This window comes from Phoenix dactylifera, chromosome 6 (assembly GCF_009389715.1).
Source record: "Phoenix dactylifera cultivar Barhee BC4 chromosome 6, palm_55x_up_171113_PBpolish2nd_filt_p, whole genome shotgun sequence".
NCBI lineage: Eukaryota > Viridiplantae > Streptophyta > Magnoliopsida > Arecales > Arecaceae > Phoenix > Phoenix dactylifera.
The window spans coordinates 3,588,117-3,701,394 of record NC_052397.1 but is presented as its reverse complement, the minus strand read 5'-3'; the positions used below and the strand labels follow the sequence as shown (position 1 = coordinate 3,701,394).

Genomic DNA, 113,278 nt, shown 5'->3' with positions numbered 1-113,278 from the left:
CTCTACGTCATCTCCTTTTTCTCGACACTGTTGGTTATACTCACGCAAGAGCTATGTGAGCAGCTGTTGTACCAAAAAAAAAGAGTGAGGCATATTTGTAGGGAATTCATCTGCAGGTTGGTTTCTCCAAGTGTCGTAGAACTACATCTTGTGTTATAATTATTACCATGTAAATATTTTCTGTATCATAAAATCATGCCATATAACTAACTAATTTGCCAGGGCAAATATGCACTCTTGAATTTGAATACCGGCAATAAGACCGAAGGTAAGGAATATTTGTAGGGAATTCGTCTACAGGTCGGCTTCCCAAGTGTTCTCTAATTACAGCAGTGATATAATCATTAGATGTACATATTTTATAATAAAATTATGCCACTTAAAAAGAAATCTTATTCACAAAAAGAAAAAAAAAACATAATTGCTGGAGGTATCTGATCCAAGTGCATTATGCTAACATTCAAAGGTCCAGCAATCAGCTTTCATTTAATTTTAAGCCTCACGCTACCTGTTTCTATTATTTTCAACTGCGAAGGGAACAAGACTTTTGCAGGGTTCTACTATTCTGTCAAGAAAAAGATTTATTTCCCCCTAAAACGTTCACCAATTTCCATACATGCAAATGAGGAAGATTTCTGGGTTGTCATTTTTAGCGAAGCTTTTAGGCGCTCCCCAGTTTGGCCTGATGTTAGAAAGGAGATTTGTCTGCTTACATAAGCATGAGAAAACAGGGGTGAGCGGACCAGAAATCTAGAAAAAAAGAAGGGCAAGCAGCTGAAATCACAAAAATAAATAACAAAAATTGCGAGCCAACATACTCGACTCACCCAAATGATGCAATTGTTTGGGCCAATATCCTCAATCTACACGTGATGCATGGTTAAAAAGATGTTGATGCATATTGGCAAAATGGCATTCTTTGAATATCCTCTTTCCAATTACAACATCGCATATTCTAAATCCATAATACGCTAGCGATTGCAGTTTGGGGGCACTCAAACCCCAAGAACCAGAAAGCTTTGAAAAATTTCCACTAACATCGTTCTGAACACCATGCTGACAGAGGCATGTTATTCAATAAAGCAGCTTGGAGAAAATTGTATTTAAAGAACACCAGTGAAGAAATATATACATGGAAGTTGTATCTCATCTGTCCAAATTTTGTGGCTAAACATTGTTCTCCCTCTTTGTAAATGACCCGTGAAGCCTCAGAAACAATGAATTGCTGACAACAAAGATGGAGCTCAAGGCCATCAAGCCTCCTGTGGAACAACTGTCAAGTGTCATTATTGTTCACAACCCCTGTATCTATTCTTTGTAATCAGTTCATACAAACTGCAGGAGATGATCCAAAAAAGGTGTTAACTGGCTCGTGCAAGATACACCACACCAACCCAATGCCATACCAGTATGGTATGGGAGTTCAGTACAACCTTATATGAAGGTGTACAAATGATGAAATGACTCCAACAACATACCATGTGTTAGTGTAAAAGCAAACTGTACCGTGCCCATCCATACTGGTAAGGTATCGGTCAATGATCTAACGCCCAAACTTAAAATGGCTCATCCCTTATTTAATAACTTATTTGATGCAAACTATTTTAATAAGGGGCCCTGTGTACTTGCCTGAAAGTGATGGAGTCATGGCAAAATCAAATTGTGGAAGCAATACACCTGCCGCAATAGGGATGGCAACTATGTTATATGCTATAGCCCATGCTAAATTCTGGTGGACCTTTGCCATTGTTGCTTGAGCAAGGGATAGAGCATCTACCATCTGTACATGAAGACAGTTTGGTATTGAATTAAGAACAGTATAATAGAGCGGAGTTATTTTTTCCAACAAGGAATTGCATGATAAAGAGGAAATGATATTTGCATAAATTAAATATGCATATACTTTTACATTTATGTTAGTATATTTTTATAAAAATGCTTAGTAGAAGATTTAGAATGCAAAAGAAAATAGAAGTACTATTTCTTACATAAGTAGGTTTTTACTTGTATCCAGACAAGAGGAAAAGAAGATGAAATTGAGAGGAGATTTCAATTATCTCACTAATCACTAACTAAAATAGGAATATCACTCTTCATCAATGCCATTAGCTTATGCAACAAAGGAACAGATGATACCTATTCAAACCAGATATTATCCAAGATAGAACACAAACATATGGAATCAAATCGAGAAAGAAGATGACTAAGCATCCAAACCTCACGTAGTAAAAATAGGAACCACAACACTAGCAGATGAGATACATCATCAATCCTTCAACTAAAGTAGCACCTACAATTGTTTCTTCTTAAGATATATGGCAGGCATCTGTTGTGGCTGTTGCAGGAAGGCAAGACGGGGGAAAAAAAAAACTCTTTTCTTTTCCTTTCTTTGGGTGCAGGGAGGCAGGGGTGATGGTGGGATGACTGATTTATGACACAGGAATTTGGTTTGGTTGCTACAGAGATGTTTGGAAGACTGTGCATAAAATGATAATTTGGTCTTCCTGTAACAACAACATAATTGGTTGTCAAGTCACAAAACTTAGAAATAATAGCAGATACAACACCTGTCCAAGCCTGTTGCCCAAAAGAATCACAGATGCAGCATCAGATGCAGCGTTCTCTTTTGCTTCAATTTGTAAAGCAACTCCCACATCAGCGAGTGCCAAGGATGGTGCATCATTTATCCCATCGCCAACCTTAAATACAAAAGGAGAATATGATTTAGCTATTTTTGATTGTGCTAATATTGCATTCTATATAAAATCATTTAGAAATGCATTAGATGGGCTGTATTTATGCCTCATTAATGATATGATTAAAGCTATCTCAAACTTAAATGCTGTTCACCATAGCAACACGATGACCCTCAGTTTGCAAACTTGATATGATGCTTGATTTCTTCTTTGGAGTTAAGGATGCCTTTATATTTTGATGTCCAATTCCAACCATCTTGCCGACACTTGCCACTGCCTCTTCCCTGTCACCTGATAAAAGGACTGTCTTGATTCCCTTTTCCTGCAGCCTTTCAATCCAAAGGAATAGGCATAAGCATTAGATCTGACATTTCTAAGCAGAAAATTATGCATCTTGCCTAGATTTTGAAGCCAACGATCTTGTAAAACTCCCAAATTTATCAAGAATCAGGAAAATTAAGTGACTGCTGACCCAGCAAAAAATTACTAAACTGAAAGAGCAAGGATAACAAAAATCCAGCATGGTTGAAAAAGCTGAACATTGATAACAATTCACGATCAAACATCAATTGATATATGACTATGTGGGTTGATTATTTAGAAGATATACCTATCCACTGTAGATTTTGCATCATGACGCAGAATATCAGATATTGCTATAGCACCTATTATGCCTTCTCCTTCACGCCCAACAAAAACGATTGAGGTTGAGTGGTTTGATGATGTCACTGGAGATGACAGGCATGCTATCCGATTTTCTAGATCCATCAATTCAGAGTGTGATGCTTTATTTTGAAAACGCTCATGGACCCAATTCATTGTACCAACAGCAACCAAACAACCATCAATTTCTGCTAAGGTACCAAAACCAGGCTCTGTCAACTGTCCTTTTGTGCTAGGGAGTTCCAAATTTAATAACTCTGCTTTGGTTATGATAGCCTTTGCAATTGGATGTGATGTTGTTTTTTCCACTGCAGCAGCTAGACGGAGGATTTCAGATTCTTTATAAGCCAAAGAAGCAACAGCCATAACAACAGGTTTTCCTTCTGTAAGGGTTCCTGTCTGAAAGTCAAAACAAACAAGTTGCGAAAGGAGAGAAATACAAAGTAATATTGGAGCAAAACTTGCAATTCTTTGACAATATATCTTTTCTAGTGAAATATAGAAGTGAAAAAAAAAAAATAGTGGAGTACTTTGTCTAATGCAACGACATCTATCCCAGCCAGACGCTCCAATACATCACCTCCTCTTATAAGAAGTCCTTGTTTAGCCCCTAGTCATGAGTTGATGCAACAAAAGTAAGCTTCAAGGCATAGTCTCATGAAGACATCAAATCATATCTAGCACACTGGGAATTGGCCATAAGAAATGATACATCAAATATAATACTTATGAACTCAGTTGATGTTGGGGGGGGGGGGGGGGGGGGGGGGGGGATCCATTAATTGACTAACAAACTTAACAGTCTATGCAGCGTCACCTAAACCAATTTTATATGCTAGAGAATGATGAGGAATTGATATCTCAAAAACCGATAACAACATATTTGAATTAAATGAGTCCACCATCTTTGGTAGGGTGAAAAACAGGTTCTTACAATTGGCAGAAAAATTCTTGCATATGTGAACCAAACAGATTAGACACAGTACCTAGAGAGGTGCCTACTAAGATAGCTGTGGGAGTAGCTAGACCCAGCGCACAAGGGCAGGAAACAACCTGAAAAAGTGATAGCGATTAATAGAGCAAATGCTAAGAAACAAAAAGGTGATGAACATGCATGTAAGTTTGCTTGTATATTATATGAAAGTGCAGAATCATTTGAAAAGAATATTGAAGTAAAAGAATACATAATTTATCAGAACAATTTGGATCAAGTACATTGGGCTCAAGTGTGAGTTTAACAAGTAGAAACACCTTATCAAATGATATAGACATAATTTTTATAACTAATGAACAATTTGCACTCCTATCAAATGTAATGTTAGCAGCTCAACATGACCAGGAAATTTTTGTCATCTAAAATAGTTTATTGTCAAACTTACTAGTACATCCGTGGAAAGTTTCAAGCTTAAAAGCAGTGAATTCCCATGAGGACCTGCTATGTCATTAAGCAAGACTTCCGGAAAGATGTGTGACCCAATATAATACCTGTACAAGTGTGTAGGAAACAGAAAACAGTAGTTTAGAACAATATGCAACTATTACTCTCACCAAATGCAGAACCACTAAAAGATGAAAGAGTTTTTTCTCCCTTGATCCAAACTGAAGTAAAATTGTTCACTACCTGCTTAAAAAGACGATCTACTTTCATGCTAAGCAGGCTAGAAATTCATGTCATAAATATAACCAAATAAATAAGCCTAACAAATAATGTGTACAGGATCTTCAATTTAACGCTATTATATTAAGGGATGGGCTACAAGTATATTCCACATATACCAAAATTACATAAATATGCGTTGTACTATGAATTATTTTATATGTGCACATGCGCATACATATACATATACATACATACATATATATATACATATACATACATACATATATATATACATATACATACATACATACATACATATATATATATATATACATACATACATACATACATATATATATATATATATATATATATATATATATATATATATATATATATATGCCTCCATGCGAGAGACTTAACCATCGATTGTTTGCATCGAGTTTGCACCATGCAGATAGCAATATTGATGAACATAATTGAGTAGAATTCTCTTATTGTCAAATATGCACATTCATAATTGTGTAGTATGTTCAACTTCGTTCAAATGCAAGAACAACTATAAATGATGCAATAAGTATAGAACTGCATCTGGAGTTGCGAAAATTATTATCAGACTAGTGCTCAGACACTTAAAAAATAATCTGTACAATAAATTATGCCCGAAAGCTTCTACACCTACCAAATTGCTAATTGAAAACATACAAAAGGCATGAAAAGTTTCTTGTAAGATTTTATAGGTTAAAAATTGTCTGGAAAGCAAAACACACCAGAAAGCAAATGTTGCAGTTGACAGTGTCATCACACTGTACACAAAAGGCCCAGCAATTGAATCTGCAAGCCTCTGGATAGGTGCTTCTTGAGCTTGTGCATCTTCAACCTGGGAAAAGGCAACACAACCAGTTCCTTTTATATATCAAAAAGGAATCCATTAATGTTCTAGGAAAAGAATTATATACCAACCATTTGAATTATTTTTGAAATTGTTGACATAGCACCAGTTGTCGTAGCTTCAATCCTTAGAGGGCCATCCTGGAAAACAGAACATTTGGAACAATTTTAGATGCATGAATTCTAAAATCAATCTAGCCAGGCAGTCATGGCAGACCAAAAAAATGAAGCAGGTCACAGTGGACCTACTACATTTTCAAATAAATTTCTAATGCACATCATGATTAATTAAGAAATTAAGATCAACCATTTGTTTCCTAGTTATGTAAGTGACAAGAGTAAATTGAATAATTTACTTAAACCATCAATCAGGTTTTCAAAGAAGGAAAATTACAGTATTAGATATTGAAATGTTTAGATGTGGCGACAAGGAGGGAGTGTCTTGCTTGTTAAAGGCCAAGACCACTACTAGCGTTTTATGTCCTTTAATTTCTAACCTAACTACCAAGGCACCAACTCCAACTACCTAGGATCAAACCTTAAATCCTTTTCTGCCATTCATTTCTAATGAACACTAATCATTAACATTTAATCAGGCCTGTATTATTCTTTCTGCAAGATGTACATCCATGTAATTTTATATAGTTCCCCCATGACCTTCCTAGCCTTGATTGCATCCCTCTTCTTATTTGTACCTCTATTTTTCAGTGTACACGATCAAATTATCTGTATGTAGTCTAAATCTATATCGTCTGTAGCTCCAACTCTTCAGCTTCCTTTAAATCCTTTTGCAACCTTATCCTCAACACACAGTTATCTCAGCGCCCTTTTCCCACCAGACAGAGAGAGAGAGAGAGAGAGTAAATCCTTATGTCTCCTTAGTCACGACAAGCTCAACCTTCTTAAATATTTTTAGGGAGTCAATTTTTCAAGTGGCACAATTGTCATATACAATATTCAATGAGATATTGTTGTGCCATGGAGGGCCTAAAATGGTGAACAAGAAATAGCTGTTTAAAGGAATTGTGCTGAAATCTCTAACTAATCTTGGTAAGAATAATCTTATTCCTTATATATCTGCAAAATATATGCTTGTAAGTAGTAATGGTATCTCAAAGTGTTCCTAGAACTGGCAATCATGTCATTTGAATGATAAAGTTTGATATTAAAATGGAATCCAAATATTTTATTGTATTATTTTATTTTGTGAGAGAATAGAACTGCAAGTTTGCTGCCATATCATTATACACTTCATAGTTAATCCATACAATAACTCCCAGATGGCAGTGCACCATGTTAAGAATGAGCATACCCAGTTTACTGTTCCTGCAGAAACATGCAGACCTCTTTCCTTGAAAACAGGAAGAGATTCCCCTGTGAGCATTGATTCATCAACAACACTTCTCCCTCCAAGAACCTTTCCCTGCATGGCAAACAATCCAGATGGTCACAATACCCATTTTTGTCATTAACATAATACAACTAAATTGATCGGTTACAGCAAATTGACTGGCATCTAAATGAGACCAGAGAGGTTTCCATAAAATCTGGATTGCCAAGGGCATCTGTTATTTATGTACTTGTTCTACTCATTCTAGGAGATGAGACCACAAAAATTAAAGTTTTAAATAGATATATTAGACAAAGGGCTTGGAAATATTTTTGAAGGATCCATTTCCTTGGACTATTGACAACTAGCAACACTTTCACTGTTTCACACAGTATATTGCACTTGGTTTGCAAATGGAAGTCTTAAGTACAGCAAACTCCAGTAAGCATTTTATAGCAGGATGTTAGTATCATCTTTCTCTGCTGCAGAACATGAAACTCCTGCCATTAGTCATTCTTCTAAGAATAAATAAGTAAAACCTTCCAATTATTGAACAACCTAGAAACAGAACAAGTACCGCATGATTGCATGACATATCACATCATCAATTCTGCAAATGTTCAACAATATACCATATGGTAACAACAGACATGCCCATACTTTAGTTATGATGATACTATACCAAAAGGCATATAAAGTGGCGGCAACAATCATGACAAAATTCAAGAGGAGAGGGTGAATGTGAAAGTAATATAATCTGTGACAATGGTGAGACAATAAGCAAAAGAAGATGCAAAAAGGCAGAAGTTGAGGAATGAAAATTTATCAGAAACAAAATAATGCGGCAAAAGTGAATTCATATATGATATACCATATGCGCCAAAAACATGGAGAAGTTAAATGCTTTAGCAACATACATCCACTGGAATAGTTTCCCCAGGCAAAACCAATATTGAATCTCCAACACGAACATCATCAACAGGGACTTCAATGCTTATTGCATCTGTACTTAATGCATTATCTGATGAAGGATCCTCTTCGGAGGATGTAATTACTAGTCGTGATTGAGAGGATACCAATGACTGCAGGAAAAAGCATTATATTAGAGGAAGTCACAAGTAAGTGTGTTCAGATATTGTTGAACTATTATTACCATTACTGCTTATAGCTTGCACTTACAAAATTTTGAAACAGATTTTGATGTTGGAAATTCAGATATTGCATCAGTACTTAAAATGCTAGCAGATAAAATATCATCATTGGAAGATGTAATTACAAATTGTGACTGAGAGGATACCGGTGACTCCAAGGAAATGCATTAATAGGAAGTTTTGCAAGTGTCACTATTTAGATAACACTGAACCATCATTACCAAAATTACTATTAGTCTGCATATAAAAGAAAAGAGGCTTTTTGGAAATTAAAGTTAGATGTTGAATTTGATGAGCTGATTCAGAAAGATTTTTTTTCTTTATCCTTTCCCCATGGACATAACTATAAATCTTTGTCCCAATTATATGATCGGCTTGTGAGTTCTTGTTCATCAATCCTTACAATTAATGAAACTTTAGTTATGAACTTTTGGCTGCAGGAAATTTAATGATGACTTTCACATCTCCAGGCTCTATATTTTTAATTGAATGCTTATACTGTCTCTCAGGTTTCATTCATCAGCATTATTTATATTTAAGTTTTTTATAGTCCTTTAACAGAAGATGATGATGATAGGTGCAACTGGTGTGACAGGATACGTGTTAACTGACTTTCACTTATTCTCAAATTACACAATGATCCCAAGTAAACTTAAAAGGGTATCAGATCCAGCCATGTGGTAAACGACGGAATAAATATATTATGAAACAAATTGCTCAAAGGAATATATTATGAAACACAAAACTTACTAAAAGGTCATTCATATCACTAGATGCCTTGAGTCTAGCTCGTTCTTCAAGAGAACGTCCCAGAAGTACAAAACCAAGAAGCATGATCTGCATGCTACAAAACAACTTCCTTGGATGAGACAATATCTTTGAGAAAAAAAAGAAGCAAGCTTCTGCTTTTGTAAGAAATAAGTCTGAACTATAAAATTTATTATCCATACATAAGAATTGTCTGTAATTGATATAAAAATGAAATATACGAAAGCAGTGAAATGCTGAACCCAATCCCACAAAATAAATCACAGCCAACATCCCATGGAGCAACAGTTATATTGTGATCACCACAGACCCTTGGTTACCATATAAATAATAGTATATGGGATCATGCCTCTTTTCAGTTAAAAAATCATGGACATCTTATCACTTGTATCATCTCAATGACAGTCAGTCCAATCCAGCTTTCAATATTTTCACTCTATAATCAGTTTATTCATATGCAGAAAAACCTTAAACAAGAATCGTATCTTTCAACAGTTTATATTATCCACCATTCGTCATATATAGACACTATTGGAGTCAAAATATTGCATTGCTCTAGTCACTTTCCACTTTCTTGTGTGGGTGCAAACTTAAGTGCATCCTCATGCTATCTGGTGCCAAGGTTACGATCTAGTTTAGGTAATATCAGTAGGAAGCAAGAAACATCAAAAATTGGAAAGGAAGCATCATGACCAGATCCTACACGATAGCACGCCTACCTTTAAATGATACACTGGATTTGTTGCCTTTTCCTTCATATAAGCACATAGCTCACTTAACCATTAAATTTTTTGATTTCTCATTCAGCATCAGTCTGATAGGTCCCTCACTTCCCTGTCTACCATCAGTGGGTAGCATGTGGATTTCAATTTTCAATTTTCACAGTACCATCAGCACAGGCAGGAGAAGGGGAAGTGATGCTATGGGACAGATGTGCACATTAAGGGTATTGTTTTGGATGTCTTTAAGTACATGTAATGAGTGTAATTGTCCCACTAAAGGACTACATATTTTTTCTCCACAAAAAAATCCCTTTAAACATAATCAGATAAACCTCAAGAATGGAACTTCCGATGCAGTTAATCTGCACCAGATCATTCATATGAAAGTTAAACCCATTATCAGATAATGGTTATAATAAATCAAAATAAAACAACTCACCGGTTCATCAAAAAAGGAAGCTTCCCATTCAAGTCCAGGATTCAATAGCGACACCTGCATAAGTAAAAATATAGAGGAACCAGTAGATTGAGCATGCTTAAAAATGGAGAAAGGGGGTTTTACTAATAAGAAAACACCCATCCTGCAACAAACTCGTAAAATCAACTCAGCTATGAAAAGTGCACTTACTGCACTAAGAAGGAAAGCAGCAATAGAGCCAAATCCCACAAGAGAATTCATATTTGGCGACCCCTTTGCAAATGCTCTAAGACCATCGAAAAGTAAATCTGCATAGTGAATTTGAAATGTCTTAGACAATCAACAAAGTTAGATTTTCTAACTTATTTTCATTTGTACTTTCTTTCAGTATATTTTATACCATGGTTCCAAATCCCTGTGGGACATCTCATAGGATGCTGGGACGAGGTACTATCTCACATTCGAGACAGGACCATCCCTCCATCATCCTATTATCTCGAGCGGTGCATCCTAAGACATCCCCTTTTCTATGTGTTGGGACAGGGTGGGGCTGCCGAAGCTTAGCGTTCCACAGAAAAATTGGGACGGCCCTGTCCTATGAGATCTAAAACCTTGTTTTTCATTATATAATTATTTTATTTGTTTATGATAGGAAAGAAGAATTTTTATAACAATTTTAAAGTAGATTTATATAACCATGTTTACATATTCACATTGAGTCATATAATTTTTGTATGGTCTATAGTTTACATGGAGACCATGTATTTTATATGATAACTATTTTGCTTCTACTGAGAATGACCACATTTAATTTATTGTATTATATTGATTTGTGAACTATTATTAATGGTTGACCTCTCTTGTATGTTATTTTTGTGAGGGTCACCATTCAGGACACATTTTAAAAGTCTTTTTTGCAGACTTGATAAGAAGTTACAAATATTCTGATAAATCTCTTTGTGCAGAATATTTTGAATATGCAGGGTCATTCTACCAATTGATCTCTTTGCAAAGAAAGCGTAAAAGTATCAATTATTAGTGAGCTTTCACTTTCTGTCTTCATAAGGATATATATTTCTTTTCGAAACAAAAATATATGATTGTCTTGATGTCTTAAGATACCAGCAGATCTGTTTGGAGTTTTTGAGAGAATTTAAACCCATATACGAGAAATGTTGGCTGAGCAAACTTTTCCTACCTACACCTTTTGGGATGGAACTTGAGGATGACTGGTGATTCTTTTTAGATCACCTAGTCCCTAATTTTATTTTCAGATTAGAATCATTTTCCCATTTTATGCCTTCCACCTATTATTTTAGAAGTGGAAATCAAATTCTAAAATTATTCATTTTTTTTTAATTATTAGTAAGATTTGAACCTCAGTTCATAGTATAAATATTCAAGTCTTAACTTCCTATACTAAGGTAATGATTTTATTAACTTTATATTCAAAAATTATTTATATTTTAGTTTATACAATATGATGATTAAGTCCTGATTTACGACTGATCATCACAATTATGAAAAAAAGTCTAAAAAGACAATTATGTTATTGAGAAAAGATCATGCAGGTCATAGCAACTTGATTGTATCATTCTGAATATCTTCATGTCTTATTATCTTGAACTAGGAAGAGAACATGCATAATTCAATGTAATGTCATCATGAATACGCACATTTATGATTATAAGAAAATTATTTATTTATAAGTGCATAAGCTAGTCATTGTTGAATGCTTCGATTTCGTAATTTTCTAAGTATCAAACTGTTATTTATTATTACGATAAAGATATCTATTATGATCATATATCATGTTGTATACCAAGTCAGTATTACTAAGTTATTAACTTAGAATCTTGCAAGATGACAAGATTAATATTTGGATTTGTAAACAAGCCAAATATAAAAAAGTAGGGAGTAAAGTCCATTAAATGATCACCCAACCTTACTGAATGTAGATTCCATAACAATGGTCCAAAGAGTAACAACAAGTTGTTTTATGGGTGATTGAAGCAGCACTGAGTGATTTGGAGTGTATTACTCCTTAGTCCTGCTTTGATAAAAAGTGTTCTATAGATGCAATAGTAAGAGGAAGGACAGTGATCCTGAATGAGTTCATAGCCAAATTAAGCAGGGTATTCATCTGTTGCATAACAACCTTGAAAACTTGCCTATATGAGAATGGTTGCAGAGCCGCAACCTATGAGAATGGCCTGTCTCTAAAGTACTCATGAATCCAAGATCCTAGTGCAAGACTATAGCGTGCTAACCTGAATGAACCCAACGAATTCTACATTATGGGTAAATCATTTGAAATGCATATCAAAGAGCCTGTTTCAAGACTATATATTCACTACAAACTTAGCATATGAAGCATGACATCACTTAGTAAAGGTTCAAACTTGCACGTACCTTTATCCATTGCATGGCATTCATAGCCCATATGCATTGTTTAAGTATTTACATAATTGTGAAAATTTTAAATCAAGTGCAGGATTGTTGGAATTTTATAATTCATGATTTTTATTTTAGTAACTCAAAATTTGAAGTTATTGAGTACTTGGCTTGAAAGAAACAATGGAATTTTTAGAGGAAATAAGAATATGCTGTGCTTGTGAGCATCAAGGTTGGTAGCTGGTCTCGAGTTGGCCTTTAGTTCTCGAGGAGGAACGAGATGTTGAAGGCCTTGAGAACCTACCAAAGAGCTTTAAATCACTTGACCACCATTCTCTCTCTGCCCCCATTTCCTATCCCCTAGCTCTCTTGATGTTTGTTTCTTCCTGCTTGTATTTTGTATTCTATTTCCTTTTTTCTTTCTCTTTTCCCAATTACAGGGTGTATGTCTCGTTTTTCATTAGTTTAATGAAATTTGATGGGGGATCATATTTCTTAAAAAGTTATTTATATTTTTTTAACTTTTTCTGGGGATGTCTCAATGAGACATCTCTATGTCAATGGTGGCTATTCACAGGGCAATCCTAAGAGATGTCCCGGATCTTCTAAAGGCTACTCTTTATGACAATGCCTGTCCTCCCACTAAAGAGATGCTTTAAGCATGTCATGTCTCTTGGAAGCTTATAAATAGAGATCCATAAGGTAGCATCAGCATAAATCTGTTTGAAAAGATACTAGGAGATGTGAGAAATCCCTATTATGTACATCCCCCATTTTAATAATTCTATTTTATCCTATTCCCTTTGCATTTGGACCTAGACTAGTTTAGACTCCCCCTTGAATTGCTTTAACTCTTATTAGCGTGCACTTTAAGACAATCATGAAGTGACTTGATGTATCTTGGAACTAGAACAGGGTGAAATCTACTCCAAAGAAAGAGCTTACCATGACATGCATTGAACAAGCTTTACGTTTCTAAGTTATTATTATTTACACTTTCTTATTTCAGCATATTCAAACTATTTAATTAGTTTATTTATGTGACAATAAACAAAAACTTTTCCAATATTTTGTTATCACCCAACTCCCACAACAACTTATGAAAAGAGGCCAAGCCCATTTTAAATGGGTCACAATTATGGTATGTTGTACCAGCATAAATCGGGCGGTATGGAGTGTACCGTACCGTACTGATTCGGTACCGGTACTCGGTATGAGTGGCGTACCGACACTCGGTACACGAAAAAACTCCGTACCGTACCATACTGACATTGTGCTAATGTGGCACTGGTACGGAGTTCGGTACCGAGATGGCGAACCTTGGTTTCCATCATAATTTTCTATTTTGCCTGACAAATCTACCTAGGTGATCATGGTAACTTCTGTTCAAGCATCTACATAACCACCCACACAACAACCTACCATTGTTCTCACCTAGCTTCCAGAAGGACTGAAGATCAAGCGCATTTTCTGAACATGCCTTAACTGCAACCCTCACTTTATGCTCTTACAACTGGCACTTTGCTTACAAAGTTATCACTTTTTAGTATTCTACATACTTATCCACGTACTTGTAATGTTGCGGAAATATTTTGCAGCCATTGCAATCAGTCTGTCTTCTATTCTAACTATATGGCACATAAGTTCATTTATTTTAATAAACAGGATTCAAGAAGGTTACTTTAGTGATGGTGCATTAAGTAGTCAACGTATCAGCATTAAGAACTATCATACAGAGAATATAGAACATAGGGGAGAAAAATTTGCAGCTGGCCACACAGGTATAAATCAGGGTCTGACTCAGGATATTGTCCGGGATTAAACTAAGGTTAATTAAGGAATTGATTATCAGCTATAGTTTTTTTAATGCAACTAGCTACAGAAATTTAATACAGTAGCCCAAGTTTACAAATGAAATGATACAGCAAGCTGAAACTTCCAATTTGTCTATTAAGTAGCCTGTATGCCATCAATCTAGATTCAATATATGGCAAGATAATATGGATTAGTGAGAAAAATACATCAGCCTTCCTCCGAAAAATTTCAATCCTGTGGAAGTTAGATGTTGCTTATAAAGCTTATCACACAGTCTACCTCATTTTATATTAATACCCGGAAGCAGGGAACACTGTCACAGCATAAAAATTTTGATATAGCATTACCTGGGAATCCATAAATGGACTCCTCTCATTGAATGAAACTGTTCCCCTAATATCATCTCTCTCTAAACATTTTTCACAGTGAGAGGACATAAGAAGGGTACAAAGACCAAAAAGCATATACCATTATCAATCTCTAATATAATTACATGGGTAAAATCTTAATAAAAAATACATCATACAATTAAAATTATTAATTTTGTCCTTGAAAATTCATGATTTTTGATTTCTAACCATATATCATAGATGAACAATGATACCGATTTTCATTTTGAAAGACCCTTCATTAATTTCCATTAGAGAGCATTTGAATGCACCGACAGCTCTCTCTCTCTCTCTCTCTCTCTCTCTCTCTCTCTCTCTCTCTCTATATATATATATATATATATATATATATATATATATATATATATATATATGCACGTGTGTGTGTGTAATATATATAATGTTCTCTAATAAAATTATAAAAATGGCTAAAATTACCTCTACCAGGTCCCAGCAAAGAGACCACGGCGGTACCACATTTGACATATGAATTGTGAAGTATCTCCCACAAGGACCCTGCATCAGCCAACAATAAAATAAAGAAAGAATTATTTATCAAGATTTATTAATCCAGAGCCTATTCAATCAAATTTTTTTCAAAGATGGACTATAAACAATAGATCAAACATTTCTGATCCCTATTTGATTAAATTCTCCATAAATTGTATAAGGAGTAATTTTTAATTGCTGACAAACATCAAGATTCCATATCTTGCGATAAAGGCAAGGAAATCTTACCATGAGCGACATGAATTCCGAGAGAATGCAAGATATGAGAGGCGTGGGATCCACAGCAAAGAGCCACCAGCGTCCAGGCAAAGGCGACGCGATTGCGGCTCCTCACAAGCAACTCCTCCTTCCTCTCCGCCATCTCCCTCCACTTCCTTACGTTCTCCCCCACCCCCAGCCCCGACCTCCGCATTTTCGCCGGGAACCCGCACTCCGTCAGCCGCCCGGCGAGCTCCTCCGCGACCCGGCCGGCATCCACGTCCTCCAATCCACCTGGTCCGAGGCGGACCGCCGCGGTTTCCGTCAGCATGTTAACCACCGCCGACTCGACCCGTTCGTCGGCGGAGAGGATCGACCGGACCCTGGCGGCGCAGGCGCCGCACATCATCCCGCCGACATCGAGGAGCACCGACGAGCTCTTCGCCGCCTCCTGCTGGGGCTCCCCCGCCGGAACGCCGATATCGATGGCGTTCGCGCGGATAAGGCGCAGGGATTCGGGCCTGGAGAAACGGTGGAGGCGGCGGAGGGGCGGCAGGTGAAGAAAGGGGACGGGGTTTCGAAGGGCTCTGGCGGAACCGAGGTGGATCTTGGGGTCAGCATTAGGGTTAGGGTTTAGGGAGAGGGCGACTCGAAGGAGAGCGGTCGCCATGCTTCTGTGAGAGAGAGAGAGAGAGATAGAGAGAGCGCCTCCTCCTTTCTTGGCCTCAGGCCTTCCGTGGTGGGATCTAAAAGATGGAGGTAGCGAGAAGTAACGCCAGGAAATGAAACCCATTTTTAAGACCATCCAACCAGGCATGGGATTTTTTGAGTGACGCGTAGAGATGGGCACTGGGCCGGGCCGCCCACGGCCCGGCACGGCACGGCACGAAGCGGGCCGTGCCTGGCACGGCCTCTTTGAGAGGGCCGTGCTGGGCTAGAGGGTCCTGGCCAGCGGGCCGTGCCTGGCACGGCCCGCTTCGGGCCTGGGCCGGCACGGCTCGGTCTAGGCCCGCGGGCCGTGGCTAGAGGGTCCTGGCCAGCGGGCCGTGCCTGGCACGGCCCGCTTCGGGCCTGGGCCGGCACGGCTCGGTCTAGGCCCGCGGGCCAAGCACGGCACGGCCCGCGGGCCAGCACGGCACGGCCCATAAGGGCCTGGGCCGGGCTGGCACGCGGGCCTGGCACGGTCCGGGCCTGGGCCCGGCTCGGCCCGATAAAAATTAATGCTTCATAAATTTTTTTAATAAATTAATAAATATTGAACACTAAAAATTTATGATTTATGAATATAAAGCCACCTTAATGGTGGGGGGTTTGGCATAGACCCCTACCAGTTTATTAATTTAAATCAAAATGGTACATGAAGGGAGGTTTGGACCTTGGTCTGACCTCTAGAATACAATAAGAAACTAAGAAAGGGCCGAGGTTTGGACCTTGGTCTGACCTCCAGAATACAATAAAAATGTACAATTATAAAAAATTAAGAAATCTTACTAATCATCAGTGATTCAGTGAATCAGTATTCACTCTTCAGTCTTCAGTCTTCAGTCTTCAGTAGTGTTTGTATCATCATCATCAGAGGATGTTGTATTATGTCCACCTTTATTTTGAAGTCTTGCCTCAGCATCCAGCCAATCCTTGAAGCAGAGAAGCATCTCCACCGTTTCGCCCGTCATCCTACTTCTCTTTTCGTCAAGAACACGCCGACCTGCACTAAAAGCGGATTCCGATGCTACCGTGGACATCGGCACAGCTAAAATATCGCGTGCAATTGCAGACATAACAGGATATTGATTTCTAACATTCTTCCACCAAGATAATACATCTAGATTCTCTATTTGATTTTCATCATATGCAGAATGAAGATCATTTCGTAAATAAAATTCTAGTTCACTACTTAAAGATGAAGAAGATGAAGAGGAACTTGAAGCATGTGTGTGTCTTCTCTGTGCAATGAATGAAAAAATAGATGACGAACGAGAACTACTAGAAGGAGAAATAGAGGTTTGCATTTGTGTTTTAGATCCACGAATTTTTTCATCATATATAGCATAAATATCATAAAGAAGTTTTTTTACCTCATCTTTAGCAGATTCAGCATCTTGATTCATATTTTCAGAGTATGCATCAAGTAAAATTAGCACGCCATTTAATTTAACTCTAGGATCAAATACAGCAGCTAAGTTATGCATAGGACATATCCTGTCCCAATACTCATTCTATTTAGATTCCATTAGGTCAATAATAGGCATTAAAACATCATCATATCTATGTTCTGCAAATTTTTGACTAATTATATATGCTTGTTGTAAAAATGAACATGAAGTAGGGTAATAAATACCAGAAAGAACATTGGTAGCATTATAAAAACTAAGCAAAAAATCTTCCAAAATTTTTCCTTTATTCCAATCAGTTTCAGTCAATGTAAATCCTAATCCACGATCTTTAATATATGCACTTAATAAATTTTTATATGGGTATGCATCATGTATCATGCTATATGTGGAGTTCCAACGAGTAATTACATCAAGTTTAAATTTTTTAAAACGTTTACCATGATTTATGCATAATTCCTTAAATTCTTGAAGTCTTGATCTAGAAGCATGAATAAAAGAAACTGCATTTCTAATTTTTGAAATCACATCTTGAATCATGCCCATGCCAGCTTGAACAGAAAGATTTAAGATATGACATGCACATCTAATATGCAGTAAATTTCCATCTAATATGGGATGCAATGAGTCTTTTAATAATACAACAGCAGAATTATTATTAGATGCATTATCAAAAGTAATAGACATAATTTTATCATTAATATTATATGAACATGCAGTTTGATAAATTATATTTAAAATTTGTTGCCCAGAATGTGGAAAATCAAAAGCACGAAAAGCAAGAATACGTTTATTTAATTGCCAATCATTATCAATATAATGAGCAGTAATGGCAATAAAACAATTACTACCTACAGATGCTGACCAAATATCAGAAGTTAATGAAATTTTTACATTTAAAGTAGAAAGTGTTTCAATTAAATTTTGTTTCATTGCTAAAAAATTGGTCATAGCTACTCTTCTAAATGTACGCCTACTAGTTCTTTTGTAAGCAGGTTGTAGGTTTAATTGAACATATTCTTCAAAATTAAAAGATTCACATAAACTAAAAGATAATTCATCCTTAACTATCCATTTTACAAGTGCTTTTCTTTGATTTTCATGATTATATGCAAAATTACCTACAAGTAATCCCCCTTGTATATTAAGGGTACTTTGAGTTTGAGCATGAGAATCATGCATCCTATGACTCTCTTGATGTCTTTTTAAATGCCCTGTTCCCCCACTACTACTACAACTATAAAGTTTGGCACATTTTTTACATTTAGCTTTCCAGACTCCCTCAACCATAACTCTATCAAATTCATTCCATATAGTACTAGTCCTCTTACGAGAAGAGGTTTGACCTTCACTCGGTTCACCAGTTCTAGAGGAACTAGGAACAGGGGGTTGGGGATTAGTTTCTTCTCCCTCAGAAACAGGAATGCCAAACTGACTTTCCTCAAAAGATGACATATCTATGATTAATTCAAAAAATAAAAACTAACCGCAAGGAGGAATTGAGTAGAGGGTCGGAGGGCAGAGGCAGAGCCGAGATTCCGAGCTTCCTCTTGTGCTCTCAACAGAAGCGACCTTCTCTTCTCAACAGGAACCTCCTCTTGTGTAGCACTTGAATAAACTAAAAATTAAATTGCTAGAAGAGCACTTTAGAAGAGAGAAATAATAGCAGTAGAGAAGGAGAGAATGAGAGGTTTGGTGTGGTGAGAATGAGGGAGGAATGGGCTATTTATAGAAGCTCAAAAAAAAAATTTTCCCAAAATACCCCTCAATTCAGCCGTTATTGGACTGTTGGGAGGGGTAAAAGGGTCATTTTCACGAAAATAGCCGTTGGAAACGGCTATTTTCCTCCCGTCTGGAGCCGTTACGGGCCGTGCCAGGCACGGCCCGTTTGGAGACGTTGCGGGCCGTGCCTGGCACGGCCCGTTTGCGCCCGGCACGGCCCGTGGCGTGCCGTGCCCGGCCCGGCCCGTGGCGTGCCGTGCCCGGCCCGACCCACCAATAGAGGGGCCTGGGGCCGGGCCGGGCTGGCCTTCCGTGCTGGACGGGCCGTGCCAGGCACGGCCCGTTTAGTTTTTGGGCCCGAGGGCCTGGGCCGGGCCGGCCCGGCACGGCCCGTTGCCCACCTCTAGTGACGCGTGGGAAAGTAACTAGTTTCGTGCGATTCTGGGTTTATTTTTGGGGACGACGATCGTTGGACCTCGACCACATTTTCCTCGAGCCGTATTGTCTGAAAACTAATAGCCGAAGTTTTGTGACCGCTGATTTGGGGACCCCTCATGATTTATCGTCATATCATATTATTATGGGGGCGGTGACGGAAGCATAGTTTTACCACAGGTGACGGGACACAGCGGGTTGGTTGGATCTATGGCCAACTGGCAAGAAGAGTCCACGCACGTGATCGGTACGACTCAAACTTTTGTGAGGGGAGAAGACGATGGAGAATGGATCAGGTACAGCGATTTTTCTCACGTCTGAAAATAAAATATTATTTTATCTGCAACGTGACAGTCCATGAGATAGAGGTTAAAACGCACGAGTTTATGATGGGCATAATTTTTAATCAAGCTAATAAACCCATAACTTTTTTCTATTAGTTTAACTTTAACCCCTCTCTGGGTCCAAAGATCCTGTGCCTCGTTGCCAAGATCTAGCACTTTGTTAAAAAAAAAAGCACATGTTTATACTGATTGGATGATCTCGTATGTGGTCGATCACACAAAGAGCTTTATAGATCGGAAAAAAAAAAAAAAAAGTTACTTAGGACGTTTTAAAATTTACTATTTTTTAACTTTTTTTATATATTCATATTAAAATTATATGAGTCATTCACTGCAGCAAAGAAAACACAACTCGGGGATGTAGATTATTTTTTGTTCAATTCTTTGATGGTTGAGAACACAACTCCCAGGCAAAGCCCTTCTCCTAGCATTATCCTCTCTCTCTCTCTCTCTCTAAAATCTTCCCACCAAAATCTCCAGTGGACCCACCATGTCTCCTTCTCCTCCCTTCTACATTTCAATTGCCTTCTCACTCTAAGTCTATAGCCGTTGTACCTCTGCATCCTATACCTAGAGAACACAGTTTTCAAACTTGAGAAAATTTTCGATGACAATTGAATTTCAGCTTTGATCAGATGTTGAATTTAAGCTTACAAAAGAAATGTAATTTCGATCAAGCCTAACTCAACTCAGCTGTTTGTAAGTAGACATGCTAAAACACTCACTTGTTCCGGTGGTTTCTAGTTTGCATGTACCCATTGAAGTCTGTTTTTCTTACATTGGACATCATTGCATGGAAATTGGTGATTTAGTGACTACAGTATTTCTGTAAAATTTTAGATTTGTCCGCTTCCATTTTCATAGCCTTCAGCAGTTGAGCTGTTTCACTGCTCTTTCACTAACCTTGTACTTGGATGCTTACCTGAACATATTCCGTGGGATTATTCAGCCTCTCGGGGGAACATTGGATCTCTCTTAGTTCTGAATGCCTTGGGCTTCTTATATTTTCTGACCATTTTGCCTTGTTTGGAAGCTATATTATGATGTCATAAGTGACAGTTTGCTGTGTTACCATCTATTTTGTTCTGACACAACAATGCGGATGACAATCTTCTGGTGCACATAGACTACTTCCAGATTTTTCCAAGTACTTTCCTCAATTTAATCCTTGAACTGCTCTTCCAAAATCTTTCTTCTGTCCCATCTCATCCTTAATACCCTTTCGGTCTTTCTATGCACTTCCTGTCGTCTGCACCGTGAATTTGCCCTTCATCAAATGCCATGGATCTCATTTCTTGCTCACTTTTCCTGCAATTGTACTCTATTTTTCTGCAAAACTATAGAATCCTTAGGTTAAGCATATTTTTGCTAGCTTCCGACGCTATCCTGAGGACCTTGCAAGATCTGATGTTGCTCTCTTGACTAGGATGGTTATACTCTTCATGATCCACCAAAATAACAAATCAGTAGTTGGAATCATTGTTTTATCCTTCCGAGCACTCTTTTTTCTTTTATCCTTTTTGAATCTAACCATAGTGTACCTAACACATTGAGCATAGTTCCAGCCAGTGATTCTGTCCAATATCTTGAAGGAAAGGTAGAAGAAAATTGGCAAATACACTTGTATTTATGTTTGTATATCATGCTCCTAGCATGAGTCTTGTAGTTGTCCAGAGTGATCGAGCCAGTTTTATTCCACTAAAATACCCAACGATCATGTCCCTTGAACACTAATGCCATTTGGGGTCAGTCGAGATTCCCTTCCGTGTCCCAAAGCTTCCAGGATTAAAGACTTTCAAGGAAGGAGCGGGTTCTCCAGGGCTTGAGCGCAACGGTCGGGAAATGACCCATTTATAAGATCCAGATATTTGAACGCGGAAGTCCAACGGTCGACGCATGTTTCGGAGCCTCCGACTCCTGACCGCCCCGTCCTTCCCGCCATCTCTTCTCCTCCGGACGAACTGCCACTCCCTCCCCTTCAACGACTTTTTAAACTCCTGTTCCTCGGTTTCCGCCCTGCAATGCCTCCACGCCCGCATCCTAACCCAAGGCCTCTCTCACCACCTCGCCTTGGCCACCAAGCTCATTTCCATTGCGTCCGCTCTCTCCCCGACCATAGACTATGCCCGCAAGATATTCGACACTGCGCCTCACCGAGACTCCTTCATGTGGAACACCCTCCTCCGCGGCTACGCCGACTCGGGCCCCTGCGAAGAGGTTCCTGTCCTTTACAAGCAGATGCATCGAATGGGACTCTCTCCAGACCATTTCACTTTCCCTTTTGTTGTCCGCTCGTGTGCGGTCATTTCTGCTCTTCGGGAAGGAAAGGAGGTCCATTGCAACGCGATCAAAACTGGGTTTGACTCGAATGCATTTCTACAGAGTGCATTAGTCACTATGTACTCACAGAACGGTGAGATTTCTGATTCGGAGTTGGTTTTCAGTGAGATGACTTCTAGGAACATAGTCTCTTGGACTGCAATGATCGCAGGGTATGCCCAAAATTGCCTTCTTGGGAAGGCAGTGCGTGTTTTTCAGCGGATGCTTGCTTCTGGGACGCAGCCTAATGATGTCACTCTTGCCAGCGTCCTCCCTGCCTTGAAAGGGTTGGAATGTTTGCATTCAGGGGAATCGATTCATGGGTACATGATTAAACGCGGTTTGGATTCCCATGTTTCATTGATGAATGCTCTAATCGCAATGTATGGGAAGTGTGGGAGCATAAAAGTGGCAAGATTTCTGTTCAACAGAATGCCGGTCCGGAGTTTAGTCTCATGGAACACCATGATTGCAGCTTATGAGCAAAGTGGTGATGGAATGCAGGCAGTCAAACTCTTCCGTGGAATGCTGACAGAGAAGGCGACATTCAACAGTGTAACATTGGTTAGTGTTATATCAGCTTGTTCTAGTTTGGGAGCTCTCGAAACTGGGGAGTGGGTACATAAGCTCGCAAAAAGCAGAGGACTAGAAAGTGATGTGATAGTTGGCAATGCATTATCGAACATGTATGCAAAGTGCGGGAATGTAGATTCTGCTAGAGAAATCTTTGAAAAGCTGCCATGGAGGGGTGTGGTCTCTTGGAGTGCCATGATCGGGGCTTGTGCAGCTCATGGGCATGCAGAGATGGCGCTCGAGCTTTTCTCCAAGATGCAAGCCGAAGGCGTGAGACCAAACGCTTTCACATTCACTTCGGTTCTTGCGGCTTGCAGCCACTCAGGTCTTGTAGATGAAGGGATGGAGCATTTTGAAAGCATGGAGAAGGACTATGCAATTAAACCTACAGTCGAGCATTGTGCATGTATGGTGGATCTCCTGGGTCGCGCTGGTAGATTGGTTGATGCATATGAGTTTATAAAAAGAATGCCTGTGGAACCCGATGCGAGTGTGTGGGGAGCTCTGCTTGGTGCTTGCAGGATTCATGGGAACCTTGAGTTGGCAGAGTTTGTGGCAGAGGATCTTTTCCGGTTGGGCTCTCATAATGCGACATTCTATGTGCTCATGTCAAACATGTATGCAGAAGCTGGTAGGTGGGAAGATGCAGCGAGGTTGAGGAACATGATGAGGGAGCTGGAGTTGAAGAAGATTCCTGGATGCAGTTTGGTGAATACAGACAAGAGATCCCATAACGTACCTTTCATGATGGACAAGCTTGCATGTTCCATTTGATTTTCTATTTTATTTGGATACAACATCTGTGAATAAACGAGTATGAAAGTATCAGGTGAAATCGTGAAAGGATGATGGGAGTCCTCGTGACTGGAGGAGCTCATGACCCCTTCAATCTTCAAAACTCTCTGGATACTTCAGGTATTCTAAGAAGCTCAGGATTGGATGATCGACTTTGTCATTCCTCAGTCCTCATGACCCAGCAGCATCAAGCGTGGCAGGTTGAAGGTAGATGTGAGGGTCATGAAACTTGAGGGAAGTTTTCGTCCAGGTATTGTCCAGTGGATATATGTGGCCGGTTTGGTTTCTTTTTGAACAACAGGCCAAAGAACAATATTTACTATAAATAGACTTTGCAGGAGAGCCAAACAACCTGCTATTCTGCTAAACAAACCAGTTTGTGTTTCTGATGATACTGAATTACTGATGGACTTACATAACAAAAATTTTGCATGCAAGCAAATGCTCAGGTTTAAGATACTAATTCTGAATGGCACAGGCCCAACCAACTCAAACACTCACATACATGACAAGACAGGAAGCCAAGGAATTGAGCCAGATATAATGGTGGGAAAGCAATGGGCCCACCCAAGATAGCAGACTTCATATATTTTTGTGAGATGCCTATCACATAAGTACTAAATTCTAATATAACTCCTTACGGAGACATACTAGATGAACAAGGTCATCTTTGACTAAAGAATATTCTGCAATTTAACAGATGCTCCATATATCTGTAAGAACAGATTAAGTTTATAATTCTCAGCCTTCGACCTTCCCTGCTGTATCTGTCATGCTGTCGCACAGCTTCTTATCTTTTGCCATTGCCACCACATGCACCTGGTTAGCATCACAGCATCGCATGGACCGCACAAATTGACAAAATGTTAAACTCTATAATTCAGGAGAAAATCAATGATAATGAGATGTTTTTTTACTTATAACCAATAAGTTGCACACAATTTTGGACTTGGTGTGGATGAAGTTACAACTCATTTTGGAGTATTTTCTGCCACACCCTATCAGTTTCGTTAATAGACCATAGGGTATGGGATGATGTGTCAATAGAACTGTTATGGAAACTGACTTTTTCTATGCAACAACATGGGAGCAGTCAGCGTTTGGGGAAGAGGACTTAGTCTTGAAAGACATCAAATATTTCTTCTCCGCTAATAAATGAGGAATCGCTGTATCAACCATCTGCAAAGTTCTGCAATATCAGACAGTATGAACCAGAATATGAGGAGCAAATCATATATGTGGATATTATGATGGCATACCTGGAATCCTGTGCGGTCATATAGTTTCTGAGCTGCAGTGTTATCCTGATGCACATGCACGAATGTCTCATCAGCGCCTGCCACATGATAACCAGCTTAGCAAGATCTGAGTACAATAATTTGTAAAAAGCAGCTTTCATGCATCATCGCAGGATAGACAGATCTCCTTACGTTACCAGCGGAAGCATAAACACCTCAAGAAAGGAACAAGAAAGTTCATAATTTTACCATATAATTTGGCTGCTTCAAAAGCTAATAACAGCATGTTGCTTGCAATCCCTTGACGGCGAGCATATTTTGCAACGCATAAGTTTGCCACATAACCATATTTCGGTTGATCTGCTTGGTAGATGCTGGAAAAAGCAGATGGCTTTGTGCATTCCTATTAAAAATTTAACTCAAACAAAGTTTTATGAGAAATATAACGAATTCTGTGGAAGAGATAAGCATGAGATTTTATACCCCAGGAAATGTTTCTCCACATAAAAGATGTCTTATGTTTAAATCCAGAGTCCCGACTATGCTGCTCAATACAGTACGCTTACCATTTCTTTCATCATTCTTTACCTGATAGTTTTGAAACAGGATGGGGTAAGTTAAATGAAGGAAATGAAATCAAAACATTATGGAAGTTTTAGAGTTCCTTTTTTTTTTCTTTTTTTTTTTTTGTGGTGGGGGGGTGGGGGGGAAGATGAAATGGAACCTAGGGCATGTAATACCACACTGATGCATGAAGGTACAAGGAACCTTAGGTTCTGACACGTTAAAGATCAAAAGAAGTTAAAGATATAGTTACAAATATCTAAAAACATATCTCAATTTTGGACAAAAGAAGTAATACTTTTCTGCTATTGCATGTTGCATGGCAAATCAGTAGGGCTACATGCATAAGGAGTAACCTAAGTTTTTTAATTAGATCTTTAAGGGAATCCTACAGAAGAAATATCCAAATTTCAAATTTTCTGGATCTTCTTTTAGCTATCCTGATTTTGAGATTGACTGAACTACCAATGAAGGAAAACAGAAGAGAAAGTTAAAGCTATGAATAACAACAAGACTAGAGTATATAACATTTTAAAGTGTCTTTCAATTTTTGATGATTAAGATAATAAAGAAGAAGTTATAAGTAAAAACCCACCAAGATACTGAGGCATTGCACTAAGGGGCCAGAGAGTTGCACAATTTAGAAAAAGAAGCAACCAATGCATAAAATCTTACATGTCACTTCATATGGAGGGATATCCCTTACACTATCCTCAAGGTTCCTAGTATCTTTAGGAATTAGGTCCAGACGCGTAAATGTAACACCCAGCCCAGCTAATATGGAACTGGGCCTAATCCACTTGATCGACTCAGATATAAGAGTTAGAGTAGGAAATTGGAAAAAAAAAAAAGAATTGCCAACTTGGAGCAGGAGATAGAAAAAAAAGGATACAACCCTGTTCGACTTGAAGTAGGAGACGGACTCCTCCATTCCGATTTTCTACGAGAGCTAAGAAACTTAGTCTCCAACGACTATTTAAAGACCCTCACACCCCTTTTCGCCTCACCACCGACAAGCTTTGTCGATCGCCACCACTAAACCACCGCTAATTCTTTTTTCCTCTTGGCATCCAACATCCTTGACTCACAATGCTCACCAAAAATTTCAGTTGAACGCTCGCCAAAATCTTAGGTGAGCAATTGTCTCGACAAGAAGGTCTTGGGCAGATTTATTTAATGCCCCAAGTTCATAGATCGAGGAGAGGATCGATGTACCTAGTGTTCGAATCTGTCACTGGTAGAGGTAAGAATCCATCAACACAATCTACATGATTATGAAAGTTTTGTATATAAAATATATCTACATAATTGTGGATATTTTATACATATTGCTATGTATATTATGTGTTGATGTGATGTTGCATGGATTTTGATGTTACTTAGTCTAGCTCTATATGAAACTTATTAATTGGTGATTGATTATAGAAATCATGTAGACTATAAATAAATAAAAACTTTGATATAATTATAAAATGGGGTATGGGCGGCACCAGATTGGTTGGCCACGCAAGAAACATGGCGTATATGCTGGGTCAGTCTTGGGCTGGGGTGCAGTATTATGTTTGGCCTACCACAGGCTGGAGTATGGATGTAACTAGTCCAATGCCAGAAAATCAATTCCAAATAATGAACTGCAGTTTAATCATAGTTGTGACATAATCAAATTGAACTTTACATAATTGTAAGAGTGGAAAAAAGGGGGAGCAGTTGGATTAGCCGGCCATGTGTGAAACATGGTGTGTCAACCGTGGGCTAAGTTGTGATATTGCGATTGCCGACCATAGGCAGAAGCATGGTATGTGATTGGCCTATCATGGGCTAGAGCATGGCTGGGATTAGTCCGACGTCAGAATCAAATCAAAATGATAAATTGTGTTTAACTATAAGTAAATTGAATTTTTCATAACTATGCAATAGGGAACAAGAGGAGCAATTGGACTACCCGACACGTGTGAAATGTGGTGTTTGTGATATCAGTTGCGGCTGAGATGCAATGTTGTGGTTACCAGCCACGAGCAGAAATGTTGTGTTTTAGTCTGCCATGGGCTAGAGTGTGGGCGGGACTAGTCTAGCGCTGGAATAATAATATTGTCAAGATCTGAACTGTGTTAATCGGTCAATGATAAATAACCTCACTGACTTACTGTTGAATAAAATTGATGATTTGGGTAATATATTATGTGTTTATACAGTACTATGGTGATATATGGCATCTATTTCGAGATTTCCATCCATGATGATATATATATATATATGATTGTGTTGCTATATGATCAAAACTTGATGGGTATGCTGGCATGGCTTATATGGGTGTTTATAAATATATACACTAGATCTGTTGAGCAATATTCAATTATGAGATTGTTGATGTACAAATCTTGTTATTTTTCTATCAACTTTATATTTGCTAATAGATGCTCTTCATATTCATGTTGGTGTGCGTGCGTGTAGAATGCATGGCTTCGGATGGGTTGGGCACGGAGTTCGAGCATCAGAGTTATGAGTTAGTTATTTTTACCGATGAATATTTGAAATCTTGTAATTGAACAAGTTAATTTTTTTGGTCACAATGGATTTATTTAGTTGAATTATTCAGCTATTTACTGTTGATTTAAATTTCTGAAATTCTTGGAGATTGTTCATCTTAGGCCTTGCATGATCTCTAAGGTATCGCTCTAGAATTCATATGGTCGTGTTATGTGGTCGACTTAGGTGACAGGTTCGGAGCGTGATAGTAAATGCTTACATGGAAGAGTAAAAAGAGTCTTCTTTGCCTTGAAAAACAAGTAGCATTCATATTATGACTCAAAACGCAGTTGACTAAATAGTAACGGAAAAAGGGAACTCATAACATTCATTTCTTCATAAGACCCCATATACAAGAGCACCTAAAACTTTCCAGAACTAAATAACTTTAAGACTTCTCCAACCTATCCTATAACTAATATAGGATTCTTAAACAATAATCCTTCTATAACCATAAAAATTAATTCCACAATTATAAAAAGATGCATAAATTAATAAGTCTCCTAACTTATAATCTCTAGAATCATATTAAGACCTTTGAATAACTCATGATTAACCAAGGAATATTACTTTGAATAGCATTCCCTCTCTTGAATAATTCCTCTCAGAAAAAGAAGAAAAAGAGAAGCAATCCTCTCCTGAATAGAAATTGAATCTCAAAATTAGAGGTAAAATGAAAATGAAATATTTAAAGTACCATTAGACTCCTGATATGATTCAAAATAGAAAACAACCAAAAGAGCATTTTTCTCACATCATCAACTTCTTATGCAGGACTCGCCTTGAGTAGAAGGTCTTTCTGAATCTTCCTTCATAATATGATAATAAATCCCATCATTGGATGTCTTCAACTTTTGACAACTGTGAGTTCAAATACATGAAAGAGACAATAAACTTTACCCCTAGGAAATGGTGCTATGTATCAATAGATGGCCTTTGCAATTCTATATGCGTCCCTCACAGACTGACACTCTTTAGTGCCTTTGGACATCCTGAAGAACCTCATCATCCACATTAACTTCTTTACAAAAAAAAAAAAAACATATGATGAATCAATTCTGGTGTATCTCTATGTTTACCAATGCTCTTTAAACTTAGGTTCCCAACTTCCCATTCTCCTTGTGCACATGATAGTTTTCATCACATAGTTCATTTTCTTCCATACTTCACATGTTTTCACATTATGACAATTCAACTCTTGTTTTTACTCAATCCCTTCATCACAACATATTCTTATAGTGTTCTTGTGACTGCATCATACAAGTCAACCTATTTTCTGTTGTTGATCTCTACCAAATGCATGGAAGAAACACAAAATATTTTTGGAGTTTAATTTTCTTCCTCACAACATCCCAATATCCAGTGCATCAAAATGGCCTTCTGGTCTAAAGTGCAATAGTCCACATGTTTGAATTGCTGCCATTTGAAAACTCTCAATCGTACCATTAGTATTGTCCTGAAAGAACATGTTTTATTTCATAAGCACAAACTTGTAGATGCTAACTCTGTAAGAAATAAAACACCCATACATGATGGAAATAATCACATTATTTTCTTAAGCAACCTCAAGCGAGTGTCTTAGTTTGCAACTTCAACTTCCCGATCATCTTTTAAGCTATGAAATCCATATGAATTCCATTATCAATACTTGAGCAATATACCTTTTCCTCACATCTAATACAACCATAGAAGGTATTGGACTTTTGAACATGTAAAGATTGAACCATTGGCTTCAGCAAGATTCTTCCCTTCCAGATCTTCATTTGATTATTCAAGTTAACCAGCCATGTGCACAATCTGCAATATTTTATGCAACTAGCCAAAAGATTATGATCACATTACCCATCTGTCACCTATCATGGAAGTTCTTGCAGCTTAACAAGCTCATGCTACACCGGATCTAGGCAATGATACCAAAACATATAGAACAACTTTATTCATGAAGCTCTAGTATTAAAGGAAGAAGTGCAATGGACAAAGATCTTCCGATTTTTGTAGGGTTTGATAGGAAGTTTGAAATATTTAGTTTCTGGAATCTAAACTTCATCTGAATTTTGCATTAAAAAGACAAGAAAGTTGTGTGATAAACAAACAACACAAAGTGCTGGGGGTAAAATCCAGTTTCTAATAAGGCACCGAAAGGGATTCTTTTAGACCATGTATTTTAAATTTCATACAAACTAATAAAGCAGATCCGTGGATTAATTTTGATACTAATTGAAGATAATAAAAGATTGGGAAAGCAACAATTACTTAAAATAACAGATCAGGATGGTAAATATGCATCATCAGGCCACCAAATTAATTAGGAATTATACATCTTTGGTCAAGAGTCATGTATTTAATGGATGGATTTACAACATTGCAAAAAAGAAGCTAGTTCTGTCTTCTTGCATCGAATATGAATTATCTACAATATCTGTGATTTTAACAGGTTACATGGGTTTCATTACACAAGCTTATGAGCCAAACAGCAAGGAACAAAAACAAAAAAAAAGCAGCTGCTGCATCGCATCCTTAACACTGGACAGCAACAGAAACAATAAGAATCATAAAGCACATGCCTATTATTTAAGCCATACCGCAACAATGCAGATGCACTTCTCAGCATGCTGCCTACTGCATCGCCTCTTTATTGCATTGAACTCCTGTATCAGATTGAAAACCAAAAGTGAAGTTGCAGAACAATAAAACCTGAGTAATAATGTGACGAAGATGATATAAAAGATAATACAAACTCATCTAGGCAAAGTGCAAGCATCAGGGCCTTAGAAGCATCGAAAAAAGCTAGCCTACCTTAGTACTGGTGCATATGAACTGATGATTGTGTCATAAAAAGATGGAAAAAAGGATTGACACTTCCAATACATCTTGATAAGTTATGCACTGCTTGCATGATGGACCAAAACTAAGTCCAGGTTACACTTGATAATGTCAAGGTCCAGCTGAACTTTGAGAGCATACCATCAATGATATATCATGATTAACTGGGTGTGCTTGCTATTATCATTGGTATGAGAAAAGTTCTTTTTTCTCTTATTTGTTTTGCTAAGAGCTCAATATGTAACAAGGTCTTCAATAGCAGTCACAAGGTCTTCAGAGAGGGTTCGACCTGTTAAAGAAAATAGAAAGCACTTTCTCCACGTTGGATGAGTAAACACCTTGAAGAGACAATCTGGGATATGCTGAAAAAGAATTGGAATAAAACATAAATATCGCAAAGGCAGCTTAGAGGCATAATAGACCACTCTTCCGTCAAAAAACAAAAGGCATAATAGACGAGGCTTCCATTTTCTTGCTTTGATTGCCTAATATTTTTGAGTATTTCTGTGCCAAAAGATTGCTATATTTGTACACAGCTTTATTTCAGACTTTTGGTACACAGACAATTTATGACAATTGAATGTAATTCCAGAATATTTTTTATTGCAAGCAAATGAATTTACTAGGCCAGTTGACACTGAAACATCTAGTCTGTCTATTGAAACCCTTCGCTTTTGTATATCTGCCTTGCCCCCCTTAATTTTTTCTTATTTAACTGTTTTTTTTCTATTGTTTTTTCCCCTTCTCTCAGAATGAAGGTAAGGCGGTTCCAAACCAAGGTAACATAAAACTCAAGCATTCTAAATCTGCAAGGAAGAGAAATTAATGCATGATGACTGGTTGAATTGATAAATAAAAATCATTCGAACAAACCAAGATACATCTCATACCTGCTCAGCATATTTCCTCTTGAAATTTTCAAGATAGCTGCAATAAGATATAAATTTCAAAATTACTAACAGCATTTTCTACATTTTACATTGTTTAAGCAAAAAATACAACTAAAAAAGAAAAGGGCAAAAGGATCAAGATTGGATATTAATCTTGTTGCAGAGACTCACCGGACATCTGATTGGTTCTCCCAATGACTTTCTGCCCTCAACCATGCTGCAGTCTATCATGAATCACAACAGCACAAAGTGGAAAGACATCAAGAAACCCACACGAGTTCCCTCAACTCAAAATCTTGGAAAATTTCAAATATTAAACAAGGTTCAGAGGACAACATAGCAGTCCATACAAACACGTGTGCAAGCTTACCCAGTATTCTTCATCAAGAAGAGCCTCTCGAGCAACAAAACGCCCAAAAACCCTTTTATGCCTACAATTGCATTCCTTATCCGTGGGCTGCAACCGATCAAAACGAAGATCGGACGTTCGACTACAATCAGGTTCCTCATCCGACGCCTGCAACTTGTTAAAACGGAGGTTGGATGGACCCGATGACATCTGAAGATGAGGAATTCTTGGCACCATATTTGATGGGCTAGCAGAGATATCAAGCTGAGTACCTCTAATGGTCAAATGAAGACCACCAGAATCATCTTCTTTCTTCTCATCATCGTAAGACTTCATTGGCCCATCCTTCCTATAAATTTTCAATTAAATTGAAAAGAGAAACAAAACCATCCATAAAAAGTTTTCAAAATTCGAAAGACAACTATGATTAAATGATACTGATCCAAATCTGGACATCTAAGCTTCGGCTAAGTTCTATGCACTTCACCAATTCAAAAGACCAAAAGATAACTCTTTCTGTGGAAATGTATTCTCGAAGAATAAATAACCAAAATCTAAGCATCAAATTTGTTCTTTCCCTTTGCTTTCACGATAGGAAACACAAGAATGACAAAAACATAGAAAGAAGTATCAAGAGACTACAAATTAGAAAGAATGACTACTTCTTCCTTAATTTTATAGCTTTAATCGAGAAAACATCCACAAAGCCAAAAAAAAAAAAAATCTTTGCAAGATGAGCGACTCACATCACCGTACAGGAAAATCTTTTCAGGGATCGGCGGCGATTTCCGACTCGGATGACGGGGATTCGTCGCAGACCAGACGGAGGAGCTGCGACGATCGCCATCGGTTCGCACGGAGAAAAGATGGAACCCTAACCCCCCGTTCTGGCGTCCCAAACGGGGAGAGAGAGAGATTGGGGATTTTGGTGGGCTGCAAGTCTGCGTTGGTTCGATTCCGTCAACGAAGATGGACTTTCCATTTCAGATATGTCGTGGATAAAGAATTTATTGCTGTCTAATATACAAACAGACGGCACGGTCGTGGTTTTTATAACTATGGTGGTATACCAAATTGACTATATTTTTTTTATCTCGTCTTACTGCATGTTTTTACCATCAACAGAAATATTTGATTGGTTTTTTCTGATAGATCTCGACGCAGAGTGCTAAAATATTTATGTTCCACAAATATGCTATTTAAATGATGCCTAGTTGCTTATTTATCTCTTAAAAATAAAAATTATATGCATAATATAGATCAAAATAGTAAAATATTTTAAACTTTCAAAAATTATAAAACCTTTGATGTATAGATTTACCTAACTTTAGCTTAGCTTTTAACATCAAACTTTAGTTCAGATGGTACCATACCTTGCTAGTTAGGTAAGATGTCAATGGTGGTCGAAGTTACCCCCCAAGGAGTTTAGAGTAATATAAGAATAAGGTGGTATTAGCTTTTAAGTTTTGTTAAATTATTTATATTTATATTAAAAAAAATTATGGAGTGAAGCTACTTGACTAGTTCAAATTTTCAATACTAATACAAATAGAGTGTCGTTTTTAAGGCCCTAATGTGGTTCTTGCTATCACCAAAAAAGAAAAATGTAGATTCAAAGTTCGCAAGAATCTCATAATTGATTTGCATACAGAGTGCTACTTCATCTTTCCTCATTTTTTTTAATAAATGCCCATGTGTAACTGCTAATTCAGAAGGCAAACCTGAATTTCCCTCTCCGCACTTGTTTTAATAGGTCATTTTATATGGCCTTGAAATAGTAATATATAAGATATGATATCCAATTACATGGCCCTTCAAAAGATGACATTAGTTTAAAAAGAAAAAAAAATCAATTGATCTAGGTTTAGATTGAGGGTGGGCGAGCGGGGGGTGGCAAAGAATTATGTCAAAACAGTCAACCGGAAAATTGAAGAGATCTACATACTAACCTTCCTTTCCTAATGAAACTAATCCCCATTACATGTTGATTGACAAACAAGACAATCTAAAAACTAATTATGGTTATAGATTGTTTAAATTCTCTTTCACAGTTTGGTTGCTGTGCAAGCAGGAGCAGGATATCAAATTACAATAAATGTTTGACATATAAATTAGAGAATTGGATGAAAACTTTCATCAAGCAGCTTCCATCGAAATAGTCCCCATTAATAAGGTATATATACCTTATTAACCGAAATACTTTATTAATTCTAACTAATATTTATCCAGCTAAAAAGGAACATAACTAAGTCACTTCGTTCAAGCATTCTCCAAAGCTGTCTCCAAATATTCAAGTTCTTCTCAAAAGGAGTAAGAACGAGCTTCTCATTCTCCTCCAATCTGAAATAATGAGCTTATTCTGAAACAGATGCATATTAAACGTAGTTTAGCTAACAAAAAGCATATTACCAAGATGCATAAGATTAACAAAAAAAAACAAGATTGGACAAAGTTTAAAACAATATAATTCAAAGCTTAATCAGACAAGATTATAGATAATAGATAAACACTTAAATTTATAAGATTACGTAGAAGTACATTATAAGATTCAGGATTTAAATGGAAAATCTACAACTTGATAGCATATTCTCATAAGGACATTGATCAATTAGTTCATCACATGTTCATCCTTCTGCTCCATCCGTCGAGAAGGAGTGATCGTGCGTGCTGTAAAGACCCACCGTGTCAATTGGTGGCTTGAGATGTGGTGCGGCCTGAGGCATGCTCATGCATGAGCCTCAGCTGATCTTCTTCCTTTGGATTGATTTTGTTTGATAATTTGTTGAGAGAGAAATCAACATGTACAACAACGTATACATACACTCTTTCATAAAAGAGGGATTGTCAAGGTATTGAAAGAAAGAAGAGGTCCATCGCGTCAAAATACCAACGGTAGTATTCTCTCGTAACAATTTGTGCTTTCAGCCTCTCATTCCTAGTTTTTGTGGTTTTCCTTATAATCCTACAACATCTTAATGAAGTGAGAGTTTTTCTCCAAAACTAACTTCTCATTGTTCTGATATTGTCTAAATCAAAAATAATAACAGAAACCGTTGATAGCGACAATTTTTTAATTTTAAAATTCTAGTCATCGTAGAAGTCGTTGCGTTAGATGCAGAAATAGAAACTGTCTCGAGATACGATACTCGAGAATCTATGCTTGTGCAGCTTGCAGAGGATTATGTTCTCTCCTTTAACTCTACCTCTATCTAAACACGGCACTAAATCCTTTTGTTCTCTCTCTCTTCCCTTATGCTCCCATGGGAAGGTGGGCAATGCTGGAAGCTACCTGGCTCTCCTACCTGGACTCGGAGTGCTGTTTCATGATAACAGCTCTTCTCCTACTACTAGTAGGAGTAGGATTGCCACCGCCACCACCCAACCAATAGTTGCCTCTCTCCTCGCCACCTTCTATTATAGTAGTTCTCTCTCTCTCTCTCTCTCGCTCGCTCTCGCTCTCGCTCTCATCACATCATCACCGAGTTCTCTTGATCGCTCCAATGGAAAGGCCCTTTCCACCTTTGTCACCATCAATCTCCCCAGTCCCGGAACAAGAGCCGCCTCCGACCACCACACCATACTCCACCGACTTCATGTTCTACTTCCTGGTCATCTACTTCATGGTTTCCTTAACGTTCCTCCTCGGCAAATTCATCTGCAATCAGTTGTTCCCCTGCTCACAGCAGGTCCACGATCCTGATCGCACGCCAGTCATCATCTATATAGATGACTCTTCTTCTTCTTCTTCTTCGTCGTCGTCGTCCCCCGATACGCCTTCTGAGTTAGGTCGGTGCCCGATATGCTTGGAGGAGCTGGGAAAAGGAGAAGGGGCGTGTGTACTGCCACGATGTAGGCATGTCTACCACCAGGCATGCATCGATCAATGGCTCATAAAGGGTTCAGATATCTGCCCTCTTTGTCGAGAACGCGTGATACATGCTGAGATGGACATGGAAGTCGAGGATCAATCACAGTAGCAGCAGCAGCAGTGACATGCACAGATCTCTCCATGCTTTCCATTCTATTGAGGTGCTCTTTGAATAGTTGCTGCTCCTGCTGCTTCCTGCTTCTTTGTGGTTGTCTGGCTGCAACTCTGCTAAGTCTGGTGCTGTGGGCTGGCTTTCTTCAAGAATGGCGCTAGGGCTTAGTTTGGTGTCATTGCTTGTGTTTTTGTTTTTGGACAAATTTGTGAAAGATTATAAAGAGATTGATGTTGAAGATAGCATTTGCACAAAACCTACCCTATAACTTGCTCTTTTCTTTTTCACTCTTTTCAAAAGCATTAAATTTGAAAAAAACAAAGCTTGGTTATACATGTTCAATCCCCCAATCCGGTTTATTTTTCTTTCTAAGTTTTTTGAAAACAAAAACAGAAAACAGGAGCAATACCAAACAGGCCCTAAAACCCTAAAAGATATTCCTTTTTTACTTTTTGACGATCCTCTTGTTCCTCTTATTGAAATATGACATGGCCTATAGATCTCATGATCAAAAGTTGAGCATAAGTTTTGATGTCCATTAGCCATAGCTCTTGCTTCTGTTTCAGGAAGGCTTACACTTTACCATCAAATTGCCATTGCAATATCTTTGCATCCAATGTTCTGAAAAAACACCTGTGCTTTAGAAGATTAAAACTCATAAATTTATTGAACTCTGAATAAAGATTCAACTTATCATACAACAGAGATGAAACTTTGCATAGTAGGAAATAGAGCATTTTGGCATATATATTGCAAGTAACAGTATACAATGACAAGTTTCTAAACAAAAGAACTGTTACATAAACCATCTTCGCGCATTACATTTCCAAATGAAAGGGCATCCAAAAAGAATCCACGCATTACATAAACCATCTTCCTTACATAATAGAACTGTCGTTTAGCAGTTAATACATAGGCATAAAAAAAAATGATGAAATGGAGGATCTTTTTAAACTGCAAAACATATATAAATCTTCAAGAGTAATCAATCTTGAGAGGCAGACTGAAAGATAAAGAATGCTGTCAGAACACCCACTAATGCTGTAACAACCAATGCTAATGTTGGTATTGGCGCGGTGAATCCAAAATTCTGCAAAACAACTAAGTTATTAGCAATTTGAAGTGAGGTTAGTAATGCAAACAAGAAATATAATTCTCAAAAGAATTGCTAGAATGCTGAATGTATCCAATCACATGAACAAGCAGGCTATATACATGACCAACTGGTGCTCAGACTGGTAACCATATCTTAATGAAACAAAGACCAGTCATTACTTGAGCAAAAACATGGCAAAGAAGAGTTGGCAATGCCAAAAACATGGAGTGAGACTATTCTGACAACAGATATGGTGCAAGAAAAAATAATCAAGAAATCTAAAATCTGGCAAAGTTGGAAGGAAAATCATGCTATATGCATAAAGATTGTGAACAATAGAATTTCAGGTGATGAACAGTAAGATACAATGAGATGGATGTGAACTGGAACTTCTCCTAGTGGTCACATCTCTCAGTTTAGCAACCAGGTGCTCTAGGTTGGGGTCTTGGATGGTGCATCCCCAAGTATTTAAACCTAGGTAATTAAAATGCAGGTGGATCGCCCGCTCTTCTTTCAAAAAAAGAAGGGATAAAATGAGATGAATTGCTGAAGAAATGACTAACAAAATTCATATTTCAGAGCAATCTTTAATAGAATATAGGATTGGCATATCCATAAGGGGTAATGAACTATCATTGAGATATCATATGCTTTTTATTAGGATCAAGTCCTTTAGCTAACCCTTGCTTCTTTTCCTACCACTTCATTCTTTGCCTCCTTCTGGCCTCACAAAAAGAAACCCGATGTGGCTTTATGCATGACAAGAAGATACAGAGAAGTGAAAAATCAGGGATCTCAAAATCATTTCTTTTCTGTTCCTTTTTTTCTTCTTTTTATTTTTGCTATCAACTTCAACTATTCAAGAAGGCATACTCGAGTACCATGAAATGGTAACTGGTGTGCAGTAAGGAATGTTGGTGTATTGAAGATCTGTAACAAGAGAGTTTTAATGGCACACAGGAAAATAAGTTGCAGGATGCAGTTAACTCTATTATAGGGATCAGAATAGAGCCCTTATCTTTTTAAAACATTTTGGAGAAAATTCTTCTTAATCTATAGTAGGTCAAATGGTGTATCTTGTTGGCAGGTGATGCATCTTTATATGATAAGAATATGAATGAACAGTATGTTTGAATATGGAGGAATTTTGGAGGATAAGAGTAGATACAGGGCAGTTTATGTGAAACAAAATAGTAGGAACGGATATGAAAATGAGGTCTTGTTCAAATTTGACGCTAGGAGATACCCAGGTAACAATCATGCAATATCATCTAGGGAGATTTGTCCTGTTGTATATAAAAAGAATTAACATATCAAGATGTCAGATAAGAACATAGTCTTACTTTGAAGAATTAAACATAGCTGGAGAACCAAGGTGTGTAATATACACACTTTTAAATAATTAAAGCATTTGCATGCTTCTGCATTACCATATGCTTCATAATTTCAGTTGACATCCATCATATTTGTAGTCTTTAATAGAAACCATACCTCTAGAAGTCCTTTCCCTGTCGCTATTTCAACAGTTATTGCCGTTGCAAACCCAACCATTGCAAGGCGACCCAGCCATACATCCAATCCATTGTTCTGCTTTGTACCCTGCTCGCACCTTATGGAAACTGACATTGCTTGACATACATTTTTCCTTCTCCTAGATGTAATCCAAAAAACTGAAACCATGTGCCTTCATTAAAATCAAAGAATTTGGCTTAATTCTTAAATGCTGTTATGTAACAGCAACAAGAAATATAATGCCTATTTCTTGTTAAAATTATTAGGCAATATATTGAAGCCAGGCCTACATATCGAGCATCTTACATGCATAAGATCATGAAAAATAAAAAGATTAAAACTGTACATTTCTAAAGAAAGGTATCAAATGATATTTTACAGGGCAATAATAGATAGCTAATTAAAGATAAATCATTCCTCTAACTAAAGATTTCTGGAATGTAATAGCGATCATGGTCCCCTTCTAAAGCAGTAGATATAAAGTTTGCAAACTATCTCATAACTTTCTGCTCTTCTAGGCTCAGGTGATATGGCAACAAGGAACATGAAGCAATAAGTGTCTACGAGAACAAAGAGAACAAAGCAATTCCAATGCTAGGTTGAGTTGCTTGGCTATTTGATTTTGGTTAATATAAAGGTTATAAGAAGTTAAGCGCGTCCATAGTCCAATGCATTCCATTGCTTCAACGAGAATGCCTTTAACAGGTCCTTAGCATCATGGAACAACAAATATGTTTCTTGGTTCTAGTTGTGTGGAAGCATGCATATCTGGAAGCACACAAACAAAAATAATGATAAAAAGTGCTCACTTTACACAAACTTGAGCAACAATCATAGAAAAACATAAAAATCCAGGAAAAATGCTCCAAAAAAGAGAAGGGTACAACAACCAACACAATAAGACAGAACATCCATGGGGCAGGATTTGATTCCTCCTGTGTTTTCCATGTGTAAATCTACATAAGGCAAGACTCGTCCAAAGCAACTCCTTTCAAAAATAGCATTTTCAAAGAGCTTCAAAATTCAAATATTCTCCGTCAAATTGCATAAGGACAAAAGGGAATACCAGTTGCCCACAGTCCACATCCTAATAGATGTATTTTTCATGCTCTTTGGACATTATTCAAGGTGCTCTCTAAGAAAATAAAAGACACAGCACTACTTAAAATTTATATTATGGAGCACTCATTGTTAGTTCAGGGTCAAATATCTTTTGTTTAAAAACAATCAGTAGAAACAACTAGTATTTCGGAAACCGAATTTGGATAGCTTTGACTCATTAGATGGTTTTGGTATGTAATGGTTTGGTTGAATTTCTAATGTTGGCCTAAATTAAGTTTTCCCAGAAAGAAACAGGAAATAGGGTGCACATCTGCTTCAAAACTCATTCTGAGTCAGCAATCAAAGATCCAAAATAATTCGTATTTTGGAACAAATTTTCTTTAACCATGATTACTACCATCTTGAAAAAACCCATCTGTCCAAAAGAGTCAAGATGGGTTTTTTTTTTAATTCTATCACCAATCTAAGAAACAGCAAGTTCAGCTTTAGCCTAGCAGATACCCCTCACCTCCATCTTGGAGAAGGTTCTGCGTTTGAACATTGGGAGGTAATTCTCAAGTATTGGGCTCAGAACTCCACTTGGTGGTAATTTCATTTACAAGGAATGCAACACATAGCAGCCCACTAACTTCTATAGTAATGAACTGTCTGGAATACCCAATTGAACTGTATGGAAAGAAAAGGTAAAACCTTTCAAATTCAACTAGGATGATGAGACATAAGCAAAGTTTTTAAAAAATGTTAAAACAGAATTCCCTTACTGAGGCAAAATATGGCAACAAGCACTCGAAGAGAAACCCGTTCTCCACATGTTGCAACATGAGACTCAAATTACATTAAGAAAAATATAGCACGATTACAGCAAATTTCATTTCCTTCAGCATTTTGATTTTAGTGAACAGTATTGAAGCCAGCTAGTCTGAGTTAAGGACTTTAAGACTCATGAAGTACGAAGAATTCATGATGTTCATCAACTTAATAGATTATGCTCTCCATGTTGGCACTTCTTATTGAACCTCGCAGTTTCATTCCATCAGTTATTAGTTGCATTAATCCAGGACTACACCTAGGGCAACTGAAACAGAAGATAATTCTGTATAAGACAAAGCTATGATGGCAATCACTAATAGGTGTTTAAAGATATCATATGCTGTTGAAGTACCAGCAAAAGTTCATATTTAGTTGACACATTAAAGCACACACGCACACAAACAGATCAACCTGAAGCATATAACAGAAACCAACAATTAAATATTTGTTGCTTTATCACAAGACTATTTTGCTCCATAAAGGCAGGTACAAACACATTCTAACTTATAGTATCAGATTATGTTCTAGTTTCTCCTATAAAAATTTAGCACTTCAATATTGCATCACGAATGGAAAGAAGGGGGAAAATCATTAATTTCACCCATGCTGTTTGACTCAATTTGGAATTCATCCTAAATGCAGTCATCGAGAAGACACGGACAAAGTGATAATAATCCAATTAAATTGAGTTAATATAGGTGAAAATAACCAATCATACTTTTGGGAGTGAAATAGGTAAAAATAGTAAATTCTAGGGGAGGTCCAATACCAAGCTTAAAAATATTAAATTCCCAGATAGCCATTTATTTTCAGTCTACATATTAGGGGCTGTTTGGAGCCCTGTAGTTGAAGTTGCATTGCAACTCAAGGCGCATCGTAATTTTAGTTGCAGCTGTCCACTTACAAGGAAGCTTAATTCTTGTATTTGGAAGAAAGTTTCTGGAAAAGAGAGGCGTCTTGATAGACCTTAAAACTACAAATCTTAGTTCCACTAAAAATGGCAGAAGTCTCCCTTAAAAAAAGCCCCATTCTTTTTTTTTACTTGCAGCGCTAATCCCTCAACTTAGATTTCCCAATACTTGGTTTTCACATATACATCAGAATTAAAATGATAAAGTAATAATCTTGGGCATAACAGTAGTGCCATCTCTCAACTAAAAGAAGGAAAAATGTAAGGATCAATTGACACAGACAAGTAAGTATTCATTACAATGGGGAGAGCCGCGCTTGAAGGAAAAGACGAGCCCAGGAGACTTCGAGGAGGGGCGTAGCCGAGGAACGGCGCGAGCTCGCCCGGATTTGGCGGCAGTGGCATCTGCGCGAAGAGAAAGAAAGAGAAAATTAGATTTATGCGATGAAAAAGGATTATTCGCGAGAGAGAAGAGAGAGAAGAGAGAGACATAGGAGAGAGGAGGGGGCGAGAGCTTGGGCCATGGATAGCGTAGAAGACGCGGAGGCGCTTGGTCTGTCCCGATGGATTATCCTGCTCTTGTAACTATTTCTGTCGTCCAGAAAATCGAGAGAGGCAAGATAAGTACCGGGCAAAATTTGGGTACATGCATCAAATTTTTTATAAAGTTGCTCCTAGTTTAAATAAATGCACTCCACTTCGGTTCAGTCCTACTCTCGGAAGATTGTACAAATCAAAAATAGAATCTATTATGTATTCCAACTAAGAGAGTAAACTAATTTTTTTTTCATATCAAAAATTATAGTTCCATCAATTTATATGGGCCAACTAAAATTTCAAGTCTAGATGACGAATATTTTAGTTTTGTCATCGTTATTAATTTCTCAAAATTTACATGAATTCTATTTCTAGCACATAAAAATAAAGTTTTTTATTAATTTTCAAATTTTATCTAAAAAATTTAAATAAAAAAATACAAGTTATTAAAATAAAAAGCAATCATGAAACTGAATTTAAAAATTATGATTTTAAAAATTATATAATAATAATTGTATATAAACGATTCTATCTGGTGGATAAAATTTTTCTATAATTTTTTTTCTTTGGTGGATAAAAGACTAGCAGTATGCTTTTTTTTTTTCTTTTCTTTTCTTTTTTTTTCCGGTAGGGTGTATAATATATCCGCCTTACTAAAAGAAAAAAAAAAAAAAAGAATAAAATCAAGCTCCGTGACTCACTGGAGTGCATTCAACAAAGTCTGGAGTGGCCGTTATCACGAGATAACGGCGCAAATGGAAGCTTGGCCAGAGATGGATAAGGCTTTCTCCTCGCTCTCTCGTCCTCTCGTTCATGGCCTCCACCCCGCTCGCCGCCCGCCTTCTCCCTCCGATCTCCACCTCGATCCAGGGGCGGCGTCGCCTGTTCCCGGTGAGATCCTCGTCGTCGTTGTCGTCGTTGCCGGCGCCTCCTCTTATTCCCCGCCAGGACCATCGCGGGACCACCAGGCGGGCCGCCTCCGTCTCCTTCCTCCTCCTCCTCGTCGTTGGCGGCTTCTCCACCCACCTCAACCGTGCGTTCCCCCCCCCCCCCATATCTCTCCTCTCCCTTTCTCCATAACTCGAAGTTGATGATCTCATTCCTTTCCGTCACCCTCAGGTGCTTACGCCGCCAACCCGTTCGACAAGTATGTTAAGCGGTAAGCATACCGACCACCCATGATTCTCGAGGCAATTCGAGCTCCCCATTAATTTTTACCTAAAGTGCCAGCAATTCCGTAGTAAAATTGTTCCTTTTTTCACAAAAAGGAAGATATTTGTTATATGATGAGTATTTAATTTGCGATTTGTTATCAGGAAAAAGTTGGATCCACTGGAGACATACGTACCTGCTGTTCTATTGACTCAAGCACAGTTCAAGGATTTGGGTAATGACAAATTCTTTGGATTTTTTTTTCCTTTTTTATTAGAAATGAGTTTTCGAATACACACAGACCTTGATGGGATTAAAATATGCGATTTACGCGAAAAGATCAATTTTGGCTATAATAACTGGCCCCGGATGTTATCTTTATTGACAGAATACTGCTGAGATGGGTTATTATTTGTCCCATTCATTTTTTAAATAAAATAATGGGTGTTGCAAACTGCTACCATTAGCCATTGTTTTGTCATTAATTGCATTATTTGATAACACTGTTCTAATACGATTATGATATTAATTTTTGCAGTAATCCCTTTATATATTGATAAAAGCATTAGATATAAAGTAGTACTTTGATTTGTGAGAAGGGAAAAGATCAAATGACTTCTATTGTTCCTGTTATAGGTCAGCCATTGTTATGCATCTAATATATCTTCGAGGATATTGACATTTAACGGATCAGAATTTTTGATGATGTGCAAAGCTTGCTCCAAAACACAGATTAATGTATTTCCCAAGAAAAACAAGGATGCTTAACATAAGATTTTTTGCCTTTTTGTGATATTGACATGCCTATAACCATGAAGCTTAGGAAAATCGAAGCAAGTCAATGTATTGACATGTTTAATGCATGCCCTTTGCCCAAGCTATTTCACACAATGTAACTTCATATTTAGCATTCGATTTTCACCAAAAATAAGAGTATAAGCTTCCACTGCCTGATGCTTTTCTCCACCACTGGAACCCCTGATGCTTTTCTCCACCACTGGAAACCCTGATGCATGTCACGTCATACTTGCAAGACTATTGATGTCATCTTTGTGCTCAGAAAATTTAATATAATCTTTAGTCTCTCTTTAGATATGGAGTTTCCTCTATCTTTTATCAAGTTCATTAATTGGCTTGACTGTCGAATCCATCTATTGGCCAGGGAAACAACCGGATTTTGCACTAGAAGATAGACTATACCTTCTAGTTATGGTTCTCATCATCCAAAGGATTAACAGTAGAACGGTATCAAATTTATAATTTGGGCATGAAGTCCTATCCTTTGTTTACTCTCTGATCAAAATATGAAAGCTCTTGCTGCATATGTCTAGGATTTAATTCATCAGGTTCATGCTTATCATTTCTTTTTCTTTTTTTTTGAGAAAGAGAAAATTATCATTTCATTATTGTATTTTTCTGTCATTCTGTCAAAGATATCTAGCTGCCTTAATAACCTTATCATTTATTAACGGAACACATATGTGATACGGGCGTTAGATCACTTTTATGTTTCATATTTCACATTTACAACTCAATCAGTGATTTTTGCTTGACTAACAAAGACCTTGAGTGGTTACCACCCAAATAGTTTACAACTTTTATCTATTTGTTCTGAGCCTTGTAATTGCTGGAAAGTAGTTTTAGTTTCCATCTTGGAATCTTCTGTCTTTGATGATTTACATCCCAAATCGCATTAGTTCTTTTTTATTACTGCGGTCTCATATTGTCAATAACTTCACTCAGAGGAATCTTTGGATGTTGAGAAGCCAGAGTATGGCATAAGCAGATCTTTGTTGCGTTCTGGTCCGGCAGCATCTTTGCGCGTGAATATTCGAGCAGTAAGTGTTGTACCAACTGCTTTACATATGGTTATGATTTGTAGTTTCTTCTCTGTTTTAAATGTTTTTCTTGGAGTCGCTAATTTAAAACTTACAGTCATTAATTTTAATTTAGTCTGTGATGTAGTTGGTGCTTGTAAGTTGCTCTTCCAATCCCGTTTCGAACTCAGTGGCTTATTCTTTTATGGTAAATAATATGAGCTGCAAATTGATATATAGACCTGTATTTGCTGCTTGCTGCTTAGGTTACACTTCATCACTGCTAGAACTATTTGCAGTGAAGATAGTGTATTGGAAGGTGGGTTGAAGTTCTCATATCCCTATTGATTCTTGGAAGAAATTCTCCATGGACTTTTTGTATGTGTGATAAGAAGATGATGTGGTATTTGGTTAGTTAAAAATTGTGTAGATATTATATTTGGAATCCCAAGGCAAACTTATTAATTCTATGATGAGCAGTAAGGCAGGTATGAGTGTTGAGAATTCGTTCAAATTAAAGAAGACTAAGACATTTTAAACTATAATTTAAGGGTTGGAGTACCAATACCAGTACCTATACTGGTAGCTTATGGTATGGTATGGTACTATACCCAACAAACAATATTCCTGTTCATGCTACAACAATAGGAGGCATATACCGCATGCTGATACAGTATCGCACAACGGGGCATGTATCAAGCTTACTGATATGATACGGTACAACTAGTGTGCATTGGTGCTTGAAAATACCTACTTCAAGGGAATCCATAGATGGCTTTTCCTTAATGTCAACGAGATTATAAATACACAAGCAGAAAACAAATTTGTCAGTTTAAATAGGAGGAAAAGAACAGATGCACCAGCAGTCACTTTTTTGGGAGATGGGACAGTGGTGAGAGAGGACAAGGTTGTAATACGGGGTAGTCAGACAAAGCTGATCTCTTAGGAGGGGGGTGTGGAGAGGGGAAAGGAATGGTGTATTGCACTTAAAAAGGAAGATTCAATGTCTGATTCAGTAATCATATTTCAAATCAAAATTTCACTCTTTTCTCTCGTCTTTTACCTTGCTGGTACTCCTAATCATCGTTACCTTAATGTTGGGTGGAGCTCCTTGTGAATATGTTTATGGAAATCCCAAAACTGTGCCGAAAAATTTTTGATTCCTTGTTCTGACAATGCATCGAGCTTTAAGATTACGCAAAAAATAAGACCATGGCAATGGTTGAAACCCTGCTTTCTTAATTATAATAAGTATTCTATACTTTAAAATGTGAAACCTGTAATTTCAGGATCTACAAGACAATACATGACTCCTAAAAACCTTCACGATTGATAAATCCAAAAATATTCCTCAAACATTTGTTAAAGACTATAAATGAGAGGGGTTTGATTTGTAATCATCTACCCGGAGGGAAAACAAAAAAGATGAGCAAAATGATCATTTGATTTATATCGTGTTTGATAAATATTTCTATGCATACTAAAATGGCTATGTCAAGGTAGTTAACAGGTATAGATGTAATTGGAAGTTTGAGGAGTCGCATGGAGAAATGATTGAGATGAAAGAGTTCATTGCGGTGAAGTTATAAAGGACACCTACAAGAAGAGGGTTTTGGCCTTTTGGGTTTATGAGAAAGGCTCAAAATTGGAAGAGAATTGGAATAATCTGGGTTTAAAGCTTGCCTACTTCATACAGCCCTTAATAAGAAAGAACAGTCCAAGAATGCGACTTTGACTGGAAATTCCTTTATGGCAAAGTTGCATACAGAACTTTGCCTGCTAATGCATTGGCTTACTGCAGATTCGTATATAATCATTGTTTGCAGTTTGTTCTTCTGTATATGTATTATATCATATGAAAGACTCTAGGGTAACATGTAAGACAAATCCATCTAGCATAGAGTTCTTACTCGTGTTTATTTGCTGTGGCAGTCTTTTCTGACCTCAGTTCCTTGTAGCTTTGAACATTATCTTCGGAATTATAGGTGGCACAATATGCAACTGATGATGGTAAAGGAAAAGCTGCTTCCGATGCTGTTGATCAATGCCTAAGGTAGGTACAAGTATCCTGAACAAGATCCAAGTGATTTCACCGGGCCTAGCCTGCCTTGGAAGACATTTCTAAATTTATTATAACTATTCCTGAAACTTGTTTATTCTTTTGCAGGGCCTTGGAAGATCTTGACTCACTGCTGCTGCATGCTTCAAGGAATGATCCAACAGCTTCCATTGAATCTATGAAGAGGAAGATCGATATTGCTCTGGGAGCTTTGGACAGGTACTGAAGAACTTTCCCTTTACATTACCCTCGTTTTCTGACATGTGACAACCCAATAAAAATTATTATTTTGCAGTCTTTGTTAAACAATGACTAACAATAAGCTCCTAATTTAGTGGAGTGGAACTTATGTGCTATGGTAGTCCATGTTCTGAAGCACCAGATGGTTAAGGTTTGGGGGGTTAGAATTGGAACCATGCACTGCCAAGTTATTATTAAGACAGATTTTTTTCACTTACTACGGAGCTTGTATTAGAAAGAAGAATTAGCCCATGAATAAAGATTTTCTCATCACAGCCTTTTGGAAACCGTACCTACGGCAGTGCTGGATAAAGGGAAGGCAATTGCAGATGCTTATCGGGTTCCAAGCAAGCAGAGTGATGAAAGCAGCCCGGAAGACCTGGATCCCAGCACGAAACAGTTGGAAGCGCTTCTATGAAGTCCATGGGAAGGCACTTCTAAAGAATGATCCAGTTATTAAATTTTACTTATTGAGGCTCAGAGTCTTCCATATATTGAGCTTACGCATTATATGGTACTCTTTAATGTACTTTGTCTTGTAGTGACATCAAACATGAGTTCTTATCGACAATCCAGATTGTTCTTCTAATTAAGAATGTATTTTCTATTGGTTTCATTTCAATGTAGTGATCTCTTTTTTTGAGAGGGGTGAGGAGGTGTGGTTCTTATTATGATAAAGGTCTTAGAAAGTAGTTCATTTGAATGCAGAGTATATAAAAATTGCCCACTCAAGATTCATACACAAGACAGAGAGGGCTCGTTTGGTTCGCAGGAAAAGGAGGGGGGAAAGTGTGGTCAACGGGAAAGTAATGAAATGCCTCTTGTTTGGTTGGAGTTTTCAAAGGAGAGAGATGGGAAAGTTGTATTCCCATGGGAATATGATTCCCACATTTCATGGGAAAGTCTTTCCCATGAGAAACATGGGAAAGTTACTTTCCCATGAGGTGGGAATCACTCCTTTTTTATTTTTTCCCAAAAAGACCCTTCAGCATTAAAGAAGCATTAAAGAGGCATTAAAGACCTAATTTTTATTAAGGGCATAATAGGAATTATACATAACTTTCCTAGGAAAGTGGATGGTCAACCAAACATAAGCACTTTGGAAATTTGTCACTTTCCCATGGTTAACCAAACATGCCAAAAGTACTTTCCTAGGTATCCTCTTCCTAGGAATCTGATTCCCAGGAATCATATTCCTAGGAGGGAAAATACTTCCCGCGAACCAAACGAGCCCAGAGAGAAATCCCAGGGATTTTATTGATGAGCTTCATGAAAGTTTGGTTCTTTATCCACAAAATATATACTTCTGCTTGATTATACCTGATTATCTCCTTATTGATGTGTCTTGTCAGCAAAGTTTAAGCTTCTGACATGGAAATATTAGCCACTGATGGCTTTTTTTCTATTTAAAGAAGACAAGTGTTTTGGAGAAGACATATTCTCTTTTTATTTTTGAAGAATATGCATATAGAACAATAAGCTTGACTCCATCAATTATCAAATTTGAAGTAAATGTAAACAGCAAGGCGACGGTTGTTTGTTCTAACCAACTAAAAAACAGAGGGGGGAAAGAAAAAAGGTTGCTGTTGTATTAATGAACCCTAATGCATCTGAGCATACAATCTCCAAGGTAATGCACAATGCTTCAGGCAGGCTCAAACCAGCACAATACCGATAAGCTCGACCTCCTAAAGACATGTTTCAAAGGGGTGCAGATGTCTCCAGTTGACTTGAGTGCTCAATCTGATTTTGACCCAGCAATATCCAAAACTAAATCTCCTATTATGTCCTAATTCCTAAATAAGACTCAATACTCCCAACAAAAATTGCAAACCAACCAAAATTAGCTTCTGGCGCCTTCAAATTGGGACCAGTCCAATCCATTAAGTGAATGGATCGGATATAAGAGTATATCTCTACCTAAATAGAGAAAAAATAATATTACCCTCGCATTAAAAGATGATGATCTTTAATTTTCTCCCTTTTGGCATAATTTCTATTTTTTTAGCAAACTTTGGAAAAGAAGATTCTCCTCAAACCTTTCAACCAATGTTCTTTTTACTTACATTCTGAACTACCAAATGGAACAAATGGGAAACTAGAACTCTTGATAAAGAGAGAGCCAAGAGTACAAATAATAGGGTTAATGATCAAAATTACTGATTACAGTCACATAATTACAGAGCAGTACAAGAGCAGCAGTACAGATAAAAGAGCACACAGCACACAAACAGACCAACTAAAAGTCAATTAATTGAGTCTCATCACAATAAATTCAGAATCATAATCATGAACGTGAGAATAGTTTTGGATTAAAAAAAAAAGCAAAAAAAAAAAAGAAATAGAATCCCTGTGCTATATCAAAAATTCCTATTCAGTAGCTCTTCATCCATCATTCGCAGTCATGCTTCCTTAATATGCAAGGACAATCGACTCAATGAGATCATTGAGTGGCGCAAGCTCCCGCTCGTCTATCAGGCAGAACTCCTATATCACAAAACACATCAGACGAACAGCACCGAGAGATTGAAGTAACACATGCAACATTTCATAAACTGGACCTGAAGGCACTTCTTGATCTATATATACACATCACTTCTGTGATCATTGACCACAAGAGATCAGCATTAGTTCAAACCAGAAAGTGAAAAGCTTGCACAAAGGACAAGATATTTGCATCATGAACAAAATAATTAAAAAGTTGCTTTGAAATCAAAGCATTGAGATCACCCAATAATGTTCACTGGGTTTTAACTCAAGAAAGAATCCAAGTGCAATTCAGTGGGTAGTACGGATCATAGATGAGGCCAGCACTGATAAAAATTGCAAAAAATGATTTTTTTTAAAAAAAAATCTCGTGTATGTAAATCAAGGCATCAAATACAGAAGGCACAGAATAAAACAACCAAGTAGGAAAACTTACCCATGTGAATAAAGTGAAATGCTTGAAGCAAGTATTGAGATGAGCTTCTTCCTTGAGACTCACAATCTTCTGAAAATGAGAGTGATAGATATGAGCATACACCCTAAAAAGACGTTTAAATATCGTTTTAACAACATCTTGGAAATTGGGAGGAAAAGGTGCCCCTGCAAAAGTAGATTTCTGTGAGTCAAAGAAAATTCTTTTCAATTACTCACATTCATTGCATGCATCAAGACCATTCCATTTTATAATACCAAGTTTTTGAGGAAATATAGATTCATCATCAAGCTGAGCTTCAATCCAGTCCATCAGATGCTCTACATATTTTGGTGCAGAGACCTCTATGGGTTTTTTTATTTGAACTCCATCAGCCCATCTATACTCAAACCTGTCGAAAGCCATCCCATTAGAGCACTTAGTTCCCTAAAAATATAACCAAAAATGAAATAAATACCTGGTATATCAATTTTGCTCAAGGTATAGTTATTAAAACCTAAATATTTATGCGTTAGTGTTAAGAAATCAGTACAAGAATTTTGAGTGGCTAAAAGATATCTACTTTGGTCCTGCTGACATCGTTGGGCAGGTGGTTGGTGTGCAAAATTCCATCAGAGTGCCATACAATATATTCACTTGATTGAAGAAGTCAACAACTGAGGAAAATAGAAAATGAGGTGTTAACAAACAGATGCTACAAAAACCGCCAATGACAGGAATAATCAGATAGCCCAATACCGCCACTCATCATTAAAAAAAATTATTGTGATAACTCGAATGGCATGATCATTCAGTACATATAAAGACATAATTCTCTGAACTCCACACTACCACCATAATAAATATTTTTTATGGCAACAACTAAAAGTTAAAGATATTACTATTAACCGCAAGCCATTCATTGCGATCCACTCCAGGAGGTAAGCGAACAGCCTCTGTTAAGTTCCCACTGCCCAAGGTTGTATCAATATGCCCTTTCAGTTGTGTACCCTGCTTGCTCAAAAGCAAAAGGATGTTAGATTTCTTTAATTTGCAACACTAAGCATATTTCAGATAACAAAAGATGGTCAGAATGCAATTATCTTAAAACATTATTCAGACTAAAGAGAGGAGTGCAGCAGCACCGTTTTAGTTTATGCTTATAGCGGCACTTACAGATCAAGTAAGCCCCATAGAGAATGCCTTTTTCTGAATAAACCAAAAGATATTTTTAGTATATGCAAGAGTTATTGCATGGATTGCATGCACATGTTTCTCTTCCCCCAGCTCCATCAGTTCATATGTGATTAATAGGTTGCTGCACAGTGTGCCATTGTACTGGGATATCCTTCATTTAGTTCAAATGGAAGTGGTTCAGAATTTGGATTATAACTTAAGTAGTCCCGACATCGCACGAGCCACACTGACCAAGCTTAATGCTAAATGTAGGAAAGTGCAGGCCTATGACCCAAGGTGAGGGAAGGAGAAGGACCACAAGAGTTCCTAATTGTCCCAAACTGATGTAAGGTTTCCCAGATTGAGCCGAGTTTGACGAAGCTCGGCAGGTACACACCCTAGCTGACCATTTCAACTTCTAACTCATAAAGGCATGAGGAGCATGTGACCAAACTTGGCCGCTCTGCTTCAGTCTTATAATTTATGTTGATAGCGACAACATGAACATTTTCAAAAGCACATTCTTCGTATCACAGTCTGATTAAAAGGGGGTTGAGAAACATCCTTCATTTCTATTCAAGCCAAAAGATCCTGTCAAGTTGCTGTGGCTATAATCATTCACTCTAGAAAAAATATGCAAGCACCTCCACATTTGAGCACAAGAAGAATGCAATCCAACCATATAATCAAGTGCGGTGACCAATGTCAATGACCACAAATTCTTTGCAATATACAAAAACTTTCAAACTCAAAAATATACAAAGTACAATACAGAACCTAAACATGCTGAATTCTTCGTTATAAGCAACAAATCTCAAGATGAAAACCTGACCTTATTGCCAGATGCAGCATTTTTCTTGGGTCGAAAAGTCCTCTGATTTCTGCACATCCAAGACATCATAAGACACATAGCATCTCTTCACAAAAGAAGAGGAAAGATAAGAATTTAGAGCTTTCCAAGAAGGAAAAAGGACGCTTCACTCAAGACCAAAACATTCTTATTCCATAAGATCAGCTTATTAACTACTACATCAAATCAAAAATCTAATTTTTAGGCCCGTTCCAACTCTCCCCTACTTCCTATCTCAGGATCACCACATAATTCGTGGGGGGAAAAAAAAGAACGAAACAATCCCAAATCTGATAAAAAAGAGATTTTTACCAAGAATATCTTAAGCAAATGGCAACAAAATCAAAGAAATGATGACAAAACCCCTCGAAAAGAAAAGAAACGTGAGAAATGGAAGAGATTAACCTGTTTCCCAGACCAAAGAAACTCATTTTTTTTTCAAGGAAGGAGGAGATAAAGAGGAAGCGGCCGCTGTTGATTCAAGGACTCTCCCTGCTTCTCTCCACTTCTGGCAAAGAAAATATCAAACACTACCTGAACTCTTATCTCTCCCTACTGCTTTCCTCCTCCCAGAATCCCCCCCTCATTTAATTTATATATAGAGAGAGAGAGGAAAACAGGCCCAGAGGAAGGCCAGGCTGGCAACGGCTAGAGAGAGCGAGGGGAAGCGTTTTCGGTTACATGCCCCGCCAACATCTCTCTTTTTTTGAGTAGATGGCTGTTTCCCACTCTGCAACAGCTAATAAACTTTTATTAATATAAACTATAACATTAAAATAAGGGAGAAGAATGGATTTCTAGAAAAGGTCCATTGTCTTCAGTTGTCTAATTTAGCTGAGTCTGAAAAACCTTTTTATGCATTCTTTTATTTTTCACCATCCAAAACAATTTTATAGTCTCAAAAAATGAATTCTTTAAAAAGAGAAATTCATTTAGATCATTTTTTGCAAAAAAAACAATACGCTTCACATTCAATATTAACAAAAAATAATAATCGAATGAAACAACAAAAGTTATGGGAAGTAACAATAGAAGAAGAAAAAAAGAAAATTCTCTTTTGTCGATTGTTTTTTTTTGTAAGAACTTGGAAGTGGAGAGTCAGCGAAGCGATCAAGTTTGCTTATGCAAACTCTATCAAATATTTGTAGACTTATTTTGTATATTGTACAAGATAACAATATATGTTAAATAGTGAGTCTATTTCATTAGTCTATTGTATTATATGATATGTAATGTTTATAGCAACAGCATTACGAACAACTTATTTTATCTTTGCCACCATTCACCAAGTTATTTTATTTAAAGATTTTTTGACTCGCTCATAAATATATAAATTCTACACAAAAAATGAAGCTAGAAGAACAACAAAATGGTCTAATAATATTATTTTATTTTATTATTTTATTATCTTAAAAAATTTAATATTTTATTTTTACTATCTTTAGTTTCAGTCCAACCAACTACCAGCGGGTATTGCTGCACAGGGTGACGATCTTCAAAAACAAACCTTGATTTTTTTGTGGATGACAATGATATAACAATTTAATATGTTATAACAATTTTTGTCCATAATATAAAAATTCATAACAATAATATTAAAGCCATGCGATAGAACAAACAAGGGTAGAACCATGTTTAATGAGAAAACGGTTTTAGTGCCAATAATTGCCTCTCTTTTATCATCCTTCGAACTAGGCATGCTTCTACTTCTACACTACTATGTAGTATTCTTGCTAGTGACTCAGCTAGTTGTGCTCATGCGAGATTAGTGTGAGCAGCCAATATACCAAAAAAAAATAAAAAAAAAATGATAACCATCTCTCTATCTTCATCTGTGCCTCTGTGCAATCCTAATTATTCAAACTGAACACTTTTTAATGTTCACAAAAATCTAATCAGCATTCGTTCTATTGTTTTTAGTTTTCTTCTTTTTTTTCTCTTTTCCACTCCCCTTTTCATTCTATAGTTCATCTAAATGTGATGTCAATAATTTGTCTTTTTCAATTCAACTGAAAATTGGTATCAGCAGTGACACAGGACGTATCTTTTTCCTTTAGAAAAATGTTGTCTAACTATAGATGATGTAGATGAAAAAAACTATTATACTTAGATTGATCAGGTCAAAAAATTCATTCAAGTTGCCAACAAGGTAGATGGTCTCAATTGACACCGCATTTCCGATATCCTTTTGCTGCCATATATACTACCTTTGTCAAGGTTGCATTTTATTTTTCTATTCCATATTTTATTCTAGGGCCGCTACATTTCTTAATAGCAGAATCGAATTTGGTGATACCATCTGAGCAAAAGTTCTCGGCAATGTCAAGCTCAGAAGCTTTCAAGTAGCAAGAGAGGATAGATAGCTATAAATATGTGCATTTAACAAAAAAAAAATTACATCCAAACAATAACTAAAATACTATCTAGGTGATTCGATTAGTCATTGATTCCAGTTATTAACTAAAGCATTTTATCTACTTGTTAAGCCATCAATCATAAATTTACACCAAACGTCTTAAACTTTTTCGTAATATAAAATTTTTACTATTTTAATGAGAGAAATTTGCATGAATAGATTTGTTTTTCATGTCGCTTAACACTGTTCCTGTAATTGGATTTAGAACTGAATTTTCTTTCTACATATGGATTTTAAGAGGTGGGTCGACTCTTGAAGCTCCCCAGTAGAATTTTTTTGGTTGTTTTTTTTGGCGTACCATGCGATGAATAAACTACGCGGCTTCCATAAAGCGCATGCAATCTTTCTGTCAAATGACAAGATGATGTCAATGCATCTTATGGATTTGCTGCCAGATACAGTGGATAGTTTGATTGTAGAGTTGAGAAGAAAATGAATATGACTCTACAAGCTTAAATTATATCATCGTAAGATCATCTTGCTTAAGGGCTCGTTTGGTTCGCGGGAAGCATTTTTCCTCCTATAAATATGATTCCTGAAAAGAAGATTCATAAAAAGAGAATGCCTAGGAATGTACTTTTGGCATGTTTGGTTTAACATGGGAAAGTAACAAATTTTTAGAGTGCTTATGTTTGGTTGGCCATCCACTTTCCTGGAAAAGTTATGTGTAATTCCCATTATACCCTTAATAAAAGTTAGGTCTTTAATGCCTCTTTAATGCTGAAGGATATTTTTGAGAAAAAATAAAGATGAAGTGATTTCATGAAATGTGGGAATCATAATCCTATGGGAATACAACTTTCTCATATCTCTCCTTCGAAAACTCCAACCAAATAAGAGACATTTTATTACTTTTTCATTGACCACACTTTTTTTCCTTCTTCTTCTGCGAACCAAACGAGCTCTAAATTACAAGCACCTCAGAGCATTTTTCCCTTGCATCGGTTGTGTCAAGGCAGCTAGTGCTAGATTCTGTTATAACTATGGAAGCTTAAATTATATCATCATAAGATCATCTTGCTTTTGTAAGGACAATGACCACTATATCATTTGTCTAGGAAGACGCTCAAAACACAGCACCAAGCTTAATCGCGCATGGCTGCGTTCCTGTGTAATGTGGCGAGAGGGAATTTGTGCAATCCACATGGGGTTGGAAAAATTCTTGTTGTGGAAGACGAACCAGACTGCAGACTGGATCGCCTCATTTGTTGTGCAGACTGGATCGCCTCATTTGTTGTGCACCATTTCGGAGATTTTCGACTTAGCAAATTATTTTTTTTTTGCTTTAAATGTAGCTGGTTATGCTCGAGCAATGCGCGGATTCATTAAAAGAAAAGAAAAAAAAAATCTTGTTCCACCCCAGCGTTTAATCAATGGGACCCTGGGCCTTTGCGTGTAAGTCCGTGCATCACAAGTCATGTCCTCATCCTCTTTCCGCCCCTGTTTCCTTGTGTTAGCTTAGTTGGTACGTACCCTCAAACTGCCAACTAATATTATGCTCAACTCCGAGCTGTCCCAAAATTTACACAAAAGAGGGGTTTAGAAAGAGAGGGAGGACAAGGTGTGGGTCTCACAGTTGCAAACTAGGCTCACTCTTTTGAGGAAACAAGAGCCTTTCTCTGTCCAATAAGAACAAAAAATCATCTTGGGCGAGCACCGTAGGAGAAAACATGGAATGGGGCTTCTTTTTGGATATATTATTTTTACACCGACCTTACGGAGAAAATCTAAAGTCATGTAAAAATTAAAGAAATTCTTACTAACAAAATTAAATAAAAAATAAAAAGAAAAGAGAATTGCATGCACCAAGAGGTCTTATTTGTGAAGAAAAACCATCGGGATCCTCTTTCTTCCTCATCAAACCTCTTCTTCTATCCTCTTCCTCATCAAGTCATCTCTCTCATCTGTAAGGGTTTGCTTCTCTTCCCGAGTCCCTTTCTCTCTTTCTTCTGGAAACTATGTATCAATTTATCTAAAGATGTGTATTGAAATGTTAGATGTATCTAACCGTGCAGTGTGTATTCATGAATATTATTATGTTCTGAAAACTATGTATTAATTTACCTAAATGTATATATTGGATTGTTAATAGGTATGTATCAAAAAAGTTTACAGTGTGTATTAGGAAGCCGACAAGCGTGTATCACTTGACCATTTAGTTTGTACTAATGAGCATCATATTTTAGACTATATCGATTTAATGGAGGTGTGTATTGGGATATTAGATGACAACATTGCTAAGTAGGTGTGTATCGACTAGTCATATATTATGTACTGGTGAACACTATATTCTGAAAATTATGTACTGATTTATCTAGAGGTATGTATTAGGTTGTTACTCGGTATGTATCAAAGAATTTATGGCTCCGCCATGCATGATACATCCGCTTTAGCACAGAAAAAAAAAGTTTATAGTATGTATCAGAAAACTAATGAGTGTATATCACTTGACGGAAAAAAAAAGGAAGCGTGGGTCTTTTGTCGTGCATGATCTCTACTGGTATGTAAAAATATATATATTTTTTTAAGTTATGAAATTGACGGTCTCCATTAATTAAAAAAATATTTTTATTTAATTTTTAATTTTTTAAATAAACATAAGAAAATATGGTAAAAAAAAAATTTCTGTCCCATATGATGCGGTAGTGCTCGCACCGTAAGATCTTTGTTTGTCCAACAAGGCCATTTCCCCTTGGGTGCAAATGCTTCTTTAATCAGTTGGCCAGCTTGAGCTCCACGTGTCCTCAGCAAAGTGATGCTTGCTGTATGGGCCATGGAGTGCGACCCGAGAGTTCGAAATCAGGAGCCGCGAACCGTACGTGCCACCGTGGCATGGAATCATAAGGTCGACCGCTTTCTTCACGTCCTTCACGACTTAGAGCCAAAAAAAAATCTCAAAAGAAGAGACCAGTATAGTTGCAATTACGTATTATTCTGGCGATGTGGGAACGCAAAATCAGAACTATTTAATAGCTATTAAAACCAGAAAACGGAGAAGCATATTATTGGATTGAGAATTTGGAAACAATTTAGCTAGGTGGCAAAAAGTATAAATAATTTCAGAAAAATTTAAAAATGGCCAAGAACTTGACAAAAATCTCTTTGAAGAAAGTGTACAAAGCGGCAGTGTTACACAGGAGACATGAAGAAAAAGCAAGCTATGAGAAAAAGGGACGACATCAGCAACAAACAATCCAAGGTTGGTAATGAAAAAGTTGTGCATACACTCCCTGAATTCATCAAATTTTTGAAGCGTTGTGAAGTCTATTTCTTAATGGCACAATGATCATTGATCCAATCAGAATTTCATGAACCGGCCAACATAAACTTATCCCATCGAAGAAAAATTCTGAAGCTATAGTTGTTCCCCTTCATCCTCCTCCTCCTCTTCTTCTTATTTTTCTTCTTCTTCTTCCTTCTTTTTTTTTTTTTTTTTTGTACATCGGTTGCTCACACTAATTTTGCATGACCACAACTATCTAAATCCATGGCAATAAGACTACACAGTGAGAATAAAACCGAAGTATGCCGAGTCTAGAGAATCGCACCAGAGTGTTAGGCAGTAAATGAGGTGACCCAATCTGCAGCTCTTTTCGCCTCACGAAGTACGTACACCACCCGAAATACACAGCAGTCCCTCATCATCTGTCGGATGTCACCTAGAAGCAGCAGCTCTGCCTCTTCCCGCCCCACCTCTAGTATGCACTTAATTACCTCGGCTAAATCTCCCTCAAGAATAATATACCCAACCTCCAATACGCATCTCACATAAGAGAGTCCCTCCCATGCTGCGCGCCCTGGGCTCCGCCCTAAAAGCTGAAATCTCAAAGGTGCAACGCTTTCCAGCATCAATCAGTCTGGAGTCATGGTCCTTGATCACAAATGCCCCACCATCACAATCTCCATGTTAGTGTACAGATTACCGTTGAAATTCATCTTGAGATGGCAAGAGGATGAGGGCTTCCAAAAAACAAGAACATGCATAGGCACTATAATAGCAGAGAGGTAGCACTTACCTTTTCGAAAGCTCCATGGATAGCACCAAGATGAACCAGCTCATTTCAAAGTGTTTTTTTTTCTTTTTTTTTTTCTTGGTGCAAAAAATAAAGTTTGCTGAGTTACATGAAAACAACAGATAAAGTATGATGAAATATAAGAAACCAGTATAAATAAAGAGAACCACAATCTACGGAAAATGAATTGAAATCAGCAAGCTGTACGTAAATGGGATAGATTTAGATGCATATTAATAAATGTAGGCCACCGCATTGAGAGGTAGTGAAGAGACCTGTGGGTCACTCAAAATAGCCAACAGGGATGACATCTACCAAGGAACAAATGAATTCATATTGAACAAGAGATGCCGCGGCACATGTCCGGCTCCAAATAACTGATGTCCCATGAGGTCTGTGATACATAACTCGAGATCGATCCATTAAACTTGTACTTAGCAGAAACTACGTGGGCCCATAATTAAAGTACGAGGATGTAGCACTACCTATGCAGCCAACTTAGCCAACAGCAGTTTTTGTTTGAGGCGCATGGATTGAAGTCCAAGAGCACCATGAGGCTTGAGTGAACAGAGGAACTCCCACGATACCAGATGCACGCCCCTCCTTTGTGTAGAACGGCCCCATAAAAATGCTCTGAATTCCTTTTCCAACTGCTGTAAAACTACTGCAAGGGGAACGTGAACAGCTAACATAGTGTAGATAGGCACAGAAGCTAGCATGGACTGGAGCAAGATTACTCGTCTGGCAAAGGACAAAGCCCTCCATTGCCAACCTGCCATACGAGCCTCTATTTGGTGAAGTAAGGAATTAAACTTAGAAGATTCAGTCTACGACCAGCTACCAAATAGTATCAAACTCCATTATGAATAGGGATATGCAGAAGTCATCTGATTTGCTCGCCGACAATGCGATCTAGAGAAAGGATGAAGATTATTTGTGACTTTTCAAGATTGATTGCCTGTCGGGATAAAGCAAAATAAAGATCCATATATAATCTGTTGAGACACATGGCATCTCTGGCGGTTGCTCTAGCTATCAAAGAGAGGTCATCAGAAAACATGATATGAGAGACAGAAGGCCCCCGTTGACCAGGTTTATAAACTCTCAATAGCTGGTGCAATACTACTAGCTGCAATAATGTAGAAAGGATATCACAGCATAGTACGAACAAACACGGGGAGGACAATGGACATCCTTGCCTAAGGCCCATAGAGGGAATGAACCAACAAGTGAGAGTCCCATTTATTAGTAGGGCAAAACTAGGATCCATCACACATGCCATGCACGTACCCAAGCAATAATAAGATGAAAACAATAGTGATGCAACACCCTAAGGAGAAATTCCCAAAGAATTCTATCAAAGGCCTTTTCCTTATCTAACCTTAGGAGAATTAAGCTTTTCGTTCTAGGGGCATTACTAAGGGAGTGCATACGTTCTTGTGCTATTAGAATATTTATCAACAATTTCTCGGCCTTGAACAAAAGCACCTTGTGCGGGAGACACTAGAGTAGGCATAAGAGTTTTCAGACTTTGTACTACTATTTTGGCCATAATTTTATATATGGTCTTGCATAAGCTAATAGGTCCAAAATCTCTCACCCTTAAAGGATTAGGTTTCTTGGGGATAAGGGTTATAAAGATTTATTTCCAAGTCATACGTATGGCTTCGTACCTAAAGCATTCCTTGATGGCTAAGACAACATCATTTTCAATAAGGTGACAGAATTTCTGAAGGAAACAAGGTAGAAATCTATCTGGACCTGAGGCTTTATTTGGCTGCAACTAGCCTGAGATGGAATATCGCTGTGGTGCCCACCTTTTTGGGAAATGTTGTATACTAGCATAAGATGAATTCTGGCATCATCCTCCAACTAGTCATTTTCCCTTTGAAGTATTGTAATTCTATTCCTCTTACACCTAAGAATAGTTGATTTTTGAAAATACTTAGAATCTGTATCCCCCTATTTGATCCATGTAATCCTTGAAACTTTAGATTAACATGATGCTCCCGGAGCCTTTCAAGAAGATAGTAGTGTGTTCAGCAGGCGAGAGAGCACCCAGCTGTGCTTCTTTAGTTTGCAAGCGAAGCTGCCGGTCATAAAAAATCTCCCCTACTTTAAAGATGCTTCCCATATGATGACGATTCCATCGTTGGAGTGTAACTTTACCGTGGATGCAAGAGCAAGTGATAGGCAATCCCCATAGGGTATATAAGTTAGAAGGACCTCCAAGCGTTCGGAACTCACCTTACCGTATAACAAGTCCGACAGCCCAATCTTCTAAGTATGGCCTCGTACCAGAATCAGACCATCTCCACAAAGAACCAGGATGGATCATTTTAAAACTAAAATTTTAGAGAGCTCACCCTATCCTTCAGTCTACTCGGAGTCCATGAGCACTGGAAAAATGCAAGGGTTTATGAATCCTTATCCTTCAAAAATATATATTCGGGAACCTTACAATTTCGTAGTAGGCTTATAAAGGAAAGTAGATCAGCCTCCAGAAGCAATAATATGCCACAACCACTCAAATCAGATTGGTGGCAGAGCAGTCACCTCAAACTTGATATTATCAGGAAATGCTGCTAATAGCAGCCAATTTGAGAACAAGGAGAATATGAATGAGCACAATCTTACATGCCACAGACCATCAATTCAGATCCAACTACACAATTATTTTCAATATATTAACCACACACAACGATGCCACTGCATTTGGTTCGCACACGAGCGTATGGCTCTTCTACAAGCTACCACGCGCTCACATTAGCAAAAAAGCTGCCAGGAACAAACAAGAAGCAATGCCACTTGGTGTATGTACAACAAAAGCACCAATGGGTCATTTTTACGATATCAGAACTCCACAAGACTAGTTTTTTAAATACCAGCTGCAAGAGAAATGAATATTACAAAAGCATTAATGCCACTACATTGGTTGGCCGCTCTGGATGCGTTTCAGACTAGGGCACACCATACGTAATCTCCCAACATCCTCAACATTTATCTGTCCAGGAAAGAAACAAATACACAGAACAACAGGTTAAGAGATTTTTAACCAAAAAAAGGGTAATACACATAATATCTGTGATAGTGTGCAAATTTAATGCATATATAGCAACTAATCACGTAATCTCACCTTTGGACAGGAGTGGACATTGAGGGTTTCCAACATAGTACAGTGTGATACGGCAACTTCTACATCTTCCACAGCCAGCATGTTGCAAGCCTGTAAAACATAATTTACCCAAAAATTAAAATAAAAAACTGATAGAAGAAGACAGCATTAGGTCATTATGAGTTGATAGTTGTAAACTAAAAAAGAAAACAGCAAAACAGAGAGGTGAACACATGAACACAACCTTTTACAGATATAGCAAGATCAATTCATATTATGAATTGCTTTTGAAAATAACAGTGGGAAAGCCACCATCCTGAGTCAAAACTCAGGAGCTCTCCCCAGCTCAAGTGCCCAGGAGAGAGGTGCCAACCAGCTGGGCAGAGGCAGGTCAGCTTCACACTATAGATTGTTATGCAGCCAGACATGGCTTGAACACCAGCACCCACATGAAAATTTTTTGCAGTTGTTCATATTATTGCCATGTGCACTATGGAACTGCATACCAGTCCATCAACTAACATGTAAAACTCCATGACATAAGAATTGTCACGCAATGGCCAGGTGGTGACCATGGCTTCATATGGTATACAGTTAGTAGGATCCCAATAATTGTTCCAATTTGGATGGTTATGTGAATATTTAGTTCACGATTGGGTGACACGACAGACACCTGCATGCTGCTACTGCACGTCAAAGATGACCAATTGATAGCCTTAGACAAAGTCAAACACAAGACAGTGGTGCCTTCAAGATGTAGATAAGTGTACTCAAGCGCAACACAATAATTTCAAGTCCAAGAAACACTGTCCATGGAAATGGCAAGCACAACCATGACAACCATGAAGCCATGTACAAAAACTAGAACTCCAGACTAATACCATGTGAAGGAACTTGGTTTTTTTTTGGTTTCAAAACCAAGCTTATCCACACAGGATAAAGCACTGATAATAGCATCAGTTGAAACAGCTATGAGCAATGTATCTTTCATGATAAGTATTATATTTTTGTAAGCAATTTTGTATCTTTCATGCAAGTATTGTATTTGTAAACAATTTTGTGGATGATCATGGATAGAGGAATTACCAGAAGTTGGAGGTTGGTCAATCTTGGACAGTCGAGCTTCAAAATCTCCAAGGAGTTACAATTGCTAAATAACCCAAAAGCATAAAATATCAACAGAGAGATTTAGAGTGCTGAGATTGAAACCAGGTGAAGTCTCAAAAGGAACACTAACCTCAAATTTAGAGTGCTGAGATTGAAACATGCAAGATCCACTTCCTTCAGATTTGTGGATAAATTAAGGTTTATTTTAGATAAATGAAAACAATGAGCCATAGAAGGAATGAGAACTTTCTTAATGTTTGGACATCCAGTACAGTTAAGAGTCTCGAGCAAATGCTCAGATTTTCTGAAAGCCTTGTTTTCTTTCTTCAAGAACATCAGGTTAGATGGGCAAACATCATCTGGCATCTCCAATGAAAGGAAATCATTTGAACCCCAAACAAGTTCATGCATATTCCCACAACCATTCAAGTTCACATGAACTAAATTCGTACAGCAAGAAAGTAGCTCCGCTATCGCAGACTGCCCAATGGATGAGTATGACAAGTCTAACTCACAAAGGGCTGGAAGCGCACATTCTTTATAGAGAGCATCCAAAGACGAGTCAGTAAGGTACTTGCAAGCTGAAAGTTTTAGGGTCTGTGAGGAAGGAAATAGAAGTCACAACATTGCCCAGTCTATAAATAACATAAAGGCAGAAAATGCTTCTGAATGGTGAAAAGGAAATGGCATTAAGATGAAGAAAATTGCTGCTCATTTATAAAAACAGGATATATTACACCATCCTTTAGTGGTAGATTAATGTTCTGATGTTCAAAAATTAAAATGAATGGCTTTGCACCTTCTGGATATAATGCGTTTGATATTTTGTGCTCTGTCACTACAATTTAAACGGCAAATTCTCCATTCAAACCTATCCGGGAAATTCATAGAGTGGTGCAGATTAACATTTACTTCTTATACCAAATATTAAAACCGAACATGATCACAGACGATCATACAACAAGTTGAGAGACATTATTCAAAAGAATGCAGCATTAATAATTAGTTAAAGATTATTAAATTAAAATAATCCAATTTGGTCAAGTTAGTTTTCAAATAAAAGTTTAAAATTTAAATGGAAGTAATGATTTTAATGATTCAAATGAATATGTTTCCAACAATCCAATGGACTCACCATTAACTGCGAACAAGTATCAAAAACAGGCTGTAAGTTCATCAAAAAAGTGTATGACAAATCCAATAGGGTCAGACGTCGAAGCCAATGCAAAGATGACAGCCCACCAAATCCTATTGATAAGCAGGATGACAGGATTAGAGTTTCGATACGACGGCATGAAGCAGCTGTCATAGACAGTGAGTCATCCACTAATTGCCTGTATACAGAAGAAAAACTCAGCTTATGTGAAGAAATAACAGATAATGAAAAAGCATGCAGAATAAATACCACCTGCAAAATGAAGCATCCAAAGATGTCAACAAAGGGCAATCGATGGATGCTTGAGACAGCACACCACAGCCCTTCAGCTCCAAAGTTGACATTTTTGGAGCTTCAATCTGAAGAATACTTAGCTTTGGGCATATCCCCAGATTGAGTGATTCAAGACCAACCTACAAAGAATGCTCTGATCAGTGTGAACACAAAGTGAGATGATAAACAATTTATTTTTATCAAGCCAATTCACAAGGCAATGAAACCATGTTGTCTTTTCTTGGCCTTTCAAAAGGAGCTTTTTTTTATTTGATCTATCTCTTAATCACCCATTTATGTAATCTAAACATAGACATGATGTAGGTAGAAAGGGTAAAAGCATCACATTTAAAAGAGTAATTCTCCCTCCTAAAGAGATAAGTAATATCCCTTTCGAAGAAGCCCGGCAATTCTTAATCTTTTCAAGTAAAACCATGTCTCTTATCTGAGGATGATGAGTTCAGTGCAGCTCGCTATAGCTCGAAATATGAACAAATAAATTATGTGTGTGCGTATCTTGGTTATTACTTAATTAAAAATGTCAATTACAGAATTAGTTGATGAAATTAGTAAATTTGATATAAAGAATAATGTTACACAGTAGTTACTTTTCATCCAAAAACTATGACTGATGCTTAATTAAAAATATTAGATTGTGACCACTGGAATGAGATATGATGATTTAGATCGATAAGATATTTTATATGCTAATGCTTTTGATTTCCCTCTTTCAACAATCATGACAACTCACCTGAAGCCACCTCCTACTCTCTCCTCCCTGTCCCCATCTCCTCTCCCAGCATCCCCACCCCCCCCCCCCCCCAAAAAAAAAAAAGAAAAGAAAAAAGCCGAGTCACCCAGACCCTCTAGAGCAGTTTCTGACAGCCTACCTCTCCTTTTCAAACAGCAACTCTCTTCTCGATGCCAAACCTTAACCGCTAATCCATGGCCTGTACCCCACCAGAGAACTCAAGATGAGCCTCCTAAATTCTGTTTCTCCTTCCTCTTCTAGTTTTACAGGAATGACAATGATTTTCTAGATCAGGCTATTGATCAGTGGATCATTGGCTGAAGAATTGATAAAAAGACATTCAGTGAGATGGTAGTCCTCTATATCTTAAGTCTCCTTTCCTCCACCCATGCCACTAACATCGTCGAGGCTGCTTCGTCTCCCTAGTAATCACTAGTCAACGTTTTTCCCTTTTCTCCTCTCCCCATGTTCCTTGATGACCCACAGAGCCAAGTTTGAGTTGGCTCTATAACAATAGGTCAAGCCCAAGTTGGTCACATTTTATTTCAATTCAAGCTTAGGCTGAAGCCAGCCCTCTTGTGCTCGGCTTGTTTACACCAATAGTAATACCCCCTTCTGGGATTAAGACTATAATTCTATTAATTACGGAGCATCTAAATTGAAACCCCACATCATTAAACATGACCTCCATCATATAACATTGCCTAGAAACCAAAAATCAAAAATTTTAAAGACTTCATACTTGTGCGTCAAATAAAACCAATCTGGTGGAATAAACAGTATTTGATTTGGCTCAGAAGCATCCAAATCAGTCGATTTTTACTTTTTATGATTTAATGTATATATGGTCTGCAATATATATCTTTAGAACATTAACACTATTGATTTTCCATCCACATGATGCATAGATGGGAGAACTCCAAACACATGATTATTCTGTTTGTAGGTATGTTAAATATGGTAGATCATAACCAGCAGAATGGAACCTCAACTAAAAAAATGTCAATCATCAGTTTTGCACCACTAGGGTACTAGCTTAACTCTTGTATGTATGTGCATTCGTCCACGTGCGTGCACATGCAAATGTGCATATGCTGTTGCATGGGTACAGACCAATAAATTAAGCTTTATGCCATTTGCATGACTATGCTTTCCAAATAGTGCACATGGGATGCATCTTGTCATATTTTGAAGACCGTAAGTTCCCAGCTCAGATACACAAATCCTAATCCAGTTCCGCATGCCTGTAGTGGAAGTTGAAACTCATCTCTTTAAGGGAATGTTCTGAATTTCTCAGTGACAAGATGAAGGCATGCTAAGTCTAGTTAAAATTAGATATTACATATAAGAAAGATAGCTAGGAATTAAATAAGAAAAACAATTTCTTTTTACAAACTGTTTTGATAACAAGATGAGACTGCATATCAATTTAATGTAGAAGATTCACAAAGTTGTCTGGACTTATAATGGGGCAACAGCCTTCAGGCATGTCATACGTATTTATTTAAGCAAAGAAACACAGTACAAAACACACACAATCACGCGCACAAAGATGCATGTACATCATCATGAGTACGATAAAGCGAGCAAAGCATGAAAAGCATAAATGTATAGATTCAACATTGACTATATTTTATTAAAAAAATAATAAAAAAGTCAACTTACGGGACAAAATGATGCTCTTTCAAGATGATCGCATCCATCAAGATTTATTTTTTGAAGATTTGGACATGAGAGTTCAAGAAAAGTCATAGCACGGCAACCAGCAAGTGACAGGCTGACCAGAGAGCTAGTGTTCAGTCCTATCATACTTAAGCTCTGGAAAGTCACGAGAAAGTAAATACCAAGTTTATAAAAATACCTCAACATATTCACAAGAAAATGCACAATCACACTGAAAAGCCAGCAACAAAATCAAACAACATTAGCATAAGACACTATCTGAAAGGACCATTAGAAAAAAATTATTACTTCAAAACAACAAAACTGAGCTATGAAGTAGTGCTCATAGAGGCTTGCTGTATTGAGCTTCCAAAAAAAATCTACCAAATGAACAATGGAGCACTAGGATTCCCTGAATAAACATTTAATAGACCACATCACAACCATCAGAGTTAACCCGAAAAGCTGAATTTGGATGAGAAAAGAAATGGTTTAGACTTAACCACTTTAAATGACAAACGCAATAATTAGAGTAATTATTACTATAACCAAGATTTTACAAGGCCGTCCTAGTTCCCCCATGGAACGGGACGTGCCGCCATCCCATCGATGAGGGATGACCTAGGACATGCCACTCGGGATGCTAGGATGATAGCAGATGGTTCCATCCCAACACTTGGGGCAGCACCCATTCCCACATCCCGCATGACATCCCACCAGGATATGAAACAATAACTAAAAAGATGGAGATAAGTGGTGGTTAGAATTTGTAATGATGACCAGCAGTCAATAGCAGCAGCTGATCATGCATGCAAATGACAAACAAAAATGGACGATAATTAAAGTTAGGCCAAACAAAGACAATAAAACACAAACATTTATAGCATCTAAGTGCAGCAGAGTTTTCAAAAAAGGATAGAAGAGTTTCAAAATGTCAACTGTACATCAATTCCCTGTGAAAAGGGCAAAAAGAAAAAACAAGCAGTGACTAACGGTAATATAATTCTTTCTTTCCATCGTCATTGTCATAATTCACTCATCTGAATTTACCCAATCCTCTCATGCTTAATGATTCTGTATAAACTATGAAGCAGATTCATAAGCTGAAGGAAAAATAGCACCATTAAGATAATCTACATCTCTGTATTGGTGATAACATTCAGGTCCTTAGTTTTGCCAAAGCACTCTAAATAGAAAGTGATATTTGAGCTCAAAAACTGGATACGATATTTGCATTAATTAAATCTCGAAACAGACTGGACAGCAGACCTCGCAGTTGTCAAGAACCAATGATCTGAGCATTGGGCAACCACCGCCATCACTAAAAACTTCACAAATTGAATTTGTCAAAGATTCGCAATCACTGAGGTCCACTTCTTGCAAGTTCTGACACTGCAATGATAATGTAGCCAAACTTTCTTGCTTTTGCAATACCAGTTTCTGCAAAGCCAGAAAATATTGTTCTTTGAATCTCTAACCACCAAAACAAAAATAAAGAACAGAGAAAGAATGCAAGTCTCATAAGAACAAAGTTTGCCTGAAGAGAATTTGATGCTATGCTGATCCGATGGAGGGCTGAACATCTAGAAACCTTTATGTACGAAAGAACAGGACTCCGCAGATTTAAATCCACAAATCTAAAATAAGTATTAAAAAGTCTAGCATAAAGCCCATGAAAGAGCATAATTTCACAAAGATATAGACAAAAAAACAATATCATACTGTACTTGCGTAAGTGTACAAGACTTATATTCCGCAAGTGTGGCAGATCCAATGAGATAGACGTTAGTAGGCCACAGTTATCGAGTTGTAACGCCTGCAATCATTATATAAATAGAATAAAACATAATGGTGCCAAAGATATCATGAAACAAATGGATTAAATGACAAGAAAACTGGGAAAGAAAGCTCTAACCTCTAGCATATGACTATGAGATATTGCAGACATTGAAGCTGAAGTTATGCCTTCACAGCTTTGAAGTTTTAGATCTATCAACATTGGCAGTCTCACAGACTTCCAGTAAGACAAATAAATATGTGAGCTCAAATCAATGCAAACAGATCAATAGAAAAGAACATCTAGAAACTCATGAAACCAACCTCAAATGAGATGTTTGGACAGTATGAAGCATCCAGAACGCAGAGATTAGGGCATGCAAAAGCTATTTCACGCAACGTTTCATCACTAACACATGAGCAAGACGACATATCTAATGATGCCAATAAAGGGCATGATGTAGCAGCTGATCGAATCACAGCATCAGATAGCTTGTGGCAGGAAGATAAATCCAATTCATGTAATTGAGGACAACTAAGCAAGGCATGACCCATACTGGTGCGCCTCAGAGATAAAGTTTGAAGCTGAGGGCATCTGTAAATTATCAGCGTCAAGCATACCAGTAGATGGATACATTTCAACGAAGTAATGGAAGTAAACCAGAGTTCAGAGAAAAGAGTAGAGATATCATCACCTGACAGAAATACGGAGAGCGCGACACTTTAAAATCTGAAGGTCGCGCAACCTATCATGGTACACAGTTATCTCCTGAATGCCATTTCCAAGAGAGGCATCAGAAATTTTCAGATTGGTCAATGCAGGACAATCTGTCAAAGCATGGAAAAAAGCATCGCCCAGCTGCCCTTTTTCCAAGATTAAAGTTTCAAGACGCCTGAAAATCAGTAAGTTATTAGCAACTCAAAAGGGAAATAAGTAAATTGAAAAAAGAATGAACAAGGACACAAAAGCAAGGATTTCAGAAGAAAAACCTAAGAGAAGTCATTGCTTCCACAACAAGCGCATCAGCATTCGGAATGCCAGACATATTCAATTCAGTAGCATTTGGATATCGCCGGCAAATGGCAACAACTGCAAAGGCATTGGAGCAGTAAGCAAATTAGAACAAAATGTCTACAGATAGTAGAGTGTAAGTCCAGAAGTCCTTGGTTTGTTCAAGATAACTTGCATAAATTTTGGCTAGTCTATGAAGAGAACAGGAGAGATATACTTTTCCTATCTGTTGAGCATAACAAGTCAATAAACGGAAAAATATTCAAGTTTGAGCAGTAAGGGACATGACCAAATGATTATTTCCAATGCTTTAAAAGGCAGTTGCTGTATGCAAGTAGTCAAGAGACTGCATAGTACATACAGGCTGCATATGCAGTTACTATTTTATAACAATTTTAAAATTAAATATAATACATTATATACAATCATAAGAACAATAAAGATAATTATACTTCTGGATGGATGGTAGCAATATAAATAACAATAACAACTAGCAATTGTGCTGGTCACAAAGGTGCAATAGCATAGCTATAACACAGTCAGCATTTAGTATTATTACACCCATATAAAGCCAACCAACAAGAAACCTAATCATTAGCTTGAACCCACTTCATCTGCACAGGCCCAGATAAAGGTAAAGCCCCGGAATGGGCGTTATGGCAAAGAACAAGAAGAAAGAGAAAGAAGGAATTTGTCCAATAGTCACAAATGGTGCCTCCACAGGTTGACATCCGATCCAACCTAGTAGTAAGCGATCCGCCAAAAGCAACCAAAATATTCCTTGGTGAATCGGGCGAAAACTTGAACTACGCACGTACATACTTTTAAACTCCGCAAATATTGATAGAAACTTGAACCCTTGTATAGGTATGCCATTTTAGAAAGCACAACAATGGAAATGGGTAGTCAGTATTGGTATAAGATCTATTCCCATGTTCCGATCTTTTCATTTTATGTACCCATTTCTTGGGGAAAGTCTCCCAACTATATTTGCAAATGGATTGGTTATCCATAAATATAAATAAAGAAAGCGTCGATTTTTGTTCCGCTTCTTGCTCTAAAAATGAAGAAAGACTTGTCGGAAATCGCCGGTAACCAACACTCCGGGACCAAAAACCACCTTCTTTGCATTCTCCGATGCCGACTGGGAGGCAATGCCCAGCCTTTTTTGTTTTTTGATCATTTTTAACTTTGTATTTACTTTGACCTTTTAGTATGGTGTGCAGTCCTTCTGTGTGTAGAACATTGGCTCCAGCGTCCAATGGGTGCACCTGACTGTTGTTCTCCCAGTCCAGTTGGAACAGAAGTCACCAACATTCATTGGTGGGGAGCGTCGACTGAGCTAAATTAGCCACTTTTCGATCTTGTACTAAGGTACCGAAGTCGTCTTGCTTCACTCGTTCCTTTCTCATTTCAGTGCTCGCCCTTTTTTCATCTTCCGTAGGGGCCTTGATTTGATTAGAGTAGAGGTCGCGAGAGAGCAGAGCGTACCGCCCTGCCATAGTCGCGAGGATCTTTATAGTCGGTCGCGACTGTTGTCATAGTCAACGACGGTTGAAACCTCCAGGAAAAAACTTTAGTGAGTTGCATATGTGGTACAATTCAAAGTAGATCATCTTTTCAGTCCATATGTGGTATGACTGCATAGAGTAACTGCATATGGACAATGCAGTGTGGCCAAGAGACTCCCTACACATATGGGAGCGCATATTCAGCAACATGCACTGAATTACAAAACACTGACTGTTACTCCTGAAAGGGGTGGGCTCCCCTATAGTCGGACAAGTTAGCGCTGTTTTTGGATATGATGCTAATCTCCTATGATGGGTGTAAGTTTCAAATGTTTCACTGTCCACCAAGATTTTAGAGCAACTAAAGCCATGTCCACAGTCCACCACAAGCAAATTATCTGAGCCATTGGGCCTATACATTTCCATCAACCGATGACCAAGCAAAGATAATCATATGTGCATAGGGTGGAAATGGGCCGGGTTGGCCGGGCCACTCCCCTACCCAAGCCCGACCCAAAAAATTTTCAGGCTTTGGGCCGGGCTTAGGCCTTAAAACTTTTAGAAAATCCCGACCCCAGCCCAGCCCAAATTATCCATTTAAGCTAAAAATTGGGCTGGGCCAAACCCAATTGAAGCTTAATCTTTCACATATTGTAGCTTCACATATTTTTTGATGAAATACCGTAGCTTCATGTTAGCAACCATCTAATGATCAGAAACATGTTTACTAGAAAAGAAAAATTGAAAACACAATTGGAAATGGCATTCCAAGTTTCTAAATGGTTCATAAAATAAGTACCTAAGTTTAGGCTCCATTTCGGGCTTCGTCTGGGCTTAGGCCGAGGCAATGATATACCCGAGCCCGGCCCAAAAAAATATAAGCTCTATATTTAAACCCAAACTCGGTCCAAAATCTTTTAGGCCTAGCCCGTAGCCCAACCTGAAGTTGGCCCAGCCCAATAAGGCCTATCGGGTCGGCTTGGTCCCAATTCCAACCCTATATGTACAGATGTAGTTCAGGTTATTTGATCAATAATTACACAAGGAAATTTTGAATCTTGAACCTCAAAAGGTCATTTATCCAATAAGCATCTTATTCATATTTCTATGTTGTCGGTGAGAGTTCCAATACAAATATGAAGGTCAAAGAGAAAATACACGGTAGGTTCGCCTTACCACCCCATCCTGGACATATTGTACTGTATCAATACCTAAACGAGTCTCAATGCACCAAACCAACCCCCATAACTGGGCATATCAACACTGTATCAGCATGAGAAACAGTAAGGAGTCTGTATCGAGATTGCGGACCATAATACACACTATATTTCAATCGCAAGTCAGAAGAGTATAATCAGAAAAGACAATATAGCTCGCTTAAGTTAATACAGCAGCCCAAAAACACATTATATTTCAGTCTAGAATGACACAAAAATCAATTTCTAAAATTTTTTCACTTGTCTTTCCATTCTGAATTTTGGTATGGCTCCCACAGTTTAGTCAAGCCATTTAGAGATGTCAAGTCATCTTTGAGTTTAAAAAAATTGTCTGGATTTGCTTCAATTTCAAAGAGTATGGAGTGCACTTTTCCCTTGCAATTCTCTTAAGAGGAGTATGGCATTTACAAGTTATACTTTGAAGTTCTAACTTCTTACATCCCCAGACTCCAATTTTTAATCTCAGACTTGTAAACCCTCGACAACAAAGTAGAATGTCTCAACAAGTATGATGTGTGAGAAGCCCTACTTCATTCTTATTATTTCTGTGAACCAAGGTACCTAGCATAGACTAATAAAAAATTGCATAGTGCCAACCTGAGATATGATGATTAATATAAGTTTTCGTAAACTCTAGAAACAATTTTGGTTAACACTGGAGACAATCAGTGAAGTGCCTATAGAAAGCAATACAGAAACCAACGATTTTGTTGAAAATTTCACAATGTATGTTTATTGAATAATTGCACTGCTATCAATTTCACCAACAACAAAAAGGAACCACAATGAAGTCTCACACAGCAAGGATATGCGAGGTTCTTGTGGTACAAAAGATGAGGAAGAACTTCAATCTTCAACCTACTTTTATCATACTATATCTCCTAGATGAACAGTTAAGAAACTTAAATCAAAAACATTATTCATTGGTCTAAAACTTGTAGAAATCATAAATGAAGGTACAAGGATGGGTACTTTTCAGTTTTCATTTCATTGAAAATGTCCCACGTTTGGCAATTAGGAATTCAACTCAACAAAATTATGGTATAACAAGCTGTACTTGAGGAGCAAGGTTTGATGTAATGGTTATATCACATGCTCAGCCAAAAATTGGGGCCATCCTGATTCATTTCAGCTCTTTCAGTTTGTTTTTTAAGCCAAGTTCATTTAGGCTATTTTAGCACAATCCAAAGTAAATGAATGACAGAATGCAAAGGTTGAACAATTCTAAAATTGACTTGACAAGTCCACATTTCATGTTAAGCAATTCAATGCACCTGCCGCTAGCGCCATGAACATTAAAAGCTGTTCCTTTAAATGGCGCATTATATAGTTCATAGATATACCAGAGTAGGAAAGAAAAGGGGAAGGGGCAGAGAGGTTAGAACAGAAGACCTACAATTCTGCTGAGAGATCCCTGTATTCTCAAACTTTAAACACCTCCAGAAATCCTCATGTGTACTAGCTGCTAGCCACTGCTTGCAAGTTGCGCCAGCTCTACATAAGTCTTTTTGGCCCAAGAAGGAGAAAATCTGCAAGGAAATATAATATATCAACATGGAGTCCTGTTCAAGCAAACTAACGGTTAAACATGAAGCAGAGATGTGGGCATACCAGGTGCAATAGATCATCTGTAAGGTCCATTCTAACCTCTACATCCTCAATATTTCTAGTACCACCTCCATCAGCACTTCCTCCATCATTAGACTCCCTGGGTTTTCCATTACCATCATCATTTGAAAAGAGGCTTAAGTAGTAAGCCATCTCAATATCAGATAGAACTGGCGAGCTTTGAATTGTGTACTCCCTGGTTGCCGGTGGAGCAGATGCTTCAGCCCCTGAGGAAGATGCAGCAGCATAATCGCAAGCCCTGTTTAAAAATAAGACATGAAACAAGCTTATCAGTGCTCAGCTCTAGAATCCTTGCAAAGTGCTGTGTGGAGGCTTTAACTAAAACGAGCCTCGACACCACAAGAGATTAATTGCAATAACACAATCATCAATGGTACAGAAAGTCTTACAAAAGTACCAACCGGAGAAAAAAGATACTTCAAAGAAACACAGGTATGGAACTAAGTAATAGTAGAATGAACGTTATCTAAGTGATGAAGTCATGAAAGGCATCCATAGAGAAGCATGACCTTTTTCCTACTCAAATTAATGAATCAGAAGGACAGTACTACATACACAATACGGGCATCTTTATAGGCCTTGTCAAATGTCAACATAGTTTCATAACCTGATAAGCATGTCACCTCTATAAATGAATTAGAGTCAGAGCACTTCATTTTACATTACTCTATTCCAGAAACCTAAGGACCATCATATGGATATGTGAAATACAGGATTTCCAATCCAGCAGGAAAGCAGGAAATAGAAACTCAATTTAAAGTTAGTAAAAAGAATTCCATAATCAATCTCTAAAAACAAATTTAAAACATACACATGCACACATATATACATCACGCATATATAATCCTACAGAAAGTTGAATGAATGGCTTGTAGGGAGATCTTTTTATATCTATCGAGATCCACCCTGCAGAGAGGTCAAAAATCCAAAACAAATGATTCATTTTAGTTCTTATAAAAAGAGAACCGGCACTTGAACCACTTTCCCGCCCATGTCACATCAAGGCACTGCAGAAGAAAAACTGTAAAAATTGATCCAATTAGTTAACATGTTGGTTTAGTGTATTCTGTAAAAGGTCAGAAAAATCACTGGCTTAAAAGAAAGGCTAGCGCCCGAAACTCCCATCATTGTAAGGTTTGGGGAGGGTTAGATATGAGTAACCTTAGCGTCGTCTGCAAAGATGTTGTTTCTGTGTTTCAAGCCTATAACCTCCGGATCACAACGGAGCAATCTTACCATTGCGCCAAAGCTCACCCTCGAAAGAGATCCCCATCTTCTTAGATTATATATTGAGCCATGTGCAAAAAAAAATCAACAAAAAACAGAGAAATCCATTAACTATTTTAGATCAAGCAACACATGGAGCAACTCCAACATCAATGCCCCTAATGGATCCGAGTGTGAGGCATGTCTGACCATTCTCGTTTCTCCGCCCAGCTTTCCACATTCCTTCCACGTTCCCTTCCCCCTGTTTGTGCCATCCCGTCAAACCCAGGCAGGTAAATTGGGCACTTATCAACCACAAGGTCGAAGGTCCATAATTGAACAGGAGTGAGGTCGTCATAAACAATAAGTGACCCATAGAATGGTGGAGGCAAATAGAGATTCTGCACATTTTTCTTCCATGAACAGCATCTATACAATTGAAAATCCATGGACCCATACATCTTGTCCGCACATATAAACAAGACTATCACTTACCCAATTATAGGAAATCAGCCACTCATGACCGAATAAAAATTGCTATTTCAGTGAACTGTTCAAAAGTAGAATACCCTATTCTGAAAAAACATTTTACTAATGCAATATTCATGCTATACATAGGAAACAAAAGTATGCATAATCCAATTATCAAGTCTTTCCTCTGGGGAATGGATTGAGTCTTCTGGGAACTATTAGCCAAAGGTCTAGGTGTAGTTATCAACTCTGCTACTGAACTATCTGCTAGCAGCTTTGTTCCAAACCTTGATGTCGAGTCAGTTCCTCCGTAAGCTACTGGTTCAGCTACAAAGCAAGACTCCTGAGAGCATATTTCACTCCTTTCCTAGGTTGCCACTCCTCTGCCGACTATCTCTTTGTGGAAAGTGACAATTCAAATAACTAAGTAGTTTCCTGTGACTAGCGCTATCAGTTCCAAACTTTCCTGCATCTCTTTCAGTTGAGGTGGAATCTATAGAATAAGACTTTCCCTTGGTTGGAACAAAACCGGATATCCTGATCTTGGATCCAGGTACTTTTTTTGATTCTAATACAGATTCAGTTTGAAGATCTTTATTCGGTTGAGCTAGCTTCTTCGCTGGCAGGGCAGGACTATTACTGTTGCCCCTATCGGGCAGGTTTCAGGGGAGTACCCCCGAACCCCCTTAGTTACACTCCGGACTACCACTCTCCGAAACGGAAAGAGAAATACAACTTATTTCATTATTTAAAATAGAGTCAACCCATGCGTAGTTCAAATGACTGCAATCTAGAGAACCAAGTGGAGCAATCTTAACAGGAGTTCTAGAAAAGCACAATGTTCCAAATCAAGTATTCAACATAGTGTAAGTTTCAGTAAACAAAACAATGATAAATCCAAGCAAGGCTACAAGCACTATAAATTAGTAAGCACACTTGAAACCTACTTTATCGAGTCGGATGGATTGGGTTTCTTTGAGACTTGATGCCTTTGAGGATCCCAAAGAAGATTTTCAACTTGATTAAGCAATTGGAATCTCCCCGAAGAACCCAGAAAAATAAAATAAATAAACAATAAAAAGAAAAAAAGAAAGAAAGGAAAGTAGTGCATAAGAGGTAGGATTCTCCTATAGCACATTGTGAGAAACTAAGGAGGTGCGACACCAATGACTAATAGAAGGAAAGGCAGACTTCTGCTGGTAGATAGCAACCTTGGAAGAAAAGGTAGGATTCATTTAACCAAGGCTTAAAGTCTAGATTTGAAAATAGAAGTACATAAGAGGAGATGGAAGATTTCAAATTAAAAAATAAAGTGAAAATGTAGGCAAAACAAATACCATCAACTAATGCATTAGAAGGAAAGAAGACAAAAACTTGCTTGAGGAAATATAATTAACAAAATTGTAAACTAGGAAATCATTAATCGCACGAAAGCAAAACTAAAATGAAGAGAAATCTGAGGAAAGTAGAAGGTTGCTATATACATCAGCCACTCCTATTTTCCAGGTGTCGGGTGCATTTTCCTTCCAATCTTTCCAATGTAAGACCAAAAAAAAAGATAAAGCCACTTCTAAAAGCTGAAGATGACAATGTTTAAGCTTTTGCATCTGTTTGACATAACTATCCATAGGTGCCATGGTTGACCATATGACTAGCCCATAGTCAACATGTTCGACCATCTTTGACTATGTCCAACCATAGTTGTCTTGAAGTTCTAGAAACCCCGTTCAGTCATGCTAATCACCAGAATTTGGTTCCAGCACTTGAATGAAAAAAAGATTTTATTGCAAAGTGCAAACACTACCAAAAAAAGGCAAAAAAGGGAAACCACTTTAATATCTGGGAATAACTGACTTAGAAATCATCATTGTGCACCCCTCAGATAAAACAAGCACCTCTGCTAAAATACCTAAACTCAACTTGCTATATGACAAGAACTCTCTGAAACAACTGCACAATCCCTCACATGAATAACTAATGAATTTAAGAAACAAGGAACACCACTTTTATGCTCGAACCAAGATGGTACACGCATACCTATATATTACTTTCCAAGAAGACAGCTACAAATGGATTCAAAATCCCTAAGGGGTCATTGCTTGGTGCAATTGTAAAGGCTGACAAGCACGGTGGCGCAACTTCAAGCCCTGGGACAGCCGCTTTGTGAAGAAAGAAAAAAGGGCCAAATGTTAAACCTGGTCCCCGTCTGCGCCTCCCAAGACCGTGGATTGCCAACACCATAACTGTGTAATGGCCTTAGCAAAATAGATCCTTCTCTCCCTAGAGAAGGCAATGAGTGACCTCTAATAACACTTGAAAAAGCCTATAGGGGAAGCCCATAAGTTACATAAGTATGCATTTATACACATATTAAGGCCCTTAGTAAATTCAAATGAGTCATCATAAATAGCCACGAGTCAATGGTTAGATCATGAATTGGCACTTTCAACCGCAAAGATGGACTTGAGTTCATTGACCTTCTATATGCATGGCTCCATTCTAGTGATCCATATTCTATGTGATAATATGTTGCTTGCTAGTATTTCCCACAACTATTACCAGCGCAACTATGAAAACAAATCACATCAATATTAATATGTTGTTTGTGACTATGATATGGTTCTGCATATATGCCAAGACATGCATATATGTAGTTTAACATGATTTCATGAACATGCTATAGACACCCGTGTAACCAAACTGCTATAACTAGGCTTGGCTTGCTCAAGCTAGGCTCAATTAGCTTAAAACATGAAAACATAATTAGCTGATGTGTAATATTTATTTTTACTTGTTATGTTTATGATAAAAAATACATTTTTCTTAGAAATATTAAAGACTGATATATTTTACGTATAAAAGAATGTATTCCAGCTTTAATATTAGATATAACCCAAAAAAAATAGCTAAATGTAAAAAATAAATATTATAATGATATTGATGTGTGTGAAAGGCCCATAGACACTATTATATTGCAAGCAAACCATTACTCGTTGTACAGGATGTAATAGCCCAATACCTCTAGAGCTTTAAAATCCCTTGAACATTTTTCTCTAGGCTTAGGAAAATTAGCCATTAAGGAATATGTTACTATTGAAAGAAAAGATCGAATCAATAAATTAAAAAGTCATGATATGTGAAAAATAAGTCCAATTCTAAATTCATCGAATGGTATTATATAAAATGATAGCAATGAAGACTCTTAACACATGTAAAAGCAAAATACTCACATATCAATCGTATAACTCATAGCATTATCAATTAAGCAGTAAAACAAAATAACCAATTAAGTAAAGGTCATCCATTGGCCAAGCAAAAGAAGAACTTTAGTTTTTATGGTGTCCATCCCAGGAATGAAGAAACTCTCCCAATTATGTTCGACGACAAAGATCTTGAAAGAGCTGATCAACAGGACCATATTTTCCATAGGAAAATGTGATACCTTGTGACCATCAAAAAAAAAACAAGAAGTAAAATAGGACTGCAAGGTTAGAACTTAGAATTTATACAGTTTGAACTAGAATGTCAGGCCATGTTCTCAAACTTGGAGATATTCCAAAGTGCCTACCTCTTTCATGTTGAGCTCCGTCGATGTTATAGATGGAATGAAAGGAAGCAACGGAATCCACAGTCGCTAATAATAATAAAACACTCTATTGTGTTGTAAGCTCGTGACAAGTGGCATCAGAGACGAGTCCATTGTGCATTACAATCTTTATTTGTTAGGTGGGTCCTTCACTGGAGGATGCTAGGGTCAAGGAGGATCCGGCAGGATCAAGTAGGATCCGGGCCATGGGGTGAGGTCCCCCTCTCGAGTAGGAGCCAATCGTGATGAGGACATCATGAGATTGGGCGGAGAAGATTGTCATAGTCCTAAACTAACTAATAAAAGGGTTGCCTCATGGATTTATTAGACCAAATAGATTCTCCTCCCAATAGCTTGAGCTTTTGGGCTATAAGTCCACGACAAGAAAAACTGCTAATAAGAGGTCATTTAATACATGTAATGGCAGAAATAGTTCACCCAACAATTATATAACCGACTCCGTTATTAATATTATAAAACATATTAAACTATAAAACAAAGGTCACTAATTGGCTAATCATAGTTGGCAATTCAAGATCTAACAATTATATAACTTGTCACAACATTAATTTTGTGATTAAACGAAATAACCTATAGAATAGAGGCTAGGGTATGTTAGATATTTTAATGAGGACAACCAAATTTGAGAATATGATGGATATGAACATATATAGATATAGAATTATAGATATATAAAAGACCTCAGGGGTCACAAGCTCTCGCTAGATTTCTTAAAATGTTGTTCATAAGCATTAAGGAGCTAGAGATTAAAATAGCAACCTAAGCTTAGCTTGTTTACACCCCTATCTCCATTGCATGCTAGATATGTTCAAAAATTGCGAATGAACCACCAAGTTATAACTAAAGGTGCATCAAAACAAAAGGATTTGACAGAAACTCCAGAATCAAAACTTGATTTTTGATTTATAAGAATGCAAATATCTGTAACGAAAAGACGAATCCACACTCACTATCCATGAATCATAGGGTGGCCCCTGTTTTGTCTTGTAATGACATCAGACATAACCCTATATAGCAATTTTTGGCATAAGAATTCATAAAGCCAACCCATATAGTTTGAATAACGTCCGGTTGTTACAGTTAAGGTAAGTATGCTTCTCCATAACACCATAGATATGTCTGGCTTGTTAAAGAACTTCCAAGATGGATCATCAAAAAAGAGCATTTCATAGCATAAACCAAAACGAAATCCTTAAAATATAATTTGACTCTAAGGCAATAGAAACATAAATTTTCAGTAGAAACCGTGGTGGCCAAAAACAAATCTTCCCAGGTGAAAGACATAAAAGACAAGTCCTAATAATAAAACCAACACCAATAATATATAAAGCCCTAACACTAACCCTAAAATAATTGTAGGAATAAAGGTTAGAAGACCAAAGTTCCAGAGGGTTTCACCATATAAGGGGGAAAGAAGTTTTTGAAAAATCTTAACAATAAAACTCACTCTGGTGAGGCAAGAACTTTAGGCCGCTTGTGCTGGTTGTCTCTTTCCCTATCAGACATGGCCCTCTCCGTCTCCGAGATGGTCTCATCATCCAATCGGATCAAACCTGCAGATCCCACCCGCGCAAATGGCGTTGCCACCAGATCCTCTCCCCAAAATCTCAGCGCAGGATCAGCAACGGGCTGCCTGTGAGGAAAAGCTTGCCTCGCAGCAGCCTGCCTCTCAAAGAACCGCGAGCTCCCGACGTTTTGGTCCCACTGAGGGAACCATTCCCTCCTTCCTCCATCCATCGGCATCCCTCCCTTCCATCCCCACCTCCCGATGGAAAGCTCTAATTCTAGTTCATCGTACTCCTCCTCATCTTCATCCGCCCTTCCGATCTCATCATCCCCATCCACGCTGCTGTCATCGTCCACCACGGCCTTCATGCGCCCGTCAGCCATCCTAGTGAAAACCCTAGAGCAACCCGATAATTACCTTGAGTTCTACGCTCACACAAGACGAAGACCCGAATTCCATGGCTCCGCCCATCCCGGATCCCTCAGATCGGCTTCCAGCAAACCCTAAACCCGAGCCCTGCCGATCGCAAACCTGAAATCAAAAGATTTCCATCAGGAAACAGCATAAAGTTCGATATAGACACGATATTTTCCCTTCCGGCCGCAAATCCAACGATCCACCGCCCGAAAGGCACGATCTTTCGCCCCTTTCGGGCGAGAAAGTTAGGGTTTGTACCTGGAACGAGAAAAGAAGAGATTTAATGGATCTTCCGAGATTCCCCAAATCTCCTTCCCCTCTCCTTCCCTCTCGCTCTCCCCCCTTCGCCCTGAGATCGCAGCGAGTGGAGCCAGTGTGGGTCGCACCGCCCGGACGAATTTATAGCCCCGGATTTTTCTTCCCTTTTTTTTTTTTCCTTTGCCCTTTTCTTCCCTTCCTCGCTTCTCGCTCTTTCTCTCACCCCACCCCTTTGAAACGTCCCCAGTTTGGACGAGAGAGATTTTTGTGGGATTTAGAATCGAGGCTATGTATGTTAGGAACGATAATCGGACAAGAACACATTTAATGACACCCATCTCTCTACCTAGTCGACGCCACGTGGGCCCACCAGCTCGTTTACTTTTACGTGGGGCCCACGGTGGCCTCGAAACGTGGGAAACAAGGAAGTGGTAAAGGCCAGCGTTCGCTGTTCGGTTTCGTAACCGGTGGGCCACGCTCGTTGCTGCCGGTTTGGAGGCAGACGTGGGCGGTCGACTTGGCTGGTCCAGGTTTCAGTCCGGCTGGCAGCAGGTAACGCCAAGGGGGAGCGGCCGGGTGCTTGGGACGGCCAGATGCGCGGGGCCCACAGGGTCAGTGAGTGGGTGCGCGGCGGTGTTTCCAAAGCCAGGTCTGTGTTGCTCGGAAATAAGACTAGGACGCTGGGCACGTGAACCCGGCGCAGGTGCTCGGTCGAAGAGTTGGGAGTCGAGGTCTCGGAAAAGGGGTGCGAAACGTGTGAGTCTCGCACAGGAGTGGTGAAATCCAGGAAACGGACCCGGTCTCGTAAAAATCATGCGCCAAGATGGCGAGGAATAATCTGGCTTGAGTTAAATACTTAAGGCACCATTTGAAAACTTGAAATTAAGAAAGAAAAAAAAAATGGGATGAAAGAAAAAGTTAAAAATTTTGATGTTTGAGAGTTTTTTAGTGAAGAAAAAAAAAGGAAATATGAGAGAATATGAGGAAAAATTTTGGGCTCCAATGCTCTTGTTTCTTGAGAGGATTTGGAGAGAAACAAATTGGAACTTAATAATTTTTTTATAATACCTATTTTATCCTTTAAATTAAAGAAGTACCAAATTAAAAAGACACATATATCCTAGAGTATCTTTTGTTTTAACCTTTCATATGTCATCTCCATCTTCATATACCCATCTGTTACATCTCTATGAAGCAAATCTATCAAACAGACATTAGTATAGCTAGAATAAACAGAGGAAATGAAAATTCGACTCTTTAGGTCAAAAATTGTAACCGTGGATCCAACCCGACCCGACCTAATTTTCTAGTGGCTTGAGTCTGGATCTAAAATTAGGATCCGAACAAGGATTCAGGTTGGATCAGGGTCACTCATGATCCGATCCGACCTAATCCATGTGCATCTCTACTCATAAGCATATCTCTTATATAATAAAAGTATTTTAATAAAAGTGTTAAAAAGATACGCTTTATTTTATTTTCTCTCCAAACTTCCAAACAAGAGAAAAAAAAGTACTTTCACTTTCCTCCTAAAACTTCCAAATAAGAGGAGAAGAAAGTCTATTCGATTCCTTTCTTTTCTTTTTCCTTCTCATTAATTTTTTTTTTCTCCCCAAAACTCCCGAACGGAGGGTAAATATTGGCAGCTTGACCTCCATTGAGCAAAGGCCAACTAGCCACAAACATGGCATGTCTCATTCATATATAGCTAGCAATTAAATTTATGCGAAAGAAAGTTGTAGAGGCTCGACCATGTTACTCAACAATTTCGATGCAAAAAACTCTGCGACATGGTACAGCGGGGGAGAGCTATTTTCTGTCACCATGTTCTTGTGAATCGCACCAGCCTCGTGAATAGCATTAATAGTGACATGAGGGATTTTACGGTGTAGGAAACGTTTTAGTACAGGCGTTAGGGATGTGGGCGAAATGTGTGAGGTGTTTCTATGATATTATACTCGTAGCTTTCGTGTATGGGGAATCTCCTTGCAAGCATAAGTCAAATGAGATAGAGATTAATCTAGAGAGACAAGAATCTTTGTAGAAATCTCCATCTTTTTGTGGTTACATGAATGGAAGATGGGATTCATCTTTCCATGTGATAATAACTCGCGTGGTGTATATTATTTTTCTTTTTTTGATGTAGTGGTGTAACTCATTTGATTTTATCTAAGTGGAGGGCTTACTTTAATGCAAACCCAAGCATAAGTTAATTTTAAACAAAAGCAATCTCCTTAAAAAAATAAAGGAGGGGGAAAAAATAAGCTTCAATTAGTCCTTTTTATTCACAAAATTTGATTTCTGTAGCCAATAATTTGAGCCTGAAATAATTATATAATTTTTTTAAAAATCTATTTCCAAGAATCAAGGCCTTGCTCAAAATGCCGGTGCTTTGGTTAATTCAGTCCAATCTCTTCTTGTAGTCTCATTATACCAAGACTAAAAAGAGCCCGCAATGATAGATTTAGGACTCATTTAGTTCGCAAAAAAAAAATAATGAATGAAAAAATAAAAAATACCTCCTATTTGATTAGAATATATAGAAAAAATAAATAGTAGCATTTTCTATGGAAATAAAATTCCCGTGTTTCATAAGAACTAAAAACTCATAAGATATATAGAAGAATTACTTTCCTAATGATTAAAAATTAAGGTTTATTTTTTTCCAAAAATACTCTTAAGCCATCAAAATTCATGAGTAAGATCTTTTCATTTATTAAAAGTATAATAGGTATTCATACAACTTTTCTATAAAAGTAGGTACTCAACCAAACATAGCATCATATTATTAGGAATCATTTTTTTAGAAAAAAATATTCCAATGAGAAAAAAATTTTCCTACAAAACCAAATAAGTCCTTAGTTAACAGTTATCGTGAGGAGGAGTTGTACCATGCAATGATTTAGCATTCTTTTTATTTTTATTTTGGTTTTTTGAGAGGGGAAAGAGGGGGACAGCATCCTATGTTAGGCTAGGATCAAGAGGGCAGGGACGGATGGCCCTCATCAAATGTTTGATTCGAAAACTATTAGGAGAGATGATTGAAAAAGAGAAATTACCCATCCATCCTGCTAATTTGCATCCTTCCAAACGTTTGATTCAAAGACTCCTAGGAAAAATTGCTCATCCATCCAATCAAATTGCATCATTTCAATTTGGAAGGATTCAAGGAAGAATTGATGAAGTATCTAAGGTATAGATTTCTACGCTGACAAAATTACCCTTATTAATTTCTGACAAAATTCTAAAACTTCTTTATTTTTTTATTCATTTTATTTATATATATTTTTTATTTTACCTATATTATTAACCCTATACTATTAAATTTTACTGCTAATTATTTTAATGTTAGTACATAATTTTCATAAATATAAACAAATAATTAGAATTGTCTTCTCTTTTTCTATTTATATTTACTATGTTTAGTAAACTATTTATATAAGATTAATTAACTATTTAATTAAATTATAAATAAATCAGAAATTTATATAATAATTATATAAATAGAATAATTCATATATAGTTAAATTATAGAATCCGTTATTAAATTAAATTAAATATTTATATAAATTTTATATAATTATAAATTATAAAATTTATAACCTTGTTTATTGCTCTACTTCTTTGGTATGACTAAGTGTTATAAATTAACAATAATAATATTTTTTATCAAATGGTAGTTTAGTAAAAAATGTTTCACATATCACTTATCCTTTCTTTCGTTTCTTCTGTACCAAATATAAAAAGGAATCATTCATATCCATCCTTCCATGTTTCACCAAATGTATAGAATGATGGATAGAAGATCTATCTATCCTGGCCCTCATGTATCTTTCCTCTTTCCTCCTTCACATATCATGCATGATAATTCTCTTTCTATCAAGTTCAGGCACCATATAATTTCTAATAGGCGGGTGAAGCCTAATCGCCATCTACTTCCATTTTATATATATATGTGTGTGTGTGTGTGTTAGAGAGTGTTGAACGAGGTTACAAAGCTGTGATTTAATTTAAATTAACAACAAAGAAAAATCAGAATGTATCATATTAGACAAACTTATCTCTGGACATCATGCAAGATTTTAACGTAGACAAAAAACTTGATTTGTGTCGGTGTAATGCACCCCTCGATATAATATTTGAAAAATCTCAGCTTTTATTATCTTGGCAACTCGAACAGATAAATCTCAAGAGATTGGGTCGTGTAATACCAATACATCGCCTATAATTTTGGCTCCAATTTTACTTTCTCAAGTTGATACTTCATCAAACGACATCAAAAATCAATGCATTGAAATAACTATCTATTTTGGAGTCAACATTTAGACCAAAATTTCAGTATCTCAATCAAAATTATAAAGCTCTAGTTTCAGACTTCCCCATCTCTCAATAAAAACTTTGTCATCTTTCACCTTGTTGGTTATAAATTGAAATAACGGTCCATTTTATTCCCAGCCACCTGCAAGAGGATCAATATATATCTGGGTTCTTTTTAAGAACCTTGGTATCAGGACCTATATGGGTAATCTATTACTTGGATGGCATTAGACCAACGTATGTTAGGAAAAGATACGGCTGAGGCCCTGTTTGGGGGAGCTTTTGGAGGGTCAAAAGATATGGCTGAGGCCCTGTTTGGGGGAACTTTTGGAGGGTCAAAAAGCACTTTCTGGCCCTCCAAAAATACTTTTAGATTAAAAATGGTGTTTGGTAAAATTTTCGAAAAGCTGTTTTAGCTTTTGCAGAAAGCTGAAAACAGCTTTTAGGGAGAAGCTTCAATTTGGAGCTTTCAGGAAATGTTGTTTTCCGTTTTGTCAGGAAGCTGTTTTTTAGACCAAAATACCCCAATTTAAATCTCACTTTTTTTTCCCAAAACTCTCATCCTGCCTCTTCCTCTCTCACCCATCCTCTCCCTCTCCATCTCTATCTTCTTCTTCCTCTCTCACCCATTCTTCTCCCTCTCCCTTTGTTCCTTCTTCCTCTTTTTTTTTTTTTTTTTTTTTTGTTTTGGGAGCTCGTGGCTACCCACCGTGGCAGCCACCATGCCGGCCACCACCCATGGCCGGCGACCCCTTTATATTTCAATGAAATAAAATAATAAGTAAATAAATAAAATAAATAAAAAAGAAAATAATGAGTGAGTGGCAAATAATCTGATCTAAATAAATAAATAAATAAAAATATTAGTAATTATTTAACTAATTTTATCATCTAGCTAGAAAATTTGTTAGAGAGATAAATGGTCATTAGAAATATGAAAAATTAATTTACACTAATAATTATAATATTTTATATATTTATTATTGTATTATACTATAAATATTATATTATATTATATTATACCATAATACATTGATATGTTATGTTAAATAATTTAATATCATATTAAATTATTATTCTATAATGCATAATATTATAGTACAATATTATAATAATATTATATTACATTACTTTAATATTATACTATATCATATATTTATATATTAATACATATTATATTTTATTATGCTTTGTTCTGTAATATTGATAATATCCTTTATGGTCATTTTGTCACATAAAAATACTTTCTCAGTTTGTTTACCAAATACATGTTAAAGTGCCGCAGCACCTTAGAAATGTAGTTACCAAACAGCAAACAAATTTTTATAAACGCTCTACTTTCAAAAGGTCTACTACTAACAGCTTTCCCAAATAAGGCCTGAAGCTTAAGCCAGCTCTCAACATACCAATTTGGTTTCAATCCATCAAACATTGTATCGAGGAGAGATCTACTAGTCGGACGCTGGTTACTGTGACCAATTTTAGGACCACGTCACTTGACTTCGAAAAGTCACTCAAGGAAAAGAACCAGTGAATAAACATCTTATATGGCCTCCCTTTTCTATGAGTAGGGACAACAAATTCAATGCAGGAATCTGGAGTCAAGTTTTGGAACTGAATTAGGTACCGATCTGAATAAATCAAATATGTTCCTCATTCGTTAATTAATTGGATAAAGTCAGACCATAGATTTGAAATCTATTTAGACGGTAGCCAGCTCATGCTGAAATTGATGGACTTGAGCAGATTCATCCCTTAATCAATCCGGACCAAGTCCATGTCACGTTAAGTATGGAGCATTCCTAGACCAATCTCGTTTGCCCTAATGGGAGAGGGTAGTTAAAAATATAAAATATAATTCATGCTGAATGCATGTAAGAACCATGCCCATACATGATGCATCGGGATAGTTTGATCTGAATTCAAGTGGTTCTAATTTATCGATTGAGTCCAATACATTTTTGAATTACCACACATTGATCATCATCATTTTAAACCTTGCATCATTTTGTTGCCTTCTCCTCTTTCCTTGCTGCAATTTTTTTCTTTAAAAACTAGGGCATCTAATGCCAGGATTACCTTCGACATAAAGAATATCATACTACAAGAATTCAAAACATGACAAGACAATTCATACTATTATGTACTATTATTATTATTATCACGTGTTTCAAGCTAACATATGTTGACACTTTTTTTTGATGACAATATATGCATTTTTGCCATCAAATTTGTTATTATCATTTGTCTAAATTTATCAAACGACATGTACTAATGTCACATAAGAGCAAGTTTTATGACAAGTGAATCATGCTTGCAAAATGTATCGATTCATGAAATGTTGTTGTTAGAATGTCAAAGGAAAACAGGTTGTGATAGCAAGACTTATAGAAAGCTGAACACATATGTAATATATATATATATATATATATATATATATATATATATATATATATATATATATATATATATATATATATATATATTGAAAAGTTACCATTGGAATTTCAAACCAAAACAGCCTATGTACCCGGGATACCAAGTTTCCAAAGCATTACAAATTCAATACAAGGCTAAAATACCATCGGTCGTATTTTAGCTTTATTTTCCTTTCGAGGCTATCTGATTGGTTGACCGCCTATCATTTGCCATCCCCTTCTGTTTTCTATCATGTTCTTCATTTTTCCAAATTTACTTGAAAATATAAACAACAAGATGTAATTTTCATGAACTTTATTTGGAGACCAAGTATTTGTTTGCAATCCCCTCTTCCTTCTTTTTTCCCCACCCTTCACTTAAAAATAGGTTGCATTTGAGCAATAAAGCATTTTTTTCTGCTGTGACCTATCAACCTCCAGTTCCAAGGACCAGCAACCAAGGGGTTATGTGAGCAGCCGGACAACACAAAGATAGCGCATGACAAGGTTACCTATGTGCCTCTAGTCATTAAATTCCCCTTAGGCTCACTTCTCATCACCAACCGGTGAGCGGTTAGTTTTCAGGACCGATTAATGCTCAGGAGCCTGAGTTTGTTTTGCTCCAAGCTGGTCTCAAGGCTATTGAAATAGTCATATAGGCTCCCTACAAGCCAAAACATGTCCATGTCATATGTGTTTAGCATTATAATTGAAGAGTCTTTGAATTATGATAAGCAAATGCCCTCACCCCAATGCACGGATGCCTTAGATCTGAAATTAAGAATATTATAAAAATTTAATAATGATTATTACTCGAGATTTACGAAATATAATTCTTGCTTAATATTATTTTGACGAATTAATTGGATATTTGATGCCTTTATTTTGAGTATCATGCATCAAATGGTTGAAGGTATAACCAAAATAGGAGAGAGGTTTTCATGAATTATGGATGTAACTGATGCCGATAATATGAAATGCATGCATGTCTGTTTATGTTGAATTGTTTCGAGAATCGGCCAGGTTGGTGGAAATGTATAGTGGCTTCAAAACTAATTTGTTTTCTATTCCTGTATTGATTACTTAAATTCATTGCAATGATGTTTATCTTAATAGAGGTTGAAATAAGAATATTATAGATAAGCAATTCTATTTATTTTAATACATTGGTTGCCATTACTTGCAATAATAACAACTATGTTAGTACGAAGAGACTAATAAAATATTCTCGCGCATTACATTCCTTAATTATCGTGGTCCACATCCAAGATATGGATCTGGATATTTTCAAAAGCAATATCCTTTGTATTTAAAATTATATTTTAGAAAAAAAGATGGAGAGAGTTAGACCATCTCCTTATGTATCATCGAAATAATGAAAAAGAAGATGGAGAGAAGCAGATTTAACCAGGTGACATGGGAAGAGAGAGGCATTTTTTTTAGCTACAAGTCCATCGTTGAGGCAATTGTCGACAAATTTTATTTATACTTGATTCATCTGGCCATGTTGTGCAGAGTTATTTATATTTAGATAACTTTATAGTACAGCAAATGACTACATAATGAAGGGTAACTATTCTCCAATATTTCTAAATTTTTAAGTCCTAATGAAAATAAGATTCAATCTCAAAGTCACTTGTTTCTTCTGCTAGAGACTTTGATAATTTAGAAAATTTGCACCTTGCAATTTTGGTAGTATCCACTTGTCAAATGATTTATAACTCCATGCAAAGCAAGGCATCCTAAGACTAGAGGTAAAGGTACATTATTTCACTTGATGTTACATATGAATCTCATAGCACCTGACAATCTAAGTTTGCACATTTTGCTCACAAAGTTCATGTTCGCAATTTCAGTTACCATTAATTAAATTTGAGGCTCAAGACCAATCACACAGGGCGTCACCAATGAAGACAATTAGAATTTAGGTTTTGAGGAGGGTAGAGACGAAGGGATGATGGGATGGATTGGAAGGTGCGAGCCTCGGGAGTCACTGCCAACGAACTTAAAATTACATTAATTATAAATATTAATTATGCTAGAATATATATAAAAATATATAAATAAATTTATTTATTTAAATATATAAATATAAATTAAATTATTAGGATAATTGGTGATTTCAATATGATATTAGAGAAGAGATTCTGAGTTGGGGACATTTTAACCTTATTATTAAAAATTTAACATATTGGGCTCAACAATGTAAAGATGAACGATATAAGTATTTCTTCTGCCAAAAAAATCTGTTTCTTCTTTATTCATGTTATTTCTTCCTCTTCTTCTTACTTCCTCTCGTGGCCTTCGCTTGAGAAAGACTGCAGGCGCCACCAAGATGGTCGCTCAGTTAGAACGGGGCGTTTGCTTCCAACCAAGTGGTTCCAGGTTCAAAATGCGTGGGCGTCGATTAAATTCACCGGATGCCCCACGCCTCGACACCGGGTCTGGAAGCGCTACTGGTCGGCTGGTAGCTTGGGTGGTGCCAGGTGTGATGTACTTACACGGAGGGTCGGGTCGGGTAACCGAGCCGACCCACTGGTGGGAAGGGTATGAGTAAAATAGGTCGGGGTGCCCAACACACGACTCGATCTACTCGCATCGAACATTCTCCTGGCAGGGTGGGGGCTAGTGGTCGGGGCTACTACGAGGGGGTGGGCTTGTCCCTTCCTCCCCCTTCCCTTTTTTTATTAGCAAAAAAAAAAAAAAAAAAAAAAAAGACTGCAGGCAAAATCTTGGTGTTCTCTGTGCTCTCTCCCTTCGATTCATCGCAATTCGCAAGTAAGCATTTCTCGTTTCCTATTTCCAATACCAAATTTTAACCTCATTTTCTTGAATTTTTCTCTTTCTCGGATTGAATCTTATTGGATGGGATCAAGATCTTTTTTACGTTCTTGGTCAGGCGGTTCTGACATTCTTTGATGGAAATCTTTTTGCGTGGCGGCTTTTGTATTCCGCTTCTTCTAAAGTTCTACCTTTGGTCCATGAATGTTTTCAAGAATTGCGAAAAGATGAGAACTTTTGATGTTTTGGAAGCCGTTTTTGCGTTCAAAACAGTTGATTACGAAGCGATGATTCTTATAATCTGTGATTGAAGTGATTCTTGTAATCTGTGATTGAAGTGATTCTTGGGACGAAGGATTTGTCAAAACTATCCTAATTGAGTTGTTGATAGCGAGACTTTTGTGAGTACGTCTTCTTGATGCATGTTTAGAGATTATTACTCGATCACATTCTTATCGTGGTGTTCTTGAAATTTTGTTACCCTGGGTGTTTGATAAAAAGTTGCAAAAGAATCTTTATCGTCTTCTGCTCACCATGGTGGTTTTGAAACGTCAAAACTTCCATTATTTTTTGCACCAACCGAGTTCATGGTTTTTCATTTAGACATATTTACAAGATCCAAGCATTTAATTCCAAAGATACTTGTAGTTAAGATGGAAGTATTAATGCATTGAGGGGGACTTTGGTTGTGCTTCTGCAGATGAATACATTGTGATGTGGGTAGGAGAGAATTTTTCATTCTAATTTTAGGGATTTTTGGGTATATACAATATGATTTGTGGCCATGATAAGTGAAAGGCCAGAGAAAATCGAGTAATGGTCCCAAAGAGGTCACATTGCTTTCCCTGGCAATCAAAGGCTTTCTAGATGGTGGTGCCTATAAGGAAGTGGTCTTTTGTTAGGAGGCTTACCCTTTGACCTATGTATAAACAAAGAATCCTTTTGATTTTATGGCAATGCACTCCTTGGATGACTTAAATTTGCTTTCGACACAAACTTATCTTCACAGAATAGCCTTTCTAGAAAAGCTGGGAGATTGTCCTGCAAGAACTCTTCTCAACCAAAACAGTCTTAATGAAACTAAGCAGATTTTCTTTGTCCGCCTCAACGACGAGAAAAAATGAGAGAAGGTGATGGATAGGTGGAGGAACTGTCATACCTCCGAAGAATTAGAATTAGGGAAAATATAAAAAAAATTCTCTGGCCTTCTTACGTATTAATATAGACAATAAAAAAAATATCGAAATCAAAATAAAAAGAAATAAATAGAAAATAGAGAATAGAAGTTATTTCTATATCTATCGATAACCCCCATTTTTTTATTTTACTATGAATCCCCGTTTGTTGGATGGATCGAATTAGTTAGAGTCGCAAACTCCTAATAAAATTTTTGATTTTCATAATAAACTCCTTATTAGATTAGAAAGATAGAAAGAAATAAGGATGGGAGAAGAATATTAAAATATATTAATAAAGCGAATTATCATACATATTAGGGAGCTGGGGAAGGGCGACGATGGAAATGAGGGGGAAGCTGTCGTAGAAGCTTTGCCCCTTGCTTTACAGAAATTGTTATGAACTTCTGTTTTGACATCCAAGAGTTGAGAATCTTCATCCAACTCTTAAACAAGGCTCAATTGAGTCATTACCAGTAACTCAACAATAATGGTACCGCTAACAGGCCTCAGAAATAGAATTTCCAACAATACCCCTAAATAAGTAATCTTATTTGATCATTTCACTCTCATACCAGTTCCTGCACATCCATTTTATTACATGTGACAGGTTAAAAGACAAGAGTAGTGGAAATAATTTACCTTCGCTGTATCAAGTGCCAGAGACATATACTTGCATAAATAGTAATCAATGAATAGAGGCTCGAAACCATGTCAAGGATGACAGATCAAACAATTATATGCATAAAACACAGGCTGGACAATATCAAAATACAAAATTTAGTCTGTCTAGATTATGTCATGCAATATTAATTTAGGACGCTAGGTAGTTAACTCTTTCATTTAAATCTGTTTGTCTAACATCTATTTGACTCATCATGAGCCATCGTCAATACCTACTTTCCTGTCCTCCCCAGTTCTGCTCTTGTGGGCCTGGACATCACTAAGACGCTAATTTCCTCAGTCAGCCACATTACTTACTACAGATTGGCATTCATGTGTAATCCTTATTTTTGTTTACAATATCGTAGCTAGGTGATGCTTTCTCGGGAGTTTACTTAACGCTTCTCAGTGATGGTTGTACATCTTTTTTGTTGGGTTCAGGTGAAGTTATTGCCTTCTTGTTACAATCTGTTGTAATACATGGTTTACCGGATGCTACTTCTGGTGGTGTTCACCAGATTTCAAGTTTTTTATGTAGATTTTATATTTTTTCACCTTTATCTTTTGTTCTCAAACTGTGATAACCAGACATCAAAAGTCAAAACAGATACATTGCCTACTTCCAATCTTGTTTGTAATCAATCTATGCTCCTGGAGTTTGAAAATAGATGGTGCACAAATCTCCAGAGTACATTAAGTATCGTCACTAGTATGTCACAGTTTCTTTCTTTTGGAAAAGAGAGATGGGAGTTCGACTCTTGTTCTATCCATTTTCAGCAGTCTCATTCATTCTCTCATGTAATCCAATTGACTAGTCATCCCTTTAGCTGTTGGACTCCATTCTCCGTTTACGCTTCAAAACTACACGTCCACTTCATTGAGTAGTGAGTCGTTGTGACGCAAGTGGAGCTTCGGAACTTGCGTCCACTCCACTAACACACCACTTCACTGGTTTAACAAAAACTAGAAACTAGACCCCCTACCTACTGTCTACAGCTTTCAGTTCACAACTCTCCCGAGGCTAGCTCTTGGCTCACTAGAAAGATCTCTTTTTAGGGGGTTAAGGTCTGTCTCTGGCCGGTATTTCACCTAAAAAAAGAGAAAGTTCTTCTTTTTTTCTTATTTATACTTTTTTTTTGTCTATGTCCAGCATTGACTGTTCTGGCACCTCATCAATTATCAAATGAAGGGTTCGTTCTATTTTATTTGGTACCCAATTCGTAGCTGAATCGGACACAACCTATTTTCTGGGGGAAATGGGTGCCTTGCTCCACATTTTGTATAAGGCTTCCGTGGCGACGTTTGGAGCAGTGATATCTGAGCCGGAATTCCTTTGGAATGAGCCACGTCATATGACCCTTTCTATACGGCACTTCATTTCTTCTAGCCGGCGGGGCGGAGGTGGGATTTCCGGCATGGCAGCAGCTGTGGGCCCTCACAGATGCGCAGGCTGGTAGATGCGCCCGGCGCGAGTCACGTCATTGATCGATCGGCTGCAGCATGGCTCTGCTGCTTCATCGACGACTGGATCGAGATCGGGATCGACAGCACAGCAGCTGCTGCATTAAGGTCTAAGATGGCTTTTGAGAACGAGAAGCTGCTCGGCACCTCATTGCTGGATGTCCGGGCTGGCTTTGCCACCTGAGGCACATGTGTTGAGGTCTTAGCTTATTTACTACTGAAATCTAATGACTAGGGTTTCGAAATTCAAACAGAATCACTCTATACTGTTTTAAAATCTTTATGACAATTTACAGATTGCATAATTGCCAGTAAAGCCTCGTGTGCTGTGTCAGGAAATGCATATTGAGAATGTTTCAAGACCAAACTAAATTCAGAAGGCTTTTTGTTGTGGATGAAATGATGCCGACACCTCAAAGGAGCCATTTTTAAGTCCCGTGATGTTGCATGTAGAGTCTTAGACATACTGCATCTGCTCATTCTGATCTTTTGACTTTTTGAACCAGAGACATTATTTATTACAGTTTCTAGTTGAAGGTTTTGTATTTTTATTGAGATATATTACATTAATTTGCTCATTCTGATCCGTTTTCTCAATTTTCAAGCCATACTGCTGGTTGGCAAATCATTTTCTATATCTTATATCCGTTTTGGTTCTGTTTCATTTGAGCAATTTTTAGTTCAGTGTCTCCCCCTGGAATGAATTACTCGGCTGATTTGTCACAACTTATTATACATTCCAAACATTCTCATGATGCTTTTTTTCTTTATGGTTCAGTAGGAAATATATTGTTCATATGGTAAGCAGCATGGACAAGAGTGATGATTCTGGAAGCCTTCCCTGGCCAGGATGCATCCTTTTTCAAACAAGCAACTGAAGATGTTGCCAAAGCTGTTGCTACTGTAGCTTTAGCTGCAGCTATTCGTTCACCACGACTATCTGTAGTTTTTTCTTCCACAGATGAATATAGCAGTCAACTTGAGAAACAGCAACATCATGTTACAAGAGTATTAGAGGGTCTTTCACCTTCACCCTGAGTGAAAAGAGGAGATTATAATCCAGAAATACTAACCAGCCAAAAACTCCAATGGGCAAGGTTTCAGTTGCAGTTCTTGGTATGATCCCTTTCTTTCATTCCGCGTTACATTTATCTTGCTCAAATCTACCTCAGATGTCCCACATAAGAAAAAATTTCATTGGGAATTTTACTGTTACTAAAATTTTTCTGAGGAGTGGGGTTCAATAAACCTGAAAATAGATGTGAAAAACTGTGCTGCTTCTCCATACTGTTTTTATTTTTTATTTTTTTTACATGAGTAAGTGTGTAAGTGCATTAATAAGTTTACATAAATATTTTCTCTATTTGTTGTCTGAATTAATTTATTGGCAGATTCTCAGCAATTGTCCAGGATTCGAATCTTTGCCCTTAGCGGAATTGCTCCCACATGCCAAACTTGTGATTGGAATAACATTACTTGGAACAACTAGTTTGGCTAAAAATTAACAATGAAGAGCAGTTGGGGATCACTCGTTGATCACGATTATGCTTATGGAAGCAACTTACCATGGTTAAGATCAAGGCAAAGTTAAACGAAATTAAAAAGTTGGTTGTCTGTACTTGGAACTTTATAAGATAGTCCGAATGCCGTTGTTTGTTGATGACTTTTCTTGTTAATAATAGCATAATACGATTGGAAAGAGTTGATATAAAGTCTACATCTTTTAGTCATCCAGCACGTAAATGCTGGAATTATATGTTCAGTGGAAATTAAGGTTGAAAAATGTTAACAGATGGGGGAAAAAAAGAATTCTAAACTTAAGACAATGAGTGCTTTTGTCAAGTCTTTTCCCCAGAAATTAGAAGGTCCGTTATAAACTTCTTTGTATTAGACTCCAAAAAAATATGCATTTGAAAAAAAAATACTCTTGATGGGCTCTCCAACATCCAGAAACACCAGACTTCCAACGTGTAACTCAGTGCTAAAACTGCACATAAATGCCTAGCCAGTGGTAATTTCTTGCTAGTCAAATACAAAAAAAATGGTAGTTGAACATGGAGGTACAAAAGGTGATCAATGATAATAGGTTCTACTTAAAGGAGTGGAATGAACAAATGACATGGAAGACATTTAGATATATAATATATTCTTTTCAACCAAACAACAAGGTCAAAATGTGTCTTATGATAATTTGTAAACAACAAGGTAAACATATGGTAATTTGAGCTCAAAAGGAAGTGGATTAGAAACCTATAAGTTAATTAAGAAAAGGGAGAAGAAAACTAGTGAGGATATCAAATCAGATGCATTAAGACTGTGAAGGATTTTATTTTAGTAGAAGATGATGTATTTGTCAAAAAAAGATGGAAATGCTATTTTCATAAATTGTTGAATAAGGAATTTATCAGCATAATTTTGCAGGAGCTTATAGAAGATTCAAATGGGACCCATTGACAGTTTGGCAGTTCATATAGGCATAGGAATGTTAAATACAATTTTAAAATTGATGTAAGATGAAACGCCAATTGAGCTTTAGGAAATAATGGAAGAAATTGTGGTTAGCAAGCTTATTCATTTAGATATCAGTAATACAAAAAATGCCAAATGATGGTTAAAGTATTGTCTTAAAATCAGTATAAAAATTTGTACCAACTTTTGAATCTATGCAACATAATGTGAGACAAATGATGAAACCTGTTTAATAATGTTAATGACAAATATTTATGTTCAACCTTTGGGCAAAAGATTGGAGATTGGTTCCACCATCCAACTTTAACGCTTGAGAGGAGGATCAACTATGGAAAAACTTTCTCACAACCGATAGACTGACTTGTATTTTGAATATTAACAGGTCATCTGGATTTGTTCCAGCCATAGCATAATTAAAAATAGTTTCTTGAGTCTGTCTAACATTGTAGATTGTGCGAGATCATAGGTCTGTCAAAGAACCATCAAGGCTATTTGAGAACCATGAGGCACTTCAATGTCAAATACTGAAGGGAAAAAAAGGACCAATGAAGTCAAGAAGAATACTAAATTATCAACAAGTGCAAGTTGGACGGAATCTTCAACTGCAGGTCCTTACCAACATCCATAATAATGAAAATGAGATACTTGAATCTGTTATATTTAGTTTTGCATTAATTTGGCACCATCACCTCTTTCTTGATAATAAATATATCCTTTGTGCATGTTGGCAAAGATTTTAGATCAGTTTTCAATCCTTTTGCAACTTATTGCATGCATGTTGCTGGTTTTTTATATGACACTGCTGATGATACCTTGGACAGTCAACAGTGTCATATACTCATTTTTCCTCAAAAAGTATATGACACTGTTGATTCTCCATGGCATCTTCAACTGAAAAACAAACTTCCTTACATGTAGGCTGCATTCTTATTATTTCCTACTTGCAGGTTCTATTTGTATATCCTCCAGAAAAAGAGCTGCCACTCAAATATAAAGATGTTCTTTCTTTCCGTTTTCCTGGAGGCGTGGAGGTTTAATATGTTGATTTTTGCTGCCGTATAGTTATTTGAGCAAGATCTTATATTGCCATCGCGTTTAATAAGACAAAAATCATGCACACACACATATGGTTGTGCGGACTATGCTTACATGTGCAATTTTGTTGTATGCACATGTGGTGCATCGCTGGATAGTAATCAAAACATTGTTGAAAAACTGCAAGAAAATCTTCCTATCACTTTGGAAGAACTTTGATGCATTCCCTGATGTCTGTTAACTTGCTGCTATCTTGTTGATCTCTGTGTTTCATGGGTTAGGTTATGTCAAATAAAAAGTCAGTTTGAAACATGTAATAATCAACATGCAACCTGTTCGGATGAGCTTTAATTTTCTCAACTCAGTTCTGTAAATACTCTGTTACAATACCTGAAAGTACATAAGCTTGGATCCGTCTATCATAATTTTGAGGCATTTCGGAAGTATGATGCTTGTAGCTAGATCAAATGCGAGGATACATTGAGTTGAATTATATTCCCAGCCAGTAGTCAGTGTTGAAGTCATGCAAGTTCTGAACCAGAAGCAGTGTATTTTACAATCGATGTGACCAACAGGTGCCAGAAAAAGTGCTTGAAAGTCATAGCTGCTATGGGAAGTTTTAACAGATTAAGTTCAAGCGCACAGATCAAAAATCCCTGATGCATTCTTGTAGGCAAAAGCAACAGAGTTCTAGAATATTCTACGAACATAGTGCTTAGAGAAGTTAATAATTTCCCAGGTTAGTGTCATGTGGATAAAGGCGCAAGAGTTGGAGTTATACACATTTTCAAATATTCGATTTGTCAAAAGGAAGAAACGAGAAATGAGAAAATCTGAAAAAAAATGATCATGTTAAATTTCTATTTATTTTTATAATATATAGAATACACTATTATAATATTTTGTTAGATCTGCTATAATTGCTTGGGCATGCTTTGTCTATTAAAAAAAGAAAAGTATTTATGGTGTTTCATGTTATTATATTTCATAGAGTTGAAAAATCAATAACTAATTGATTTGTATTGGCATAACGATTTCACAATTGATTTCAGGTAAGTTTATGCAATTTGTTTGATATAGATGCCAAAAATGTGCAAAGTTAGTAAATTGGTATGGCTTTTGTAGGCCTTAGAAAATGCTCATAAGCTATGATCTAAGTGTTGTTGTAGTGGGTGCGCTGGCCAGTGGATGACTGCAAAATATTTTGGTAACACATGCCTTTATGTGTGACAAAAATTCAGGTTTAGGTTGAACTGAGGTTGAAAAAAGCCTATAATTATAATTGCCCATCTGACCCTGACTTGAAGATGAGTGCTCTCCTTTTATGACTTCCCTAGAGCCTCCGGTAGCATAGCCAAGACGAAGACGAGTTCTTTGCCCTTGCAGGGATGGAGCGATTGAGGTATTGAAAATCCAAAATAAGGTCACGGTGAGACGAGCCATATATCATTATAATAGATGTCAAGTGGAAGTATAGTGATGTATACAGCTGATGCATCCTAATGGACTGAGTGATTTGAACCTTGTTCCTACACAACCTAATCAATTCAATCATGCACTCGCAATCTTTTTTCATTGTTCAACTGTTTAACAATACATAGAAAACCATCTATATATCTATCCAAATGATGGAAGGGCAGAGGCCTTTAGCGTCTTCCAGTCAAGAATTGAGGCCTCGCAATCACTAGCCAATATGCTTTTCATTCATGCCTTTCTTCATTCATGGTTTGATATTTTGGTATCCTAGGCATGGAGGAGCCACACCAATCCATCTCGATTTGGTGGTAAAAATCTTATGTAGCGACGATACTATAAGGGAGGTCTTGTAGAAAAATAGCTCGATGCCAGAATGATAAAAAGCTTAACACCTATTATTTAAATTTTAAATATTTTTAAATAGAAAAAAAATTCAAAATGCAAATGTCATTTTATTCAAAACCTCAATTATCATTTCTCTATATTCTCACCTCGGAACTCACTATTTTTATTGAAAGAAACATGGTTCTACATCTTCCTAACCCAAATAGCTAAGAAGAGGAAAGGTTCCTTTTTGAGAATACTCCTAGGAACAGTTTCAGTGAAGGTGGGTGGGGCTTGTAGCTCAAAGGATTAAAGCATGTGGCTACGAACCATGGTATTGGGGATTTAAATCCCTCCTTGCACACAAACCTTCTAAAAAGAGGACCTTTCCTTTACCTTTGGAGGTAGAAAAATCTCATGTCATTTTATATTTCCTTAGGAATTTGCTGTTGATCAAGTTACAGACATAAGAGAGTGATAATCAAGTTAAGCAATACTTTGTACATATTTTAGAAAAACATTTTTTTTTCAAATTATTTACTATTTCACCCTGATTTTTTTAAAAGAAAGAGTGATAGGTTTGCATGCTTTTATTTTCTCCCACAAATCTAAAATAAATTGAGATTTCACATAATTTTAGGATCTTGAAATTTATTTAAACCGTGCCTATGTTAAAATTCAACATCATAAAAACTCTGCAGAGCAATAGATATTGGGAACAATTTTGTTCTCATGAAGCCAATCATTTCTGCAATGCTAAGCCCAAACGGACGATAAAATGACTGTCAGAACAAAGATAAATGGAAAAAGCGGCAGTACTCGTTATTTATGAAAACTGATAACACCCTCTTCTCCTTCTTTTATAGCTACAGACATAATAAGATGTGGCAAACAGGACTCTTTATAGGCACCTATAAATTTTCTCCTAAGATTGTAATGAGAATTAAAATCAAACAAGACACCTTCAAATATTTCCTAGCGTAGTATAAGATGTCCTGAAAATGCGAAATTAGTATCTCCGTAAACCTGGTACATCAAAATTGTTTGAGTGCTATGATTTTCTCAGGGGTCAATGATTACATGAATGGAGCTCTGAGAGAGACTTTGAAAATAGTTTCTGTTGGCAGAAGCAGCTTTTATGTGAACAATGGTGAAGAAGGTTTCATAAATTGATCAAAAAATGGGTTTTAAACATGGTTTCAAAAACCACAGGAATGGACAGTATGAGCCATACAGTGGCGTCCAAGTGCAAAACTGGTACCATTATAGGTGCTGGAACACTGAAACAGTTGTACTGGTGCATATCAGTCTGTATTGCCAGTATTGTACCAACATATTGTTCAATATTGATGGTTTTCATTTTTTTTGGAAGCTACCAGTTTCGGTATATACTATCAATACCGGTACCATACCTTTACGATGGAAAAATGGTACGGCACTGATATTTAAAAAACTTGATTTTAACTATGACAGGTATTTCAAATTTCTATTATGGTCATGAACCTCCAGGTCAAGACAATGAAAGGTTGATGGTTCTACCATCTATGAAATAAAAGAAAAAAGAAAAAAAAGAAAAAGAACCTCCAAGACAATAGTCTATCCAAAATATGCAGTTTACTTGTTTCAAAATAAATTTTTGAATATGAGAAAGATTTTAGACTAAAGGAATACCATATTTTTGTAAATTCTGTAACTTTTAATCTTTAAAAGATGATCTACTAGCAACATGTCCTCCATTTACGGTTTTATATGTATAACTTGATTACTTATGATCTCGGATAAGAGTGCCATGAACAGGTACTTGTCTAAATGTCATATCATCCCTTGGAATTACTTTTTGATGGACCCAAACTAATGGTTGTATCCATACCCACATCATGTTGTGTCGATGCAGTCACTTTAAACTGGATGTTGTGGGTGAAGGAGTCTCTACTTATGTGAAACTTGTTGCTTGCACTATCTGTTTGAAATAAATGATGAAGTGCTGTTTATTTGTTTTGTCCCTTAATATATGACTGTGTGGCATTTCCATGATGCATTGGCATGAAGGATTAAATTTTTTATCTTAAACTTTGCTTTCTAGTACAGCTATTTAGTCATTTTCTCTTTTTTTCATTCTTTTAATATCTATTCCAATTTCTCAAAGCATGATAATTTCAGTCTTAAAAAAGGTTGATAGATGCTGAGTTTATTTATCTCAGTCTATGTAATTAATACTTCATTCTGCATCTATAGGCTCTGAACCTTTTTTTCCCCTTCTTCATTCTCTTGGTGCTATATAGGTATTGCCACCTCTGAAGAGAGTTTTATTGATTCATTCCCAAGTCATGCCAGTCCTATTATTAAGGTATTTACATTGCACATTGCCACAGCCACTTTTCTTTGGAGCAAATGGATGTGACCTTTTTTCTCATTTCTAAAACCAATTAAAAGGTATTGCTTTTTGGATATCTATGATATTACCATGCCTCATTGATTTGATTGAAAAGATTTTTATTGGATATATTTAATTGTCAGGCCTTCATTTTTTTTTAACCACATTTTGTCATTTTAAATCATTCAATCAATTTTTTTATTAATTGTCTACTCCACCTGATCGAAAAAGCCTAGGTCCATAAATAGTATGCAATAATCCTATTCTATTAGACTATTAGTCATAATAAATCAGTCAGCTTTGAACCCTGAACTTAGTAGATAAGAGAAGAATTTGAATTTGCAAATATGGATGTCCTGGCTTATCGTATACTATATATGTGTATCCTGACATTTCTGTTGTCCATTCTTCCATTGACACGGTTTAATTTCCTAGATTCTAATTGAATTCAATCTATAACTCTGTTATGTAAATACATAAATTGAAATAGAGAGGATGTGAAATTGTCAATAATGATCCATGCATGAAAATGAAAATACATATTCTACGATAGTAGTCATGGAAAAATTTTGTGAGAGAGGAGGGGCGGGGGTGTATTTGGAAGGCGATTAGAGGGTGGTACTGTGATGATAGGGGTCCTTAGAGTACCACTGCGGAACTGAATCATCGATGGTGGTCCAAGTTTTTGTTATGCCTGTAGGTTTTTGGGGTGTTTCCTGAGATATTGGATGGACAAGTGATAAAAATAGAATGCAGAAAGTTGTATGCTTGGGAGGTCATGATATTTATGAGTATTCCTTCAATTTCTGGTTTTCTAATGGGCTTGCTGCTACTATTGAGGCGATGAAAAGGGAGAGTGGAGTGAATTTTCTTAATTTTGCTTGCTAAAGAAATTGTCCTATGAGGAGCTGCACAGTGTGTCTCTTGTTTCCTCTTTCATAGGCTGCGATGTTTAAAAGAGATTAGAACATTAAAATGGTGGAAGTTGAGGCCTAATGATCCTGGTCTCTTCATGACTTGTAGGTTGTTAGACTGATGGTATGCGAACTTAAAAGAATTTTTGATTGCTATCCAACTGCATGCTTATGTGGAGGCGTTTAATTTGGGCTGGGTCCTTGTCATTGAACTCTAACTGGAAGAGTGCAATGACTTGTGTGATTTATGTATCACAAAAAAGACTGAGCCGTAAAATTCCCTTACACTGTTGCCTTAATATCCCATCTAGTGCCAGTGCTACTTCATCGATGGACTTGTGTGTGGTTAAAGTACAGATAGAAGTTATGTAGTTTGTCTATTGTGCAGGGTCATTTAGACTGACCTGATTGATGTGGGATGTAATCCGCAAGATAATTGTTGAAGGCCTATAAAAAGGAAAAAGCATAGAAATTCTGCAGCTCCTCATACTTTTTTCGCCACATGGTTTCAACTTGCAAGTCTACATGCAGTATCCTGTGTTCTTGCACTAGACAATTCATAAATCTCATGTTTTCATGTTCATAGATGAGTCCGAGCACTTTTATATTCTGTTTAAGCTATGTTGCTGCACAGTTGCCTATATATGATGAGACCCCACTGAAAGATCACCGACATGTTGATTTTATTACCTTTATCTATCATTTCTTGCTTAGATTATGAAGTACGAAGGACTCATTTGTTTGCTGCTGTTTCTGCTAACCTGTATTGTAAATGATATTTCTCAATTAGTTTCTATTTCTAACTTTTTTCTTGTTCATGTTGGAGCAGCTCTTTGTGGCACTCAGCTCTTCTCTGTGCATACTGACCTTGTTATCTCTTTCTATCAATAAGATTAGTGCTGCCGTGGGAGGCTCTGGTGGATCAAGGTACTCATAATTAAGGTCATGGAAGCAATCTATGTAGTCTTTTTTTTTTTAAAGACTTTTTCAAAAACTTATAGATTGTGTTTCCAGCCACCTTGACAGCAAGTTCTCCTTTATTTATTTGCTGGTGCCTGCTGAGATGTAAAAATTAGCTTAATTGTAAGTCAAATACTGTGGTGAAGGTTGAATTGAAAAAAAAATGTTAATCCAACAAAGAAGGAAATTTATGTCTCTCATTCCAAACGATGCTTACATTAAATTTAACTATTCACTGTTACAAATGTGGTATGACTTAACAGCTCCTTGGGCATTCAAGTCAATTAGAATTTTATAGTCTTAAAATTATATATATATATATATATATATATATATATATATATATATTTGAAAGAAAAAGAATAACAGTTTATGATGTAGTTTTTCTGTTTTTTGAGGGAATATGATGTAATTTTTATTTGCTGACTGTTTTCAATTTTAAGGGTTAATGTCACCTCAGAATTTGAGAAGAGCTTCATATTGGTTCTCAACAGAAACAAATATTCTTGGAGATTCAACGTTTCTATGTTTTTTTTTTTTGATGGAAAAGGGAAGCACCCTGTATTTTATTAAGGAGAAGTTTAAAATGGATATCCAAGGATGGATATTTACAAGAGTGTGGCTACGTTGGCTGAGATCAAGAGGACTTCAGCTAGTAGTTAGAAGTAAGTTTGTCCTTTTCTTCTTATCTTTCTCTTTGTAGGGTACAAAACTGAGACGTAGTGTGCATGGATTTCTCAGCTTCTCAATCTAGGTTTAGGCAATTATTTTTACTGGTTTCTCGTCTGAAGACACACATTCTTTCTTTCCAGATACACCAGCTTTTCCCTGCTATCAGACAGTCGCCGGCTGTTGGTGTTTCCTTCTTCATCACATTTGTCCTCCAAGAGGTCTATAAAATTTCCAACTCTTTTGGGGGCTGAGGGGCCAAGATAGATTAGATGATATCTGTTGCCAGATTAGTTTGGAGAAGGCGCATGTCAAGAAGAGGTGATCGGTCTTCTCCTCTTCTTTCTCCACATAGGATGCAGAATTCTATAGTCCTCCATTTCCTTCATATTTTCGGCAGTTAAAATCTTGTTGTTGTATAATAACCAGTTAAAAACCTTTACCTTTTCCGGAAGTGGCATCTTCCAATTCACTGTTGCGAAGCTTGAAGTGATCCCTCCATGGCTGTAAATTTTGTAGTAGTTGCTGATAGAGAATTTCCTGGGGTTTCCCCATTAGCATTATATTTTATCTTCCTTGTCATTTATATGACAGTTCATTTAGGAGCCTGGATATGATTTGGAGTTCCTCGAAACCTCTCTGATTTGGTGTCATAGTAAGATCTAGTTCCATCACTGATGATCTGAAAATTTGTGCCATCGGGTTTTTGCTGATATGGCGAAAAGAGCTGGGAAAGACTTCTTTTAGAAGTTTCTCTGTAAGCCATCTATCATGCCAAAAAGCTACTAGACTTCGTTCTGACTTGGAAATTTATACTGCTAAAGAACCATTTCTGAACTGAGATAATGTTCTTCCAGGTTGGGAAGGCTTTTCCCAAAAGCTGTTGAGGCTGTTGGCTTGGTGTTGCATCTGAGAAGTCGGACTTAAGAATCAAAGTTCTGCATGGTCTCTGCGGTTCCATGTAGAGTCTCCACCACCATTTCATAAGCAGGCATCTATTAAATAATTTTAGATCAATTACACCCAGACTTCCTAGTTGTTTTGGTCTGTAGATTTTTGACCAGCTAACTAAACAATGGCCTCCTACGCATGTAAGTATTCCTTTCAATTATTCGAATAACTTTGTTTGGGAGCATCATAGAAGGCATCCAATAGGTGGGGATGGCACCTAGGACGGCATTTACAAGGGCCAATCTTCCGGCCATGGTCAGTAGCTTTCCTCTCCACCTCGCTAACTTCCTTTCAAATTTTTTCGTCTAAAAATTTCCAATCTCTTTCTTTTGGTCTCTTATAATGGAGTGAATATCCTAAATAAGATAATGGCAAACTCCCCCTGCTGCAGCTCATCAAGCTTGCAAACCAATTGCTTGTTTTTTTATCTAATCCAATCCCAACCATTGAGCTCTTTCAGAAGTTAATTCTCAGGCCAGTCAGTAGCTCAAATGAGTATAATAAGAACTTGAGGTTTGATGCATGTTTTCTGTTGGCGTGACATAGAATCAATGTATCATCAGCAAACTGTTGTGCAAGACTCAGCAAGAGTATGTATCACCTGTGTTTCCTTTGGCTCCGATTCCTTTAATCTAACAGTCAATGTATCATCAGCAAGCTGTTGTGCAAGAGTATGTATCACCTGTGTTTCCTTTGGCTCCGATTCCTTTTATCAATCTGCTTGATTCGGCCCCTCTCAGTATTCTCTCGAGAACATACTGTTGCAAGAATGAATAATAGAGGCGAGAGTGGGTCTCCTTTTTTGAGATCTCTGCAAACTCGTATCCACTTTGAAGGCTCTCCATTTATGATGATAGCGATCTTGCTTGTGTGGAGGATGCCGCTGATCCAAGAGATCCACCTTGGTCCAAAATTTCCCGCTTTTAGAGTGAAAGGAGGAATCCCCAGTCAAAATCGTCTGGCTTTCAGCAAGTCAGATACCTGCAGATGATAACATTAAGCAAACGCATTTTAGCCATGTGTTTATGGGTGCAAAATTTTTGTAGCTTATCCATATGTTTCCTCATTTCTTCAGAATTTCTTTTCATGGGTTTGGGCATCATTAGTTGTTTATTCTTTTCATGCACTCTTACATGAAAAATTATTATCTGTGACTCCTGAGAGAGGGAGAGGGAAGAAGGAAGCATAATTTGCTAACTTTTTCTTTTCGGAAGCAGTAATGAAGCTAATAATCATCTATTCAATAGATTTTCTTTCTAATGCTTTTCTTTCTTTTTACATAAAAGCAGGTTGTTGTGGACTCTAAGCTTCCGTATAAATTAAGAATTTTTTCCATTGACCAAAAAAGATTACTTCATCCTAGGCTTGTGGTCAAGGAACACAAAGAAATAGCTTCATGAAAGCAATCCCTTTTCTCTCTTTTATCATCTATATATTTGTCTATACCATTGAATCATCAATGAAAGCAACTCCCCTTTCCTTTCTTCCTTGTCTCTCTTGTCGAGTTACAGATTGATTAAAGAAGTCAGGTTCGCATCCTGCTCAAAGGTTTGTAATGCCAATAAACACTGACACTTCAGAAAGGGGCCTCCCATGTTTGTTTGCTTGTCTCTTCTTTAAGGATGCTCTAGTTTTATTGTACTGATTTGCTTTGTCATTATAGATATCTTGGGAACATATCGATCAGAAAATTTATTTCTCCCCATGGAATCACAAGATAAAATTTGTCAATACATGGTATAGCTGTGAGCTAATTAAATCTTCACTATGGCCCAGTTAGCTGATTTGGAGAGGAGACAAGAAGGTTGAATCAGGCTGCTTGTAAAACCTCACTACGTTTATATGGTATCTTCGGATGCCATAGAACTCGACATGGAATTTTTCAGCTTTGGATGTTGATAACTAGAATACAAACATTGTCATGCTCAAGTAAAATTAGTATGTATTGGATGCAGACATTGACATCATCAGAGGGTGGTACATCACCATTCCCACGCGCTCATGCATGAAATGGTGTGCGTGTTTTCTTGAGAAATTTCTCTATGATTTTTTTTTTTTTTTGTGGAAGTGCTCTTACGCATGATTTTTGTCCCTGCCCATCATTTATATATCATATATTCCAAACATCGCACCGCTTGGATCAGACGGCTTAAAGTACGTTGAAATCAATCCCAACTTAGACTGGGGGCATATGAATGATATGACCCATCCTTCGACCCAGTTCTGCATTAGATCGGCCTTATCAGAAGGTGATGCAGCAGCTGACCGCAGGAGAAAGAAAGATGTCGCTCTGTTGTTACGCGTCAGCCTTCTCATCTTTGCTTCAACTTCTTGATGACATCGATGAGGATGCCTACGTTCACATCAAACCAAAAGAATTTATGATGGTGACTCTGCTTTAAAGGGAGAGATTCTGTTGCCTGAGGTTTTCAAGTGGCGAGATAATTGGTTGTCTCGCTTGAAGATTTAGTATCAAGATGAACTAAGTTCTTTTTTTTTTTTTTGAGGGAACATGAAGTCAGATCTCAAGTTATCTCAATTTTTTTTTTTAAAAAAAATATGAGACAAAAATTAAAATATTTTCAGATATTGAATGTATACAAAAGCCGAGCTTAATGTATGGTCTCATTATTTATTTGTTAAATTACATGCTTAATGTGATACATTAGGGATGGAAATAACTCATTTTAGCCATTGTCTTGGAATATATTGATTTATGCGTCAGGTGAGAGTGAGACAGCAAAGACCAAGATTCCAGAATACTGTGACGTCGGTTGCCAAAACAAAAGTAGAGATTTTGTTACTTAAAGGTTTAGATAATTGGTTCTTTAGTCGATGATTGATATGAGTTGAAATCCCAATTTCTCTCTGTTGACATCAAAGATGGAAAAGTTTCAGAAAAAAATGAAGATGTATTTCAAAATTTCTAAAAATATATAGAAGATGAGTTATCGAAATAGTGACGATCAAACATTATTAATTTATTGTTTTATTGTTAAACAATTTATAATAAAGTAGAGATGAAAATAGGGCTTCAAATAAGCAGATTGGGTTGAATGGAGGATTGGCTTGACCAAAATTAGTCCATATTTGGATTGAGCTAAGAAATTGAACCAAAACCCCCGTTCATTTTCCGATTGCGTTAGGTTCAGGATTTATGGTATCAATCCATCCGATATTTCTTATGGCCCTAACATTCACATATATCTAAAACGTGCATTAATAAATTACTGAAGTGTATTACAAACTCGTTATACAAGAAAATAGCAAGTAAATAATGTTTAAGCATCAATAAAAGTCCACTTCATATATGATTTGCTAGAAATGATACTTAATTAGTTTTCGATTAGTTGGAGTTGGTTTTAGTGCACCAGATCCAATACACGCACAAAATGGGTCATATTTTTTTTACATCTAAACCAAATCTAACTTGTTTTCAGATTGGTTTCAGATCGAGAATGGGTCAATCCGATCCATTTGTAGTTCTATATTAAAATATCCCATATGAACCAATATTTTAAAATATTTTGATTTATGATTAATAAGAAATACAAGATCTTAATATATCAGATTGGTGGCTCATACATTTCTAGTGTGAATACATTCCAAAAAATTCAAAAGATAACAAATCACGGAACGCTTTAGGCAGCTTCCCCTCACCAAGCCATAGGGTTTTCCGAAGTGGTCAGCCACATACGAGGCCACCTAATTTTTATTGGCTTCTCTATATATATGCCTGGCTTGAAAAGTGATGTTTCCATCTACCATAGCCCAAATATTCCGAAGCAAGAGGTGGCATCCAACTATACTGCCGGTGCTCTCTTGGTTCTAGCCAATCGCCGTTGCCAAGCCATCCTCGATCTGAACTGCGCTTGTCCATAGAACACATTGGGCGGGCTTGATACATACCAATCCCAGCCGTCCTCACCTCCGCCAATCACCGTTGCTTTTCAATGGTACGATCAAGCAACAATAGCTTTCCCTCTATAAAAGGTAAAAAAACAAAAAGAAAAAAGGTAGAATCCCTTGCGCCTCTTTTCACCTTTAAGCTACATCTTAGTCTTAGATGATAGGTTTATTTTCACTTTTATCACTAGAAGGATATCTCCCATAGAGTCCAAAATTCAAGAAAGAAAAGGAAGAAGGGAGCTGGCTTCAGGTGAAGCAAAGAAAGGTAAAATTCTAAAAAGCAGCGGAAAGTGGGAAGCAACAGTAAGAGTACAGCGTACTCAAAGGCTTCTTCCCTCCGGTCTCTCTCGCACACCCCCTCTCCCCGCATTCTTTCACGTTACCTACCCCCAGTTCCTGTTCTTTTCGGCCTCGAAGCAGCCCTTCTGCTTATGGGTTTCTGCAAAAGGTGGCAGGGAGTCAGAGACGACAGCCACAAAAGGCAGCACGGGACAGCCGCTGGTCCGCTTCAGAAGTGAAGGCGAGCTCAGCCTCTGCACCCCCTGACCCACCTGCTCCTGCCGCTGCCCCTGCTCTCAGTCATAATAATAAGAACAGACCACTGGCCCCAGGTGGCAGCAGCATCAGCTGCACCACTGACACCCATAGTTATAAAAATAAAACAAAGAGCTTCGCCCTGTAGCAAATGCAATTAACTACGAACCCAACCCACTTATTAACACACACACGCACACACACACTCTCTCTCTCTCTCGACTCAACAGTCTCTTGATCCATCCATGCAACCGCACACGGAAGATTCTGCAGTCGCCTTCTCTCTGCCCCTTGACTGAATGACACTTCCTATGAAAACAAAACAACACTATTTTATTATCGGCATCATAAAAGACAAAGATATGAAAGGCAGTTAACATGATGCTGTTGCCTCTGCCCTCTGTCTTCATTGGAACTTTTTGTTCTTTCTTCCCTTCTCCTCCTTGGAGCTCAGGGTTGTTTTAAGTGCTGGACTTGCGAGGCTAAACAAAACCAGTTAAGCAGTGGGATGATGATGATTGGTGGGAGTGGAAGCAGAAGCAGATATCCCTTCACAGAATCTCAATGGCAAGAGCTGGAGCAGCAGGCCCTCATCTTCAAATACTTGGCCAGGGGCATCCCCATACCTAATGATCTCATCCTTCCCATCAGGAGAAGCCTCCTGTTGGATTCCCCCACACTTGGTTTTCCTCATCCTCCGAGTAAGCTGCTTTCCTCTTATCTTCGAGTTGCTTCCTTTGGTTTTTAATCCTCTCTCTATATATTGATTTTTATGGTCGAAAGGAGGAGGTTCTCATCTGAATTTTGAGTGGCAGTTGGGTGGGGGTGCTTCCAGATGGGTTATGGGAGGAAAATAGAGGACCCAGAGCCAGGGAGGTGCAGGAGAACTGATGGAAAGAAGTGGAGGTGCTCCAAAGAGGCCTACCCGGACTCCAAGTATTGTGAGAGGCATATGCACAGAGGCAAGAGAAGTTCAAGAAAGCATGTGGAGTTGTCTCTAGCCTCCAATCCAACATCTTCGCACCTTTCCTCTCCATATTCCCCTCTTCTTTCCTTGTCACCGCCTGAGGCCCACCATGTTCCTTTCCCCTGTTCATCCTCTTCAGGTTCTCCTAGTATTGGGTTTTCAACCCAGAATAGCATTCCCTATTCTCATCTAGACACTGCATGCCTCTCAGCTGATACCAGCAACAGGTATGCATACAAAGAGCTCTCTCTCTCTCTCTCTCTCTCTCTCTCTCTCTCTCTCTCTCTCTCTATCTATCTCTCTGTGTGTGTGTGTGTGTGTGTGTGTGTTTTGCGTGTTTATAGGTTGTGGTTTTTTTCAACTGTATAACTGACCAAAAATATTGAAAAGCAGGGAGTTTTATGGACTCAAGAAGGATGTAAATGAATACAATTTCTTCTCAGAAGCCTATGAGGCTGAAAGGGAGGGGAAATTTAGGCCACTGGGGTTGACCTCCAAGAATGAGCTTCGACAGAGCTCGGATCATAATATGATTACTAACTCTAACTTGGCCGTTGCTTTGGCTTCTGAGGATATCAAGGTTGTGGGGTTGGAGGACTCCCAGAAGCCGAAACCTTTCCACTGTTTCTTTGATGACTGGCCACAGAGAGGCAAGGGACCATGCATAAGTATGGAGGAGGACAGGTCGAAACAAGCATCGTACTCGAATACCCAGCTCTCAATTTCCAGTTCTCTCTATCACAATGGTTTGATGCTCTAATACCTAGTCCCAACATCCAATACGTTTGTGATTCATTGTTCCGGTATTCCTTCTCCTTTTGTTTTAAATCTGATTTTTTTTTTGGTTGCAGATGGTTGAATTATGATGATGAGCTTACTATTCTAAGAGAAATGATCAAAGTTCCATGGAACTCTGTCAAATTGCTGTCCATATGTTTGTGCTCTCCTTCCTCTTCTCCTTCTCTTCCCCTGGTGTGTTTCAATAAATAACAAGCAGTCTTCGAGGTCAAGAACTGTTTTGTTTTGCTGTGGTGATGGATGTTCTGGGGTACTCTATGCTCTATTTCTGTACCACCGCTGGTGGATATACCCCAAAGAGAATTGGGATTTGGGAATGCTAGCTATATCTCTCCACTAATTAGCTTCAGCTTTGGCTGCAATGCTTTAAAGACTGCTAAAGAAGAATAACGGAACTATTTCCAACCACCATGTACAGTTGGAAAAAGAGTTCATATCAGTATTTGCAACCAAATTTAGTCACTTGCTCTGGGGGTCTTTGGCACTTTTTCGGATGTCTTTCCCACTTTTTCACTTGCAATTACCTTGCTAAGCGACAAGCACTTCTCGTACATAATACATTGGCGTTTGGCAGTCACATAATGCAAAATTACTTTTTTGCAAGTCACTAATTTTTATTAGATATCTTTCTGATGGCTGCCAAAAGACAGGGACTGAGACATAAATTCCGCAATACTGCATTCAGTAATTTATTAACCTGAGCTGACACTCAGTGCACTGCCTGTTCTTTCTCGGAAGGCCCCTGCGTTTCACTTTGCACTAATTGCACTCTCCTGAGTATAGCAGGTATTTTGTAGTTTTGTGCAATGGAATTATGGAAATCATCCATCACAGGATTCTTTTTTTTAATTAAAAAAAGGTCTACATCTCGAGAAGGTTTGATGCTATCTGATTCAGTAAACACATTGGGTGTTGAATGCCAGTAATCTACGTTTAATCTTACTAAGAGGCAAAAAAAAAAAAAAAAAGAAGTATTCTCTACATGATTTTCTCCTTTCAACTATACCTGCAAGACCTCTCGAGAGAGTTGGGTGTGTTGAGCTTGGGCCGATCCATCTCAGCCGAGCACTGAATGTTGCTATGGAAGTTGGACTTCACCAATCCCCCGACCAAATGGACGCCTGACCGTAAACTGAAGCTAAGGGTCAATGGTCTTCTAGCTGCTGCTAAGGCTCGACCCAGCACCATAGAGTGGGACCTTGTTCCCCGTCACCACCACAACGAGGTCCCTCCGGCTTTCCTTGGACTGGTGGAAGTCGTCCATCTGTGGAGAAAATCATACGTAAAGAAGGAAGGGATTTGCCAAATCAGTTATGAATCAAGAATGGCTCGATGAGTTTGATCGAATTATGAGAAGATTGAGATGGAAGGAGGTGCTCACTTTCCCACTAGTCAATCAGAGTTTGAGGTAGGTTAGATCTAGCGACGTTGACGTCACAAGAACACCAAAGGAAGGGCTGTGATATGTGAGATTCACGGTGGAATTCAGCGTTGCCTTCATGGTTGGCACGGAAGGATTGTCTATTCCGGCTTGGATGAAGAAGTCCTCAGATGCAGTACTCTATCAAGAGAAGAGAATAAACCATGCATGAATTCCCATCGGAAGACAACGATTTTATTACACTAAACATCTACCTGGTTATCCG

The 113,278-nt window shown here is 37.5% G+C and overlaps 8 protein-coding genes and 1 long non-coding RNA gene across 18 annotated transcripts; 4 read left to right on the top strand and 5 right to left on the bottom strand.

Annotated features, from left to right (window-relative positions):
- Positions 1-877: 877 nt before the first annotated feature.
- On the bottom strand, positions 878-16,295 carry LOC103712567 (copper-transporting ATPase PAA2, chloroplastic). Its single transcript, XM_008799123.4, has 17 exons — positions 15,576-16,295; positions 15,276-15,353; positions 10,450-10,547; positions 10,261-10,314; positions 9,082-9,168; positions 8,098-8,262; positions 7,163-7,273; positions 5,923-5,991; positions 5,730-5,839; positions 4,739-4,844; positions 4,346-4,412; positions 3,890-3,969; positions 3,307-3,758; positions 2,851-3,025; positions 2,568-2,699; positions 1,630-1,780; positions 878-1,262 (listed from the first exon to the last, which is right to left on the bottom strand). The coding sequence occupies exons 1-17, from the start codon at positions 16,213-16,215 to the stop codon at positions 1,168-1,170; spliced, it is 2,670 nt and encodes an 889-aa protein (XP_008797345.2). The 5' UTR covers positions 16,216-16,295; the 3' UTR covers positions 878-1,167.
- A 4,716-nt stretch (positions 16,296-21,011) lies between these two features.
- On the top strand, positions 21,012-24,597 carry LOC103712575 (putative pentatricopeptide repeat-containing protein At3g11460, mitochondrial). Its single transcript, XM_008799136.4, has one exon. The coding sequence runs from the start codon at positions 22,054-22,056 to the stop codon at positions 23,821-23,823; it is 1,770 nt and encodes a 589-aa protein (XP_008797358.2). The 5' UTR covers positions 21,012-22,053; the 3' UTR covers positions 23,824-24,597.
- Positions 24,598-24,699: 102 nt separating this feature from the next.
- LOC103712584 lies at positions 24,700-33,238 on the bottom strand. 2 transcript variants are annotated; one of them, XM_026806966.2, is made up of 9 exons: positions 32,981-33,238; positions 32,256-32,583; positions 32,057-32,109; positions 31,886-31,922; positions 30,755-30,820; positions 25,566-25,670; positions 25,332-25,473; positions 25,104-25,180; positions 24,700-25,023 (listed from the first exon to the last, which is right to left on the bottom strand). In XM_026806966.2, exons 1-9 carry the CDS (start codon positions 33,079-33,081, stop codon positions 24,916-24,918), a joined length of 1,017 nt encoding a protein of 338 aa, XP_026662767.1. In that variant the 5' UTR covers positions 33,082-33,238; the 3' UTR covers positions 24,700-24,915. The 2 variants fall into 2 exon arrangements, with proteins under 2 accessions (XP_026662767.1, XP_008797371.1); XM_008799149.3 differs by having other exon boundaries at positions 25,332-25,485; positions 32,981-33,236.
- Positions 33,239-36,933: 3,695 nt separating this feature from the next.
- Positions 36,934-42,216, bottom strand: LOC103712598 (stress enhanced protein 1, chloroplastic-like). Its single transcript, XM_008799167.4, has 4 exons — positions 42,095-42,216; positions 41,905-42,009; positions 38,802-38,980; positions 36,934-37,304 (listed from the first exon to the last, which is right to left on the bottom strand). The coding sequence occupies exons 1-4, from the start codon at positions 42,126-42,128 to the stop codon at positions 37,200-37,202; spliced, it is 423 nt and encodes a 140-aa protein (XP_008797389.1). The 5' UTR covers positions 42,129-42,216; the 3' UTR covers positions 36,934-37,199.
- Positions 42,217-42,905: 689 nt separating this feature from the next.
- LOC103712609 lies at positions 42,906-48,031 on the top strand. Of its 2 annotated transcripts, none has more exons than XM_008799184.4 (7): positions 42,906-43,174; positions 43,261-43,300; positions 43,458-43,528; positions 45,037-45,131; positions 47,096-47,163; positions 47,278-47,388; positions 47,505-47,766. In XM_008799184.4, the coding sequence occupies exons 1-7, from the start codon at positions 42,955-42,957 to the stop codon at positions 47,557-47,559; spliced, it is 660 nt and encodes a 219-aa protein (XP_008797406.1). In that variant the 5' UTR covers positions 42,906-42,954; the 3' UTR covers positions 47,560-47,766. The 2 variants fall into 2 exon arrangements, with proteins under 2 accessions (XP_008797406.1, XP_008797399.1); XM_008799177.4 differs by having other exon boundaries at positions 42,908-43,174; positions 47,686-48,031.
- A 618-nt stretch (positions 48,032-48,649) lies between these two features.
- On the bottom strand, positions 48,650-52,972 carry LOC103712624 (MOB kinase activator-like 1A). 4 transcript variants are annotated; one of them, XM_039127147.1, is made up of 7 exons: positions 52,740-52,972; positions 52,317-52,365; positions 51,211-51,319; positions 50,892-50,985; positions 50,587-50,720; positions 50,333-50,496; positions 48,650-49,896 (listed from the first exon to the last, which is right to left on the bottom strand). In XM_039127147.1, the coding sequence occupies exons 1-7, from the start codon at positions 52,763-52,765 to the stop codon at positions 49,822-49,824; spliced, it is 651 nt and encodes a 216-aa protein (XP_038983075.1). In that variant the 5' UTR covers positions 52,766-52,972; the 3' UTR covers positions 48,650-49,821. The 4 variants fall into 4 exon arrangements, with proteins under 4 accessions (XP_038983075.1, XP_038983073.1, XP_038983074.1 ...); XM_039127145.1 differs by having other exon boundaries at positions 48,650-50,496; XM_039127146.1 differs by lacking the exon at positions 52,740-52,972 and having other exon boundaries at positions 52,317-52,702.
- Positions 52,973-61,381: 8,409 nt separating this feature from the next.
- On the bottom strand, positions 61,382-81,718 carry LOC103712630 (F-box/LRR-repeat protein 15). The gene is made up of 18 exons (XM_008799206.4): positions 81,439-81,718; positions 80,704-81,294; positions 73,955-74,210; positions 73,740-73,872; positions 69,594-69,693; positions 69,299-69,496; positions 68,928-69,198; positions 68,743-68,841; positions 68,555-68,643; positions 68,365-68,464; positions 68,097-68,267; positions 66,831-66,983; positions 64,394-64,554; positions 64,121-64,319; positions 63,116-63,582; positions 62,965-63,028; positions 61,900-61,989; positions 61,382-61,767 (listed from the first exon to the last, which is right to left on the bottom strand). The coding sequence occupies exons 2-18, from the start codon at positions 81,144-81,146 to the stop codon at positions 61,690-61,692; spliced, it is 3,072 nt and encodes a 1,023-aa protein (XP_008797428.1). The 5' UTR covers positions 81,147-81,294; positions 81,439-81,718; the 3' UTR covers positions 61,382-61,689.
- A 9,165-nt stretch (positions 81,719-90,883) lies between these two features.
- Positions 90,884-106,159, top strand: LOC120110990. Of its 4 annotated transcripts, XR_005512120.1 has the most exons (7): positions 90,884-90,950; positions 95,031-95,368; positions 97,188-97,329; positions 101,839-101,903; positions 103,674-103,771; positions 104,355-104,469; positions 104,617-106,159. It is a non-coding gene; the product is annotated as an uncharacterized LOC120110990 (long non-coding RNA). The 4 variants fall into 4 exon arrangements; XR_005512121.1 differs by lacking the exons at positions 104,355-104,469; positions 104,617-106,159 and adding an exon at positions 97,669-97,752 and having other exon boundaries at positions 103,674-104,065; XR_005512119.1 differs by lacking the exons at positions 104,355-104,469; positions 104,617-106,159 and having other exon boundaries at positions 103,674-104,065.
- A 4,106-nt stretch (positions 106,160-110,265) lies between these two features.
- On the top strand, positions 110,266-112,157 carry LOC103697363 (growth-regulating factor 1-like). Of its 2 annotated transcripts, XM_039127775.1 has the most exons (4): positions 110,266-110,568; positions 110,683-111,061; positions 111,228-111,580; positions 111,686-112,157. In XM_039127775.1, exons 1-4 carry the CDS (start codon positions 110,376-110,378, stop codon positions 111,691-111,693), a joined length of 933 nt encoding a protein of 310 aa, XP_038983703.1. In that variant the 5' UTR covers positions 110,266-110,375; the 3' UTR covers positions 111,694-112,157. The 2 variants fall into 2 exon arrangements, with proteins under 2 accessions (XP_038983703.1, XP_038983702.1); XM_039127774.1 differs by lacking the exon at positions 111,686-112,157 and having other exon boundaries at positions 111,228-111,674.
- Positions 112,158-113,278: the final 1,121 nt, after the last annotated feature.

Bases quoted from the DNA above. Each gene is read 5' to 3' on its own strand.
- LOC103697363 (XM_039127774.1), top strand. From the start codon at position 110,376: ATGATGATGATTGGTGGGAGTGGAAGCAGAAGCAGATATCCCTTCACA. The intron at 110,569-110,682 runs GTAAGCTGCTTT...TTTGAGTGGCAG, and splicing joins TGGTTTTCCTCATCCTCCGA to TTGGGTGGGGGTGCTTCCAG. The intron at 111,062-111,227 runs GTATGCATACAA...ATTGAAAAGCAG, and splicing joins TCAGCTGATACCAGCAACAG to GGAGTTTTATGGACTCAAGA.
- LOC103712609 (XM_008799177.4), top strand. From the start codon at position 42,955: ATGGCCTCCACCCCGCTCGCCGCCCGCCTTCTCCCTCCGATCTCCACC. The intron at 43,301-43,457 runs GTAAGCATACCG...ATTTGTTATCAG, and splicing joins TTCGACAAGTATGTTAAGCG to GAAAAAGTTGGATCCACTGG. The intron at 47,164-47,277 runs GTAGGTACAAGT...ATTCTTTTGCAG, and splicing joins GCTGTTGATCAATGCCTAAG to GGCCTTGGAAGATCTTGACT.
- LOC103712567 (XM_008799123.4), bottom strand. From the start codon at position 16,215: ATGGCGACCGCTCTCCTTCGAGTCGCCCTCTCCCTAAACCCTAACCCT. The intron at 2,700-2,850 runs GTGAACAGCATT...TTTGTATTTAAG, and splicing joins AGGGTCATCGTGTTGCTATG to GTTGGCGATGGGATAAATGA. The intron at 1,263-1,629 runs GCAAGTACACAG...GTTGTTCCACAG, and splicing joins CATGACTCCATCACTTTCAG to GAGGCTTGATGGCCTTGAGC.
- LOC103712575 (XM_008799136.4), top strand. From the start codon at position 22,054: ATGTTTCGGAGCCTCCGACTCCTGACCGCCCCGTCCTTCCCGCCATCT.
- LOC103712630 (XM_008799206.4), bottom strand. From the start codon at position 81,146: ATGGCTGACGGGCGCATGAAGGCCGTGGTGGACGATGACAGCAGCGTG. The intron at 68,842-68,927 runs GTTGGTTTCATG...TCTTACTGGAAG, and splicing joins GTCCAAACATCTCATTTGAG to TCTGTGAGACTGCCAATGTT. The intron at 68,268-68,364 runs GCAAACTTTGTT...CTGGCTTTGCAG, and splicing joins TAGCATCAAATTCTCTTCAG to AAACTGGTATTGCAAAAGCA.
- LOC103712624 (XM_039127144.1), bottom strand. From the start codon at position 52,394: ATGTGTCTTATGATGTCTTGGATGTGCAGAAATCAGAGGACTTTTCGA. The intron at 50,721-50,891 runs GTAGATATCTTT...GGCTTTCGACAG, and splicing joins ACGATGTCAGCAGGACCAAA to GTTTGAGTATAGATGGGCTG. The intron at 50,497-50,586 runs GTATTATAAAAT...CTACTTTTGCAG, and splicing joins TATATTTCCTCAAAAACTTG to GGGCACCTTTTCCTCCCAAT.
- LOC103712584 (XM_008799149.3), bottom strand. From the start codon at position 33,081: ATGGCGATCGTCGCAGCTCCTCCGTCTGGTCTGCGACGAATCCCCGTC. The intron at 32,110-32,255 runs GTAAGCTTGCAC...GATTCATGATAG, and splicing joins TTCTTGATGAAGAATACTGG to ACTGCAGCATGGTTGAGGGC. The intron at 25,486-25,565 runs GTATAAAATCTC...AATTTTTAATAG, and splicing joins GTGGAGAAACATTTCCTGGG to GAATGCACAAAGCCATCTGC.
- LOC103712598 (XM_008799167.4), bottom strand. From the start codon at position 42,128: ATGGCCCAAGCTCTCGCCCCCTCCTCTCTCCTAT. The intron at 38,981-41,904 runs GTAATGAATACT...ACATGGTTTCAG, and splicing joins CAAGCGCGGCTCTCCCCATT to TTTTTTGGATTACATCTAGG. The intron at 37,305-38,801 runs GTATGGTTTCTA...GTTGTTTTGCAG, and splicing joins CAGGGAAAGGACTTCTAGAG to AATTTTGGATTCACCGCGCC.